Genomic DNA, 144,179 nt, shown 5'->3' with positions numbered 1-144,179 from the left:
TTTTCCTATTTATTTTCTTCCCAAATTCTTGCTACTTTTTTCCCTTTCAGGGCTTTGCTTTCATTACCATCAGTCCTGAAAAAATACATTGCCTTTAGATAACGGTGAAGGATAAGGATGGCAAAGGCAAGGACAGAAGTCCTTTTCCACTGACCTAAAGAAAGGGTCACAATAATGTTAAAATTACAGATCCTTTCAAAGGTCATCAAACAAACCATCCAGAGCGCAGAGGTTTGATACCATCATGATATATTGTACTGCTACTCCTCTATTCTCTTCCATCCTATTCTTCATGTCAGCAGGAAACAAAATTCACAAGACCGTAGCCCTCTGAACACATCAGTAAGTTACAGTCTTGTCCTTTTCAGTCTCCTGCTAGTTCAAATAACAGGTACCAATAGAAAAGATAGTTCAAAGATCTTACGAGTGACTGCAACAAATCCAGAACCCTTGAGGTCCTTGTTGGGTACTCTGCACCAACAAGCATAGCACAGTTGCAGCGTCCTTCAAGTTTATCACATTCTCAACAGAATTTAAGAAGAAATCATCTATATTTTCCTTCTGAATGAACAAATGAAGACAGAGGGAGAAGACTAGAGTGTGATCACCCACACTCAGGAGGTATGAACTTATCCTTCTCTTTGTTATCTGCTCCTCCTATGTTTTGATTTAGACAAATCACCAACAGAAAGTAGTCTCCAAATTCAAAGAAAAGCATATTCATCTACTTTTTTCTGCGTGGTTTTAGTACAGATAAGCATTGTTCCATCAACAAAGCACAGGTCCTCATGGCATCCCTCAGTATCTTTTCTAATCCTTAACTCCTCCTTCACACATACTAAATATGCATAATGAATCTACACAGTTAACTGTATTTTCTCTGTAGACACACAATGTCCTTAGCTCCCTTTTCATCTTACTTCATTCACTTTACTAGTAACTCAGCTGCAGTATTTTGTTTCTTTCAATTTTATTTAGCAAATATTATGAGGGTCAAAAAGTTGCATCGTACCTCAAAGAGATTGTCTTAAGAATTTATTGGAAAGATTTTCATCCCAGTTTTATTTAGCAAATGTCAGAGTGTTCTGCCAATTTTCACAGCAGATCAGTACAAAGCTCTTTAGCACAGGTGTTTCCAGAACTAGGATTTTTCAGAAAACAGCTTATGAACCTTTTAAAGCCAAAACCATCTCTTAATATTTTTCAAAATTCAGTTGAATACCTGTCCATTTCTTGTAGAGGCACTTTGCCACAGACAGACCTGATGATCTGAAAATCAATACAAATAATATTATGTAATGTTTCTACCTCTTAAGAGTACTTTATTTTGTGGGTTTTCATTTATTGCATTCATATACATTTGACAGTCAGTTAGCATAATCTTTAATCGTACCTTCCATAATCAGCCTATGTATAAGGGTACAGCTAGGCTACTGTGATGGGGAATTATTTCTTTAAAAGCATAAGTCTACTGGTCTTGTTTTAGTTCATTTTAACTCACCATTTTCTCTGACTTATTGCCAGTTCTAAGAGTTACCACAGCACTGCTTAATAACAATGTGTGGTTTCTGACATTTATTTATAGTATACTAAACCAAAATCAGGCTGGGTGGTAAAAGTTTTAGACCACCTGAGATGTCTCTAAATCTTCAGCACATGTTTAACTGCAGCAAGACCAGCAACAATCCCAAATATGCAGTCACAGTTATCAAGTTATAGATTCATTTCAGGGTACTATTTTTCCCAAGTATCCTTTTAAAAAATAAAAATGGTTTGTTGTGAATCTTTTTATCCATTAAGTGATAGAGAAATACTTGGACAGACAACAGTGATTTTTTTATTATTATTTTAAAGCAAGACCATGTGTGCACTGTAAATTGATGGATTTTCTGAAATTATTTTTTTTTTCTTTCACTGTCTTCTTTGCCTTGCATGAAACAAGAAGTGGATGTTTAGTGTGAGACAGCATCAGTTGTTTGTTTAGCTTTACAAATGTGTAGTTGTGAGCTTAAGATGTACATCACACAGTAAATAACTATACTTTCTTTTAAAATTTTCTTTTAAGAAGTATTTCCTAAGTATCTGAATGGTATTTCACATTGGTAATAAGGTGATAGAGTAAGCAACACCATTTTTAATGACCATAAGACAAACCTGTCCCCTCTTCCTCCATCTGTATTGCCATTTGAAGGGAAGGACACCCTTTGCCCCCTTCCCTGCAAAGCACTTAGGCATTTGTAGTCTCCTTGACTTCAATAGTATTATTCATGGGCTCAGAGTGAAACAGGTGCTTTGGTGGATCACAGTGTTGCTGAGCAAGGACAGCAAAACGGAACTTGGTACAGAGCCTCTAGTGCTGGAAACACTGCAATAGTAATAGTATAGATTTTCAGGAACAACAGCCTTTGAATTTTTAACAATACATTTGGACACAGAGGGAATTCTGAAATACATTACTTTGATATTTTAAAACAAATAATTCAAATAGAAGGGAATTTATAATAACTGATGTTAAAAAGTAGAGAAAACAACACTTACTTAGCACATAAAGCTATGTGAGCCAGACTCACCCCTGGTGTGAACTGGGGTAGGTTCTGAATACTGGAAATTTCCTGATAAATGCTGAGCCTCTAGTTTCATACTAGTGTTAAACATTTTCAATTTAAATTATACTCGCCCTCAATTACAAGTGCTTTTCTACTCTACCAGTAAACAAAGTTACTACAGAAAATGAGTAAAATCTTCATAAGCCAAACACATCAGCCAATAAGTAGTTGATTGTTAGCGTAAACAAACTTTATTACCTATAGTCTTCAAACTAATGGACTAAACAGTTCAAGCATTTGCAAGTTCACTGTCTGCAATAGGTTGTCAAACAAGCTCATATCCTCACAGACTCAGTCTAGCTGAGACTTTCAAGATACAATAATTTTTTTGTGCACAGTATCCCAGCTCTAAAAAAATAAAAGAGTACTTGCCTGTCTTTGTTAGGGAAGAAAAAAAAGAAGGAAAACCATGTTCATTAAAGAGGATGGTAATTCAGTAAATCTGTGGGTTTTACTGTTGTTTTTTAATTTGGCTCAGTCTTAAAAGTGTGGAGGAGACAATAATGAAGGCTAAATCGGAATAACCTCAGGTGTAAAGAACTGTTTAAACTCATGCTTTTCATTCAGGGTGGTTACAGCCACTACAATTATCAGGGAAATACAGATGACATAAGTGTATTCTGTGAGAATTGCTCTTAAAAAACCACAAATACAGTTTTCCAACAAGATTCTTATTTTTAATCAAATACACTTTACTCTTCAAGCAGGAAGCCAATTTGTTATTGCAAATGTTTTTGCTCTAGTGATGGAATGTGCAGTCATGCACCAGCAACTGAATCCTGAAATTCAGTTTGTCCACACTAGGCAAGAAAAAGCATTTGGGTTCAAGCATGCACTGTATTACAAGGGAAGGTACTTAAAAACATGAAGGGGAGGCCATGTATTTTATTTCAGAAGACTGAAATACATCTTGCAACGTGAGGCTTTGATGTTATTCATATGCTAACAAAATATCATTTCCTCCAAGTGCTCAATACATTGGAATAAAAAGACATAATTTGCTGACATTGTGCTGAACACTTCCTGTCCAGAATACTGATCAATTGTCATTCAGCTTTCAAGACTAATCCACCCAAAATAGCCCTCAACATAACCTTTAAATTATGCTTTTAACACTTTAAAATTCCAGTTAAAATAATTTACCATTTTACAGAATAAAACGATGAAACAAAAACCATAACTGTATTTTCACTCTGCTTCTAAAATGCAGTTCTAGTGCCCCAGGGACTCCTTTCATCTAGTGTAAGTGCCGGCATATGATGTGATTGTTAACATAGCTGGCCACCAGATGAAGTGAATTATCTAAACTGCCAAGGTTCCTACTTTCATTCCAATTTAAACATCAATTTAACACAGAAACTGAAGGGTATTATGAAAGCTTTAATATGAACCATTTCAGACATGAAAAAGAAATAGAAGGATTTCTCAAACCACCAAAACAAACAAATATGTAATTCATTGAACCTGAGGACAAGTTGGAAAATGATCAGTACACAAAGGCATGTCTATTTAACTCTGCGTGATGGTAAACTAATGCAGTATACCCTGAACACCTTGCTAAAACAACAACAACAACAAAAAGTCCAACAACAAAAAAGAGTCACCTATGAATCCACAAGGGCATTATCCAGAAGCAACTGTTATACTAAATAGTTACAAGGGTAGCCAACAAATATTTAGTTACTTTCTAAGGGAAAATACTTTGAAGTACATTCTGGCCTTTAAGATAACCATATTCAGGAAGGATTTACTCCAGTTAAAACAATTCTATTACAGATTTCTTCCTGCGAGTCACTTAATCACCTTTTTTCTCAGCTCCTTCCTCCTCCATATAATAATAATTCTGTCACTCTGTTCAATGTCATACCCACAAGGCTGTGAGCACTTTAATACAGCAGCTCTCTTTGCACAGCACAGTGCAGTTAACTTTTATCTAAGGTACTGAGACATCATTAGACAGAAAAACCACAAGCCGTATTCATCAGCTTTCCATGCACTAAGAAGATGTTCTAGTCTCAAAGCATGTGAGAAAACTGTCTGAACAAATGTTCTGGGGCAGATGAAGTATTTTTAGAGAGAAGGGCCCACCTCTTCAAGGATTTATGTGACTAGCTGGTGATTTAAAAAGGAATGACTGGTGTTAACATGTGGGTGGTTGTAGACAGTTTGCATAGGAGAAGAATAAATTAAATCAAAAAAGGTAAGCCTTAAGTCTAGTGTCTCTTCCTCGAGTACTAAAGATTACTAGAAGACACATTAAAATAAGAAGCTGTTTCTAATGAGGTTAATCACAGTGCACCCAATAGGCATGTGTGCGTGTTTTTCTAAAATCCAGGTTTATTCTATTAGCATGAATCATCTTAGTCCCTCAGTGGAAAAAATATTCTTGCTGCATTGTACTTGAGCAGAGGAAGTTTATCAGTGAACAAGACTAAGAAATTACCAAATGGAAGGACAGCCTTTGAAGAAAATGCATATGCGGTTGCTATGTTCTGGCATTAATGAGAACATACCAAATATACTTCAGCCATTTAGGCCAATATATTACGAAGAGATCAACAAGATTGCAGACAGCTCCCAAAATTATTCAAGAATCTAAAGGTACAAGTTGGCTTCTAAAATGAAGGGAAAAGAGACAAGCGATAAACTTCATGGTAACATGAATTAAGGCAAACCTATAAAATTGGTCAGATCACCAATTCCAGAGTAGTCCTTTTAAATGTAAAGGGGAGAGAGGAAAAAAGCCCCATCTGACCTCATTTACATGAACAGTGACCATATACAGAACAGAGTGCCAAAGAAAAGAGCTGGCGAAAATCACTTTAAAGGGGACTTACACAATTTTGACAAGACAGAATTAGTCAACATACCAATAAATAGTCTGTTTTATATTGGCAATGCTATATTGATCTCAGCCAACTAGCTACCAAAGCCTCAAGTCTACAATATAAGCAAGTAAAAATAAGAACTCATATCAGAAGTACAGGCACGCTACTTATTTAAACAATACAACTGCATCATCTGTAGAGAGCATTTTCCAAAGACTTCAGTGCAGATTCAAAGACGTAGATCCAAAACATTGGATTTATATTCTTTAGCTGCCAGATTATACCCATGCAAAAAAACCATGTTTTTCAAAGTGCCTAAGGTGAACAAAAGCAACTTAAAAACTAACAGCAGTTCTACATAATAACCAAAAATTTTAGGACTGGATCTTACAGTCATCCTCCTACTCACTGCACACTTTAATACTTAAATATAAACAAAAATGTAGACAGTTTTATAAAACCAAAATGCTTTTTAAGTGACCTTACACTCTTGTCATTCATGTGTAAGAGCTAGCCAGCCAATAAATCAGATCAACAACTTCACCATCCAGTTTAACTCAACTCTTCCATTCAAAGGGTATGAGGGAGCCGGTGGTAGTGCTCTACAAGCTACTTCCATTCCTTTATCAGCAGTCCTGTCTAATCGGGGAGGTCCCAGTTGACTGGGCAAACATAATGTCTATCTACAAGTAACCCAGAAGGTTCAACATGGCTCAGTGCCGGGTCCTGCCCTTGGGTCACACCAGCCCCACGCAGCGCTACAGGCTGGGGCAGAGCGGCTGGAAAGGGCCTGGTGGGAAAGGGCCTGGGGGTGCTGGGTGACGGCCGGCTGGGCAGGAGCCAGCAGTGTGCCCAGGGGGCCCAGGCGGCCAGCAGCACCCTGGCCGGTGTCCCCAGCAGTGTGGCCAGCAGGACCAGGGCAGTGACCGTCCCCCTGCACTGGGCACTGCTGAGGCCACCCCTCGAACCCTGTGTTCAGGTCTGGGCCCCTCTCTGCAAGGGGGACATTGAGGGGCTGCAGCGTGTCCAGAGACGGGCAGCGGGGCTGGGGAAGGGGCTGGGGCACAGGGCTGATGAGGAGCCACTGAGGGGACTGGCGGTGTTTAGTCTGGAGAGGAGACCGAGGGGAGTCCTTATTGCTCTCTGTAACTCCCTGAAAGGAGGCTGTAGCGAGGGGGGTGCAGGTGTCTTCTCCTATGTAAGAAGTGATGGGATGAGAAGAAATGTCCTCAAGTTGCACCAGGAGGAGAGGTTTAGATTGGGTATTATGACAAACTCTTCACTGGAAGGATTGTCAAGCTTTGGAACTGGCTTCCCAGGGAAGCAGTTGTGTCGTCATCCCTGGAGGTATTTGAAAGACATGTAGATGTGGCAAATAGGGACATGCTTTAGTGGTGGATTTTGCTATGTTAATGGTTGGACTCAATGATCTTAAAGGTCTTTTCTAACCTAAACAATTCTAGGATTCTGTAAAAGTGTCCAGTTGAAAAAACAGACATTCTGCAAAACTAACATTCTGTAACTCCCCTTAAAACAATCTGAGAATATGAGGATGTACCAACTTCTCAGTGATAAAAGAGAAGACATAAGAACAGTATTTACCAGCTGGGGGGGGGGGGAAGGAAGATCCTGTAAACAGCAGCAGGCTGTCAAATAACTCTACCTGTTGGCATAACAACTTGTGTCTGTCCAATTTAAAGGGCAAGCCAACAGCAGTACACCCTAGAGAGATGTTGGAGGGGTGGGAGTGGTGATGAGATGAAATGGAAGCTACATCCTTGGAGAGTTCAGTGTTCACCAGTTATCTAACAAAAGTATGTCAAAGATATAACAAAGCTTAGCTTTTGAGGAATATGTAATATGTCTAATTGTTATTTCCAGCTTCCACAGTTACAGCCTGGTGGTTAAATAGTATGTTTTTGTTGAAGAATATATATATATACGTAAAAATTTGTAGATACATATTTTAAACAAAACTGTAGTGCACAAGTTGGTTCAGTTTTTATACAATAACAAAAAAACACCAAGAAATAGACCTTGGTAGGTAGCCTGAGATAAAAAGGGCCAGTGGGGAGCATAGGGAATGGAGGATCATAAACCTTGTCCTTCTCAGGAAAAAGAGTAGGGATGAAGTTGGGGCAAGGCCCAGAATAAAACGCCTCATACTACATGATGGATTCCATCAGAATATATCTTTGGTGTCCCCCTCCCCCATCTCTCCTTTGGGAAACCTTCCAAACACTTCCTTTAAAAAAAAACAAAAAAAAAACCCCAAAACACTCTTAATTGATGCATTCACAAGACACCTAGCCCCAGGAACTCAGTGTACAACTTACTGTGATCTCCATTACTGCATATATATTTCTACTAGTTATTGTAAAAGTTGTTAAAAATGTAGATATGTTATTTTGATACCGATGCCATCCTACATGCAAATATTGCCAAGTTCTGGCCTTCTTATCAATCCTTCTGTCACACTGTTAATGAACTAGTATTTTACCATTACTTTACACACCCATAAAATCCTAAAGAGACTGAACGAAACTGTAGTGTTCTACGCACAGTCCTCATTCTTTGTGCACTTCCACCCGGCTTTTACATACCTTGAGTTTGTGTGTGTGTGTGCACGCATTTATATATATTTGTGCTTTTTAAGTTATTTTTAAGGTAAATAACTCCGTGAAAATGAAGGCACACAAAACAAGTCTATGCTCTGGATGTGCAAACACAACACAAACAGTGTTTGTCAAGTGTGGAAAGGTTCATACAACCAAAATATATATGAATACACAAAGGATGTTTTCTCTTTCACACTCCTCTTCAACTTCCTCATCTTGGACATTCTGCTCAAGACCATTTACAGTAGTTTCAAAATGCTGACTTTGTTAATGCACAGACCTCAGTAGGACAAGGAGTGTTGAGGATGATACATTGAAATTCAGAACATCTTACAAAATGATTTCTTTGACATAGCCAGTAGGGAACTCTTGTTTGTTGAACTTATTATTCATTCATGTATTCATGAAAAAAAATACAATAAAAGCATAATCCCTCCATAGTGCCTGAATGATCACATTGAAATGAACCCAGAGCTTTGCAGTGGTAAGCAAGGTCTTTACTTCACAACAGAACCATTTTATATTGCAATATCATTAGCTGAGCCTAGAGTTTACATTATACTAATAAATCAGCAAGGGAAATTTAACCTGCATTGTAATTTAAGGTTATGCTGAAAATCAGGTATTAAAAATACACCTCCATAATAACAACTGCTTATATGAGGTTTTTTATTTTCTTCTTTCAAATGATTTAGCAATTACTGTGTTGAAATGCAACTAAGACTGTGAATCTGTTTGCATTTTGACAACTAAGATATGGGTCAAAAGAAATGCAGAAACAACAAATTGACTTTGGTGATTTGAAAGAATTTCTGAAGTAAAGGAGTATCATAGGAAAAAAACCTGTTATTTGACCAAAATTACTGACAACATCTAAATCAAACTTTCCTGTGTTCAAAATACTGAGAAAATACAGGACAATTTAAGGGAAAAATCCTTACCATAAGCTCCAGCACTGAATAGCACTTACATTCACAAATGTGAATGGGATATATATCATTCTGCTGTACAGCATGGTACCACACTCTTTAATCAACTTCCCTGCTGCTCCACTTTCTGAACCAAACTTTTTGGATGGATCTATCAGCTTAAGCTAGTTTTACATCATATATTCACATCCTGTCTTATCTTGAAAAGCAGTATACTTACACACCGGGAACATCAGGTTTTACATTACTAATTTCCATAACTTGTCATTTATTTTCAGCCACAGTAGATGCAAAACCACTTTGCAAGGTACCATTAACTACATCTGACCTTGCTGTTGTCAAACTGTTCCGCTAAGCCAAGAGGACTTCTGAAAAAAATCTTGACAAGTTGTTTCCACTCGCCTCAAAAAAGCATCACCCCTCCTCTCTACTAAATGCTTATCCTTCTATCACAAGTTATAAGGAGTCCTCCTTGATTTTGAAAGTCTGGGTCAGCTTTCCATTGAATGCTTTCTACCAGTTTTGATCCACCATACCAAAAAGGTGGAAAAGCTTTGAGTTAACAAAGTGTGTCTGACTGCATAAAAAATAATTATTTTTGGAAGGCGTAGAGAAAATAATTAGGCCAAACTCAGTGTTCCAAAGCTAAAACTAACCAGAAGAGTACGCATTCATCTCAGTTCTCAATATGAAAGTTGCAGGATTCCGTTTAGGAACACCTACACTCATTGACTTCCAGAAAAACTCCCTTCCGTTGCATTAATCTGCTCCTACTCCTCCAGCTGGACAAAAAGCTTTAGTCAAAGTTGTGCGGTTTCTCTGTTCAGTGTTTGCAAAGACTATTGGTGGGTACCAAACCACATAAAAAGTTTTTAGGTACAGAAGGCTTCCTCTCTCCATTCCTGTGATCTAAGCATAGGATATATCCCAGAAAAGGGAGAAGCACAAAGCTTCATCTCCAAGTTGCACTTGGGCAGAGTAGAACAGCTAAGCCTGTAAGCGAGAAAGAGTTGAGCCTTTCTGAATAAACAGCACCGCAATACTTGAATAGAGAAAGTCACTTAAAGATGGCTTCAAAATAACTTGTCAAAGAGATTCTAACACCATGCACAATCTCTCACTGTATGTCACAAAGAGTGTTGGGGTATTTTTTACTTGAAAAGTTTCAGATATTTTTATTTACAGTCAATGCCTTGACCTGCTGTTACTCCTGGTAAGCATTTTGTTGTGTTCATACAAAGGAAGATTCATATTGACACCTAGAAGACAATAGTGCTGTTTTCTAGATAATGGTGAAATAACAGCTTTTAAAGAGATTTTTTTTCAATTGCAAACCAGTGCCAATTTGTTATCAGCCTGTCATCACTTCACTAGCTACTTCTGAAATTACTTACGTTACTTACAATTTTTTGCATTCTTTTCTTCTGGATGTTATTAATGATATGAGCTATAAATCAACAGGAAGTCTAAAAGCATTACAAGCAACTATACAAAGGCTAACAAGACATTCTGCTAACAAGTCATTTAACAATAAAGCTTCCAATGCATTGGGGACATCTAAAAATGTCATGTTACACGCAGTATCAACATTACTTCAAATGGGACTCTGATTTAAGTCACATTGGAAATGTTAAGAGAATTGTCTGGTTAATAACCTTATAAATTGCAGAGCTTACATTAAAAGGAGATTATTCCAGTCAAATAGAAATGGGAAGGTGCTTGCATTAAATGGTCAGAAAAACAAGAATCAAGTCAATTTTCAGAAACATACATATAACCTGTTAGAAACATCTCTTAAGAGAAAACAAGCTCTTTGCATGATGGGATGGGAGAAACTTTCTTCAGTTCAGCACTAAAAAAAATAATAAGGCACAGCCTGCCCTTCCTCATCTCTTGAGAGCTGGGAGGATCTATAAAAAGGGTTTCTACAAGTGTTTCGATCTTCTATTCTGAGCACAGAGGACTTCACTCAATGCTTTGCTAGTCTTACTGTAGTTTATATTAGAAAAAATACAGTTTAAGTTCTCAGTCTTCAGTCTCATGACAAGGTCTTTTTCTCCTTATCAAGAATATGTAATTTTTCAGGCCAATGTATACCATGCAGAAGTATATTCACACACCAGCCTACTGTATCTACAAGGCAGAAAACACTGCTAAGCAGAGATAGTAGCTCAATTTGCAGAAGTATAGCTATATTCACCCCAAGAAGCAGGATTACCTGGTTCAACACTACTGATTAATTAGTATTGATGCAGCTATACAGCTTTCAGGACTTCGATTAGCTCACTTACCTTTGCGTAACACCACACTGAATTATGCATCATAACCTCAGTCATAAATACGCAATATATACACACACTTACCAGAGCCTTCCTACCAGTTCTCGTTCAACCAAAGTTCTTAAAAGCAGAAGCTACACAGATTATTTATTTGGAGGAATCATCTCCCTCCATTCTGAGGATGCTCAAGCAGGCTTTTTGAGTTACCACTCTCTTAAAAGTGGGATTCCTCTCTCTTGTCTTAAAAGATGTCTGATATCCATGTAAGTTAACCCAATCCAAGCCTGTCATCTAAACCAAATAAGACACAAAACATGAATCTGTCAACTTGACACTGAGTCTGTTTCTTCTAATCCTTGCACGTGGAAAGCTCCAGCTCTTCTCTTGTACTTCACACTCTGTGGTCACATTGCTTTCATTTAACCTAAGTAAAGCTAAATTGACCTAATCAGCATGCAATAGCTAATCAAATATATTTAATGATTGCTTAAATTATTACCCTGTTCTATCTTCAGTGGTTATTGTATATAATTTCCCATATCAAGCTAACACAAGAAATACAAGATTTTCCATGACAATTAAGAACACGCAACAGGTCAACATCCTAGTAACTCTCTCCTCCAGGAACCCTCCTAAGTGACTCTTTAAAGACCTTCCTTTCCTCAGACTTCTGACAGATTCTAGTTCTCTAATTTTCTCTGGTCACCACATTCACCTGACCTCTCACCATCCTCATCGGATAAAACTGAGCTGAACCTGCTCTAGCAAAGAGTGCCAGATCTTCACTGAGAAGGACCATGCATTCTGTGACAACAGCTCAGTGAAACAGTAGAAACACATCTTCTGCTGCACTGAAGGTCTGATCAATGGTCAGCTGAAGTCAGTGGAAGTCAAATAATTTCAAAAGTCTTGTTCATTCATATTAGGAAAAATGTTTGCTGTTTCACCTCAGACACTCTTTATTACATATACAAACACCAGCCTACTACCCACTCCCTATATAACCATTACGAAATTTTTACACTTGTTAGAAAATTATTCCTAAAAAGTTTTCCACTTTCTTTTTCCACATCTACTGCAGAGACATTTACATCAAATTGTTTGGAAGCACACTTGGGAGCATTTCCTGCTCAAGCCCGAGGGTTTTGCCAACTGATTTCAGCAGGCTGTGAAAATGCCATGATTAGACATGTGAGAACAGGGGCTTACACATGAAGTTCATTTTAAGATCAAGGAATCAGTCAGTGTAGGCATAGCAATGGCAATATTATTGTAGTGCACTAATATCCAAACTGTTACCATGGAACCAAGTTACAAAGACTTGGACAAACAATTCTGATTGAAATAGTTAAATGATCGTGACTTAAATCCTACAAAAGGTAATTCTCACACACATATTTGAATTAAATTTTTCTATTTATTGAGGACAGAGGAAGTTGTTCTTAGCATTGTAATACCAGTGCAGCAGGTAATTCAGGATGTAATTTGCCCTGATACTCATATAATCTTCATTCTTTTTTTTTTTTTTTTTTTTAAATCTAGTCAAGTGGCATTCAAAAAGGTAAACTCCTGCTGTCTTTGGAGATCAAAGAAATTCAAGAAAATTACTTCCAATCTGATTCTGAGCAATCAAACGTTCAGCTGTTTGATATTTCAAAAAGCAAACATCAGCACCAAGCGGAATTAGCTTTTGCAAAGTAATTTTTTATCCTGCAGCCAAACAATAATACAATTAAATTTCCCTGTGCGTTGATTTTAAAATGAAGCTAAGAAAGAGAAAAGGAATGGAATAGGATGATACAAAGACATTTCAAAATACAGATTTAGTTATAGTTTTAGAGAACAGGAATAAAAGGTACTTTTTTTTCCCTGATTGATGGGAGAAGCAAGAAGGAGGAGAAAAGAGTGAAATAGCAAACTAAGCAAAATAAGTCTCCATGTAACAGATGACACCGAATGCTTTATCAGCACATACCAAAATATACCGTCTAGTGGTCAGAGAATCAACTGTCACAGCTGTGCCAGGGGTACAGTTGTTTTGTGGATTCTGACAGGAAACCAAGCATCCGTAATACTCTGTCAGCAGAACAAGTACAGCCTTCTCCGCTCACAGTCCAAGGTATTTTGGGGCCTAAACACAAGCTATACCTATTGCTCATTTGGACAGACAATCAAAGCAAGCAGAAATCAAAACAGTGGGTTGTTTATTTTGTGCCATCTGCCACCAACATGACATAAACTTGGACAGCATAATCCATTACTGTTTGTACAACAATAGCATGGAGTTGTTTACTGGTAGCAAGTTTATTGTTGAGAAAGTGGGTTTATTTTGCCATTTTTTAAAGAATATTCCAACCTACTTAATTTCTTGCAAGAATGCTGTGTAACTGAGTGCTTGAAGTCCTATTCACCTGGAAAATCCAATGTATAATAAGAAAGAAAAAACAAAAAAGGAAACCCATACAACAGCATGACCATTATGCCTCTGCAAAGCAAAAAAATGCCTGCAGTAAAAAACACCACACTGATTTAAGCACTGCTGTCAACATTTGCTTCTTTTAGGCCCTAAGGACCAATAGACTCTTACAGGGAAGCAAATCTGGGTCTCACAGGCAGGCAAAACTCCTACTACTGATTATTCACAGTCAGGTCCCCAGGAACTCTTACCACATTTCATATTTTTCAATTTGAAAGAATGCGCTACTTATCCTGAAACCTCCTTTTTCCCAGAAATGTAATCCATCAATAAAAATGTAACATCAGCACAAAGAAACCCTGCAGAACTGATGTTTGCCTCTGATTTTCCCTTAAGTGTTCAATAAATTAATATATGACTATCCACCTCAAAAATCATTATCCAACAGTATTGTCCATAACTATAAAATAATACTATTCACTGATGTGAAACTAAGTTGGAAGCCTTTATAACTAGCCGTAGCTGTGATAGACATCTCTGTCACAGCCTCCTTTTCCTAACTGCATGAGTATTTTTGCCTCTGGATTAAGCAGATAACACAAAGGAACCAAGTTTGACAATTACATGTTATAACAGTTAACCATTCATTTCTTTTGGCTGCTTTTTCCATTTCCTTGAACCATACAGTGCAAAGTAGGGCCTGAAAAGTTCATGTTACACTGAGATGAGGGAAAATAAGAAAGGGGTAGAAAAGAAATAGCACTGACCTAGGATAGACCAAACAATTCAGAGACCTGGTTCAAAGACCTGCAGATGCTGACACACTCCTATCTACTATGTGATTATGGTGCATCACCTTTAATGCCCTTCCTTTATGATTAACATCCACATTTACGATACACAAGAGCCACAAACCATGAAAAGATACTCAAACAGCAAAGAGGACAGCAAAGCACATATTTACAATAATAATCATTTCTCATCATTGAAGACTTTTAATGGGAGTTGGACATCACTGATATTTCTGATTTGTGCATAAAAAAACCCCAGCAGATTAAAGATTTACTACATTTCACTTCATAATACAGCATGTAAAATTTCACTTCCCTACTTAATCTCTTCCTTAATTTCTCTTCACTACCTGTGACCATACTATAAAATATTCAAGAACTTCCCATCATTTAAACTTTCAAAACCAGGTTAAAATCATGACTGTGCACCAAGCCAGTTAGACATATGGATACAGTTTGGTTTTGCTTCTGGACAGGAGCTGTATCTCCCTGCATATCCCTAAGTATTAACTCTGTTATTTATTCTGCCCAACCAGGACACTGCTAGAGATAGAAGCTTGAATAAAAGCTACGTGAGAATTACTCGCAGAGACATTTTTTGTAGATAGGCACCTGAGTATATCAGGTAGGATGTCAGAAGACCTTAAAACATAATAAACTCTTCAAGCTAGATCAAATTATTTTTCAACCAGACTGAAATGCAAATATACCAAGAGATGGCTCCTTAGTGAAGATATAGATGCGAATGCCTTAGAGATGAAAATTATAAACTACAAAGTAACTTTTTCTTGGTGACTCTATAACTTCAAAACTCCAAATCTTGGATCAAATGGAGGGGACGTGGTAAAGATGACATACTACTCATGCGTGACCATTTCTTTTTGTGCAAGAAGAGTATTTTTAAATGGCCATTGGTTAGCCTTAAGATGAAAAACAAACAGCCCTATAAAGGCTGATACTCTTGAGACTTTGTTTCCTACAGTTTCCTCTGATGTTTCATCAGCCACAATCTTCCTTCCAGTCCCTATGTTTTACCTCCAGTAGTGAGGAGCTTGTGCTTGCTGAGACTGGTGCCAAATGAATGGCCAACATCTGAACTCCAGCTACTGTTCCTGCCGCTACTCTCTTTCCATTGATTTTCATGTATCTTTGAAATAATGTAATTATCTTTGAGAATTCTAGTTTTCTTTTTGACAAATTTGTGGAGGGGATGAAGGGAGCTGACAAATTGCTTCCTTCTACCTTCTAGGTCTTTTAAAAGTCATTCATGTACTTAATTAAATGATGGAGAAGTATGGGTATTAGCTTTTCTGCTCATCTGCTCTTAGGTTTCCCAGTTTGGTAGTGCTTAAAGTACCTAGGCTAGTACCTACTCTAAGATACAACTTTTTCTACCACTACTTGAAGGGGTGGAGTTATGAACATTTGTCCCGACTTTTAATTCGCAAACAGACATTCTATTTCAAAATATTTATTTATGAGCAGCAGCACCACCATAACTGCATACAGATTCACAAGAAACATGGTTCAACTGCACTAAAAACAACAACAAAAAATCAATAGTTCACATAATAGTGTTCAGTTCATGCTTTTAGGTTTCAGAATATGTGCATGGTACTGTGTGTTCAGGTGTTCTTGATGTGATATATTTAAAGAACATTTTGGAGAAAAAAGTCTTAAAAGTAGCACTATCTAAAGAATTGTTAACAGACAGATTATTTAAGCTAGAAAGGAAACAGGACAAAAACAAACACTGATCAAAAGAAATGACAAATGTATCTTAATTCAACCTCTCTAAACTGGCAAAACTGACAAAAAAAAGCATCACATTTTCAAGCACATGTGTATTGGGGTCGCGTGGCAAGGTTTTGGTAGCGGGGGTGTTATAGGCATGGCTTCTGTGAGAAGATGTCAGAATCTTCCCCCACGTCCGATGGAACCAACGGTTGCTGGTTCCAAGATGGACCTGCTGCTGGCCAAGGCTGAGCCCACCAGTGACAGTGGTAGCGCCTCTGGGATAAGGGGAAAAGGTTACCGCATAACAGCAGCTGGGAGAGAGGAGTGAGAATAGAGAAACAGCCCTGCAGACATTCAGTGAAGAACAAGCGGGAGGAGGGGCTCCAGGCACCAGAGGAGAGATTCCCCTGCAGCCCCCTGTGAAGCCCATGGTGATCCAGGCTGTGCCCCTGCAGCCCATGGAGGTCCACAGTGGAGCAAATACCCACCTGCAGCCTGTGGAGGACCCCATGTTGGAGCAGGTGGATGCACCTGAAGGAGGCTGTGACCCCATGGGAAGCCCACACTGGAGCAGGCTCCTGGCAGGACCTGTAGACCCATGGTGAGAGAAGCCTAGGCTGGAGCAGGTTTGCTAGCAGGACTTGTGACCCTGTGGGGGACCCACACTGGAGCACTCCATTCCTGATGGGCTGCACCCCATGGAAAGGACATGTGGAAAGGACTCATGGTGGAGCAGCCACTGGGAAGGACTCACACTGGAGAAGTTCATGAAAGACTGTCTTCCATGGGAAGGACCCCATGCTGGAGCAGGGAAAGAGTGCAAGGAGTCCCCTTGCTAAGGAGGAAGGAACAGCAGAGACTACATCTGATGAAATGACTGTAACTGCATTCCCCATCACCCTGCACCGCTGGAGGGGAGGAGGTGTGAGAAAATTGGCAGTAAAGCTAAGCTCAGGAAGAAGGAGGAGGTGGAGGGGAAGTGTTTTAGGATTTGGGAGGTTTTGCTTACTACCCTACTCTAATTTGACTAGCAAAAATTAAATTAACGTCCCCATGTTGAGTCTGTTTTGCCCATGAAAGGAATTGGTGAATGATCTCTCCCTGTCCTTATCTTGACCCACGAGCCTTTTGTCATATTCTCTCTCCCCTGCCCAGTTGAGGAGTGGAAGTGATAGAGCATCCTGGTGAGCACCTGGCATCCAGCCAAGGCCAACCCACTGTAACATACAGTTACATCTACATAGTCGTCCTGATCTTGTACCTTTCAGACGCAAGTGGATTGATTTGGTATCCATTCTGTAGATTCAAACGCATATTCACATCCACAAAAACACTGTGAAAGCAGAGATTCTATGGAAAAGATCCAAATAGTTTGGGAAGTAAAATTGAATTATATAGACTCATCAACTTTGGACAGTGCCAAACCCTCCTCAGAAGAATTATTTGTCTTCCCAGATATCACTGTGTTATTTTTCCTTACCCTTACAAGGCCTTCAGTTTTATGAACAATAAGTGTTTTCCATACCATGAAAAAATGCATTAAAATGCAAGAGGTTTTATTATGGAAGTTAAAGAAAACAGTTAAAATATAGCCTAATCAAACAACAGTAAGCTAAAGAAAAACAAATATTTCTTTTACTATGACAGTTCAGATGCTGTGTTTGGGTCCAATCAAGTTGCATAGTCTCGTCCATTGAAGGACATGAAAAATAACCAATACTTAACATATGCCATGAGTTCCTTAACTTTTTGGACTCTAGACCCGTCAGCTCTCAAAATTGCTCTTTTTTTTTTTTTTTTGCCATGAAAACATTAGAGATACAAGATGTTTCTTCAGATAAACCGAAGCCTGCCTTGAAAGCCCACTTGACATACATGACCTTGAAAAGCACCAGTGCTTTTTGTGTTAACAATGTCTATAAGAAAAGAAAATCAAGTTTCAGAAGACAGTAACCATACTCACACTAGGTGCAGGCCATGGTTTGAAGCTGAATCAAAGTAAGTTCACATTTGGATTTGATAATACTGAAATCACCAGACAGTAAGTTAAAGCTGCAGAACTACTTTCAGATTTCAAGGGCTGCTTTTTGACTGTGTTCACCTTGAGGTGAAATGGTGTAAAAATATTTGAGATTTTCTGGTAATTTTGGCAATTGAATTAGTAAGAAAGAAAAAAATGCCTTTTATATAAATGTACCAAACAACAAATATAAGGAATTTAATTAGCCCTTCAAGTTCAATATTTACCCATAAAAAGTTCTGTTTTCCAAAAATAAAGTGTTTCTGATGAAACAGCAGTATGCAAATACAACTATTGCATAACTAGCTCCCTTCGTAAAAAAACCCACCACAACCAACCTCATCTGAGTCAAATTTTCATTGAAATTACTTGCCCCTCAGAATAACAAAGACATTAGCAAAATATTTCAGTCAGACCTTCCAAATCTCAGTACTCTAAATTGCTCCAACTTAACCATATTTTAAACACGATAAAACTCAGCAACTATAACCTAAATCATACACTTACTAGTGTTTTTCCACACAAGCCTTGAAATCTAAAAGTTACCATGGAAACAAATTCTACATTTCCACAAATTGGAAAAGCCAGTTAAAAACAAAACAAAACTAAAAAAAAAATTAAAAAATTAACTCATTGCTAACTATGCCTTATTCAGGGTATAAAAAGGGCAATGACTAACCAGCCTGTAAGCAGTCTGAAATAATGAGCGACAGTCTTATTAATTAATTAGTAAATCAGGAATCTGAAGTAGCACGGCTCTCATAAGACCTTCTTAAAAATAGTAATAAAAAAATTTAAAAAATCACACTTTCTTCCAAAGAAGCATTTTTGCAATTATTTACAATATGCCATTTTAACTGTTAGTGTGTGATAAGAGCACCACTAAACCACAGATTATCCTGTAACCTAAGTGGAGGCAGAACTGCTGGCTGAAGCTTTACATTCAAGCAGTGTATACTCGAAGTGTTGCCTACATCAGAGAATTAGAGAGATTTAATCTCTCATAACTTTGGTTTCCTATCTATAACATGGGGATGGCAATCCTTTTAATAGCAGATAATACTTGGGAAATGTGCTGCTTAATGTTTATCTGCATGGCTACCTAATCATGCCACATCATACTATTGTCATATTGTGCTCTATTTGTATTCCATGATGTTTATCTGTGACCTTGAGCAATACGAAGATGCCATAACTCCCAAGGTTGCCTCTTATGTTTACAGAGGTGAACAGATGCATCTCCTGATATCTATTTTATAACAAGGTCTGATATATTTCAGATTATGCGTGACCTAAAAGCATGTGAAAAAATCAAAACAAGGGCTAGAAGCCAAGAACATGCACAACTGGGGATCAGCTACCTTTGTTTGACCTAACTCTATGGAATTTCTATTACTGGATGAATCAGTATGGAATTCTTGTTTCTCCAGAAGTTCTTTTCTTATCTGTAAGACACAAAAATAATCAGAAATTGTTCTGATATTGGAAATACTTGCAAAGCCTCCTGCTTCTGGGTGATACTATTTTTGAAATACCTAAAGTTGGGGGCCATCATCCTCCCATTCAGTTTGACATCTAATTTATGCTCTAAATCTTCATCATTCATTTTAACCTTGTTTAATCACTATATTAATCTTAAACATTGTGTCTTCTGAGAACACCAACAAATGTTACAGTCCTGATAACGGCTTATGTCATCAGAATCTCTGTCAATTATAAACCAGTTTCAAAGCACCGATGACACTGAATTACATCAGAGAGTAACTGTTCTTAACCTAAACCAGATTTGAAAACACAATGTATAACAGTTGTATTCGGGTTTTTCACCTTTTTTTCCAGTTAGTATTTCTACAAGATGTTTGAAACATGGCAAGCTATTCATCAGGAGTATTGGACTTGTGCAGTAAAGAGTCACATAAACTGAAAAAGTTTAAAATCAGAAGTTGACTAGGAGTCAACAAATCTTTGGAATGCATGACAGTGATATCCTGACTGCATCGGAAAAAAAGGGGGGGACGGACACACAAACGTTATCTCATCACTGTTGTGGGGTTTTTTTTCTCCTATTCTTTAATTCTCATGGTTTAGAAAGTTTCTTTTTAAACAAGTAGTTTCTTCAGTCTCAAATGTAAAACAATATAGCTACAAAAAAGACAGCAAATATCTAAAGAATATGTATGTTTCTTTACTTAAAATTAAATATAATAAGTATTACGGGGATCAAATTTGTTTACTTTAAATTGGCATACTAACTTTTTCTAGTTCTCCTCAAAAATAAATATGGCTACAATGGGAGATCTTAAATCCTCAGTATTAGTCCTCCACGCTGTTTCAGTGCAAACAGTTCAAGTATTTCTAGAAATTCAAACCACTTTTAGAAGTGGCAGTTAGTAAAATCAAACCTATTATGAAATACAGATTTATTCTTCTTTTGTCCTAAAAAATAATAAAAAAAACCTTCACCCTGATGAAAACCAAGAAGGTATATGATACTTTTGCTATAAAAGTGCAAATTAGTAAAAATGCTATATGTTCATTTTGGCTTTCTAAAGACCAACTTTAATCACAAATTTCATAAAATTTCCTAGTACTGTCTGCACATGATAAACATTCACTGCTCTTAGGTAGAGGTGTGTTTCAATATTTTCAGATAAGAATTAGGTGTTCATATGGCTTTAAGACATTCTCCCAGTTTAACACTAGCTACTGTTTCTGGTCATTGAAGAAAAGTCAGTGACAGAGCTTATAACTAAAAACCTTTTAGCATAATAAAAGAGAAAAGTAACAGATGCTAAAGGAAAGAGGGTAGAGACAGCAAGAGAGAATTGCCTGTTTTGAGAGCTATGGCACAGAAGACACTGATTAACTAATACCACCTAAACCAGAATATTCTAAGGGTGTTACATGTCAGCAAAACCTTTAAGTGGCAAAATAATTTTAGTTCTCTCTGCTAAAAAAGTACATAATAATCAAAATTTTAAAAAAATAATCTGTCTTTGATTCAATCTTGTTTTATAAATCTTTAAAGCACCTTTGTATTTATCTTCTCAAATCTGTTCTCCTGATAGATTTTTATCACCTGTAACCCCATACTCCATCTGAGGCTGTAGACCCGACATCTATTTTTTCCTATGTCTTCTGTCAAGCAGAAAAGAAATAAAGTGTAGAGTGATCTTTGCTTTTATGAAGTGACTACTGCACAGCTTTGAAAGCATTACTACTTCTTGAAACTTTTTTCACGCAGCAATAGGCTACAGACTCATTTGACCCCTTAAAAGTCCTATGCTTTAGCAATTCCTTTCAAGTTGTTCATATTGTGTCCCACTATCTGCCATAATTGATGTACTGTCTAGCAATCAGTATACATACAAGTTCACAATGCTATTTTTGTCATTTTAGAATAGCCATCTAAAGTCAACACAGCATTTGATTTTCTAACAACAAAAAATTTTATCCATTTTTTGACTACAATCCTGAAGTTACCTCAAACAGATCTTCATATATAATACCATCATCAGTCTGCACTCTTCATGGTGTTTGAGAGTTTGCTTCACCTTTGCTTCAAACTCATTTACCTTCCCAGTAGAAATCATGTCTCCACTAAGATTAACACATGTTAATTCTACCACAAATTTTATCCGGAAACACTTCACAGTGATTTCAAATAGTCGATTACACGACATACTATGATGCACAAGGAGTTAAACAATAAAGTTTCCATTCAGGATATACTATAATCATTACTTCACTGCTGACCCTCAAACCCTTTCCACAAAGAATTCTTCGTTACTATATAGGAAATAGAAAAACACCTTACTCCCTAAATAATACATATTTTATCCTTAACCACAAGTTGCAAGACAGTTTTGTTTCTTATTAATATAGTGGACTAAAAGCATGGTATTTTCTGATCTGTGTTCTCTTAAGGTCACAGGTATTCTTCACACAGACCCTTGCACACTAACCCTGTTAGCAAGATGTAGATTCTTCCTTACAGAATTTGCTAATACTCTCCTTATGCATACCCCTAGAAACCTGTAGTATACTAATTACATAATAATACTATATTACAACAGGGTAAGTTGCCTTGTTTCCTTAGTTCAAGGCTTGTTTGATTATGCTCCTTCAAGTGGAAAATTCCTAGGTGTTTTTAAGTTTAATCCAAGATGTTCTAACATCTTGCATATGTAAAATATGGCACATCTGTCATAACTTTAAAATGCGTTAAGAATGGGAAAACTTTTTGAGGAATTTGTGGTTTTCATGTTCTGTGACACTTCTGTGTCTCTCAAAGGCTTGTACAAGGGAGATACTTTTTGTGGTCTCATTAACAGTCTGAAAACATGTTCATTCAAGTGAACTGCTGTAGATTTCCGTCTCCTGAAAAACGCCTTTCTATTCGGACTGATTTTAAGCCATATTCCAGCCATATCCCTCTTTTCACTAGACATAAGTAACTATCACCAAGCCATGGAAAACACCATAGACTGTAACATCTTCAAGTATCTCGGAAACCAGACAACAATTAAAGAGGACATTAGCATCAAGTAACAGTTTCACAGATGAGAGACTGAGCCATCACATCTCTCAGAACAGCTGACAGCTTGCCTTCATTGAAAGAAGCTTCTTTTCCACAGCTATGTCAATCCCACATTCAGCTGGCAGTGCAGACCTTCTTAGCACATCTGAGATTGCCAAACAGGACACAAGACAAGACTCAATCAGGATAGGTTCCACAATGACATGCTCCTGCCTTCATATCATTAAATTGCTACAGAAACCACTCCGTAACCATTCAAATTGTACCAACAGAGAAAACTGAAATAGTGACTCTTCTTTGAATCTGTTCTCTACCATTAGAATACCTGCTTTAAAATTACGTCCTTGCAGAAAGGCCTTCCACAATTTATTATTTCCTTCCTTGGAAAAGCATCCCCTAGACTTGGAACACACACATATTTTAATCTCTAAACATATAATAAAATTTAAGAAGAAACTGAACAAAAAAAATCTGTGGGAAAAAATCAGATAAACAAAATAACAAATATAATAAATACAACCCTACAGTTAGAGATCGAACTGAATTTTTTTATTGCTATCCTGTGAAATGTTTACCCTTTGCCTTTTTATTAATCTTATCTGCACTGTTGTGTTCCCAGGCTACTACAAACATTGCATAAACCCTGTCTATATGGTAAATAATCTCTATGTGGTTACCTAGGCACAACACAAACCACTTTCTACAAACTGAATACAAAATTAAATTTCTAAAAATGCATACCTCAGGGTAAAAGACAACTAAGATTTTCTGCCAGCATATATTATTTATATTTAACATTCATATTCTCCTGTCAAATTTTCAAGCAATGGAAGTGTATGACATTTACTGTAATTTGATTTTAAATCTTATGCTAATTGTCAGTGACCTTTAACCTTGGAAGTAGTGCTGCCATCCTCATGGCAAATGTAATTATGGAATTTGATTTCCTATATGTTGTAAGCAATGAAACTGCTTTAATTGACACAGATATATATTTGTAATAACTTCTGTGTAAATTAAAAATCAAAGCAAATTTTATCTCCCTAGATACTATTTTTATTGAACTGCTTATTTCTTTAGCATTGAAGATATGCATAAGCAAACATTTTGCAGAATGTACAATATATGTTTTAAATCCCAGTGTAGTTTGCATGCATGCCATTCATGCTTAAAGCTTGTGTATCTCACACTTACATACACACATATAAAAGACAAATCCCATCAGATCTAGGCTGCCTTCAGGAGATTTTGCTTCCAGCTGATTTTTGATTGATTGTCAAGCATGCTTCAAAATGGCTAAGTGGGATATCATTGTATTATCCGCTATCAATGCTCCAATGCACTGTAGCTATGCAAAACATGGTTACAAAAAACACTAAAAGTAGTTATTGCCTTTTGTTTTTTCCAAATTTTTATAGGGCAATCTAGGCTTAGCAAACCTTTCAGTCCTGTGGTGCTTTGAAAGAAATACTCAGTAAACATTGCTAATTTTGTCTCGTTCTTATTTTATCAGTTTCCTTTCTCCCCATACTCATTGATTAAAAGCTGAAAGCAAACTACAAATACAAATACCTAAACTAGTTACAACTTCATACCAAAGACTGTATTTTTGCTAGGTATCAATAAAAATATTTGGCCATCTGGAAACAGGTATTCTTTATGAATTCATGTAAATTTCAGACTAGGCTTTGAAATAGTCACAATAGCTGCTGTGGGGAGTGGAAAGTGATCATTGTGGTTTCAGCCCTTAAAACAAGCACGCTGAATTACATGAGATGTTTTTCTATTGTCATAAAAATCACAATAACTTTAATTTTTTCCTAAAAGCAGAAAGGATAGAAGTATATTTTGAAATTACCTTTTATGTTTAAATAGTGTTAACCATACAAGACACCCACTAAATAAAGATGGATTGAGGAACGATGAAGAGAATAAGAACACTCACAGCTCAAAGGTCTTGCTCTCACACACAGCACAAGGCCACATCTGATCTCACAGTGGTTTATACTGCTGTGACTGCATAGACTTCATTAACCTTCATCCTTTATATAAACACAAATGAATACATAAATAGAAAGGAAAGAGTTGCACAGATTTTACACTGGGGGCGGGGGGGGGGGGGGTGGGAAGTGGAATCTTTATCGGGAAGCACCCAGCTACAGTTCCACTTCTGTTTTTCAAAAGCTGTTAAGCTGTTTGTTCACATTGTACTCCTTAGCAAGAAAGCTAATTTACATCATAGCTGCCAAACTAATAAAATATTATAAAATATTAGGGAAATTTTGCCTTTTAAAGAAATAGCATTCCTCACATGTAATGGAAATTCAATGTGACCTAAACTAGGTCTTTAAATCAGAAGCATTAAACCATACCAGCCCTTTATAATAATTTCTTTTCTGCTCCACATCAAATAAAGAACTCTCTTCTTTCTTGGATCCTTTCCTAGCAGCACTAGCCAGTCATCAGGAGGTACCTAGGACTCGTACTCCACAGTGAGAACCATTACCATCCCTCTCCAGGCTCTTTTCAGCATTTGGGAAGAAGGGAAAAAAGAAAAAAAAAAATCAGGCAGCTACAAGATATAATTGATTACTGTTAGCTTGCAAAACGAAACAGATTTTTGTAATCAATTGTTTTATTGTAAGCAACTTCTCATGAACTAATCCCTTTTTTAAAATAAAAGAGCAACAAGAAAAAGTTTATAAACTAGATTTTGTAAATGCCACAGAGGCTCAGCATAACATAACATACCTGTAGTTATATTTTACTCAGCAAACAAACCTTCGACTTGTAATTTGCTTCTGATGTAGCCTAAAAGCACTTTATTATATTAAAGCTTATTGATGCCTGTAAGGCCCTTTTACCTACAGCTATTTCAAATGTACTGAAATAATGCAACACTAATCTCTAAGACTTTTATTCCATAATAGATGTTTTTCTCACTAAATCAATTCAAAGGCTAATTGGGGTGGAAGGTGACTATCTCTGGTGGTTATAAATACATTTGCATTGCTATCAATCTTTTACACGACTGATGTTTAACGAGGCTGAACAAGAGCTCAGCCTAGCCCTAGCGCGGTGGGACGCGCTCAAACACGTAGTCAATGCTGCCATCAGGTGGCCAAACCAGCAGTTGCACGACCCGTCAGTTGACTGCCTCGCACACGGAAGCACAGAAGGGTTTGCGTTGGAAGGGTCCTTAAGGATCTCCTAGTTCCACACACACACACAGCCATGGGCAGGGACACCTTCCACCAGACCAGGTTGCTCAAAGCCCCATCCAGCCTGGCCTTGAACACTTCTAGGGATGGGGCACCCACAGCTTCTCCGGGCAGCCTGCTCCAGCGCCTCACCACGCTGACTGACAGTAACGAATTTCATCCTAACATCTAATCTAAATCCACCCTCTTTCAGCTTAAAGTCATTACCCTCTTGTTCTATTGCTGAAGGCCCTACTAAAAAGGCCTGTCCTGATCTTCCTTATAAGCTCCCTTTAAGGTTCTGGAAGGCCATTGTAAGGTCTCCCTGGAGCCTTCTCCAAGCTGAACCACTCCTACTCTCTCAGTCTTCACAGAAGATGCTCACTTCCCAGCAAGCACACACGGAAGAGGAGGGAGCACAAGAAAGATGGCAGGGGTGCAAGATTCTTCTGCTCAATTCTGTATTGGTCCTGTGGATTCCAACATCCAAGCAGCTCTTCTAGCATGCAGACACCATTGCCCAACCTCCCTCAGCTCTTCTGAGCACCTGAAACTCAACCCATTACCATCTACCCCAGTCAGGGGTGTAACAAAAAGCAGCAAACACCCCACGACAATTTAAAACAGACAAGCCTTGCCTCCAGGTCTACACAGATCAGAAAAATTATTGATTCCTTCCGTGTATCTTGGACCGTGGTCTACATCCATACCCAAGTCACCCAAAACATCTGCAAATACATTTCATCTTCCTGCCCAATGAGGAGTCTTGCCACTTTCTGAAATAAGCCTGCTAACACACACAACCCTGAGGAAAAACAAAAACAAAAAACACACAGAAAAAAACCCCACACTTTGCAGTTGTACTGGGCACATAATTCCAGGTTATATATGCATTCCACAAGTTCCAGCTGTCAGAAAGAGACAAGGACCCTCAATGCTCCTCATGTGACCATCTCCAAAAAATTTACAGGCAAGGCTGTTCACGATATTCCTGTGAGCTAGATAGAACAGAATATCCAAAATACAAAAATTCAGTTTACCTTCCCCCAAAAAAACTGAATTTGTAAGAAACAGGTGATAAGGTTATCTTTATACAACAAACAAACATTTTTGGGCTGAAGCATGTTTAAAACCATTTTTACAGATTTTGCCTAATAGGAAATATGGAGGTACAGGAAAGAATGCAGCTGGTTTTCTACCAGAAAAATTATTTAGGGAAAGAGGTGTTTTGTTTACTTGGTTTGCCTGTGAAAGTCAGATTATCCAAGTGAGCTCAGTGACTCTTTCCTCCATGTATCATTTCTGCATGGACAGCTTGCAATGAAGTGTACCTTCCCCTTGAAGAAATGTTGATCTAAGCCAACTATTTTGGTTGCAACATTTACCCATCACCAGCCAGACTATTAAGAGCATTATCCATGGAAAAATCATTATATATTTGACGTTCGCTATGTATAAGCAATCAGCTAATATAAACTTTATGAAGTTACAGTATTACTAGGAGCTTTCTAGAGTTCTACAACCAATAACTTAAAGTACTCGATTGCTGATATGATAGAACACTATTGTGATTCCAGATTTTTGCTTCCATGTGCCTAATGTTGCAGTAAACTGTTCATAAACTCTAAGTTATAATGTTAGGGCAGTGGGCAAGAAACTTAAGGATCTCCTAGTTCCACACACACACACACCCCGCCATGGGCAGGGACACCTTCCACCAAACCAGGTTGCTCAAAGCCCCATCCAGCCTGGCCTTGAACACTGCCAGGGATGGGGCATCCACAGCTTCTCCGGGCAGCCTGCTCCAGCGCCTCACCACGCTGACTGACAGTAACGAATTTCATCCTAACATCTAATCTAAATCCACCCTTTTATTTTATATATAATATAAATATCTTTATATTCATATAACATATATAATTATATATTAATAATATAAATAATTATATATTTATATATTTATATAAAAATATATATTATATATATTTAATATAAATTTAGGTATAATAAATAGAAAATAAATAATGTCCACTATTACTGACCATGGTACATACAGTTCAGAAGACAGTATTTTCTCTGTAAATATTAACGCTATGCTGTAGAATGGTACATCACATTGCAAGTGAAGACAAGCTTTTGTGTCACTGAATACACAGGCAAAAATTAGTACTGAAATAGAAGTGGAAGCCTAAGGGAAAACAGCATTATGAAGACAGACAAAACAAAATAAAGTTAGAATTAGTTAAGAGACACATATGCATAATGGTAGTTAATAGCACTTCAACTACAGTGTAAATTTAACATTATTATTTAAAAGAAATTAGGGGATATATTTGTCAGATGGTTGGAAAAAAAGAAGTTTAAAAAGCTTTCTCAAGGCTTCAGCCAAGATTTCATGCTGAAAAAAAGCATCCAGAATAAAAGTTCAATTTAGGAGACTTGTAGCAAAATAGAGAACGAACATTACAAACAAAACCAAATGCCCCTCAAATGTGGTGCATATGCTGTAGCTTTGGTATTGCTCCTTTCATGTGTTCCAAGATCACAACTAGCGTCACACTGATATTTTTAATTTCTGCCTCACATACTTCTGAATAGAGGTATATGTAATTAGACAATAACAGAACAGATTACATCTTCTCATTTATCAGTTGCTCAGAACTCAAGAATTTCACTGTTTATCAAAAGTCCCAGAACATGACCAGTTGTGGATGAGTAACTGGTTTGCACAGTGTAAGCAGATACAAAAAATGAGAAACTAAGTACAGATAAAATATGCAAGATGTCAAAACAAGCATTCCAAATAGAAAAAGGAGAGCAGTTGTCCATTTCAGATTATTTTCCTTGACATCATGAAACAGTGTAATGCATTATCAACAACAATTTAAAAAAAAAAAACTAGAACAAAAGCAAACACGAAAAAGGATGCAGCGCTGTATATTAGGGTCAGTTAATGTGCCAGTGTGCCAGTGCAGCCAAGACTACAGTCAGAACCTACCAAATCAACTAACATTGCAGGTGTTTCTGAATTTCCTTACCACTGCAACAGAGGGAAGATCTGTGAAATCAGGCTCTAGCACTGTGACCAGACATTGCTAAAGCTGTTCAGAGCCAGTCTAAGGCAAGTTCCTAAAATCCTGGTAGCATTAGCACACTAGTGTACCTTAGAGCTTTCACTGTTACTATGCAAGAACTGAACCTCTGATAAGCAGAGCTGGATGCTTTACAGGGACAAAACTATCCTGGCCATGTAGTAATATTTTACGATCTTGCCTTCTGAGCATCAGCCACTACAATTATTGTATAGAATTACCAGTTCTTTCATACCGTAGGGCCAAAGCACATTTTCAGAAGTTTTTGTGTTTTTTTTTTTTAAAAAAACCCACACAAATGAAAACACTCTGGGTTTTGGATAAACTCTGCTGAACTAATCTAGGAAGGTTCACAGCAAGGTTTTCCAATCATCTAGTGTCTAAAAGAGGTACACAACAGCTAACCCAGTGCAGAACATGAACATTGGTGTGAAAGTTGCTCTGAATACATGTAGAAGTTAGAGTTTAGAAAGCAATCAGACAACTTAATGGAAGAAAAAAAAAAAAAATTCACCGAGGATATTAAACTGATAAATACCGCTTGTGACTGAGGAAGTTCCTGAACTGCAAAATGCTGAAAGAGGTGACTACTGGGGCAAGTATTACTATAAGCTTTCCTTTTCTCACATTCTTTCTTAGGAATATTGAGAGTGATTGCTGATGGTGACAGACTATTTTGCTAAATATAACATTCAGTCCACTGCAACATGGCTGTTCTTGTACTGTGACTTCCAAAACCTGATCCGTTTTCACTCTTAGTTTGAATTAAGGATATCTGGAAAAACAACATTTGAAGAAAGTCACAAAAATTCATCAGAAATATGTTTGCAATCACCTGTCAAGGCTGAGACCACTTGTGGTTTCTGATAAGCCATGTTAGTTTAAATATACTTCATTAAATGCTTCACAGCTGGTGTGTCAGACAACCTCGTATCTTCACATGAACAAGAATTGATCTACTGAGTTTCCATGCAAACTGATTTTGTGCCCTTAGCTCTGCAGCTTCTTTGATAGGTTATGATGGCTCACTGCTACACTGCTCTCACATTAGCGTGCTTGCTGAAGGCAAAGTAAAAACAAGCACAGTATCAGCAGTGACCTTAAACTAACATTTCACTTACGCTAATGGGGAATGTTTGAATTCAAATCACTAAAACACTTGATCAACCATAAAGTTCAGTGCTTATTTTAAAGTTAAAATTTTAACAGCTGACTATTTATCTATGCTTTTGTTTTATTTTGTTTTGACCTAAGAGAAGCATTCATGTTTAAACAGAAAGATAGGGTTTGTCGCATGGTAGGATCATCACATGGAAGCAGATACAGTTTTTCTGCTGAATCAGGCCCTAATTTATATCATATTTTATCCAGCAGCAATGCCCTAGTTTTCTTGTACTGTGTTACCATCTGTTAAAATGTCGTGGTTTAACCCCGGCTGGCAACCAAGCCCCACACAGCCACTCGCTCACTCCCCCCCACCCGGAGAGATAGGGAGGGGAATCAGAAAGGAATGTAAAACTTAAGGGTTGAGATAAGAACAATTTAATAGGTAAAGCAAAAGCCGTGCACACAGGCAAAGCGAAACAGGGAATTAGTTCACCACTTCCCATGGGCAGGCAGGTGTCCAGCCATCCACAGGGAAGCCGGACTCTGTCATGCATAATGGTTACTTGGGAAGACAAACGCCATAATGCCAAATGTTCCCCCCCTTCCTTCCTTCTTCCCCCAGTTTATATACTCAGCATGACATCCCATGGTATGGAATATCCCTTTGGGTAGCTCGGGTCACCTGTCCTGGCTGTGTCCCCTCCTAATTTCCTGTGCACCCCCAGCCCTCTAGCTGGGCAGGCCTTAGACACTGAAAAGTCCTTGATTTAGTATAAACATCACCCAGCAACAACTAAAACACGCACTGCACTAATACTAAGAAAATTAACTCTACCCAGCTGCAACCAGGACATAAAACAAAACTGGAATATTTTCTGTCCAACAGCTTTCCTTAAAAGATTTTTATAGGCAGGTTTGATCTTTACGTCATGCATTTCATTTCACTGTAAACTCTTACATTTATATTACTGCTTACCATGAACTCTCACTGAAATGTGACCTGACAATTTCTATCTATATTCATGCTAAGCTTTCTGCCTAAAAACTATTGCGCTAAAAGTATAGTCTAGTTACTGTAGAAATAATGTTTCCTGCTATTTCAGACAATGAAGGTCATACTAGCCTCACATAAAAAAGAAATGTAACTTTTCATGTTCTTCAATTGAGGCATACATTTTAAATTCCTTGTTATAATCACCTACAGTAGAGTGTCAAAATTGCTTTTCCCAACTGCTTTCTCTCTCAAGTCAGGCATATAGTTTATCATTTGCACTGCTCCACCTATAGGATAAAAATACCAAATACACAGATTCAAAACTTACTGAGCTGAACAAAACCCCAAACCAAAACAACCAGTCTCAGGCCTGTCTGTGCCCAAGTATTATTCATGCATCCTTATCCCATCGGCAAAATAATTTTACCTCTCTGCAGTATGCATTCAAAGAAAGGATCCCAAAGAGATCTATAAGCTGTTGAGCTTCATGTTCTTATTAAACCAGATCAGTAAGAGTAACTGCACAAGTCTATTCCATGATGAAAGACATGGTTGATTTCCAATTCAGTTTTATCTGCATGCTAGCACCTCAGTTCCCAGCTGGTCATCAGTACACAGTAACCATAGCTACGATGTGCTAATTTCTGCATTACACATCTGTACATTACACTTCCAAAGTTATTGGAAGGCCAGAACAATAGATATTGCTATCATGAAAAGACAGTTACTGAAATTTTTAGTGCATTTTTCTAGTTAAAAACGTAATTTGCTTTTTCTTTAAGCTGATAAACATATTTAGAAATATACAGATGATACTATTTTGTTCTGGAAGTAGGCTTCTATGCTCACAAAACCTGCTCCATCGTACCATATAAAACGATATAATTTCAACAAGTTGTAAAACCTCCAAATATAAGACAGTTCTTAAACAAATTCAAAGTCTTTTTTGTAGACTACCTACATGAGACACCTATTGAACATTCACAGGGTGTCAAAATTTACAGCAGTTTAACACACTGAACACAGGACCAGTAGTTGCAGGAGGGGCTGTGTATGTTTGGTTTGTTTTGTTTTTTAAGCAATCCATTTCAGCTACAAAATGGAGCATTTTCTGAAGCACTTATTCCATTCCTGCTTACCGTTCACCATAAAGTGTATTTTATTTGGAAATAACTAATGATTTCAGTTACAAAGAACGTATAATAAGAACTTTCAAATGTCCACTGTATGTGACAGCATTGCAGCTGAGCTGAAATAAAATATTTTAGCACCCATAGCAGGAATTCTGTAAAAACAAACAAACAAAAAAAAACAAACAAAAAAATAAACAAAAACACCCCACAAAGCAAAACACACACACACAAAAAAACCCCTTACCATCCAGTTATTCACTACCGCTCTCTAACAGCTCAAAAATTAAATGGGTCACTTCCATAGTGATCAAATTAATTTCACCTAGGCAATTGCTAATGTTGGCACTGACCAAGCTGATCAATGAGGCAAATCAGTTTAACAGTGAAAGAAAGCAGAAATTACTGCACACATTCTCTAAAAAAACTTAAATATTAAATAAACTTTCTTTAATATGGGCATAAACAACTCTGACACTGAGGGGAAAAAACGCACATATTTTAATAGCAGATTTCTTAATTTCTGTCAAAAAATAGTAAAAAGTGTCCAAATATCAATGCTGAATTTGCATTTTTCTGTTATCTTTTCTTGGAATTGCTTTAAGTCAAGTCAGATAAGCCTACTGTTGGTCTCCATTGCATTTGATTTAATTACCCATAGCTGCCAAGTAAAATGTATTAACACTAGTCAGAAATACTTGATGTAAAACATATTTTTTTAAAACCACTGTATATACAATGGTCCTCTGAGCAAACTAGACAGTTATAGCAAGACTTGGTATCAGTCATTGAATTTATCTTCTTAGAAGATCTAGCTTGTTAGTTCTTACACAAATACACAAAACAAACCAATTGAGATTAGTTACTCTGTATAGTCCCTTTAAGGTATCAGATCTGTAAGCATCAACACCCCACCCCCACCCCCCCAGACTGAGTGCCTTATACTCAAAATGAGACACAGTGTGAATCCAGCCTCCATGATGCTAAAGAAAAACTCTTGCATTGCTGATCTGCACTGTGTTTAATACGTCTGCTAAGAGGCTCTACCGGCATATTGACAGTTCCTCAAAATTGGCAGCTGTTTTCTAAAAAGCAGTTGGTAATTGCTTTGTAAAACAATATGGCTTTTACAAAATCTGGTATCTCACCTGTCATTTCAATGTCAAAATACTTTCTTAATAGCTATTGCAATTGTTTCAAAAGTTATAGCATATGTTCTCAAAAGGTGAACTAAAGCAACAAAAGACACAGAAGATAAAAGCATCAAGAAAATGAATATAGAAGAAATACATAGGTCCTAAAAGAATAACTAAGATATATGAAAACCCAGTATCTAAAACAAGTTTATCAGAAGTATAAACACCTCAGGATTCAGACTGGATTTTTCCATTTCTTTTTCTGGAAGACCTAGCTAACTGCTGTTGCAAACTGTAAAGGGAGAACACCGGCAGCACAGATTCTGAACTACTATCAGCCATGAAACAGAAGTTTCAGCCCTAACTTTCTTAGAACCATAGAATGGTTTGGGGTGCAGACAGCATTAAAGATCATCTAGTCCAACCCCCCTGCCAAGGGCAGGGACATCTTTCACTAGATCAGGTTGCTCAAAGTCCTGTCCAACCTGACTGAGTATTTCTGAAGATGGGGCATCCGCAGCTCCTCTGGACAAACTGTTCCACTGTCTCACCATCCTCACCATAAAAAACAGTCTTCCTTATACGCAATCTAAGCCTACCTTCTTTCAGTTTAAAACCATTGCCCTCTGGTCCCCTGTCCTATCACTAGTGGCTCTGGTGAGAAGTCTGTGTCTGCCTTTCTTATAAGCCCAGTTTATATAATGCAAGGCCACGCTACCTAAGGCCTGCCCAGAGCCTTCTCAACTCCAGGCTGAACAACTCCAACTTTCAGCTGTTCTCAACAACAGAGGTGTTCCAGCCCTCCGATCATTTTTGTGGCCCTCCTCTGAATCCACTCTATTAGGTCCATGTCTTTGGTGTGCTGAGGCCCCAGAGCTGGATGTAGTACTCCAAGTGGGGTCTCAGGAGAGCAGGGTAGAGGGGCAGCATCACTCCTCTTGACCTCCTGGTCACCTTTCTTTTTTTACAGCCTAGGACATGATTGGCTTCCTGGGCTGTAAGTGCACAATGCTTGCTCAGGTCCAATTCGTCACCCCTCAGTATCCTCAAGCTCTTCTCTGCAGGGCTGCTCTCCATCCATTTTCTTTAATCTTGCTTTTCTGGCTAATATACTTGTAAAAGCCCTTGTTCTTTGCCAAATTCAGCTCAGTGATTTACCTTTCCTGATCCCACCCCTACACATCCTCCCAGGATACACATCTGGTTTCACTGACTGTGCATTTCCTTCTGACAGTTTTGTTTGACCAAGAGGTCCTTCCAGAGCCTTGCTGGCATCCTGCCTTCCTCGCCTGATTTCTTACACATGGGAATCAAAAGATTATAGAAGACAAAGCCTTTAGTACAGCACTAGCTGCACAGCCAGGCATTCACCCATTCAGTTCATCTCCTCCTCCTAAACATCTTTCTCTGACTGTGAGGACAGAGAAGACCACCTGTGCTCCTAATCCTTTTCAATGGTGCTTCAAGGGACAGACAGTTTATTTTGATGGTTCTAAGCTGCCTCATCATGGTATCACTGGAGTCTATGTGGAATAGTAGGAGCGGATGGTTATCTGTAGGGTTCACCAGGCTTGGCAGCCTCTCTGTGACACTGCAAATGTGAGCTCCTGGTAGGCAGCCAGCTTCGCTAGAGAAGTTGTCTGGACAGCAAAATGGGTGCTTTGGTGCCTCTCAGTAAGGAATCTCCGATTACTAACGCTTCACATGCTTGCCTGGTGGTATTGGTTCCAATGTATAGATCTCCTGCTCACACTCTTAGATGCTGAGCTCTTCTGGTAACTTAGTTTGTTTGAAGAGTTCTAGCCAGGCATACTCCCAACTATGACATCCACCTGCTGCCTTCAGATGCTAAGGGAACTTCCAGATGCTGAACCTCCATCCAACCTAAGTTCGGACAGCTATTTCTGTCCTTGGGAGGTCTGTCTGGGTAGAGATGTCAGCATAGGTAGGCTGTAATGCACCTGTTTGGGTTTCAGCCTCAGACTTGCAGCAGGTTGAGACTGTTTTCTGTCAGCCAGACAGTCTCAGAAAAAAATAGCCTATTTACTCATAAAAATGACCATTCTTTTGAAGGATGTTGACCTTCTAATTCCCCAGAGACCTCAAAGTTCTGGGTAGGCTTGCACAGCTATCAGTTACTTTTAGTGACCAGCAGGGCTACAACCTAAGCCTGCTGGTGAGGAGAGCAAAAATCTGCTTTTGCTCCAGATGAGCTCACCGAGACCATAGATGCAGCTTCTCCTGTCCCTCCAGGATGGGACAACTCTTGCTCAAGCAGGCTTTCAGGCAGGAATTTCAAAGCGACCACTACAGCAAAGAGGGCAGCGACACTAATGGATGTGGGGGAAGTGCCCAGCTGGATAACCTCCACCATGGGACACTGTGATGCCTAACGCTGCAGCCCTCCCTCTCCCTCCCTGGCCACCAGCTCCTACCGACAACGGGACACAGCACTGCCCTGGCATCACCTACACCATTTCAAGACTGTTGCACCTGCAGCACTGGAAATGACAAGTAAAAACTGCTGCTCAGCAGCTTCCTCTCTTACTGCTGCAGCATGCCAGCACACGGGCACCAGGCTCTGATGTCACCGCCATTAGGCACAGCATCATGGAGACATTTGAGAACTTCCACTTAGTACCCACAGCCAGCTGGTGCCAACTCGTTAGTGCTTGCTGTCTGGCCGGACCAAGCCCAGCTGCCCAGAGGAATGCCTACAGCTAGGCACCACTTTGGTCTAACCCTGACAGCCATCTCCAGGAGAAATATCATCTGCTTCTGCTCTGGACGGGCTTGTTGATTCAGCTGACTCAGCTTCTCCTGTCCCTTCAAGATGGGACGAAAGCTCACCTTGTGATGCTGATCTAGCATTCCTCAAGGATGAAAATAATTTCCAAGCATGCAGCCAGGGCCACAGCACCAACAGAATCCATTTTTCAGAGGAGACCTCTGGTGACGCTGATGACTTTGCATCCCTCGCCTTTCCAAAGCAGCTCTGGAAGATGCTCCAAAGCCACCGGTTTCAGTCCATTTGGTGGGTTGTTGATGGCACCTTTGTTGCCACTGATGAGGAAGCCTTCCAAAAGAAAGTGCTGGCACAGAAAGAACCTCGTAGAGTTTTTGAAACTGGCAGCACGAAAAGCTTCTTTTGTGAGCTCCACCTCTATGGATTTTGCAAAAGTGCCACACGACTAAAACCACTGACTCGCTTGGTGAATTTCTGGCAGAAGCAGCAGTACCTTCTGCTCATAGCAAGGTACATCACTTCGCCTGTGTGTGAACTGACTCTCATAGTAATTGTGGTGCCAAAGCTTCACCTTCCAGTAACATAAGCCTTGGCAACACAGAAGAGGAGGATAAGGGCAAGAAATGCTCAGAGATTCATTCCTTTCTCAGCGCACTTCTCAGGTGAAAACACAAGGGTGGTCATTCCTTAACAGAACCAGAGCATAACTCCTTGCTCAGCCTAAGCTTTAGGTTTCAAATGCCCAATAGACCTTTTCAGGACCCACGCTGGTCTTTGGCTGTTACAAGGCTCAGTTGTCCTGCCTTGGTGTTTCCCCACCTCCAAAGACTGGCAACCAACTCTTCTTCTTGCATATTTTAGTTACTCTTCTACTACAACCTCATCTTGAAGAGAGATGATCCCCGCTCACTTGAGAGGTGCAAGAAAGAGTTGGCCACCAGAGGAGAGCAGCAGCTGCATTTCCACCGGTGCCAGCTCTGGAGGAAAACCACTCCAGAGGTAGCCCAGATGTGCAGCGCGGGGGTGCAGCCGCTGCTGCCAGACCTCGCGCCCCCTCCCTTTCCCTGCCACCGCAGCGCAGCCAGGCCCTGCCCGGCCCCCAGCAGCGGCTCCTGCCGCCCCTGCCCCTCCAGCCAGCCAGGGCACAGCTCCCACGGACAGCCGGGCACCTGCACAGAGGGCCGGGGTCTCCCACCCTCCTGCCCCTGCACCGGGCGCAGCAGCCCTGCCGGCCCCGGGGCTGCCCCGCGGCCTCACCTCGGGCACCTGGGGTTCCCGTGGCTGTCCACGCTGGCAGCAGCCCCTGCTCTGGCCGTGCCAGGGCCACCGAATGCCCACTCCCCAGCCACCCCTCGCTGCCCAAACCTGACCGCCACAGGCAGCGGGCTGGGACCCTGCTGCTCGCTATGGCAGATCAGGAGACCCACCAGGTACCAAGCCAGCAGCGTCAGGTACCTGGAAGCTGTCGCAATAAGAAACCCCACCCAGCTGTCCTGTCCTGTTTATACAGCCGAATCCCAGACTGACTTTCTAGTTCACCAGTCAAAGCAGAACCAACTGATCCAGAAGCAATTACTGATTTCTTGTAACAATCAAGCTCAGATTCTACTAAGTCCCAGATCTTTCACCTCACTTGAGAGCTTTCCAAGTTTTTGTCAAGTCATATAGAAGCAAACCAATGTGGGAATGCAGCTTTGAGTAAGGGTCTGAGGTGGAAACAGTCTTCCTACTAAAACCTAACCACCAAAATCATTACTGCTAACAATGCTGATCCGGAGCTGGGGATGCCGCTTGTACCGAGGCAGGTGCTGAGAACTTCTGGCCTTGCAATGTCGCCTCCCGCAGAGGGCAGGCAAATTGTGCCTCACTTCGGTTTTCTCACCCCCTGGGCTCCACCACAGAGGGGTTGAACCCCAGGGGTGAGCAAGAACATCCCCTGCGGTGTGCAGAGGCACTAGGAGAACTTTATTTGTATTTACTTTATATCCAAAAGCCTAAGACATAAATTAAGCTTTACTAACATTTAACATAGAAATTGACACTGGTGTTACCAGTCACTTTGTGCACTAGAGCATCCAGTATCATGCATGGTACCAAGGTCTCCTGGGGGAAGACAAGGGGTCTATAGATGTGCCCTCCCTCATTTGCTCACTTTCAGTGTATTGCCACATAGTGCAGTTCATGTCTACCTGATTAAGGGGATTTCTGGATTCTGTGTTTTCATTTTAAAACTACCCCTCACAAGATGGACATGAACCTTAAAGAGCTTTCTGAAAAGAAACCACAGATGGAAGAAAATCCTGATAATGAAAGCAAACAAAATGGCAAGGCTGACACTTTTCCTGTTCCTCATAGGAGGAGCTTTAGCCAAAGCCTAGCCAAAACCAGGAGACAAATTACTGATTTGCTGAATCAAAGGAGTATGTTAAATAAAGTTACTTTTCAATCACGGTATACCATTCAATGTTTAGGTGTTGCAAGTTGCTCAATAATGTACTGCACAAAGCTGACAACTTGGAAGCAGAATTAACAGACACGGAAATTCCCTATAGTGGTCATTGACACACAGGACTCATTTCACCTGGAACATTTGGGTATTTCTGAGAAAACTATAAAATTTAACCTTGGTTATTTTTTTTTTTTCCAGAAAGGTTTTTCTTTTTAACTATTTTCTAAAGCAGTATAGCCTAACTGTGCTAGGCAATATGATTTTTAAATTTAAGTCTTTATTAGAGGAACATATTCATTTTGCCCTGCATGTGCAAAACTGTTCAATTTAGCTTTGCCTCAGTAAATGCAGACTGCTTCATCCAGCTGTGATTTCAGTCCATGAAGGGGGGTTAATCGAGTCAGAATAATTAACAATATTTAACTATCATCTAACTAATATTTTAGAGTTAATAACTTTCCCTCCAATTCCTTTTGATCACTGACAGAGGGCACTAATGCTGAAAATAAATCTATAGCAGGGATTCTCAGGGCAACCCTACATGGCTGAACGCAGATAGTACATTTGCAACTGATAAGACAACCTGATTTACCCTTCAAAGATAAAGTTAAGCTGAAGTGGATGCACAAATTCAGAACCTAGATATCCGCAAAACCCAAAATAAGGGGCTGGGGAAGAAATGGGCAGACTAAAATGATAATCTGGGGAAGGAATGCCGGACAAACACAGATTAGTGTCTAATTATTTCCATGCCTTTTTCTTAGCTTTCAAGTAATTCCCAAAAGCTCACTAACAAACTGATATCCTACTACTACTGATTTCATTTAGAGATTGATCTAAGCAATGAATCCAGAGGTTCTGAAACAACTATCATGTATCATACGTACAAAATGACACATAACCATACCCTTGAAAGCACACCTGTCAAAGCTGTCAAGTCAAGCACTCAAATGCTAAAGTTAACATTTATTGCAATTTTTTATATGCTTACTATATATACTATAACAGATATTTAATCATATAGCCACCTACCAGTCTCTATTTCACACATCTGCTTCAAAGAAAGTTGTGCAATGGTAGAAACAGCCACCTGCAGAACTCTGACCTCCCTAACTGCAGAAAAAAGAATTTAAAAGAACATTTAAGGCCCTTTCCCAGAAAGGGAAAATCTGTACATCTTGTTCTAAGACATTTCCCTATAGACACCCAGAACAACTTTCCAATAAAAGATTTAAGCTACATTTAGCATCTCAGGTTTGCTCTCTACCTCAGTCTCACCTCCAGGAAGATGACTCATTCCTTTTACAGACACAAACTGCTCCCTACAGAAAGCTGAGAGGAGGAAAACGTACCTTACACCAAGTGCAAGCAGCGGTTTGTTACTCCTCCCATATTCTCTGGTGAAAATATGAAGGCTCTCTCTCGCAAATAAGTGTTTAAGCGCTGCCTCTGTTTTATGAATTGTACATGTTTCTTTACAGCACAGAAAGTAAGCTGAGACAAGAACAACAACCTAAAGTTTTGTTTGATATATTATGCAAGTCAGAATAACGTATAAAAACAAGGATCAATTGGGTCACCATACTTGTTGAAGCCAATGAGAAGCACGGCAATGTTTTATAAGAACTTAGTTATCTGAACCACTGAAGAATTGATGTTATTTGGTCTAGCTTCACCAGAACAGCCTCTCTAGCCAACACAAGAAATTAATAATAAAGAAAATACTAAATGAATATGTAAGAAAGTTAAGACCCATTTACAAACCCATGTCCAAACTCTCAGCTGGCTAATCAAGTGCAGGTTTATACTCTCTATCAAAGACAACTGCATCAAAACCAGAACAAACATGTGCAGCTGCGCTCTGTCTGAAGCTTAGCCCCAGAATGGTAGCTTTTCATCTGTGAGTCTTGATGTCCAATGGTCACTTAGTGCCCACACTTCAGGCAGCAGAAAAACAAACAGTATATTTCTAGCATCTAACTTCACACAGGGTGATGAATCTACCCAGTCACAGATGACTTCAAATATGACTTAGACATGCCACGACAATATCTCTTACATACCCTTCTCCTTTTTCAATACACACAGATGAACGTAGTATGTATCACATGCCTTTGGATATTCAATACCTCCTTCAAGTATTACTGCAATAGCTTGTATTAAAATAGAATCATGGACTCATTTAGATTGAAAAACATCCTTAAGATCATTGAGTCCAACACCCAATGTTACACTACCACATCTATCACTAAACCACATTGCCAAGTGCTACCTCTACCTGCCTTTCCAATACTTCCTGGCATGGTGACTCAACAACTTTCCACAGCAGCCTGTTCCAAAGCTTGACAATCCTTCCAGTGAAAAAACTTGTCCCAACACCCAATCTAAACCTCCCCTGGAGCAACTTGAGGACATTTCCTCTCATCCCATCACTTCTCACATAGGAGAAGACACCTGTACCCCCCGCGCTACAGCCTCCTGTCAGGGAGTTACAGAGAGCAATAACGTCTCCCCTCGGCCTCCTTCTCTCCAGGCTAAACACCGCCAGTCCCCTCAGCCACTCCTCATCAGCCCTGTGCCCCAGCCCCTTCCCCAGCCCCGCTGCCCGTCTCTGGACACGCTGCAGCCCCTCAATGTCCCCCTTGCAGTGAGGGGCCCAGACCTGAACACAGGGTTCGAGGGGCGGCCTCAGCAGTGCCCAGTGCAGGGGGACGGTCACTGCCCTGGTCCTGCTGGCCACACTGCTGGGGACACCGGCCAGGGTGCTGCTGGCCGCCTGGGCCCCCTGGGCACACTGCTGGCTCCTGCCCAGCCGGCCGTCACCCAGCACCCCCAGGCCCTTTCCCACCAGGCCCTTTCCAGCTGCTCTGCCCCAGCCTGTAGCGCTGCGTGGGGCTGGTGTGACCCAAGGGCAGGACCCGGCACTGAGCCCTGCTGAACCTCACACAACTGGCCTGGGCCCATCGCTCCAGCCTGCCCAGGTCCCCCTGCAGAGCCTCCTGCCCTCAGGCAGGTCAACACTTGCCCCCAGCCTGGTGCCATCTGCAAATTTCATGAGGGTGCACTTGATCCCCTTTTCCAGATCATCAATAAAGACATTAAACAGAACAGGCCCCAACACTGAGCCCTGGGGAACACCACCTGTGACCAGCTGCCAACTGGATGTAACCCCATTCCCCACCACTCTTCGGGTCCAGCCATCCAGCCAGATTTTTACTCAGCGAGGAGTGCGCCCATCCATGGGCAGCCAGCTTCTCCAGGAGAATGTGGTGGGAAACTGTGTCAAAGGCTCAACTGAAGTCCAGGCAGACAACATCCACAGCCCTTCCCTCATGCACTGAGCCGCTCACCTTGTCACAGCAGGACAGCAGCAGGTTAGTCAAGCAGGACCTGCCTTTCACAAACCCCTGCTGGCTGGGCCTGATGCCCTGGTTGTCCTGTACGTGCTGTGTGATGGCACCCAGAGTGATCTGCTCCATAACCTTCCCTGGCACCAGGGTCAGACCAACAGGGCTGTAGGTCCCTGGATCTTCCCAGCAGGACATCTTGTAGATGGGCATCATGTTTGCCCAGCCAACTGGGACCTCCCCAATATAACCAGGGCTGCAGATAAATGATTGCAAATGGCTCAGCAAGCACTTCAGCCAGCTGCCTCAGTACCCTTGGGCATATACGATCCAATCCCATAGACTTTTGGTGTAGCAAGTTGCAGAGAGAAAGTTCGAAGGCCCAAAGCCCAACTAAAACTTAATCTGGCTGTGCTGTAAAAGAAAATAAAAAATATTTCTATAAATATATTAACAAAAAATGGAGGGCTATGGAGTCTCTCCATCCTTTGTTGGATGTTGGCAGAAACTCACAAAGGCTAAGGAAAAAGCTGAGGTACTTACTTTTGCATTTGCCTCACTCAGCCTTTAACACTAAGACCAGTTGTTCCCTGGGTACCCTCCCCCCATGAGGTGGAAGTCAGGGAGCAGAATGAAGCCTGCTCTTCCACAATCCAAGGCAGCCTATCTGCTGACAGCTTTTGTCACGTTGCTAAAGATTTTAAACTCAACTACTTCATAATCACTGTGGCCAAGACAGCCACCCATCAATCATTACTTCACCCAACGAGACCATCTCTATTTACAAACAACAGATCTAGGAAGGCATCTCCAGGCCTTGACAGGCTTTTGGAGTGGACCCATGCAAACCTCATAAAATTTAACAAGTTCAACAACCTGCACCTGGGTAGGGGTGATCCCCAGTCATTCCTCAGTACAGACTGGGGGATCAAGGGAGCGGAAACAGAGGATGCAAAAGACCTGGGGACACTGGTGGACAAAGGATTGGACATAAGCCGGCAACATGTGCCTGCAGCCCAGAAAACCAACTGTATCCCGGGCTGCATAAAAAGCAGCGTGGCCAGCAGGTCAAGGGAGCTCTCCACCGTGCTCTCATGAGACCCTACCTGGAGTACTGCATCCAGCTCTGGGCTCTCCACTACAACAAACACTCGGACCTGTTGGAGTGGGTCCAGAGGAGGGACACAGTATCAGAGGGCTGGAACACCTCTGCTAAGAAGAAAGGCTGAGAAAGTTGGGGCTATTCAGCCGAGACGAGCAGGCTTTGGGGAGACCTTGCTGCAGCCTTTCGATACTTGAGAAGGGCTTACAAGAAAGGTGGGGACAGACTTTTTACCAAGGCCTGTAGTGACAGAACGAGGGACAACGGTTTTAACCTGAAAGAGGGCAGACTTAGGATGGAGGTAAGGAAAAAAGGAGGCTGAAAGAGACCTTATCACTCTCTACAACTACCTGCCAGGAGGCTGTGGAGAGGTGGCTGCTGGTCTCTTCCCCCAAGTAACAAGTGACTGGACTCGAGGCAGTGGCCTCAAGTTGCCCCAGGGAAGGTTTAGATGGGCTATTAGGAAAAATTTCTTTGCTGTAAAGGTTGTTGTCAAGCACTGGAACAGGCTGCTGAGGGAAGTGGTTGAGTCACCATCTCTGGAGGTACTTATATTCAATGTTCTTGAATGTTCTAGAAGGTTCACCTCTATATTCACTAATAAAAAGACATAAACCTATCTTTTCAGCAGTATATTTTCAGTTCAATGTCATGAACTTCAGGTAATTTCCAAAGGTTGTAATAAGTAGTTACAGCCCAGTCCAAAACTTACAAATACTCAATGAAATCAGTTTGCAAGTTTTTTTCTGAAACAAGAAAAAGGCAGTTTAGGATCAACATACAAAATGGTTAGGTGTCATGATCATGCCTCACTGGATCTTTGCTTCCTTGGCATCCCCTCTGTCCATAAGTGCTTTAAATTTTCATGAAATTGTATTTGATTATTGCCAAAGGCCATGGATCAATGACTTGCTTGTTCCAGGCAACAGAACAGCTCACAGCACTGAGGTCGAGATCTGCAGTGTACAAACTTCTTTCTAAAAATGAAATGCTACTATCTGCCATAAGGATGACAGTAGCCTAACTGCTCAAACCTTTACAAAGCCCTTTCTTGGTGTTCCATATTTTCAGTTGTTCATTGCAAAACCTAAGGGTTAGCTTAACACCCAAGTGATCTCCAGTACCCAAGGAAATAAAAGTGTACTCTGAAATACAAATTGCATCTCAAACTAGTAAATGAAGTTGGTGGGTTGGGTTTATTTGTGGTTTTGGTTTTTTAAACAGTACTTTTAGATTCAGTAGCCTTCAATGACAACAGGATAATGTCTCAGTGGTAAGTCATATGAAGACATAAATAAGTTAAATACCCCATATTATAGTATGTGTCACCACAGGAAGATGCAGAAATATTCAGCGAAGCTGTATTTTGAGCAAGGTTTGAAATGTGGTAATAAGATACAGAACAGCCCATCTTACAAGAAAACAAAATTGAGTGTCTGAGAACTGAATACATCCTTAGAACTATAGTAACTCACTATCACTCATTTTGAAAAGTTAGAGAGGAAGATATCCTCAGAGATTATTTAATTTGATAACACAATCAATGAAGCTGTACAATGGCTTAATTCTGACATGACCAATTCTGCCATCTTCATGTTTGAAATATCCTTCAGAAAAAGCAATTAAACACCCCTAAAAAATCTACTGAAAAATACACAGGGTTGTGTTTTTAGGCATTTAGGTTTCAAAACACAAAGTCTGAAAAAAGTTTAGAGCAAAACTTCAATATGAATAAAAAGAAAATATGAACTTGAAAAAAATGTACTTGCAATAGTTCTGTAGATCTGTAAGAGCACAAGTAAATGAAAAACACCTGCTTGCAAAAAAAAAAAAAAGTGCTAGGAAACCCAACCAGAAATCTAGCAACCAATTTTGCCTAGCATTATTCTCAAGTAAAAATGCCCCTTTTTAGATCATATCAAGTGCTCTACAGCTAGACAGAATCATCTCTATGGAACAAAAGGTTGTGAATAAAGAACTAGCTACAAGTTGTCCTTTTCTAGATATATACCTGACAAAATTAAAGACACATTTATTCCATGTGTCACAATATCTGTAAAGGCTTTTATTCTAGGTGGCACAGACAGCATAGAATTTAATCCATGGAAACCATGAGTAGATTTCCTAGTTAAGAACATGTGCACTGAAGTCTCCTCCCTCTATTGTTATCATTAGGTATATTAAGGCATATAACAGTAACACCTGTTTACTAAGAAAACATAACTAACTGCAATGTTGAGGTACCATTTTGAGTAACATGCTTTCAAATTCCTCACTGTCCAAAAAAGTGTACAAGTGTTAAGCAATTCTTAAAAACAACAGCTTCCGTTATTTCATCCAAGACTGTAGGAAAGCATGGGAAAAAAAGAGCAAGTTTAAGAAAAACTATCTTTATTTTTTTTGCCTTACATTTAAATAGGGATGTATTTCATTTCATCCAGCCCATGTTTACAGCTCATTAGTTCAGACAGGAAAAAAGGATATAAATGCAAATCATACTGGCATAACCTGAACATACCTGTATTAATATCAACCACTTTTGCTAGAAGAAAAGCTTCTTCAGCATTAAAATCAAGCACTTAAATATTGCTGAAAAGCAAGTGCCTCGATACTGGTCATTTCAGCAAATAAACAGCTTTTATAAAATCCATAATATACACACTTTGTCATGTGTATGGAGTTCTGATCATACAAACAGTGTACACATGAAAAACCTCTGAGAATGAAACTAATCAGGTGTGCAAGAAATACACATACAACATGTACTTGCAAATCATACAAAGCAACATATTTGGTCAAGTACTACAAAGAAGGATGTGTTTTCATACAAGAATGGTCAAGTAACCTACCTGTTCAGCTCAGATAAAACCAAAGAATTAACTTAATGAGTGTGAGACCACCAACACAAGCCAGTAGACTGGAAACTTACGTTATACAGAATGGTTTCATAGGCCAAGTCCAGTTTTATGAAACCAAAAACTTAAGATCATGAACAGCAATAATAACAAAGACTGAATATATATAAACACATAATCCCAACAATAAAAAACACACTTTTGTCTGTTAAGGAAAAATAAATTACAAAATACAACTAATCCTCATAAACTTAATTCATTCAAAGGTGTGCATTTATGTGAATATACATTTTAAATGCTACCACAGAACATATAATAAATAAGCATGCCAAAAGGCATGTGTGGATAGAAAAATGCTAATTAGCTCTAGAACAATTATGAAAAATTGAGATAATCTGAGTTTTGGTCAACAAATCTGTCTACTCACTTCCAACTTTCACAACCCTTCTTCAATAACTGGCAGCTAAACATGACAGACATACCTCTTGTTATGGCTTAAAAAGAAACATTTATTTTCTGAAGAAAATATGAAATGGGCTGCCTTGTCTACAGAACTGCTCTTTGTTCATATTGCAGTCACTTAATTGGACTGCAGGGAAGTACCTGACACATCCTTGCCATCCTACTATTGTAGCTGTTAAACTTCTGCTTTCTTTATGTACTTGCCCATAGCACCCAAAATTTCTTGAGATTTATCTTTTTTTCCTTGAAACTTGTTTTTCAGTGTAACTCACTTCTGCTGCATTTGTTTTTCAAATTAAGGAGTAAAACAATTTACAAACAGATCTCTAATATTACAGGGCATAACTGTATTTAAAGATTAAAGATTTGTAAATCATCCATTACCTTACTGAGCATATAGGCTTTAAATCTCATTCCACTTCAACCAGATTCACATTTATTTCTTCTTTTACAACTCCTCTGTACATCTCTTCTGAAGGTATTTCAAACCTACTAACATTACTGGAAGCACAACTTAAAAGTTATACAAACTTCAGTATTCTCTGTACAAACACTTCTGTCACTTCTGTGGTACTGCAGTTCCATTGTAGATCTAACAAAAGCAGGTTTTCGAACCCAGAGGCTACTGGAAATACTTCCTGTTCATGAGTATTGCGATGTTTAGACAACCATCAACAGTTACATCTGCCTCCTCAGTATCTCTAGACAGTGGCTGTACCATGGTTTCTCACATAGGGTTTAATACTGACGCAATTTTACTACAGTATTGCCAGTAATACTGGGACAAAAGAAAAAATATTGATGCATGTGTCAGAAAAGAAATCTTGAGATTTTATTATTTTTCTATATGGTTGTGCATCTGTATTTTTCTTCTCATTTTTGAGGAAAATTGATTTTGATACACTGCTATGAACTCAAACCACAGATTTATGACATCTGTCTTCAGCTAAGACACTGCTAGTTATTTCCTAGAACAGGAAATATACTCCTCCAAGTTTAGTTTTGCCGCAGATATTCTTTTTTACCATTTCATTGGTCCATTTGTTGATGGTCAAAGCAGCACTCATTTACAAAACCTTAAAGCTTTCAGAATAGATGAGTTAAAGAAACAGAAGATGGCTGCAGGAGAACCAAATCAAAGCACGCAGGCATGGCATTGTTTCTAACTGAGTCCTTGGAAAATGTGTGATCATTACAGAGGTGTGGTTTTGTTTATAGTGTTTCATTTTGGGTTTTTTTTCAGGGACAGCGGATGGGGTGGTGGTGGTTGGTTGGTTGTTTTTTTTTTTGATGATCACAAGACAGCAGTTGAACAGAAGCAATTTCCCATGTTCTGCTTGCTTCTAGTCATTTGTGGCGATGAATGTTTTTTCTTTTCTTCTGCTTTAAAAAGCAGCAGCACCTGCAGGTATGACATTAATTAAATATGATAAAAAAATAATCACAAAACCTAAACTGTTTACTGTACTTGTTTCACTTGAAGTATGTAGTTCAGGTATAGCCAGCACCACAAGGAGCACATTAAGCTCTGCTGCAGGTAATTGACTTATTAGTGAAAAACTGAAGTAGAGGTATTTTTGGCACGTTTCACTTTTGGAAAAAAGTATCAAATGAAATAGGTTATAATAAAAAGCTATTAAGTTTAAAGTATTATGTGAGGGTGTCAAAAGCATAGGCATTATATGGTGGCTTTAAAGTATGTTTGTAAGAATAAGGAACACTCCATTACCCGAGTACTCTTTCACATTAACTGGTTATATGCCATATAGAAGCTTGAGCTTAAGATTGTGTCACTTGAACTGTGTAATTAAGACAATACTGTTACTAATACAAGAAAACAATTTGAGCTTACTCTGTCAATCAGAACTTGGAAGAAACCTTCCCAAAGTCTATTCCCCAAACTGTTTTAGACGAAAATATTCATGAAAATATAATTAATATTCTGATTCAGTGTTTTGATGGTATTACTACAAGTGAAAAATCACACCTGTAAGTATATAAAAGTATACTGGCATCCTTTGTTCTTTACTGCATTATGTGAAGGAGACTAAAATTGACAAATACTACAAATTTCACATAGCAATAAAGACAGTTTGGAAGTAACTGAAAAAATGCTACAAAAGAAAAAAGAATTGGAGGGAGTTAGAGACAGATAACACAGAAAAGTACTGCAGAAGTCCAGGAAGTATTTTTGAAAATAAACTGAAGAGGAAAGCAACAAACACAAAGGAAATTTTTTCATTTGCATATAAAGTTAGCCTTTTTTTAAGCAACTCCCAGCTCCTGACCACCACCTTTAAAAATGAAACTTCCACTTACTAAAATATTCACAATTTCCAATCAGAAAGTGAACATACAAGCTGTCTACCTTAACAGAGCTTGCCCCATGGAGTTCTGCAGTTGGTTACTGAATTCTCACTTGCAGTGCTATATATTATATACTCTAGAGAGTCTTTCTTAAACTATGAAGTCCAACGGAACTGAATACATAAGCATACTGCATCAATAGCCTATCAATAAATCCTTAAGTTCACCAAGCATTTTATGGCACTAAAATTCAAAAGGAATCCTGCTGATTTAGAATGGAATATGGGAAAAGGGGAAAGCATTTGAAAACCAGGGACAATAAAGGTCTAAAAATCAGGTTCTACATACAGGGGGTGAGAAAAACATCCAATGTAAGGGGAGACAGAAGTTACCTTCTCAAAATATCCAAAGGCACCCTGTTGCTCAGTCACTGAAAAAGCAGCAGTGGGCAGAGGCAGACCAGAGCTGCTCTGAGAGTTACATAACTTACAGTAGGAAAAAAAACATCAGTTATTGATGGAGAGGAAGCCCAAAATTAAAATGCAGTAAGGGAAACTACTACTAGAGGGTGTCATTGTCACATAGATATATATATTACATTGCTTGAAGCCATATTTAAAGCTACAGACAGGGACATTATTAACAAGCATTAAACCACAAAATTTTTCAATACACATGCAAAATGCATAAGATTATATATGCTTTGAAAATGTCTAATTCTAGGGAAGAAATTTTTTTTTAAAGAAAACATTTAATGACTGCTAACTTCTTGCTCTATAGGGTATAAAACATTTGTATAGCAGACAGTATAATACCAGTTTCTGAAACCTGAGAAACAACTTTTCCTGCACAATCTAAAGTGACCTTTGAGATATTATCTTAGGTAGCAATCTCAGTATTATGGTTACAAACATTTCTTTTTCTACTTAAAACATTATCATACCTTTTTCCTATTAAATACCCTTCCCTCTACCACACTTGAGCAGTCAAGACATGCCAAAGCAATATCAGTTCTCATCTGTGTTTAGATACCTGGGGTTTTTGTATTTGTCATCTAGCATATGGCAGCACTTACTGCACAATTCTTAACAGGTGTTAAAAGAAAGCAAGATGCAAAAAGGTTAGATCATCTCTTTTCCTGTTTGTTCTTTCCTGTCCTCCGCAGAGCCTTTTGGTTATCCAAATCATACATGCTTCATGCAAGAAACTGCTCTGATGGCTAAGCTAGCCAAGAGCTGAGGAAAGAAAAGCTAACTGGTCTGTGATAACTGAAGACCAGCTGTAGAAGATAAGATCTAAAAGTGCCAGGCCAGAACAGCCATCAGGTTAGTTTTCTTTCTGCTTTTGTAACTCAAGTAACTACTGAAATAGGGCTGAAAGCTACTTTTCTAAAAACAAAAAAACAAAAAAAAAAAAACAAAAACACACCACACACAATAATCCCCTCCCCAAAACTCCCACAAAAACACAAAAATGAAAACCCACCCAAAAAAAAACCCAAATGAAAACCTCACAAAAAAAAATCCCAAAACTTAACACCCTGTGCTAAGTCATGCTTACTGTACAGCAACACCTGAGGAACATGAAGATAAGATTCAGAGTATGTACGGCACGTGAGTACCTAAATATATAGCACACAGTGGAAGAATTGGACAAGTGTCCCAAAAAAATAAAATGCTTACTGAAAGAAATCCCTATCCTTTGATTCACAGCATTCCACTGAAACAGTAAGAGGTCTAACACTAAGCTAAACAATATTTGTGTTCACAGTTTAAAATCACACATGATAGGGCACCCTTTCTTCAATCTTTTAAACAAAGATAAAGTCATGCTAAACTTCTAAAACTCTGAAAACATCTAGAACAAAGAATGAAGCATTTCTAAAAATTATTCATTTGCCTCCTTGTTATCGATTTGTTAATAAGTTAAGATTGATTGACTTTGATTAATTGATTTTATAAAATCATTTTATAAAATAGAAATATAGAAGGATAAGAAATATTTTAATGAAACTTATAGTTGCACAGTAAAAGCTGCTATGAGATCTTCTGTACGTCTTGTACCAAGGCTGGAAGAAAGGGCTGGAACCATTGTTAAAACTTAGGTAATAACTTTAGGGTTGAAAGGTTTCTTTGTATTTAACCAGTCTTCTGTATGTAGAGGTGTATTGAAATGTCAGAATATGAGATTAATGGGAACTGGGGAGAGTCGACTGGAACAGCTTGTAGATGCCTGCCAAGAAACCATGAACTTTAGTAAAAGGTAATTCCGGCAGGGGGAGATAGCGACCACCGACTCATATACCACCTACCCAAATCGTACCCCAGACCCATTTCTAGACCTTTCTAAGCTTTACTGCGCAGAATCGGATATAGGAGGAGAATATGTTAATGATTTACGAGAAATGTTATGATTATGCATGAATATTTAATGAATGTGTATGAATAAGTTCTATATATGGAATCTGATTTTGGGACCTGGTGTGCGTTGATTGAGAGGACTCGCTCACGCACCCGGCCGTTAATAAAGAAGTGTCTGCTTATCTACATCACATTGGTGTCGATAAGTTCTTCATTCCGAGATTTCGGTAACATCCTCAGAGTATGAGGAAATGTTACAGAAGACATCAGCAAGAAAGGCTAGCTTTGTTCATATTTTCAGATAGAAGAGGCACAGAAGTGAGAGTCTTGATAAAACAGTATCTTAAAAACAAAAATAGCTATATCAGACATGAAAGATACTGGTATTTGCAATTCCTACAGTCTTCAGCAGTGTAAAATCTTTAAATGGATATTCAAATGTCTCACAATACCTTTTGATGTTAAGCTTTTAACTATCATGTTAAAATGTAAAACAACTTAAACCTTCTGAAACATTGTTACTGAGAAAAGATGTATACCTATACATTGACGTCTGGCAGAAATGGTGGGGAGGAGGTTTGTATATGTGTGCTTTAATTATACTGCCAAAATATAAACCAACTTCTAGCCCCTATAAAAAAGTGAATGAGGAAACTGCAGTTTAAATAGACAGTACTGGAAAACTAATTTTTGTGTGTCATATTGAAAAATAAGATTAATCTAAGGAGTAGGATATTGAGAGTAGGTATTTTATCTGTAACAAAACCAGTAAAGACTAGGCCAAAAAGGTCAAGGACAGCCTATTTGTTTGTCAATTATTCATATCAGAGAAAATTAACTTCTACACTCTTACTTAAAGCAGCTGCAGCACCCTGGCTTCTCAGAATTCTCTTACTTTCTGTAGATAACTAAGCATATATTTAATAGTGCTAAGCACTACTCAAAACTTTAGAAATTTAAACTTTTCCTGTGTATACATAAACTGGGCATAAGTTACTTTGATAAACTACATAAGGTTATCTGCATAAGTGTACTAGTTCCGCCTTTGCGAACTACTTTGAATACTCAAGCTAAAAAGTGAGGTATGCCACGGATTACTCAAGTAAGTGTAAGTTGCTTAGTGTTTACTGCACTTCTACAAAGAAGGGAGGTAGAGAATTTTTCTGTGTAGAGCCTATCAACATCCTTGGTCTTCTGGGTCTCCTCTGATTTAAATATGTGCAAGAAAATAGAATTCTTGCCAGAAAAACACCACAGTACTCTGCAAATATGGCAGACAAAGAACTGGTGTTCTCAGTGCTCACAGAAAGCCAGTGTGCTACTGTGGCACAACAGACACCTCCATTCACAATTTTTAACTGCACGTGCACATAAATCTTACATACCAAAACCACAATCTGCAGAACAATCACTTCAAAAGAACGAAAAAAAAAAAAAGAAAAAAGTACTTGGAGAAATTTCCCCTTATATAAAAGTTAGGAAAATGGGCCCTACAGAACCTACTGCTATTAAAAAATGCGTACTGGATTGCTCTGCTATGTGTCCTTCATACTTGAATGCCTCTGTTTTACAATAAACTAGATCCATATCCTTGTAAAATCCTACTCCAGGTACAATTGTGAAAGTAAACTGAATATTTGTAAATAAATTTTGAAAATTGTAAAAGAATACTGAAAGTTATACTGCTTTTAGCCATCAAGAATACTTTTCTATACTATTTGGCAAGCCTGACTTCACTACTCAAACACATGTAAATTAGCTGTCCATCCCATGTTAACAGACCTTAATATTTTTCCATTTCATACACTGTAATTTTAAGGCATCCTGAACTTAAGTTTTAGTAATTAGTTAGCAGATATCAAAGAGTACTAGTCTGGTAAATACTATGTTTACAGAGATAACAGGCAACAGTCAAACATTTGGTAACATTTACTACTTGTTCATGTGTGTTATTTTCTACATGTTAAAACACTAGCTGAATACTACAACTTTCAGCTAGTTGTTTTCTAGAAAAGAATATTTTCCCCTCTAAAGCAGGACAGCAAGTAAGAAAAAAATATTCTACTACCCACTAAAAAGGATTAAATGAAGTACACAACAGACTACACAACTTAAAAGCAAGCAAGAGCTGAGGCAGGTAAAATAGCTCCTGAAAGTGGCTGTTTGTAAAACCAGTAATTGTTACACAATATTTAAAACGTACTTTGTGATTTCCAAAGGGACTTTAAAGTTCTCTGTAATTAGTCTTAAGCCAAACAACAGTAAAAAAGCCTCTGGGGCTATTTCTGCCTGCCTATGCTGTAGAACTCACCACATGTTCAACACTTTCTGGCAGCTATACGGCAAGAGTAAGGGAAAAGAGAATCAGAATACCACACAGGAATAATTTTACATCTTTCATACATAACTTCTGGTTATGTCAGAACCCTATCTTAAGACATTTCACAAAAAATGCATGCAATTCTTTAGTATAGAAATGTGTTGTTGAGGGCTTACATTAAAAAGCACAAGCTATAGAAAGTCTTATTTAAAGCCAAAATTAAGTATAGCACTGTAGTTTTGCCCTCACCACTGGCTACTCAAGTTTACACAACTTTTTTTTACTAGTAAGAAAAATTTTGAAGTAGCTGAGCATACGGTATCCAAAGAATACAGAAATATGAACGTACTTGGTTTCATCCATTACTTCTACTGCAGGAGCTGTGATGGGTGCATTTGAACGGCCTGCAGTTGGGTCATCTGTGTTCAGTTCTCCATTTGTTGAGCTTACTACCTGAAATCACCAGAAACACCTGAGATTATGCTAGCTCTAGTCACACATTTGTCAATTCCTCAACTTACAATACATGTTCAAAAATCAGTAATTTCACGATTTCCTATTCACTATTTCACTATTATCCCAATGACAGTATTTTTTCCAGGTTTACTCCTGCATCCCTGCACTCCTGCCATTTTTCATTCCTGTCTACTAGTGGAACTTACATCTGCGTGACAGACTCAAAGTGAACAGACTAAGCAAAGCAGTTCTGTTGATCAGGTTTGCCAGTCTCCTTCATGTCTCTTCAGAGCTTTAAGGCACTAACCTCTTTCCTGATATCAATTAAATTAGTCTTACCCTATCTCTGCTTCTTTAGTGTATTTAAGCTCCTTGGTCTCCTTCTTCAAGTGGCTTGATTCAGCTGTATTTCCAAGAGTATTCACCAAAAGAGGGGAAAACTAAGACATTTTCTAGAACGAAGAGTATAGGTGGTGTTTGGTTTTCACTCTTAGAGCACAAAACTTACTGCCACCCAAAAAAACCCAAACAAACCCAGCCCCATACTCTCAAATTCCTTCATAAATCCCTAAGCTTTGTTTGGGGATGGCAGAAGCACTGAACATTCAGTGACAGAAATAGGTAGGATTTGTACTGTAATAATCTGGTGGGTCAGGCATCTGACACTTAACCTTTGGTCAGTAGATTTTTTTTTTTTTTACAAGTATCTCAGTATTTGTTGTCATAATTGTCCATATCGACTGGTAAGAGATAATAGGATGATCCCAACTATCTCACCAGGCGTCTTACTGTGCAAATAATTCCATTGCTTATTGTGAAATACTCAGTTGTAACTGTGATAACCAGAGCAGAAACACATGGTGTTTGCATGTGAAGCACTTGCTAAATTACACAGGATCATTCATGAAAATGTAAGGATAAAAACTCATTTCAAGGTCTCCCAACATGTTTGTATGCTTAGAAAAGAGGATGCAGAGAAGCTTTAACAACATGTTTGCTGACTTTTCTTGAAATTCTTCAAAGCAACTTCAAAACTGAGTAATATTTCTTGACAGTGCCTTCCTTTAGCAGGACAACTCTTCCTTTTCAAGATAGCATTTGTCTTAAGGCGATTTTTTTTAAGATGACTTTTCTCCAAGAAACTTTGACACAAATGTTGTAGAATCATTTGCACCAGATAGCAGAAGACCTGCCTTGCTCTGGTTGATCTCTATCCAAGAGTTCAAGGAGAAAGAGATTTCAGTCCTTCCCATATACACACACTACATACAAATGCACTACCAAATACAATCCTGTTGCATAACTCCCTGTTGCATGGCTTAGTTTAGATGGGATGAAAACACAGTTCATATTTCTGGAAAGAGTGGCAACCTCTGAAAGCATAAGTGAACCAAAGGGTATTTATTGTTAGTCTGAAAAACAGCAGTCATGCTTCTTCAGAATCACAAATGCCTTGGCTTTCACTCTAGTCTACTACCGCTGAAAACTCTAGGAACAGCCTCAGTAAGATGAAGAACCAAGAATTAATACACTTGCAACACAGCAAAATACTTACCTTTAAAAAAAGAACTAACAGGCTCATGTAAAGGAGCACAAGAGACGGGCATTATTCCACTGACCAGTGTGAAGTACTGACCTCAGAAACACTCTTCTAGTCAACTACTGTTCGCAAAAAAATATTGAAGTTTAAGCGAAAATTACTACTTAACACTTCCATTTGAAGTTTCATTAAGGAACAAACCCCCTGACTTTAACAACCCTGAATTCAGTAAATAGTGTTTTAGTCACTCACAACACACAGCCTAAACTTCAGTTGTTTTGCACTGATATAAGTGTATATTCCCTCAAAAAGAGGGAGTTCTCCATTGTTCTAGGCTTTTTTCCAAGAAACATATAGCAGAAGTTCCATATACAAAAAGATCCAGTCTTCTGCATCTGTTTTAATTTCAGTTTAGCAATGGTGAAGTAGGGAATAAAAGGAACACTATGAACATTACTGGAAAGATTAATATCAAAACAGGAATCATGGCATGCACTACAGGAAATTAGTATTATGTAATGCAAAATGATTAAGTCATGCAAAGCAGCAGAAAATACCTGTACCGAGCCACCATGTCTATTAGCTCCTAGGTGAGCCCTCAAATGATGTGGATTGGCTTGCTGCGAGTCCCAGGCTGCCCTATGGTCTGTTGACTGGTTTTTTGTGTGCATTAGGAATACATGCAAAAGAACACATTAAAATTACAAAAAAAAAAAACAAAACCAGAACAATTTGTGCTTTAATTATATAGGATTTTTTAAAAACACAGAAGCACTGTATCCTCAAGTCCTATATAGATTACAGATCAACATTATCTGCATGCTTACATATGCCTACACATACATTTGCATAGAGATGCAAGCAGCTAAAACTCAAAATTCCTAATAAGAAACAAAGTCCACCAACACAACCCTGTAAGTTAGCTTAGGCAAACAGATATAGATCTAAATTCCTAACCTTGGTCATTATCCTGGTTTAAAAACAAAAATGAATGTGTTATACCTGCATTAGAACCTCAAAAGAATGTATGATAGAGCATACAGGAAAGAGACTGATTAAAATTTAAAGAAGTATCAGCACAGAGAAAATTCGCTACTGATGTAAGCTATACTGTATCACAGTGTCAAACAAGTAACTTTTTAGGACATTTTAAAGTCTACAGATACAGAAATACATTAACAAGGATCTGCTTAAATCAAAGGAAAACCAACGAAAACCTGGAGTCAATTTTATTTTGGAGTTCTAATAAAAGAAACAACATGCATAAATCATTAGACAAAAGATAAAGTAATGCTGATAATCTAACGTGAGCAGTTTACCTGATTTTTGGATTGCTGCATTTTATGTCTGTGCTGATATGATTCTCTGTTTGAAGATAGTGCAGGGTCTGAATGTATTGAACCCACTGGAGTAGGCTAGAAATATAAATAATATGTAGCAACTGGTAAAAAAAATAAATTTCTAAGTCTTACCAAAAGTTATTGGTTCGTAATAGAAATTAATCTTAAAATCTGACGAAAGTATAAAGTTAAAGCAAAAGCTTCACTAGATATTTATTAATACCATAGTGGAAAAGGTAAAACAAGACTTACACAATACTATGAAGCCGCAATTCTGAATATTATCAGGACATTAATTTTCTGAAAGACTTTAGGCTGATATTAGGATATTAACAATTAGGACATTCTGATGAAAGCCTGAAGACAGGCTTAAAGTAGTGTTTAATGCTAAAAAGTAAAAAAAGATTTAGCACTAAAATACTTTGATTCTTTTAGGCAGTCACACAAGGAACTTCATAGTAAAATGTATCAATTCAAAATTGCCAAACTCACACACACAATCCCTTCTCTACTTGTTAAAAAAAGCACAAAAAAAATTCGAGGTGCTGGAAAAAAAAAATAATAAAAAAATCACCTTTTACCCTGTCTTTAAAGAATATTAACACAGTATTGTATGTGACTCTAGATGCACCATGATGGAAACTGATAATCTACATCATATTTCATTAAAACAATGCATATAGACAGTTTCTTCATCATAAACTGATAAATATCTGGAGTATGTATAACTCCAATGCAGTGAAGTAACTGTCTATGTATTCTGAGAATACTGGGAGCAAGAAAGTCTCCAAAGCAAGAAAATACATGCAATAATGACAGGCACCTATAAAGCTTTAAACTCCTTCAGCTCAAAACCCAGTCTGGTTTTTAGATTGAATGGAGATACACTTTAATATTAACAGTACACATTTGGAAAGGAACTCAATATGAAACATCTCAAGCCAAAAGTTAATGCTTAAAAACACGTCTGAAAACAATTTTGTAGTAGCAGCTGTTCACAACTAAAGCAGCCATGAGATGCGTATGTGTGCTGAAACTCAAGACTAACAATGGTTCAAAACATTGGTCACATAAAAAATCCAGTACGTGACTATTAGCTTAATTGTACTCACCAACTGTTTGCCAATCCAGTCATATTCATAATCAAACATATAGCCTTTCCGATCAAGTAAGTCTGTGAAGAGCTTCCTTAAGTAGTCATAGTCTGGCTCTTCAAAAAAATCTAGCCTCCTTACATAATGTAGGTATGTAGCCATTTCCTCTATATAAAATAAGAAACATATACAGTTGCCTACAGTTGTTTTAACGGCACTCAAAAACCAGTACTTAGTATTGCATTTTAAAGCAACTTCTACGTCTCACCCTAAGACCTGAACAATTGTTCACCATGAAATCTATGAATTACAAGGAAGAAAAGTGACTTAAGATTAAGAACATTCTTCAAGACATATTGTCATATTGTAAATGTATCCTACTAAGTGACCCCACCACCCCAATTTTCCCTTTGCACTACCTGTAAAGATCTTCTGTACATTTTCCAATCCTGATGCAAAAGGTGCCAAAAAAATGGGGAGAGAAATGCCTCTACTTTTCAGTATTTTTTTTTCAAGCAATTGTACAAAGACAAGCCTTAGAAAAGGTAAAGAAGAGGGTATATGAATGTATAGGGTGGACTACATCTCAAAGAACATCTGTTACTGGAATGTAACCTTCCCTTCTTTAAGACAGGATCTACAGGTACGTTCTGAAGCGAGCGACTCCAATTGTCCTGGCAAAAACCACTCAGTATAGGCTCTGTTGAGCTATAGCTCTAGTATGACTGTGGAAGGCTGCAGCAGTGCTGACTGCTTCAGGCATCATGTTATGTGAAGGTGGTGAGCAGAAGTGGCAAATATCCTGAACAGAAACACTGCAGAGAAGTACTAAGGTTACCTGAGCTCTTGTAGAATGACTTCTGACCAGTGTCAGTTTAATATCGCTGTTTAAATACCATGTCAGCATACAAATGGAGATTCATTTGTGTAGGTGTTACATGGAAATTATAAGATTCTCCCAGTAGTGGAAACAACCAGGGAGATATCTGAAAGGGCCTGGACCTGCAAAGATAAAAGGAAAGAGCTTTCCTAGTTGTTAAGGGGTACAAAGTACAGACTGCGCACTGGCAGCCAGAACCTTCTAGAATTCCAGCACAAACCTCTCGGCAGGTGAGTAGAACACACAAAATTCCCATTCTTGATAATGGGTTTAAGCCATTAAAGGCTTCTAAGACAGTATGTAAAGAGCAAGCATCCTTAAGGACAGACGACAACAAGAATCCAAGGGCTGAAAGGAAGGACCCATGAACATCTGAAGCACAAGCTTCAAATCCCACTGAGAAACTGCTCAGACATGGAACTTACATTTGCAGTAACTCCTTCAGGGATCAGTGGAATGAGGGGTATGCAGACACACAGTCTAAGAAAACATCAGATGGTGAGAAGAGATATGTTACCAAGCTTCTGTGAAAGACCAAGTCTACAGGTCCATCCACTCCAGCACGTATTAGAAGAAAGAACTAAAGTACTGAAAAAGTGAAGAGTACAACGTACCTATACTGAAATTTTGGTTCATTCAGACTGCATCCATTCAACACCTTGCTGTTATAGGAAAAAAAAGGGGGAAAAAGTCACACTGCAATGGTTTGGAATACAGTACTACAACAGTTTCTCACAATCAGATATGGATCAGGCGAAGCACCTGGCCTGAGTCCAGGGACACAAGTTCCAGGTGGATAAAGCTCTTAAAATCTAACTTGTTTAGGAATATTTGTAGCTCTCAAAAGAGTGATAAAGAACCCTCTGACAAGCCATTCTGAGAAAATCAATGACTTCTCACTCTCAAGCCAAAAAGGCTGCTCACATGGTCCCAAAGTACAAGAGGAGGCACCTCTATATGACCAGAAAGGCAGAGGACAAATAATGTTACAAGCGGATGCCACCAGCAGCCACTGATCCTATGAAGAGGTATGTATGTCAGAAGCAGCACAACAGTATCACTGCACATTCACCCTGACCCACACACCACATTCCAATAAATCTGAAGAAGCTGACATTTTATTGTACAAACAAGGTGCTGTAAGAAGCCTGTCTTCTGACAGAGAATGGATAAGAAGTGCAGAGGCAGTGCTAAGACTGAGCTATGCTGATTTCAATTCTTTCAGAGATAGTGGGGTAGAAAGAAGTGAAGGTTTGAAGGCAGGTAAGAAAAAGTTGTGAAGCGGCATCATGTTGGTGCTGTCAAGAATGCAACACAGGACAACGGTGTCGAGACATCCCAAATTACTCAGTTCTGACAAAAACAGAGTATTAAGCCCTATGTTCTAGGCATGAGCAGATGGAGCAGTGGGTAGGAGAAATTCCTTGGCACCTACGGTCCAGCTCAGCAGACGAGCAAGACCCTTCAGAAATACTAGCCAGGAAATCAATATTTGAAGAAGATGAAAAGAAATGTTGACATATTGCTAGGGACCTCTTTATCCAGGCTTTCCCAATGTAAAATTGAAATCACAGCATTCAAGGCATGTCTTTAGAGATATGAAAACTGCAACTGAGACATTAACGCAGCTGAATCTGTTACAACTGGCTGACTCCAAAAAATCAAACATCACCCTATTATGCATTTGAAGCAGAAACTCCAGAGTTTAAATCCCCGCTCATATCTTATACAAGGCTTGAAACAGCAATAGTGTTGCACACTCACAAGACAGTACAATTCCACAAAATAGAGGATGAAAAGAGAGAAGTGGTTTCACATGTGAAAGACCCAAGGACCTTTCACTGATACAATAGAGTTCTCTTGTCTTAATGGAAGATCAGTCAGCTAGCTCAGCCCGCAGGCTAACTTAAAAGAATTGAATTCAGGGTGGATGTATTTATACGATTCAATGTCTTCAGGGACAGGGATAGATAGGAAATCCTTGGATGTGTGACATGCAAAAACTTCCGCATATCAGAATATATTTATTATGAAAATATACATATGTACTGCCGAAGAAGTTTTAGTATTCTCCAAGGTGAAATGCCTTTTCCCTGTTTCCATTTTCAGATCCAATCCTGTCAACAAGCTTATACTTGATTAAATTTTGTGGAAAGAGTTCACTAGATATATGGAGTTACTCATAGCATAATTATTTCCAGGAATTGCACCATATACACCTTAAAGATACCTAAAGGATTCCAGCAGCTACATAAAAAACAAAATGCGAGACATGCATGCACTACTAGATGCAGAAGACTTATATTCCAGAACATTTATCCTCCCACATTTAAACTTTTGCCAATTCACCAAACATATGTTCAGACATTTGCACTAAGTTCTGTAACAAAAGTCAATTTCACTTGATTCCATTTTTTTTAAAATGCATAGAAAAAAGTGAAATGAAAGATGTAAAAAAGAATTGTTAACAGACTAGTTTTACAACATTTGAAAGAACTTCAAAAAGCCATCTAGTACACCATGCCATGCCATAGCAAATCAGTCACAGCCTTGTCTGTCTGGTTTGTTTTCACACAACTCCAGTGAAAGAAGCTCCACAGTCTCCCTGGCAATGGCAACCCTTTCATGCTCTTCACTTTATCATCTGAAACACAGGAATTCAAGTCTAGACCAAATTGGTTTGGATTACACCCATTAATTTGCCCTAGGTGCTGTGAATGTAGCAAATTCCTTTCTTATTTGTGGCAGTCAAAAAGTACAGGAGAACTTCCTTCCCTCACAGTCTTGACTAAACCAATCTTCAACCCTTCATTCTTCGGTGACAGGTCTAGCAAATATGGCACATAAGCACTCCCACTTCTTTATGTGGTACCCTTAAACCAGGATACATTTTCTTCAAGTACAGTCCCCAAAACTGAACATACTGCTTCACTTGAGGCTTTACAGAATCAAGTAAAGTGGAAGAGGCAATTCTTGTATCTTTCAGGCTGTATCTTGTTTATACAGTCCAATTTAGCCTAGTGGTTTCTTGTTTATCTTTTCAAATACAGCAGCATGACACTGTTCACTTGCATTTACTTTGTGATTGAGAAATTACCTGAAGAAATCTTTCCATACCCAGTAATTCTTAACTTGGGTTTGATCCTATCTTCATATGCTACCTTGAATATGATTTACTGAACTGTACCTTATATTTTTAAGGTGGTGTTTTTAATCCATCAGGATCCTTTCATCCTAACCCCACTGTCAAGCCTAAATTTCATATCTAGCATTTGCAAGGTCAATAAAAAGTCTCAATTATATAAAGGCACCCAAAAATACTGAACAGCTCCAGCATAGCTCTCTGTGGAATACCATTTCATGTTTAAAATTTGGCAACAACGTTCTTCAAATTGTTTTACACTCCTCTTGATTACGCTTTTAAGATTACTTGTAAGAATTTTTAGGAAGAGCATCAAAAGCAGAAGTACTAAGATAACCTGCCTCCTGTCCACAAGGCCTGCTGTGGACAGGATTTCCTTTCACAAGAGGAGAACAAATCAGTTTGTCATCAGGTATTCCAAGCAAATCCATTCTGCCTATCAATGACATTGTGATTTTCGAATTGTTTATTTTTATTTTGGCAAAATCGTGTCCATGTGATGTGTGCATCCCCTGTTCCAAGCCGATTAGTCCAACTTTTAAAAAGTGTCCTGTATGCTTCTCTCCAATTTTCCAATTTGTCATTGATTCTTCATGAACTTAAGAACTAAAAAGGACACCTAAAACAACTTGCAAATTACTTATTCTTTCAAGATGTTCCTAACGCAGCTTGTTTTAAAACAGACACATGATCTCAGATTTGAGCTGAAAAGGCTTGCAGGTTTTATATATCAAGACACAAGTGTAGACTAGTTGATCACCATAAGAATATGTTATCATAGCATTCTTTTGTATGTTTACTTTAGAAAAATCTCTTTGAAGAACACCAGCGTTAGCTTACTGCTGCTTCAAAGGATAATTCTTGAATCTATTGCCATAGTGCATAACACAGGCATTTGGAAGCATTATTTATTTTCAAAACCAGGTATTAAACAATTATCTATGCCAGTTTTGTTTTCTAAATCAATACACAATGTTTTTATTAACCATAGACATTACCTGGGAAGTTTTCACATAATACTTCTATAGGGGTTGCTCGTTTTGTGTCTCCAATTTTCTGGTAACGTTCTTTTAATGTGTCAGCCTAGGATACAAGAACAAAACAAGCTTCTGAAGTCATACGGCTTGCATACAAACATTCAAAAGCAACAAGATCATAGCAAGAACAGCTGAAGATCTGAAAATAGGATAGAGGAAGATACCAAAACCGACTACCTTTAAACCTTGCCATGGAAGGCTTCCTCTGAGAAAATACATAAACATATGACCTAAAGCTTCCAAATCATCTCTTCTACTTTGCTCTGAAAAAAAAAATAATCAAATTTTATTAGAATATTCAATCTAATTTTATGTTGTACTTAACAGGTTAGTTCCCAGTTTATATAAAAATAATTGGGAGGTATAAAGTACTTGAAACCAAACTGAGCATGTGGGGGGCTCCTTGCATACTACAGGCTCCATCATGAGCACAGTTAAAACAGCAGATGCAGCTGCAGGCATACTCATCTAAACAATACATTAAACAAGTTATCTCACCGTAAGAAATTGTTCTTATTTTAAAACACATTGTGACCTTTTACATACAGAACTGCATTGTAATTCCAAATTTTGATCCACTAGTTATGAACTTGAAACAACTTAAGAAAGCTTTAGTTTTAGTTGAACTCATTTTCTCTCTATAAAATCATGGAAAAGATTGTATGTTTCTCAGGGACCCCTTATGGAATCTGAGTAAGCCAAAGGTGGACTGAGGAAGGCTCAGAAGTCTTTATCATGTACATATAGCCTGCTCTCAAGTCTAGCTGACTGAAAAGCCAAGTTAGACAAGTCAACATATGCCACAGCTACAATTTTTCATCTGCATTAGAGCAGTGGCAGTCCTCCAGAGAGTTCACAGAAGGTTGAAGAAAAAGGCAAAAAAAGCAAACTGCAGTGATTCAAAGTTTTCAAAGTATCTTCCATATTTATAGGAAAAAAATCATTATTCATAGCAAAACTGAATGCCATAGAGAATTTTAAGTCTTCAAATTAGTAGAAAACAGATTTTTACACTTGACTTCATTCTGTAATGCTCTTGAAACAGTGTTACAGAGTGTATTATGTCTTGTAGCAACAGGCAGTATTTACCTCTAACTTAGATTTCCCCCCTAAAACAAGGCAGAAAATGAAATATTAACATTAGTTCTACTCAGTATTTTCACAACGACAAAATCATTGTGCTTTGATAGCAAGAGAAAAGGAGCAGAAAAGTTAATGAAAAAATGTTTATTAGATTTTTGAACACAGGAAAGTTCACAAAGCCAACCTGGCTTTGATCTGATTGATACAAAATACTGACACAAATACTGCACCTGAAAACCAATTATTAATCTTTATAAAAAACCAAGAATTTACTTTGGTTTGTAAGCCAGTTTTTGCATTCGAACACTGAGCAAAACAGATATTAGTAAATGAGTAAGAAAAAGTGTTTGGTAATTCAGAGCATGGGCTACATCTAGACCCTTCAATACACATCTGCCAGCCGTACCAGGCTCTTTCACAGTCATTTCTCCTTCACTTATTTCCATGTTTCCAATTCCCTTGCCAACACTTCTTGTTTGGCTCCACTCCTCTGCTCTTGTTGTCCACTGCTGTCACTTTTCTCAGTGGGTGCCCTCCAGACAAACTTGCCTTATTTGAATTTCTCTGGAACCCTGCAACATCCCATGTGCTGACCATATGCTATCCTGATGCAACCATACAGGTTAAGAAGAAAGCAAGAATAAGCAGCAGAGTTCTGTGCCTGACAGGTTTCAGTATGTGAAAGAAATGTTGACTCCAGTTGCCAGCAGAAATCCTGTGCTCTTTATGAGATAGGGTGGACATGGAGACGAGTACTTCATGACAAACATTTTGTGCAATGCAGCGTGTTTTTACACTTATGCAAGACAGATCAGCGGTAAGATGGTGGCAAGGCATACAAAAATGTCACAAGTGCACAACAGATGGCCCATCTACGAGCAACACTAAGGTATGACCCACAAAAATGTATTGTAAGTTCTATTTGGTCTTTGCTAAGGGAAAATAATTCCTCTCTTCTGCATTAACTTCTACAGGTTATGCTGATGAAAAATCAACCTTTTAAAAAAAACACAACCTTCTTGAGGCAGTTGCTCCTTCACCGAGTCCTTTCTACGAAAAGAGAAACTTTCAATCTTTACCATGAAATGGTTTCTAATTAAAAGTTGTTTGTTTTTTTTTTAAGAGATTGGACAGTTATTTCTACAGGATAGTTCTGTGGAAACTAATTCTAGGATATACTATTTAAATTTACAGTACTCTCAAGAATCTCCTTTGGGAAAGGATTCTTTCATTTTAATTTCTGGGGAAGGGGATAGTTATTTAGAATCCATTTGAGTTCTTCACTGATCACTTTGGAGTAATTACTGAAAAATAGTAGCCAATTGTCTCTTCCTATGGATGGAATTCTTCAAAATAAGCCTGAGAAACAGGAAACCCAAAGGTTATATTTCTATGATTAAAATAAGGACCTCTGAAAACTGGTAAAAAAAACCCCAAAGCAGTAATGGACTAGCTGGAATACAAAGGGATTTCACACATCAGCTGGAGGAAGGCTGCTGATGTATGCTGATCCTAGTGCATTACAATTTAATGAGGTTGAGAGGATCTGCTGCCTAAAAGGTAATACAGTCGTAAAATGACAAATACACAATAAAGTTTTAGGGCATACAGTCTCCACTCTCTCTCAAGGAGGTCACCTGAAGCAGCTAAATAAGCAACTAATGCCTGTTATTCAGTTCACAAACTATAGACAAATTTATCAACTCAAGTAGGTTGATTTTAATAAGAACTAGATCCCCACTCAGCAGGTTATCCCCAGAACTGATCTTTTTTAGCACACACACTAAAGTAACCATAACAGAGGTCAAGAAACAATTACCAGTTTTACATTTTGGTTTATCTTCTTAACTGATGGGGAGGTGGGGGAATCTCCTATGTAAGGACTAAAAATATTTATTTCATTTTAAAATTGGTTGTACCACCATAAGCTGACACCAACTTGGTATACCACGCCTGAAACATAAAATGAATGCTTCCTTTACTTGGGGAACCTGTGTTTTAAAAGTTATGTTTAGAAAGCTCAGACCCTGCTACTGAGTTTTTAAAAGTGTTCTCAGTGTTAAATAGTCACGACACTATCAGAAAATACTAGTGTTTACACCATTGTTCTTTAAATGAAAAAATCATTTAATCTAATGCTTAATCTAAAGCTCTTTGCCTCTGGTATGGCTTAACAATGCAGTTTGTCTTTAGTTGGTGAAGAATAATAAATCTAGCAAATAAGACAAGCTTAGAATACTTCAGTTACTTTTTACGCATCCTTTTACTAAGTGAATGCATACAGAATTAAGGCCAGCCTCATATACAATGCATTTTTGGATGGGTAAGTTGGGTAGGAGGTCTTTAATTATATTTATTTACCTAGAATATGCTATTAAATTGCTCTATTTAAGACACTGCTTCTTATCAAGCATTTCAAAACCCACTGACATAAATGACAACAAGAGTGGGAGTCATGACATATTTGTCATCATTGTGGCCATAACTAGAAAATACCATAACATTCCAGTAAATACTGATCTGCTATAACAAGAGGATACTGCTTCCATTTTTGAACACTAAAAGAACTGCTCAAATAAAGCTGGCATCCTGTATTTCATTTCTAACACGGAAAACACATTAGAAAATGTGTTACAGTAGGCCAGCTCTCACATAGTTTCAATACTGTTGGGGAAAAAACTGAAAAAAGGATTACTATTTTTACACAACTGTAGAACAATAACAAGAAAAAAGTATTTGTTTAAGCTCACTCAATTACCTCTAATAAATGTTAAATAAAAAAGTTAATAAAACCCCCTTTTATCCATCTGACAAACTTCCAAGTGCAATTACAAAAACAGTAACAACTTTATGTGGTGAGAAAGTAGGGAAAGTTTTCTTCACATTTTTTTCTCATGTTTTCTGGAAAATGTGAATGGTTTCTCATTTGCCATACTAACATGAAGGCCCTTTGAACTACAAGCATTGTGTAACATTTTTTTATGAGCCATTCAAAGAGCAATCCAATTAGTGATTACCATGCAATGATAAACAACTGGTTTACACCAATTCAAAGGTGTCAAACCTGCTTGCACTAGAAAGCCTCTATATAACTGGAACAAAAATTGCTTTGGGTGCTCACACAACTTGTTCCAGCTATATTTATTTATTCATTCATTAGCTTACCACTCTATATATATCCTGTCACTTAACTCATATTTACACCACCAGCGTAACCTTTAACTACTCTGATAAAGCCTCATTAACCGTAGAAGCATTATAAAAAAAGAAACCTGCATAAAATATAAGCTACTTTTACTCCATTATATGGTGCATTTCAAGACAATCAAAAAAAGAATGTCAAGGATAGCACTGAAAACCTGTTTTGCAATCTATTCACTCAATATGTGTATCTACCTCCCAGCCACCTCACCATGTTATACTCCCAATGTGAAGATGTTACAATACAAAAAGATACACCTTATCTGTCTTTTATGAGTGTCTAACACAAATAACATAATTATTCACTGAGACATAATCATGATGACTAGAGACTCAAGAGAATTTATTCCCATAAACAGTATTTCCATAAGGACAAACTATAATTTTGCATAGTACAAAAAACTTGCAGTTCTTCATGACTACAGACTGAGAAAAATTACAGCTTGAAAACAAGAGTATTTCTGACAAATGACAGCTGTTGAATTCTTGTCTCTGCACTTAAAAAGCACACGTACCTTTTCCTAAATGTGTATTTATACTCATGTATCTAGCTGTTCCTGTAAGGCTCTTGTGTTCTCGATAAACTATGTGCTGCTTAGTTTCTGGATCTATATACTCCTTTGCCAAACCAAAATCTATAATATGAATAATTTGCTGGGTTTGGTTTCCAGGTCGTCCTATTAAGAAGTTCTCAGGTTTTACATCTCTGTATATCAAGTTCTTTGAATGGACATATTCCATACGAGAAATCTTTAATAAAAGAAAAAACAACAGAAAGTTTAGTTTAAGCTTCAGGTTGCCATATTAAATTGTGGTAGATGCTAAATATCTTACATTGACTTTATATTTAGAGGAAATCACCCCTCTTATGACCTTAACATCAAAGGGCTATTGCTCTTAACAATTATCTCCCCGTTAAAAGTCAATGAAAACTGTATGCATCCTCTAAGCAGATACACTGCACGGTGTATTGAAACTCATCCTGGACATTAGGCATGTATTAGTATACAACAAAAGTTATTTAGGAGCATCTTGCACCAAGTATGTTTTGTGCGCATTAAAACTATAACCAGAAATTATGTCTTCAAGCAGTGATCAGCAAAGCTCCATGTATATCTAGTAAGTATTAAAGGTATAAATGAGAGAAGCACTGAAAAATCACCACTATGCATATAACCTCCACTCAAGCTGGATCACTTCATCAAAATTTATACATTCAGAAAGACACAGCAAGTATTTAAATAAAGATGACCTTTGGATCTATAATGATTTGAGTGTTCTTTTTAAGTTAACTTTCTCATTTTGGCTGTAAATAAGATGAATATGCCTATATATCTATAGTTGCAGGCCTGTTAAATAATTACAGCCGTGTTTCAAACAGTTTCCTTTCTTCACATGTAAAAATATCACTACTTAAGGGAAGCGGAGGTTCAGTATCATTAGTATTTCATAATGACTAAACTAAACCACTGTATCAAGGTAAGCATCCAAAGCCTTATTGGTCTTTCTCTTTCCACTTCCACCCACTCTCAGCTGGCAATCAAATCAGGAAACCTTCAGAAGAAGGAAAAATCCTTCACTGAATAGTTCTGTGCTATTTTAGTATTTCTGGAAGGGTTTGGGGGATTTTTTTGTTTGCTTACTCTCTTTCAAAAAATGCACAGAAAGAATATTTATGCTCTTTAGGAGCCCCATCGTCCAGCTGCTTTCATGGATTAAATTAATTTTATTTCATTAAGATTTTATTTTTAATTACATCAAACTAGAATTATTTCAGGTTGTGATTATGAGAACTCATAAGACACAATGAAGCTATATTCATGCAATGATTCTTGAAAAACTGGAAGAAAATGGAAGTGACATAAGACAGTCTTCCTGCTAAAACAGTATCACAGGCTCTTCAGAAGTCACCAACACCAATTTAAAACATGGGAAGCACAAATCTCTTAAGTAAAATAAGTATTTAATCAATTAGAAGTGACCTATTTATTCTAACGAACACTCAAATTAATATCTATTCTACTTACCAACTGTATGGCTATCATAAGAACGGTTTTAAGAGAAAACATCCTACCACACAAGTCAAATAAATCTTCCAGACTAGGTCCAAGCAGTTCTATCACCATAGCATTGTATTTGCCACATGGGCCAAAATAGTAAACCTGAGGAATTCCATCTGTAAAATGAAGATAAAAGTAATAATGGGTTAAATGAAATTGGGTAGGAATTTTATTAGTATGTTCATTAATCTTAAGTGATCTAAAGTTAAAAATGTATTTCTCACAAAAACTACATATGAAAAGACAACAGGACTACTGATGGTACTAAAAGTTTCATTAAATATTTGATGCATATTACCCGCTTGACTTATGAAAGATTTAAAGCTTTTTATAAAAAATGAAAATGAGAACTTATCTGTTCAGTTTTGTAAAAGTAAATTGAAACAGTATTTTAAAGTTATGAAGAGGGGTTTAAATAAGCTTCTTTCTAAAAATACTTTAAAAGTTTTAAGTTAACACTATGACAAGCCTATATTCAGGAATAAAACCACCTTATTATCTATAGAAATCATTCAAAAATCCAAAGAGATTAATGAATCCTCAAGTTCTATGAGACATTAACTCTTGACTTTACAGCTTTATATAAACACCTGCCTTCAGAAGCCAGGCAAACCAGAAATCTTAAAATATCAATACTGGAAGTAATTTTTACTCTTGCCTATTTGTACACATGCACTGTGTGATTATTTAAGTAATAGCAACTTCATATCAATGCCTCTATTGATCTTGCACTTCTTCATATGCACAGGACCGCTTCCTCATTCAGCAGAAAAAATTCTGTTCACTTAAGGAGGCTAGTTATTCTGGAATATTTTTTTTTGCTTTTAGTATGTATCCTTTTTTTCTTACTTACTCCAAGTACTCAACACTAAAAACAGTTTTCCTTTCATGCAAGCTTTTTTGATGGTGTCAATTTTTACAATACTTTACTACACAGAAATACAGCATCTATTTTCAGAATATCCTAACGAAACACCATATTTCACCTTCCTTCTCTGTAGAACAAATTTAAGTTTAAAAATGAAAACTTCCCTAACTCAGTGGTTTTTGAGGTACATCAAGTCTCAAGTTTTTTATACTTTACTACAGTGTTACCTACACTCGGAGCACAGATTTGTAACTGTATTCACTGTGGTTCTGGGCGGGGAAAAAAAAAAAACACACACATAAAACCCCCACAAACAAACAAGAAAAAACTTACTGTTTTAGCAAAACTAAACACAAATGAATTCAGCACTTTTAAAACCATTTTCACTAATCTCTTTCCCTACAAGTGAGAGTAACCTAATTCCTAAAAATCTAGCTCAACTGTTCAACTTTCTGAAGACTAGAGCTATATTTTTTAAATACATATAATCATGCCCATATTTATACTAATATACTTAACATGCATAATCATAGCTATTTCAGAAAGACTTCACAAGAGCATCACATTGCTACTAATCAAGGAGCACAGATCACACCACACTACAAAAGAACATGGTACAAGATAGTGTTTTTAATTTTAAAAAGATATCCCTAATTATCAGATAATGGTTCAGAAAAAATTTGTACACATAAGGATATCATAACTCTAGAATTCAAGTTTTTGCCTCCACTTTTTGGTATAGTGGAATTGCATAGGGAAATGTGGATGGTACCTTCAGCAGCAAATTAAGTTGTCCAACAGACATATAGAAATATAAGTCCAAAAAAAAGCCCAAGAAAAACACACACCACCTGGACAGATAAAAAAAGCAATGAGGACTTGGAAGAAAGAGCACCCCTTGTAATGGCCTGAGACATATTCTAAGAATCTCTGTTGTTATATTTGCACATTTAGACATTAACTCCAAAATATTGCAAGACAATTTAGTCACCTCTGCTACCACTGCATCTGCTCTGTGTCTCTTTATAGCATTTTAAAATAGCAAATGCACTTCAGAAATACAGAAGCCAGAAGACACTTGGGCTTTGTCCAGATTTACAGAAGTCATTTGCATCACTACATGCTAGCAAAGAGGAAACATCTGTAGAAAGGAATTTGTGACACTGGCAGCTCTGCCAACAAATCTGACTATTTCAGAAGTGCATTTACAGAAGATGTCAAAAAAAAAAACTTCAACATTTTATTCTACCACATCAGCTCCTGATAAGTATACATTCAGGGCAGGGACTTAGCATTTCAAATGTGATCTATTTTATTTTATGTGGCAAGAATAATGCTTATTCTACCTACAACACTTGATTTTCTGATTAGACAAAAACTGCAGAATACCACAAAATTGCGTCCAACATGTGTTACTAACTTCTGCAATGCAGATATGAAGCATTACATCTAGAACTCCCAATGTTTATTAAATCATTTCATATTAACAGTTCTACTAGAAGTACTGGGGGTTTGGGGTTTTTAATCAAAATAGTATTACTGCTTTTGCTTAAAAAAAATAACCTAAGATCATTCTGCTATTTGCATTATTTCTTCATGTGTCTATACCGCCACAAGAAAAGTCAGAAAGTAATGTTACTGAGGAGAATTTGACGTTTCTTCCCCACAAGAGATACAAATTTAAGCTCTTTTATAAATCTTTAAGAAAAACTGGTTAACTTTGTTTTTCTAAGAAACTTTCACTTCTAGGAAATGAAGAATTCACCCTGTTGTTGACAAGATATTCCAATACTTATTAACAATTGAGTGTGTATTTTATTTCCATTTTGAAATTAGTCTGGCTTCAGCCACTGAAGCCCTTTGGTGTAAGAATATAAAAAGGAAGTACCAGGCACTTCTAAGACACATCCCAGTCTTCTGTGGAATTAAAGAAGTCAGTGTGATTAGGTAACTTGTTCAATAATTACTTTGATTACTATTCAACCCTTCCTATTATCTTGACAGATCTTCTGCCCCGTTCTCAAAAATGCTTTTTAAAAGTACACCCTGCCAAATTATGGGCAGAATTCAATGCCTGTCACACTAATGTCACTATAAAGTAACCTCCTGTTCTTCCACTAATGAAGAAACTTACCTGAGGCCAAAAAAATACCACACATTCCCAGTAAATTACTTCGACAACAAAACATCAAATTCCTTTCTAGTTTTACAATTCTGATTACGGCATCTTTATTTTCAGATACAACTCGTATTTGCTTATCCCTAGATATTTGTACTTTTTTACAAGTGTAACACTAATTTGAACGGACACACTTTATTAAAGCCATCTAAAATGCCCCATTAGAATTGTAAATCCATTTTAATCCAAAATGATTTTCAATCCCGTTTTACTCATAAAAAAAAGTCTTGACTTGGAAATTCACTGCTTGGATTCCCGTTTCCTTTTCCAGAAAACTTAGTTTTCATTAGCCACCTAAAACATGATGCTGCTATACACCAGTGGTCTCCAAACCAGAGTGCACACACCCAAAAAACATGCAAGACTATCCACTTGGGTGCTGGCGAAAAAAATATTGAGTACTTAGTCTTTATTTTTATCTGTAAGTAAGAAATTGAGCTTTGCTAATATTAAATTATGGCTTGACAACAGAGCCTTCACTCAGTCAGATAGATGGCTGTGCCACATAACGGTACGCACAGGGGAGATCTTGGCAAAAGAATAGGAACACAGAAGACTACCACAGTACTCATTCATTCACTCACTTCTGTCTTACTGCAGTGCACAGGTGCCCAGTTAAGTGGATTTATGAATTATACTGTCTAGTTTTCACTAAACTACCTCACTAAACAGACAAGTGGCTTCAAATGATTCCTACAAAAACCACGCATTGAAGGTAATGCTACTAATGTTGAAGGTAATGCTACTAATGTTAGCACAAGCAAACAAGAAAACAGTATAGTTGACACTCCTACTCCTTGTTTGAGCTGATTTTCAAGAAGAATTTATTGAAAAGCTAACTACAGAAGACGACCATGTTTTATCAGATCAAGAAAACTACATTAAGTATTCAGTATGTATTATCGAGTCATGATAAAAAATTGTGCATTATCAAAATATCAAATAAGGAGAACATACCCTCCAGTTAGTAATTTTTTTCCATAACAGTACACGTTGCAATCCCTGCAGTATTTTACTATTAGTTAGCCATGCTTATACTTTGCTTTATATTCAGAGACTAGAAAAGGAAACAAGTATTGTTTTGTTTTCTCCTGTTCCCAGCTTCTTAGCACTGAGTGATGAGTTATTGAATAGTACCATCTCTGTCACCTGTCAACACTGGTTTATCACTCAAATACTTTAGTCCATCATGTTCAGGTACATGATGTCCAGAAAGTTTTTAAAGCTGACAGGTCCCACTTCCTCTAGAACAATGATGAGATAAAAGCATTAGAAGAAGGGAAACATCATAAAAAGTTACATCTATCAAACATCTTTAAAACAAAGAAAAAGTAGAAAATATTTCTCATTCATGACCATTATCTACTCTGGTTGCTATCTTTTTCAAGAACTTTGGCATCAAACTTGATTTAAGCCTGAGTCTACTTGCATTTGCAGCAATTATTTAATGCAATATCCATAACTAGCATGAACACAGATCCATATCTTAACGCAAAAATTCCAGCTACTTGCTTTAACATAGATACTACACAGCAGCCTCATTTATTGCACATGTATGTCCTCATTCAGAAAAAAATGAACTTGATGAACGAGCAGAGACTGTCAAAGAAATATGTAACACAGGTCAACAGCAATGCCACTTACACTTAACCTTATGTTCCCAATCTACCACTGACTTAATTTTTAACCATATCTTGGCAAAATACCTCTATAAAATACAGCCTAAATTTGTAAAGTTAAGCAAGTAAGCAGTTTTCTAGCGCTTCTCAGTTTCTTATAATAGCCACTTTCTTTCAGAGTTTCCTCTAAGCCAGTCAAGAAACACACATACTGATGTCATCTGCGTTATATCTTATTCCTTAGATTGTCTTTTAAATCAGATCCATAAATGTCAGTAAAATACACAAGACTGTGCCTGCAGAACAAGTTGTTCTGTATTCAGCTTCCTATATCCCACTGCCTTTTATTAGTTTTATTTTTCACATGTGGCAATTCATTGGACACAAGCAAAATCCCCTAAACTGAGTAGATCAAAGACTTGGAGTTAACAGCCACATTCCAATGCACATTCATACTGGTACTCTGTCAAGGATACAGTTCAACAACCTGCCACAAATGCAAGTATTCCCTAATAAAGACTACAGAATCTGGCCTGAATCCTCTGAAAGCAAGCAATTACAAAATCCAGGATATTGCCATTTGTGGTTTTTGACCTGAACCAAAAGCAGCACACACAAAACCAAAGCGGTGTACACAAGACCATACAATCTCCGGAAATGCAGCCATGCTCTGTAAAACTAAACTTGGAGCAAGGCTCTGTAAATGTGACTTAAGCACTGCTAAAATGCTGTGCTGTAGGCATGCACCACAACACTTGCACTACATTTCTTACTTAAAAATATGAGTGTTTGCAAATATAACAGTAGTATAACAGTAAGATTTTTTCCATTAAAAAGTAGCTAATAAAACATCTTTTACTAAAATGGAATTAGACATGTATTTTTATTGTAAGCCTTATTAAATCAAACATCCATTTATCTAACATTCACAATGTTCTGTGAACCATACCATCAAGCCTCCTTTCACAATTACAGCTATCTCTTGTACTTTATACAGTAAACACTAATTTCAGAAATCTGTGTGTGATGTCACATTCCAAAATCAATACAATTTTTTGTATGCTGCCAGGCTTCTTCTTAGGAACATTAAGATGCGCCCTTATAAGTCACATTTAAATTTATGCTGCTGCCATTCTTAGCAGATCTCCTGCACTTATTCCAGGGCGGGGGAAGTTACTTTAAAAATAAATTGAGAAAGTTTTGTACATTTCCTCAAGCCAAATGCTAGAAAGGACTGGCATAAAACAAGAAAAACTGACAGCAACATTTGTTATAGTTTTAGTTGGACTACATTTAAAAAAATAAAGTTGTAATTAACATCATTGTTCATTCACTTAGATATAAATATTTGTGTAATCATATCAATAACTGAACAGTTCAACGTTCCTGTTAAGTGTATCAGCAGCAATGGAACTCAGAACTAATTCACTTTTTTCCCCAAACAACTCACAACAAAACCATAGCAGTCATCAATCAGCACACAGGTTAAGAGGTATCTGTTCATATGCACTGTTTAGTCAAGAGATTCATTATTTGATTCAGTTGAACTACTTTTAACAATAAACTTTTAAGCAGGGTCAATTTTCTAAGTCCACCTGCCCTGTACTTTTATTAATTAACAGAGATTAAAAACCACTTCAACTGTTTGGTTATTATGTAGGAGAATAAACAGTCAAAGCAGAACAAAAGTATGACAGCATTACTAAAAAAATGAAAAAACTAATTTAAAAGGATCAGTTTTCAGTTTAAGAGCAAATTTTCAACTATCTACCTAAGAACGTAGCTCAAAGCAACATTTTATGTAACATTACTAAGAGAAATTTTGCACTTTGCACTTACACTGAATGACTGTTAGCAAGGTATAAAGGTATATGGACAGGTTATGAAGTGAGATAACTCAGACACACACACACACGAACTCATAAGATATAATTTACATATGTAAAACTAAGACTATCCCAAACTGAGTTACTTGCTAACTCCGTAGTTAACAGCTAGGTATTCTGTATTCTACTTTCATTGTTACTAATTTTTAGAAACACAATGCACTTGTTTTAGAAATGAATTTATATTCTAAAATCTGAAGCTCCAGTAAACTATTACTGCTTCCAATAATGGGAGCATTTAATTAATATGTTTGCATCTTTTCAAACTCATTCAAACCCTAGTAACTTCCATAATGTTTATCCTATAATAACAGCAAATACAAGATGCCAAACCCAAAATATTTTTAAAAACAGAGAACAGGGTACATTATTTTACCATTTCTATAAGAGCCATGAACAAAAATGATCACTTGTCACAATCTAGCTACAATTTACTTCTACCACTTCAACCAACTGATATGGTAGAATGTCAGTCTAGTAAAGAAATTACAATCTACCAATTAAGAAAGGAATTAAGAGATCATAATAAAGCAATGATATTTTTTTCCTGGGAAGAATTATAGCAAAGTACAAATGCTGATATGCTGTGATGAAACACAGTGGAAGGCAGGGTGGCTATGGCCTAGAGATGATCTCAGTAGCACATTAAATCCCATTGCCTTCTCCCAAATAAAAGTAGTATTTTTAGCAGTTCACAGTGAAAGATTTTTAAAAAAAAAATCACCTATCACAATCTGAAATACAATTGATAGCCTCCCTTTCAGTACCAATATCTGCCTTATGCACTCTATATCCTCAGTAGAGTTGTGTAAAAAAAAAACTTGAAAAGGTGTTATTGAACATTCAAATCTCACACACACAGACACTGAAGCTGGTCTGAACTGAAATTAGATGAGGAACCACATTTTCATTACTATAAATACTTTTGTCTTTACCTGCAGGGAAAGGCACTGAACACTGAAGTACTGAACTTCATTCTTGGCCTTCAGCCCATCAAACACCTTTTCAACACAGAAAACAAGGAAAAAAAAAAAAACTATCAATGTCTACCCTACCATTCAACATTAAACTATGTATAGTGTACCTTATAACAAAGAAGCATTCAATCTCACACCTAAGGCACTCTGCACCAAAAAACAATAATCAGAAATTCAGAGTATTTCAAACTGACTTTGTTACATTCCCAAACCAACACACAAACATCAATCTGGAAAATGCTGACGTGCTTGAAATGCTAAAATAAATATTCTACTGAACTCGATTACCAGAATGGTAAGCAGACTCAACTCATCTACAACAGCAGTTGATAACCATACACAAATGCTTAGCACTTCCCCAGTTTCAGCCTCAACGTTATATTCAGACTTCTTACACTAACAAAGTTTACTAGCTAATATGTAAAAAGAGATCTGGTAAGGTTTCTGTATCTTCCAAAACCACATTATGCCAGCACCGCAATCTTCAACCACTAACCCAACAGTAACTTCTTCATTACCACTGCCCAAGCAGTAGGAACCTGTTGTGTCTAAGGTAGGCACTCACGACCTCAAAAAAAAAAAAAAAAAAAAAAGATTTTTAGATAGCATTGTAGAGCACATTTACTGTATGACTGTTACTATCAAACCTGCAAAAGATTCTCATGTACAGAATGCAATACTTAGCACCTATTTCCCACTGGCTATAACCTTTTAAAATATACCTTTTTCCATAGTACACAAGTATCTTACACATATACTGACCAACAGTCACCCTGTTAAGAAAACTGTTTGCCAGTTTTAAAAATAAAAGCGTTAGCTAGAGTTCAGCCAACAGAACAGAAGTTACCAGAGTTAAGAAAAGTAAGATACTGTTAACAGTACTGAACATCTGCCTTCTCTGAAACATTAATACAGCAGTTTCAGAGGTAGGAAAATCCACAGATTAACAGAACTTATTTCTCTTTCAAAAATGACCTCAAATGAAAAACTAAAATCTAACCATGGATAATCCTGGTTGCTATATGCAGGTACTATAGTAAGTCTGTACTTAGTAAAACAGCAGTATTGCAGACACAAGCGCTACTGAAGTAGCCTAAGCAGCAGGAGCCACCTGCCATTCTTTTGTTCCACTTGTCAGATAAATACAAAACGGTCCTCATTCACCTGTAAAGACTCCCAGCCATTATGATTAATGAAGCACAGATTTATTAAGAGATATTAAAAAAAAATCGGACAGCAGAGTTGAATAGTTTTTACATTCTTCAACACGTAACAATACATAACTTCTTTCATAATCTGCACAAACTCCTTACTGCAAAAGGGAACTGAACCATACTGAAAGTACCTGTCAAAGAAATAAAGCATTTTAACCATTTTCACCAATAACCTTTTTAATTGCAAAAATCCCACATTAAAAAAATTCTCAGCTTTACTTCTCAATACTCAGATTGAGCTAGAAGTTACCGATTTCTTCCCCCTGTCTCAGTCCCTCCTAGTAGGAAAGCACACTAAATTCAGGTGCAGTTAAATTACAGGCCACAGTATACGAAATACATCTACAGTTCATCTTCTTACCATGAAAAGAAAGATTGACAGTGTAAGAGATTACTACAAAAATTCAATAAAAAGTACAAAACTGATTTCTATTCATTCCAAAAGTCTCAGTGTAATTTCAGGTAAGAATTCAGCTATAGTTGTATTTCTAGTACTGCACTGATGGTAATTTATCAGGTTGTGCTACCATTCATACTTTGACATTAAGAAAACACACCTTTAACTAAAATTTTATTAGAATTAAAGATACTTTAAATTCCATCTGTAGGTTGCTCATTCATTTGAAATTTCTGCACTCTGACTAAATGATCTCAAACTTCATGAGAAGAGCATGCTCAAAGTTACTGAATGACTAAATTATGGCAGAAAAGAGACAATAATTTTAATAAAAATTGATGTTGGTACATAAACCTTAAGTGAAAGCTAAATAATGATGTGACCAAAATAAGCTACTTTAAGAACTGTTTTTAATAAGTTCTAGATCCATTCCCCCATATAATTAAAAATGTTTCAAAAAGACCCAAAAAGTACATAAAATGCTTCCTGTTTAAGAACGATGTTTCACATTTTTTTCCTGACAAACACCTACAAGCTACTACACATTCACAAGCATGTTCTGTAAAAAGCACATTTGAGAATAAAGTTACAGATTATAAGCCTCCTTCGCGAGCAGTTTCTCTCTAAAGGAATACAGTTTTGAAATGTTAATGCTTTTTCATGCACGTCAAAAGTACTTTTTATTAAACACAAAGAAGGAATATTCCCAGTTCACAAGTGCTATGTATAAAAATGGACATCTATCATATTTCATGTCTATTTTTATCTTGTTCTTTCAGGGAACAGAGCTATAAAAGATCCCGCAAATTTTTTTTTCACTTATGCATGTCTTCTATCTTCATGGCATTCATGGTACAGAACTGCAAGACTTGTCACAGAAATTAATAATAATTAAAAAAAAATTTAAGTCACAAGGTCATTAGAAAAGGAAGAAGGGATACTGTAAGAATAAGCAAGTAGACAAATAACGGGTGGAGATAAGGGAATACCAAGACAACAAAATTTCAAAATGCTGCTCCTTCCAGCAAGGCTACTAAGATGCTCTGTTAAAAGGTAGCATAAAGTCAGATAATCTGTTGCCCAGTAACATTTTCTTTACTTATTTTCCAGAAGATATTTCTGGAAAATAACATAATTTACTTCCAGAACAATTCATTCACATGTTAATGACTCTCCTTTCTCCCCATGCCACCCCCAAATAAACTGGGATTCTAAAGGTGCTACAGGTATTTTATCCTTTAAACTTCAGGTTATTTCACACTAAGATTGAGTCTGTAGCACAAACTGGAATTAGTAGTTCTTATGAAAAACAGATGTTTTATTTATAGGAAATAATGGCTCTGCTTACAAAATTGAGAAAGAAAAGAGTACTACTCCCTTTTCACCAGTTGTTTCTGAAACCATTTTTTAGTACTCAGTTGCTGTTACTACGCATGTATGCATCCATACATGAGGAGAACAAGTAAAAAAAATGGAAAAACTCACTACATGACCTATGAAGAACTATTATAGGAATTAAAGGAACATTTTCAAGAAAACAGTATCCTACGTTGTTTTCTAGTTTAAACAGCTTCACATCTTGCTAACTGACCTTATAGTTCTGCGAAAGGCACAAACATGTGAGAAGTATTGCTCACCTATAAAAGCAAATAATGGTAACAACTGGATCACTGAGAGGACCATCATAAGAGTACTTATGGGTGTGTGGGCAGAAAGGGGAGAGAAATGAGAAATTCAAATCTCAATCTATATTTAAACTTTTTTTAAAAAATATTTAAAAGGCTTGAAATTATTAAGAAGCAATATATACTGTATCAATGGGAGAAGAGTAAAACTGAGGCTGAAGTTATTTAAATATCATAGCAACTTTAAATAAAAATGTGTGATTAGCAGACTACCAGTTTGGTCATTTGTAGTGTTTATTCAAAAAGAACGCACTGAGAATAGTCTAAGGCTGCTTAGTGTAAGGTATACCCATATGCACACAAAATCTGTGATGCTTAAAAGACTTATTTATAAGTCTTAGGATTTCATAGACACAGTTTAAAGAGTAAAACAAAAAAGCCTTACAATACTAGGAAAATTTATACATTAATCCAGTGATTCATGGGGCTTTTTTCTGCTTTAAGTAACTAGGGGCACTTTACTAAGTAGATTTATACCCCTAAATCAGAAAGCTTTCATCAAAAATTCATCCTTGATAATATCACAGTCAAAATGCATGACGCTGCTTTTTACCTCCAGATCCTAGCTGCTTGTAGAATCTGTATTCCAAATGTAGCTGTGGTGCTCTCGACTTCATTGGCTCCTGATTTAAAAACAAAAACAACATTTAAAACAAAGCCTCTCTGCCAAAGCCTAAAGACTAATATGCTTACCTACTACCCACCAAACGAGCCCTACTGCTTCCAAGCCATGTGGTAATTTTGAATGTTTCTTCCAAAATGACTGGTACTTAAGAAACTAAGAAACCTAAACCTCATTCAGGTGAGACTAGTGCATACAGGGACACTGAGATCTTTTATTGCTCTACAGAACTGGGGTCCAACATGCAAACCCAATCACAGACTCACAATGGAATAGCTAAAAAATAATCTGTCTCTCCAAAGCATATGGGTGATGTGTCTGGCAGCTCTCTAAAGGTAACATTGATATGCATGCAGCTTAAAGGATTGAAAAGACTCTCCACGAACTTACTATACATGATAGATATGTCTTTATAAAAAAAAATTATCCTAGGATCTTTACAAAAAAACCCCAACCAAATCCTTCCACACAAGAATAGCTTAGCAACACCATTCTAAGCTACAAACATGGAATGAAAAAAAAAAAAAAAAGAGCACCAGAGTAAGTTTGTAGTTTAAATCTTTCTTTTCCCGATATATTTTATTAGTTTAATGAAATCTTAGTTCCGTGTTCTACGTATTAGCGTGGCAAGGTCCCAATGAATAAAGTGACATGAGATCCAAGCACTGGAACACACAAGTTGCCTAAATTAAAACCCTAACTTCCTTGATTATTTCCCTTTGCAAATTAAAGCTACTTTATTGTAACATTCTTAAACAATTTCCTAGAGCATCTTTTAGAAGATATGCCTGGTTTCTTGTGATATGCAACACCTTCCAGTGCATCAGTGAGAATCTGGACATTAGCTGGGTATTATTCCTACACAGACCGCACCTACTAGAATTACAGCATGCAACTAAGATTGTTAATACACTTAGCAGTAACTGATACTGCCGGATGTCAATTTTCAAGAAAAGTTTAGGCAAGGCACTCATCTCTTTCCTGACACCATCTTCTCCAGAAGCTAATGGCTTGTTAGCCTGTGTTATTTCCCAGCAGCATAGCTAGGCCATAGAAACTGTAAGCCAATATTCAATCATGAGAAACTTAGTCCTCTTCCTCAACGCACCTCCCTCCAACACTCAGATGTTTCAAATTGCTGCTGCTGCTACAGCCAAAGTCTCTGTCATGGTACATTTTATGCACTTGATTCTGCCAGGATACCAGAAGTTGAGGCCAAATACCAAAGGAGGGCCAACATAACAGTTTCTACAAAGAAAACCCCAGAATTTGATACATACCTCCTATGCTCCTGAGCATTCATTGTAGCTGAACACTGGAATTTTTCACAAAGCAGTGAGCAAGAACTTTCTAAACAAAAGAGGTATTGATCCTTCAAACCTAACTACTAAGCAAGACTAACCAGGCCACCAAAAGGTCCTACTTAAATTTCATATGTTCTCATAAACTGTATTTCCAAGTATTAAAGATTGATACTGCTTAACAAAACACTTCACTGCAAATGTGGGCCTAAGCAAATCAGTGCAACTATCAACCTCCAGTACTCAGCTTTCAGAGGCATAAGTAAATCCATCATGAAGCCTGTTACTGAACCTTTTACAAAACCACAGAAATTAGCTACTAGTTTGCCTGTAGTATTATAAATGTCTGTTATGAAATATACCACTTTCTACATAGTCTCTAAAAAAGCTTGTAATTCTGCCTGCTAAGAGTCCGTAAAACTCTGTATGTCTTCTGAATGTGCTAAGGCAAGACACTGGCTTATGGGCAGTTTGATTCTGTTCAGTCATACCGTTTGTCTTAACTGACATTAATAACAATCACCCCTGAATGTTCTAAGATGCTCCCTTAGTAAAAATGAAAAACAGCTTTTATGTATTGAATGAAATATATAAATTGACCAAAAAAATTGTCCCAGGGAAAAGAAACAGCTTCCAATTTTTGACATACACATCTACAGTTTTTCAAATGAATGCTGCTTGTTCCAGTCGTCAGCAGGAAACTCTTCTGATAAGTCTCCAGACAACAAATTTATAACAGTCAAATAAGTCTACTTGAAAACCACACACAGGCAAAGTCTGAAGTTAAACCCTGCCTAGCAGAGAGACAATTAAATACTTCTACTCCCTCCAGTAGTGTTGAAAAAAGTGTGGTAATATGTATTTATAGCCCATTTATTGGCTGACAGTCTTCTGGAATTGCCTTATTTTGTGAGAAGGCTTAGGTATCTTACCAATTGTTCAGTAACTCCAAACATACAAAGGTAATACAACCTTCTGTTCCACAGAACTTGTGAAAGGGCAAGCACAATATGCTCTTCATGTACTATCTGTCATGTTCCCACACAACCCACTTTGCAGTATGCAGTGAACTACTGATAAATGAGAAAAGATAGATAAGGATGAATCAAGACAAAGGTATGATAAATGTAATCTTCCACCACAATGTAAGAGTGAACAACATACCACTGTAACTATATGTTCATTAATAAGTCTAAAAAGCGTATTCAACAATAAAAAAGGAAACTTCAAATCATGGTTCTTGCTATTTTCATTAATATTTTAGTACCTTTCAGCATCTAAAAATAAGTCTGGCAACACATAACTTAAATCATCATGTTAATCCCAGAGGACTTTGAAGTCAATCTCTTAAAAAAAGAAATTACTTTGTTTACTTTAAACTCAGGTCTTCACTGAAGCATCCTGAGAATACTGTTCCAGGATTTCTGCAATGTTCTAAGAATGACTTTCACTGCACTACTTATATATTCAAGTCTAATTATTTCAAAGTTTCAATATTAAAACCTAGATACTCTGCAGAAGAGCATTTCTGTCTTTATGAGGATGGCAGGCAGACCCTGCAGTCCAAGGAACTAATGTGCAGTTACTAAGCACCAGTTACCTGACCAACAGAAAAGAGCTCCTTAGCTCAGAGAGGTTCCCTGAACCAAGTTTCTTCTCTCCTTTCTTATTTTGTGGGATGCTTACACATTCAAACAAAAGGATAACAACACCCAAAACGTGACATCTGTTTCAAGTTCATAATGTATTTTTGCAATTCTTTTTATGCCAAATACATGGAATAAACTACTACGCAATTTCCAAGATGTACCACTTCCCTTTTAAAAGGTTTTGAGAAAAGTTTACTTAGACTAACCATAAGGTCAGAAGTGATATTAACCCAAAGCACTATTTTTACATTCAGCTATTGCCTGCTTTTCATGTTTAACTCCTACTCAGTGTACCTTCTGTCTCTGCTTCATATTTTCTTAGGTAACAGCAAACAAAAGGTATTTTCAGCAAAAAGCTCTTTAAGAGATAAGGATCTTGTTACAGGAAAAGATCAGTCTACTAGCATTTACTACAGCTGTCTAAAGAGGTTCTGAAATGGGATCATTCTAGACTGTAATAAAAAAACCCTTCCAGACGCAATCTTCTTTATACACACACCCCACTTAAAATTTTAAGTATTCAGCTGTTAAGATTTTAATCATTACTCAATGAATTAAAGATTACAGATTAAAAGTAGTAGTGACTACCTCATAACTTGCTATCTTTCACACAAAAACAAAAAGAAAAATTTACTTATTTCCAGAAGCAGCTCAACCAGAAGTTTCTTTAGTTGGTATCTGGTTAGTGGTTAAGCATCCTGCAGATTTTAAGATTGAGATTGAGATAAATTCAGGCAATGGAGAAGTTTGTCAAAGCAAAAGGGAAGAAGAATGAAGGAGAAAGTACAGCTGAATAGGGAAGTCTAAGTAGTAAAAGTAGTAAATAATAAATGAAGAGGTGAGCCATTCATGTATACCAAATGGTTATTGCTGAAGAACTACCTCATCACAAGAAATCAATCCATACACTAATAGACCAGCGGAAATATACAAATACTACTAGACAGTGCACAACTGCTGAAACCCAGTTCTTAAAGATCCTCATTCCAGTTCTTAGAAAAAAAGTCTCATCTAACCTTTCAAATTTGGGTATGTGCCCCATCAGAACAGGTCATAATGAAAGAAGCCAGATCAAGAGTAATATCCTGGAATTGTGGCTGCTTTACCAGAATAAACATGCATTCACATACATACGTTATACATTAAAATGCATACATTGTATGACCCTCATGCCTCACATAGAATAACTGTTTAAAACATTTCCTTATATAAGTCAGTCCTGAAGTTGCCATAAGCATCGTAAACAGGAACATACTTGTATAGTTTTGTCCATGAGGGAAATAAACTTTTCATTGTGTTGAATTAGTAAGTCAAAACAGTAGCTGTAAAAACCATTTACTTTTAGCATCAGAAGTACTCTTGCAAGCTGCTGTATAAACACAGCCATTATAATTCATGCTCTCAAGAGAAACCCACACAACCTTCCTGCACTACACTATACAGTTACCATTTATATATAAAACATCTGGCATAGGAGATGTTTTGCTGCTCCTAACAAAACAATACATCAACAACAAATGCTACCACAAGGAATACAAATACAATTTTAGGATACTTCTGGAGAGATATTACCCCAACCCTACCTACCAAGGGTAACTGCTCAAACTAGAATAATTACATAATTAAAGTAACACAATTCAGGAGGGCTAAACCTGAACTACAACAGGTGCAAAACAGAGAGGAAGTTATGAGTGCTTCATTTAGGATAACAAAACAAAGACTGAGCATAGGCCTAATCACTGCTCTCAAAGCACAAAAGGAGTAAGTGCCAGAGACAGGAAAAAAACATTAGGCTTACATTTTAAAAGGGAAAGGAGACCAAGCACAACCTAACTAACTGTTACAATGAAGTCCTGACACTGTCTGTAATAGAAGAAAAAACAGAAAAAAAGCAGAATTCAACTGAGTCCCCCAATTTGACACAGCTGCTTTTAACAAACCAAACATTGTGACCCAAGTTCAAAAGAGCTGAATGAGATTACAAAAAAAAAAGAGAACTATGTTCAAAGAATCCACTAGTTCTACCTGCTAATGAATGTGTTTTTACCTTACAGTGATGATGCAAGCTCCAGTGTTGACTTTCACTGATTCCTTACATCTGTAGTTTATTGCAAAGACACTATAGCTTCTCATACCACTGAAGTAAGAGGACAACTTGACAAGTTTAGTACATATCCAGAGTTCTGTAAGCACTAGTAAATTACAGACGTACTGCTCTACACTGGTTCTTTAGTGACTTCAAAGGAGGTTAATAACAGTACTTCAAGCTTTTTGCACAGCTACAAATGAACAGCTGTAAAATTGAGTATTTGGAAACAAGTCAAAGTTGCCACTTAACAGTACCTTTGAAAGTTGAAATGGGCTGAAATAATACACGAGTTTATTAATAAAAACTGTTTTACCAAAACCCACTAATCAGGTTAAAGAGTTCTACTCTACACCGAGTGACTAATGCTCAAAAACATCATCTTGCGAACTATTTCTGAATGTGCAGGTATCAAATGATTAATAAAACTGAATGTATTCTTAGTAGTTTGACTTTAAGACAATTAGAACAGATGACTCATTAATGGTTATTTGATGTTACAAGTTTTTTTGTATGTCCCACTAAGCGCTCCTCCTGTTTAGAAAAGGAATTTCCCAAAGGAAGCACTCACAAGAAATAAACTCAGGAAAACTATAGGAAAGGTAATTCCGGCCAGGGTAGATCATGACCAACGACCCACTAACCTATTGACCACTGACTCAAGAAACACACACACCAGACTCCGAAAGTGGAGGCTGCGCACGCGGACTGCATTCACACAGTGAGCAGGAGGCGCCTGACAAATAGGAAACCAAGGACCAAGGAATGGAAAGTTGTGTCACTTGTAACCAACGAAGGCTGACGGCTTTGCTTGTTGAAAAGTATAGATAGCGTAAAGTTTTGGCAATCAGGGAGCTAGGCATGTGCGGGTTACCACCTTGCTCCCTACTTTGCACAAACCAGATTAAAAGAATAGGAATACTGAAACTTGGTGCATGAACCAGCACTGCACACCAGGTAACAAACCCTCCTACAGTACAACAGCGCTTTATAGCAAACAGCCAGTAAGTAGAAGAACTCAGACTATTTTCAAGTATTATCAGAGATACAGAGTAAATCCAAGGTATTTTAAAGCAAAATTATATCGGGCATGACACACAATAACCACCAGAATTGCATTTGATGCTGCTCTTTCAAATCCTAAGTTAGATATTTTTACATCTGTGGCCATTGAAGTAAATATTTTTCTGAACAAATAGTCACACAAATAATTTTCAAGAGTATATTATATATATTTGTGATTTTTTTAAGATTACCCATCTAAAGCCATGTATTTCTGTTTCGATAGCTTACCTTTCACTTCATCGAAATAGAAATTGACCATACTATGCTGTGAGAAATATTCTGTCCTACTGCAGCAACAAGTTAATGGGAGTCCTAAAATTTCTTCAAGGACAAGTAAAACACTGAACTTAATCATGAAATTCTTTAGCACTAACAGTCATTTACCAAGAAGGTAAAAGTATCCAGAAACAAAATATCAAGTATACGGTGCTGTTCTGAGGTCATTGTTCTGCTTTTTCTGAGTCTTCAGTATTAATAAAATATCCACATTTACCATGTGTGCAAATGAAGGAAACATTTTTCATATCATTGCAAATAAAACGTCTACCAAAACAGATGTGCAAATACCAACGACTACGAATGAAAAACAGTTTGAGGCAGAAATAAGGGTGTTAAAATACAGGCAGGCTGCAGAATTTCTGGAGCTCCTCTGTAGTCATCTGTAGTCAGATTCACATTAAGTTTGGTGTTCCTCTACTTGTTGCACAAAAAAGGAATCTACTAAAGACAACTGCCACATATATCCCTAAAGCAGCCATCAATCACCATCGACAAACACAGACTTAGCCTTGATAATAGTGCAGGAATTAACGCTGCTTTTATTCAGTATGTCCAAAGTATATTATTACATCTATCACTAACTGCCTTCATCTACTCAGTTCAAAACATACATAGCTTAAGGATTTTAATTAAGGAAACCAAACCATTATATAAGAAAAGAAAATTTTGATTAGTTTCTCATCCCAAATCCTTAAAGTAACTTACCAGCTTAATTGCCACATATTCATTTGTGTATAAATTTTTTCCTTGAAAAAAAGAACAAAAACAACAATGTAAGACATTGGCTTTCCTGTTCAAGTAAAATGCCATTTAAACATCAAGGAAGTCTTCAAATGTTTTTGATCTAAGGTGCTAGGTCTTCTGGTAGCAACTTGAAAAAATGTGGCTTTATTAGTCCGATACCATACTCAAACAGAACTTTGTTCTTAAATAGTATAAGAAGTGGCAGTTTCACTGAGAGTTTCAGCTATTTCATCCAAGTTTGCAGCATTTCTATACACTAGAAAAGCTTCAAAATTGGTGAATTACTGTAAAGTGCAATGGGTCATTCTACATTTTCATTTTTATTGCTGAAAACTATTTAAAATTTAATTTAAGATTATCATATGTTTTGGAATACCAGACACTAGTTAGAGTTAGAATTAACTAGGACTAAGGGGGGGGGGGGGGAGGGCAGGCAGGGTGTGTCTCAATTCTCTACATTCTAAGCTTAAAGTTACAACAAACAGGAGAAGAGCATTACTGAGTTAAAATACTTATACCATTTAGAAAATGCATATGCTGCTTTAGAAGTGATTCTGTAACTGGATAAGCATATTTCAACAAGTGTTACTTCAAATAGTATGCAATGATTAAAGGTAGACAAGCTTTATGAAAAAATAAAATTACGTAAATATTAAAATTATGTAAAATTAAAAAAATAGCAGGTAACAGAAAAGTAAATTCTGACACTTCATTTTGCTACAGTCTTTAAAAGAGTGTAGTGTGTATTATTTATAATCACAATTCCACTTCTATCTCTGTAGTATTACTCAGGTCTGGATTTCCCATGTTTAGCTCAGTTTTATTAAAGAAATCAAGCGGGGAAAAGACATGGACCAGGACAAAAGGTTTCCTGTGAAGACAATCACATTTGTAGTCAAAAACTACGATCTCAGGTCCTTATTTTTAAAAATAAAGTACTCTTGCAAAGCTGAAAAAAAGATGTATTACAACTCACATGTCTGGTAAGGGATCAGCTTTACAAGAAACAAGTTGCCTGAAGGCTGTATAATAATAAACACAGAATCACTATGGGCAGCAGGCCCTACTCTGACCACCAAAAGAATGGATAATTCCAAGACCTATCCAGGGACTAGAGTGGAAATCCAGGCATCTTAAACATTTCTTATGAGTATTTGAGTTACATTTTTTACAAAAAATGCACACCATATGAAGTGTCTTTGTGTTCCTGTATGCTATTACAGTCTAGAAGGTATTAAAAGAAACTCTTGCAAAGGCCCTGCACTTTCAGTCTATTCTAACAAATCTAGTTACAGTTAAGTGACTGGATGTTGTGTCCCAGTAGCCAAACATAGTAAGGACAGGCTTATCACTCTGAAGAAACATCAGAAGGTACATTTTAACCTTCCATGTGGTGAGTCATGACAACTGTCTCTTAGAATATGGAAGACAGCAGATTTGACATCGCTGTTGATCTCTCTCTAAACACAGAACAGGTATCGTATAAGGCATCACATGCAGCAGCAACAGACTTTCGTTTACTATCCCATCAGTTTATCTTAATTCAGAAAAGCCTGAAGATTAACAGCTAAATATTCAGAAGAGTTTAGTCCTTTGCAAGTTCATGGTTGCACATCAGAGACATTCATTTGCTAGATACAGCCAATTTACCATTTGATCCCCAAACCACTACAGAAGTCTGGCTCTTCCTTTTTTCTTAGCAGGAAGACTACAATGGCTACTGATTTGTAACTGAATTTTTATCTCCTGAAGCACAGCTTCATAGCTCTTTAAAAACTTTATTCCTCCTTTAAGTCTAAGATTTTTTTAAGACACATGCTCAAAATATATTCCCATTTGCAGAAGTACATAAAAAAAAATAAGTGCTTGTGTACATCTTCATAGGAAGGATACCCACTTGAAGTTACTTGCTGCTGTAGTAGCATAATGCAAAAGTAACTAATCTATATCAGATTCTGTAATACTAGTCTTAATCCCTGCTTTCAGTAACTTACATTTAAAACATCTTACTCCACAAGTAACAATAAATAAGGATTTGAAATATCTACTATTTGTGGAAAACAAAAGCTTGCAGTTGTCCAGGTGGCTGCTGCAGGGTACTACGCTACACTACCATCTTCCTCCTATTTCTGTTACTTGTTTGTCCTACTTCATTTCAGTACTACCAGAGTCAGTCTTAACTACTTGCATTCTGTATTTAGAATGAAATAGATGATGTCACTCTCTATCTGCTGCAAGCAAATGAGTTAATCTGATACTGATCTGAAATAGATAACCAACTCTGTAGGCCATGACTAGTCCAAGATAACAGACAGGAAAAAAAGTTAACTTTATTAGTTTGCAATTGCCTTCAGTAATAAACGTGACGTTAATTATACTAGTCTGATATCTTTCATGGAGAGGTTTAAAAGAAATCATCATTCAAAGTCAGTTTAGACAAGTTTAAGAAAAGCTTTAGACAGAGTTTCAGCCTGATTTGTGAACTGCTGAGGTACATATATAACACTGTAAAGGTCAAAATATATCAATCTTTTTTAACTATCAACAGGAATTAACCAGAGTACCTCTTATTGAGACACTTAACTTCAGTATCCTCAGTCAGAGCTCCAGCAATGTTACCTTTCATCCCTCTACAATATTAATGTACTAAGCTTGTTTACATTCTGACTCAGACTCGATTATGCCCCTAGAAAGCACTGCATTAAAAACATGTTATATAAATGTCTATATAGTCACATTTATAACATGCATTACAACATTGTGTACAAGCACTATATTAAAAACATTGTCTGAAGGACAGTAGTTCTACCAGAGGTAGATGATCAACAGAAACACAGGACCTACACAGCCCACCCTTCTCTCAAACACCCCACTTTCAAATCCATCTATTTTTAAAGAAAAGCATTAACTTAAGCGTTCCACGAATATTGGAGTAAGGTCTTGCCATTAAGTGTCAAGTTACATTTGTTAACACACAGAGGAATCACAGACCTTGAAAACCCTGGCTAATGCTGTCATCATGGAAATTTAAGAGCGCAAAATTAAATATATACTTTTCCAAAAGCACATACCCATCATTTTAGCATCTACTCTAATAAACAGTAAAGTTTCAAGCTTTGCTGCCCAAATTCAAATGCTTCAAAATTCCACAGTCATTCTTAACCTGTCCCTTCTTCACCATTTGATTTTTCAACCATCTGTTCAGCAGGGAACTGACTGAATTACCCATCTCCCAGATTCTCCCTACAGACAGATAGATCCTCGCTGTCCCTGTCCAACAGCAGCTCACTGTTTAGCCTCATTATACTGCTGATGATGAAAAGGAAATGAAGGAATCAAAAAGGTCACTGCTATTAAAACCACTGAAGTGCCTGCTACACGGTCTCAAAGAAACCTCCAAGACCACAGCACTATAAGACAGACCTGTAAGTAGGAGGATGTGTTTCACATACACTTTGCCCCAAGAACATCTGAATGAACTGCTTCAGGAAACCAGCAAAGGTAGCATAATACAATAACCATGAAGTAATTTCCAGCATCTTCAAAGAGACAACTGAATTTAGGACAGCACTGCATACAGTTATGGAACATTTTTAGTCCCAGAAAGTCTCCTGCTGCAGAGATTCTTAGCATGTGATAGAGCTTGTGCTGGCTGGGGTCACACCACAGAAGACATGCAAGACAAATTTAACTTATCCGAAGCTTGGAAGTACTTTGAACAGCTGTCTGACGTGTTCATGTAGTCATTTTTATGGCTAGACTGCACACAATAGCGTTGGGTAATGCAAACTGAAATAAAGGAACAAGGATCTTACCTAAATGTAGCTCTCCAAAATTACCACATCCAATTTTTTTGCCAACTCTGAAGTTAGGGCCAACCATTAACACTCCAGAATTTGATGAACCAGTTCCACATGGATTATGGCCTGACCTCCCACCAGGCCGTGCCATTCTTTCATCTGGCTTGTCCTTGTCTTTCTTCTTATTGTCCATATCAATTTTATGGTACTTCACTTTGATTTCTTCCTCTTTTTAAGTCAGTATAAGCAAACTCCAACAGGACAACGTGACAACGAAAACATCACCAGTGAAGTGCCCAGCTGGTTGCTGTCAATAAGCAGTCAATAGCAACATGTTCATTCCATTCGTGAAGCCTTGGTAGTATCTGTAGTAAAAATACATCTCCAGCATACATCAGCAATATTTACTAGCATTTAAAAAATTCTGTTAATGAACAACAAATTCAGTACAGTAAAATTCTTATACAAAATTACTTCTCCCTTCAATCAGTCATACAATTAAGCTACAATTAATTATAATTGCTTTAGACACCCTCTATGAAAAGCAATACTGTGAAGTTAGAAGTCTCTGATACCAGCACAAATGGCAAAAGATGCTGGAGTGACTGAAAAGACCTAAAAAAACCCTCAAAGCTTAATGCAGCAGATATTTAGAAAAAGCAAAACCTATAAAGCTACTTCCCAAGTAGGCAAACACACTTAAGATGGACATTTAGATATACTCACTGCATCTTATGCCAGCTCTGCAAAAGAAAGCATTTTGTTTTGGGGGTTCCCCCCCCCCCCCCCCCAGTACTATCCGATGATCCAAGGAAATGCTCAAGCTGCACGCTTAATAAAGTCATGGATATTCAAACTTAAAACAAATCCATTATTTTTTCTGAATTCTAATTTTAAATGTACAATTTATAAACTCATGACAAAGACACATCCATTTTCAGTACCTCCTAAAGTCTGAAAATAAAATATATTTATTCTCCCCTGCCTCACTGAATTATGTCATAAATTTGCTTCCCCACTTACCCCTATCCACCATTCAGCACCAATGCCTAGACACCAATTCCAACATGAATTTCAGCAAAAACATGTGAGCTTACTACTGTAACAAAAAATCCCAAGAAATTGTTTATTTTTATCTTGCCCATGACAATAGTGGATGTTGTTTTCTATTTGACAACTGTAGTTTAAAAACCCAAAATTCAGAAGATAGTTGGCTACAACATAGGCAAAAATTCAGGGTGACTTAAATACCTGTTCAAAATTGGTTTGCTGTATTTCCTTCAACATGGGGAATACAGTGCAGTAAACGAGCACATCCTCTGACAAAAAAAACCCCAAACATTTCATGTACTGGAGCCTTGTCCTGGTTTCAGCTGGGACACAATTTTCTTCTTCACAGCCAGTGCAGTGCTGCTCTGGATTTGCTGTGAGAACAATGTTGACAGAACACTGATGTTTTTTTGTTAGGTTAAGTCAAGGACTTTTCAGTTTCTCAGGCCTTGTCATGGAAAAGGCACAAGAAATTGTGAGGGGACAAAGCCAGGACAGCTGAGACAAACTAACCAAGTATGTATTCCATACCATGGGACTCATGCTCACTGCACAAACTGGAAGGGGTTAGCTGACAGCCTCTCAAGGCACTGGCTGGGCATCAGTCAGCAGGTAGTAAGCAACTCCACTGTGCATCACTTGTTTCCTCCCTTTGCTTTGGATTTCATTCCTCTACCCTTCTCTCACCTTTTCATTATAAGAGTTATCACTGTTACCTTATTATTGTTGTTCCATTTTTATTTTATTTCAATTAGTAAATTGCTCTTATCTCAACCCTTTAGTTTTACAGTCCTTTCCAATTCTCCTTGCCATTCCTCTGCTTAACAGGGCAATGAGCAAGCAGCTGTGTGGCACTTAATTACCACCCAGGGCTAAAGCACAACAGTCCTTTTTGGTGCTCACAGGGACATGAAGGGTTGAGATAATGACAGGTTCAACTAGGGTGTGTTAGAATAAAATTGTTGTCAGTGTTCATTGGACTGGATTAATTATCACTGGCCACAATGCTGATTTCTCTGCTCTTAAAGTTGCTGTCCATGGTCTCAGGGTTGAATTATTTAATTGCAGCATGTGCTCCCTATGGTGCTGTTTGTTCTCCTTGGGACCTGGGCTAACGTTATCATAGTGTTGTACTATATAGTACTGGTTTATGATTTGAAAACTCACTGGTCATACAACTAACCTGTCTGCATACTCAGTGTTGTTGTCGCCCCTGTGCATCAGGTGGTATAAGTGAGTAGAACTAATCCATGCTACATCCACTTAGTACTACTTGCCATCCTGGTGGGGAATCCTACGACCAGGATTAGGAGTCCTGCCTCCTGCCAGGTGGAGGACAGGGATAACCAGGTTTACTGAACTGTGTGGATCTGATGGCCTGGCACATCAGACCCACAGGAATATAAAGCTCTACTAAATACTGGTACAGTGTACTCTAATGCCATCAAGCTATGAAGGGGCAGAACTCATTAACGTTTCCACAGTGACAGGGGGATTGCAACAGCTAACTGTATTGGAGGCCAAAATAAACTTGACTGGGAATGAGTGGCAAAAACATCCCATTGTGACTGGCCCAGAAGCTCCACATATCCTTGTCACAGACTCTTAGCAGAAGGTATTTCAAGGATCCAAAATAGTGTCAACAGTGGGCTTTTGTTATAGCTGCCCTGGAAACAGAGACAACTAAGCAGCCGTCTACTTTGTCCAGACTTTCAGAAGACCCTTTTGCGGTGGGGTTACAGAAAAGTGGAAGATTTTAATGATTAATTTAATAAAAAGATAAAAACAAGTGCCAGCTGCTATTACAACAGTGCACCAACAGCAACACCGCACCAGTCGAGACTCCCTCATTCCCATCCATAAGCTGATTTGATGCCTAGAGAGCCAAGGAGTGATCAGCAGGACCCATTCACCCTTTAAAGTGTCCCATATGGCCAGTGCAAAAGTTTAAAGGAGAATGGAGACTAACAGTGGACTATCGTGGCCCAAATAAAGTCACACTGCTGTTGAGTGCTGCCATGTCAGACATGCTAGAACTTCAATACAAATTGGAATCAAAAGGCAGCTAAGTGGCAAGCCACCACTGATACCACAAAAACTTCTTTCTCAATCCCTTTGGCAGCAAAGCGCAGGTCACAGTTTGCCCTCACTTGGAAGGGTGTCCACATACACCTGGAACAGGCTGCCCCAGCAGTGGAAACACAGCCCTACCACCTGCACTGGAACAGGGTGAAGCTCCAGAACACCTGCAATCATTGATGACATCATCGTATGGGGCAACAGAGCAGAAGCAGTTTTTGAGAAAGGGGAGGAAATAGTCCAAGTCATTCTGAAAGCTGGTTTTGCCATAAAACAAAGTCAGGGGACCCACACAGGAGATCCAGGTTTTGGGAATAAAATGGGAATACTGATTTTTAAGAACCCAGTGGGTGTGATCAACAAAATAACAGCTATGCCTCCGCAACTAATAAGAAAGTCAGGCTTTCTTAGGTGTTGACTTTTGGAGAATGCACATTCCAAAGTGATTGTAAGCCCTCTTTGTCATGTCACCTGAAAAAAGAATGATTTTAAATAGGGCCCTGAGTAACAACAAGCCTTTGAACAAATTAAAGGTGAGATAGCTCAAGCAGTAGGCCTTGGGCCAGTTTGGATTGGGCAAGATGTAAAAAATATGCTCTACACTGCAGCCAGGGAGAATGGCCCTACCTGGAGCCTCTGGCAGAAAGCACCAGGGCAGACTCAAGGTTGACCCTTGGTCTCTTGGAGTCTAGGATATAAACAATCTGAGACCTGCCACGCTCCAGCTGAAAAAGATATATTGGCAGCTTATGAAGGGTTCGAGCTGCTTTGGAAGTGGTTGGTGCTGAAGCGTAGTAGCTCCTTCTGGCACTCCAGTTACCAGTGTTGGGCTGGATGTTTAAAAAGGAGGGTTTCCACCACACAACAAGCAACTGATGCTACATGGAGTAAGTGGGTTGCACTGATTAAAACTAGCTCGCATAGGAAGTCCCAGTCATCCAGGAATCTTGGAAACTATTATGGACTGGCCAGAAGGTAGGGATGCAACCACAAGAAGAGGTGACACTTGCTGAAGAAGCCCCACTGTATAATAAAACTGCCAGAACATGAGAAGAAATATGCCTTCTTTACTGATGAGTCCTGTTGTATTGTAGGAAATCAGGTGGAAGGCAGCCATATGGAGTCCCCTATGACTAGTCACAAACTGCTGAAGAAGGTGAATTAAGTCAGTTTGCAGAGGTGAAAGCTATCCAGCTGGCTTTAGATGTTGCTGAATGAGAAAGATGGTCCAATGCTTTAAGTCTATATTGACTCATGGATGGTGGCAAATGCCCTATGGCGGTGATTGCAGCAACGGAAGCAGAGCAGTTGGCAATGCCTAGTAAACCCATCTGAGCTGCCACATTGTGTCAATACATCACTGCCCAGTTGGAGAACCTAGTTGTAGAAGTACATCGTGTAGATTCTCACATACCCAAGAGTAAGGCCACTGAAGAACATCTAAACAATCAATCTTGGCTGCTTGATCTACCTGCTGAAGTGGCTCACATAGATTTGGATTGGCAACATAGAGGTGAATTATTTCTAGCTTGGTGGGCCCATCACACTTCAGGCCATCAAAGAAGAGATGCAACATACCCTACAAAGGCTAGGGAAGAAATAAGAAAACCAGCAATGTAGCACGTTGAGGTAGGACTTCAAGGCCACCATTTAGTACTGAGAAAGAAGGTCTGTACATTTGATGAACCAAGAATGCATACATGTTTTAAGTACCGAAGAAAACAAATTACATCTTAGTTGTTTTCAAGTGAGAAATAACAAGGTAAACAGTCCTAGAATTTTTAGTGGTAGCATACAGGCTTCACGGCAAATAGAAGCAATGCACCGAAGCACAGCATATTACTGCCATCACCAAAGAGTCAAAAAAAGCATAGACAGTTACTAACACAATGCTTCGGTAATCTCAGTAGCAACTGAAGGCCAGACTTCCTGGTTCTTTTCCACATACCAAAGCCTTCGTACTACCAAGCACTGAAATGCCTATCTTGGAACACTGAAAGGCTAGGAAGACACCAACAGTGCATACCAATGATACCAGTGGGCTCCACAACAGAGCACTAGGACTACACAAGGGACTGGGTAGGCAGGCAAACCTGTAGCAATCCAAATTCAGTTTCAGAGTTACTAGGATTCTTAGCTTACAGGTTTTCCATAGCTTCTCTTAACACATATACAATAATTAATCACCTGTCAAGTTAGTTTAAAGTTGCATTCAAATGCATTGCAACTTCATTTTAGGACAGTTCTAGCTCTGTCATTTATTTCAGATTTCCCCATTTTATCTTTGTATTTAACCACCACCTGAGCATAGCATGTAGCCTTCCTTACTAAGCAGAAAACTTACCTACTGCAGACTGAGTTCCGAGGACACTGAGAAGTTGTGATGCATCAGGAGCATGGAATAACACACAGGCAACCAGAAATTCAGTAGCATCACTGAGACAATGGTGATCCCTAAGAAAGCTAGTTTGAGCCAAAGCAAGTCCATCACCAGAAAAGCTTCCAACCACACTGCTTCAACAGATGTAGCAATAAAACAGTACCAGAGAAGCCAAGCTGGAAGCTCAAGGACAGATTATTTAGTATTTATGCAAATCATACTAGCTGCTCTGTGTGCATACTTGTTAGCTACCGGACTTTATCTGGACAAGACACTGAAGCCTTGCCAGCAAGAAAACAATTTGCATAATACGTTTTTTTTAACCCACCCATAATGATCAGAAGATCTTTAACCTGGAAAGCCCAAATCGTAACCAAGCCCACCCCTTAAGAGTATTAAGCTTGAGATGAAGACTTGCAATACCTTTAGAATCTCCATTTTAAGGGTATCTTGTCCACACATCCAAATGCCTTCTCACAATTTAAGTCTAATTTTTTTTATACCAGTTTGAGGCACTATGAGCAGCAGACTGTCTCAGGTCACTATACTGATACTACACTCTTCACCAAGAGAACTTTTCCCTGACTACTCAACACACACATAGAGCCTCAGACGCTGAAGACATCTTAATATATGACACGTCACACTTAAGCAAATACCAAATCAGGCACTCTATTTAGCATCTTGTAAGTTAATGTATTCATTGAAACAGTTGATTTGGAACAGAAATCTGTCAAGGAAACTATTGCCAGTATTTATTCCAGTCTTCACTCTCAGACTGAAGTTACTGAAAGCAGGTAGGTTTTATTTTTTTGAAAAAAACTGAGCTAATTATGAGAAATTTCTTTTTAACCTTTTTTCTTTAGTTGTTTTTCAAGGTGTCCACCCAGCCCCTCTTTCCCCACCCACAAAAGTACAGTGGGAAAAAGACAAGTTGAAAAAGCTCATGGGTCAAGGTCAAGAGAGGATCACTCATTGTGCTATCGCAGTCACAGGCAGACCAGACTGAACTTGGGCAAAATCATTTAATATCAGTTAAGACATGAGAAACAAAGAAAAAACTAAAAACACCTTTACCATGTGTCCCTTTATCCCAGGCTCAACTTCACTCCTTTACTTCCCACTCTACCTCCTCCCCTCAGCCAAGCAGGTCAGGGGGTGTGATCAGGCCCTAACAGCTCCTCTCTGCAGCTCCTCCCTCATGCTCCACCGTGGCATCCCTCCCGTGGGGGACAGCTCTTCAAGAGCTGCTCCAGCATGGGTCCTCACTACTGAGGCACAGCCCTTCAGGAACAGAATGTTCCCACGTGGGTCCCCCGTGGGTCACAAGTCCTGCCAGAAAACCTGCCCCAGTGTGGGCTCTTTCCCACAGGCCTCAGCTCCTGTCAGCAGCCTGCTCTGGCATAGGCTCTCCTTGGGCTGCAGCTTCCTCTGGACATATCCATGCTGCAGCCCATGGAGGATCCCACACTGCCACAGATGGGTATCTGCTCCAGCGTGTTTCTCCATGGGCTGAGAGGCACAGCTTGCCTCACCTTGGTCTCCTCCATAGGCTGCAGGGGAACCTCTGCTCCAGTGCTTGAAGCATCTCCTCCCCTGACCTTGGTGACTGCAGGGCTGTTTCTCTCACAGCTGTTGCACAGTTTTGTTTTTTTCCTCTTTCTTAAATACTTTTTTCCTCACAGGCAAAACCATCTTCATTGCTGCGCTCAGCTGTGCCCCACTGTACATACAGCACAGGGCAGCCCTGACCTTTCCTCACAGGGTCCCCTGCAGCCCAGTCCCTTTTCCAGCACCTGGGCACAGACACCTAGTGCATTTACAAAAAACTCATGTCTTTCAAATTTGTGACATTCCAAACATCACAGGTGAGTAACTGCTTTTTTAGAGTAGCAAGTGCTTCCAGAAGAAGGGGCCTATCACACACTTTTCAATTTAAGAAGCCACTGCTTCTGATGTGTCCACACACAGAATCACCACAAGCTGTTTGTGATACCATTTTTGAAAACTGACAGCACAGTAAGAGAACAGGTAAGTTACAATGAATTCAAGGGATAAAGACAGGCTTGAGTATAAGCTTCAGTATTTATCAAGTAGACTAATTTTCTAAATGGTACTAGAATTTTGTAAACAAATCACAAAGCAGGGAAAAACAATAAACCCCAATGAAATATTTTGCATATGTAAAATAGTAAAACTGATTACTGAATTCCTTATGAGAAAACATTTTATCCGGTTTCAGTAAAACACAGTAAAGCATTACTGAAAGTTAAGGAAACAATGCATGAAATCAAAGACATTATTAACAACTTACATTTCATTTTCCGAAAGTGCATCTATTACATTGACAAATTTATTTTACCGTAGCTTACTCCCTTCCCTCTTCTGCTGTCGAGCCAACAGATGTTCCAGTTACATTATGGGTATGCTTTTTTATAGAAACTGAAATCAGCACCTTTTATCAGATTCCTGCTAGACAAACATCACAAGCCCTGTACATTTTTCACAAGTTACATGTCAGAATGAAGACACACAAGCATTCCTTTTTCTCCAGGACACAAGTGTTCTCTTACAACATTCTATAAAAAATAATCTGGAGCTAATCTGAAATAAGGACAGTACTTCCTTCATATTCAAGTCCCTGTATATTTTATGAAGTATTCACCTTAGAAATACAAAAGGCATTTGTGGGTTTTTTTATTTCACACTTACCTATGAGAGTTACACTGTTGATAGCAGTATCTTTTCTTCACCATAATGCTTACATTCTAGAGGAAAAGCACTAAAAAGCAAAGATACATACATATGTAGTATTTGCAATTACTTGGCATGCAAAAACTTCTGATACAGAATGCAAGTAAATTTCAAGTTATGGTATTGCATTAGTGTTCCTAGACTGTTAAAGAAGACCCAGAAGATTTTTTTCAAAGACTCAACATAATTTGTAGGGCTTACAAGTCAGATGCTATTTAAAAGTCTGTATCATCTAAAGGGAAAACCACCACATACAGTGTAAGCATTCCAAATGATTTGTGCAATCTTTTCTTGCTATGTGCTAGTTATATGGACTATACTCTCCCCACCTGCAATCTGCCTGAAAAGTGTGCCATCTTTGCCCTCATCATAGCTTGATTTTCTATTTAGTTTTCATTTTTCATTGTTGCCTACATAAATGAGCACACTTGACCCATAAGCTCCAGGCAGACATCACTGAATATTCTTAGGATTCAAATAAGCATTCTTGCTCAAAAAATATATGATTTTAGTATAATGGCAAGCACCAAGACAACAGTGCAATGTCATAGGAGTGAAGTGACTCTATGTTAACATATGAAGAAAAGACAAAGGAAGCTATGAAAAAAGTATTACATATCAGGAAAAGTAATTAGACTTTAATTAGAAATTAGATCTATAATCCACATAGATTGATTGAGGTGAAATGAGACTGGAAGACCTGTAAGAAAGCAGAGTAACTGAGATGCAAGACTAACATCAGCTAACAGAGGTTTTATTTATTTGATGGAATTTAATAGACATTCCCATGCACTACAAAGAGACTGCCTGAAAGGCAAGGAGAGGAGTGGTGAAGACAATAGCTAGATACATGTTTCAATTGACTGACAGCAGTCACACAGCTAACACCTGCAGAAGAGTAAAAGGAATCTCACACTCAGTTTTAGAAACAAATTAAAATTGATGACGAAAGATAGCCAGGCCACTGGTCCACATCAATGCCTGACGCAAATACAGGACATACAGTCAAATTAACCAAATATAAGCTTAACTACAAGACTATGTAATATCACCCCAAGAACAAAATCTTAATTTACAATGAAGCAGCACATGAGGGTAACTGCATTTGTTGGGTCCATACAAAACTATTTATTTCTGCCAGTACGGGCTTTACCAGATTTGGTGCAAGAAGTCCAAGGCTAAACTTACTAGTTTGGATTCACCAGCACTGGTATGGCTAAACTGCTAGCTCTGGAACTACTGTAATTACACCCAGCTCAGAAGGGTTTGCTCAGTTCTCTGCTCCATTAAATGCACATGCTATAATGCACCTACATGCATTACCACTTCCAAACTTTTGTGTACTTGACCTCACAGCTTCAGTAACATACCTTCCACATTATAATAGGTGATTAAATTCTTCAACAAAGCAAAAGCAAGGTCTAAAGGAACCATTCCCTAGAGACCTCTACTGTCTAAAATTAGATGAACAATTCTGTGATATTTGAAGAGGGCAGACAGAACTATTTCCTTGAAGAGACATTTATACTCCACAGAATATGTAGATTAATGATTTGCACACAAAGCGTGCTTACTTAGTAGACAAGGAGATTCCAACTTGGAAACTCCGAGCCTGTTTAAGTGTCTGTTTTACATTCTCCACTGCATAAAATTCTACAAGAGAGAAAGTGAATGAGTTTTAATGGAACCATACAGGTATGTAAACAAAAATGATCCTTCAGTTCATGACTATGCTCAAATTTATGCTTTATTTAAATTCATGTTGTACAATTCTGACAAACTCAGAACACTAAAAACTCCCCAAGAATATATACAGAATTAGACATACAGAAATTAAAATTAAAATCTCACTTCTAAATTAATTCACTCTGGGAAAATTTCAGTAATTTTTCTTATAACAAGCAGATTATTATCTCTGACTAATTTATAATTGAGTATTTGCCTACACATCTAAATAAAAGTGTTTGAAGGCAGTTTGTTTGAAAAACACTGGTGTATTATACACATGTGGCTCTATTCTGTCTTCTGATCCACGATACACTCAGTATATTCAATAGCTTTGCTGCTATTGGTCCAAGTTCACACATTACCCCCAAAAAATGCATTACATACTAAGTAAGCCTATGCTGCTACAGAAGAAGCAAAACAATCTTTACTGAAACCTACACTGGACAAATGTGCCTTTAAATCATATTAATCTGTTCCTGATTGATCCGGTATTCAAAACCTAATAGAGCCACGCCACACCAGCTGTAAGAAAAAAGGATACTTACACAAGGCCACAAAAATTTGATCAAATCTTCTAATCACATTCATATTAAAGTTCTCAATCTTCAAGGGCCCCAGAAACTACCAATGTTCACACACACACTCTCAAAACACACTTTCTTTCACATCTACTGGTGAAAAAAAAAAATCTCAAAGCCCCAGCTGGGCTGGCAATTCCAAAGCACTGTTGAGTGTCATTGTCACAGAAGTATTTGTAATTTCTTGCACAGCCACACTCAAGTAAGAACATCCCATTCGAAGTCTGCTATGGGGTCAAAATCAAGCTATTGCCAGAAAGAGACAGACTGCTAAAATTCAAATCCTAATACAGGGATTGGCACAGAGGAAGAAGTGACACCTACACAACATTTTTGATATCCCCAAATTAGAGAGAGATATATCTACACATCTCTCTAAGTATCAGTTAGATTCGTCTCAATTGGCACTACCAAACACCATATGCCACATCACAAGAACCCTACTCAGCAGCAATGAAGAACTTCTAGAACCCTATATAAGGCAGGGTAAAGACTAACTCGTTCAAGCACCATCTTTATTCATACATCTCTCAAATGGTTGAGCCTGCAGCAGCAGCACTTTAATTACATGCAAGTTTACATATTCCAGGGTGTATGTCATAACACTCATATCCAAATGTGCAAGTCACCTTTAAAATAAAAGCTTACTAGCGACTAATTTTTTTCATGTTCTAGATTTACTATTAAATAAACGTATTAAGACAATGTTAAAGCTGCTAAATGAAACATTCCACTGGACAGAAGTGACAAAGTTAAATGAAACATGAATCCATGTTTCATAACTGCTCCCTTAAGTATCATACGCATTACCTTTCGGAGTTTAATTACAAGATCCTGTATCACTGCTAGCATCAGTATACTAACATTTTTCTCTAGTTTCACAAAAAACTAGCAGCTAGTTTAGTTCTAGCTAATTTCAGGAAAACTAGTAGCACAAGAGCTAGGGAGGAAAAGATTCTATGAAACAAAAGGAAAGATGGCAAAGAAGCACCTCTGGTTTAAGTACAAGGCATTTAAAAATTTATCCAGGCTTACACCATTTTCATACATCTTCAGATTTTCTCACTCCTCAAGCTTCTTACATACTTCTGTTCAAGGTCTCAGGTTTTGGCACCGATTAATCTAGCAGCAAAGCTTCTCTTCACGTGTTCTAGAAGAGTGCAGACAAAGTTTATTGCCTCTGCCACAGATTTCCAAGAACCTTCCTCTGAGATGACTCAGTTTTTATGGAATATCTCACTGTCTAAGCAGCCCTTATTTCAGGCTGAGAAGAGTCACATTCAACCTCCAACATTCATTTGAATGCCACAGATAGTTTGGACCACAGATAAAGTAACACTATTTTTTTCAGCACAACTCCTTTAAAAGTAATTTTAACGCTAGAAAAACTGCAATTCATACTACAAATCTGAATCAAGCTCAGAACGAGAGCTTCTTTGTGAGGTAATCGATACACAATTCAAATACCTAATCAACTATTTCTGGTACTGTTGTACGCTGTTTTTTCCAGACTAGCTCCATGACAACTGCATCGTTTTCATATGCATGTCTCCATGCAACAGAGGACACTTGTGAAAATTTCAAATCCAAAGTAAAGGGTTGACAATTGAAGAGTCCTTGAAAGTTTAGAACAGTAGTTTCTAGCCTCAAAAAACTCCTGGGGTAGAATTTGAATTGGAATATTCTCTAAATATATATATACGATCTTGTAATATTCATGGTTCACTTGAAATGAAAAATAAATCCACTTTAGTCATTACATATTATTTTCAATTTAGTCCAAAGACAGAAATTCAAATCTTCACGATCTTGATGTAACCCAAAAGTAGTTACTATTCTAAGAATTCATAATACAAATAAACGTCTATAGCCTTATTTTTCATACAAATAGGTACTTGTAATACTATTATCCCACCACTTTGATGGCTGTTTCCTTTTATCACTAATTTGAGCTTGAAAAGAAAAATGCTTTCATATACAAACTCCAAAAACAGATGTTAAAAGACATAACCCATCTGATTTTTACTTCAGAGTACTTCATCATTTTCCAATTTTAAAAGCAGAAAAAAAGCAAAACCATTAGCATAGTTAAAACCATAGACAAAATTAGTGGTGAAACGTTCACCACCTAGAACTTCCACAGATGCTGCATACTCATGACATCAGTTTTGAAAAACAAAATAAAAACCAATTCCAAACAAATTTCTTCTGACAATTTTTTCTCTTCAGCTATCAATAATCTGTACTGAAATTGCTCACTACTGTATCATTTCCCATTTCTTTGGTGTTCTCTAAATCTAACCTCAATATAATGAGAACCTGCTCATCAGTAACTCATTTTGTTCACACAACGTAATCTACTTGATATACATGGGGCATTTCAGTCTTAAGTTTTGCAAGTGTAACAGCCTAATTTTCTAGGTTTTTTTTTAAATCCTTTAACACACAAAACAAAATACAGCTTGGCGTTATCTGCTCAAGATTCATCATACTTTCAGATGTCAGTTAATTCATCTAAGAACATTTTATTCTCCCATTGCTTAGGTACTTACAATTCTGACATCAGTTAGGTGAACAACTACCTTGGAAGCACTGTAAAAAGAACACGCAAATCCTCTGAAGCAACACTATTCTTCCCCCCCCCCCCCCCCCAAAAAAAAATAAAACCCAAAACCACACACTACAACAAAACCATTCTGTATATATGAACTAATCCAAGAAACAAGGATGAACTTTTTCAGGTTTGCCTAAGATGCACCCAAATCAGATCTTCAGCAGTATCCACATCCATGCCACCAAAAATCACTGTTAGTGTTTCCCAGCCATCTTGTCTTTCAAAATAGTGAAGACCAGATCCCGTATTTGCTACATTTATTCCACAACGAGTATGTATGCAATATATGAGTTGGAAATTCTTCCTAGTGTTTCAGCAGCAAAGAGGGAAAATGAGCAAAGCAACCACTACTTCTCCATCACATGCAGATCAAACTCTTCACTCTGCAGAACATACACATTTAAGTACTCACGTACAATATCCTGATTTCAAAAGCAAATTATATCTCCTTATAACAGATCATCCAGGAACTCAGCTTTGCAATTTGCTTCTCAGTACATGGCCTCTGAACATTTTTATTTTGATTTGTGCTCTTCAGCACTCCAAGGCAAACTAACAGATCACAAGTGCACTTAAATTTTATTTGCATTACCTGCACTTCCAACAACGTTGTCTTTCTATCTCAAGTACATTCTGCATTACACTTCTGCCTTTTCTACTTACAAGTCTAAGCTTTCCACAGATTCTTATTTTCTACTACTACCTCTAAGTACTGTTCAGAGCGCATGCAGCCTTTTCTGCTTCTGCCTTCTGTAATATCAACCCATTCCAGATTGCAAAGCCAAACAACAGAATTGATGAATGCTGGCAAGCAAATGAGATTATCAGCATTCCCAAAAATTATGATTTTAAAAAAACTTGTTCTTTTACAGATTTGTAAGATTCTCACCTGTGGGAAAATCACTTGTGAGGGAATTAAGAGAAAACTGGAACCTAACAGAAGCACAGTGTTACAAAAAGCTTTTTACAGTAAAATACATCCATCACTTTCAGGATGCTTGGCATGCATTGAATCTACTTTACCACAGCTCCCTAAGCAACACACCCTGCCATCCCAGCACCTACTGATAGGAGTAACGGAGGGTGGAGCCGAGTGGAGACCCCATGGCCAGTGGTACTCTGTGGTACTCCCTGCAGGAAGGGGGACCTGACAGTCTGACAAACTGCATAGCAGTTGTCATATAAAGTATACACAAGATTATGTCCACCGCTGAGCTGACCACTGTGGCAAAATTACTTTCCTCAAGACGAAATAATCTCATGGTAATACTAACACACACCTCCATCCTAAAGTTAACTGCCTCCAAGGTAATCTTGCTGGGTATGTGATCGCAATCAGTTACAGAAGCTTGTATGGATAGAGTCTCTCAAGCTCCACCTAAACGTAAAGAAAATTGACTTCTCCTGGACCAAAATAGATCTGAAATGGGGCAACTGTTGTCTAAACTCCCAAAATATCACATTTTGATTTAGTGTCATAAGGTTAGGTCAAGATTACCCACCTTCTAAAGCTTCAGGTTCTGGCTGACGAACTAGTAAGGTGTCATGACCCCCATACGTTAACAGAAACTTCGTTAAAAGTAGGACAAAGGTAATTGTGGTAGTAGGAGACTGCAACCTACAATCAAACAGCCCTCCCAAAAGAGGGCAAAACCCCACTCAAAACTTTAGTGGTATCTGAGGATGCATACTAATTTACACTGAAAGCAAGAAACTTAATCATACACAGGATTCATTTAATGAATATGCTATGTACTATGAAGTATAAAAATAGGACAGATGAGCAGAGAAGTTAGGGAAGACTCCATCCTAACTTCTGGGACCAGTCAACAGGCTTAACCTGTCTTCTCCCCACCTCAAGGACCCCTTTTGGGGGAAAACCTTATTCTAGGACTAACTCATGCTACTGTTAAGTGTATTGTTTTAAGCTTGTTCTGCAGTCACTGTTATTATCACTGGTGATGTTTGAACCTTACTGTCACAAACTTGTATTTTGTATAAAATCTTCAGCTGAAGTTTGTATAACTCTGGAGATCCGAGGAGTTCTTGTAAGGAACATGACTCGGTGATACCACCAACAGGAGTGCCCAAATAGGTCAGTCGAATCACCCTGATACAGTGGGCTGTCAAAACACAGTCAGGTGGCTGACAGACTGGTCAGGCACAGGGGGCTTGTCTTGCTTGGGAAACTGACAGGCTGACCAAATATAAAGGGTTCAAGGAAAGCCCCTTCTTAAAGTGACATCCCCATAAAACATGAAGTTTTATGTAACTGAATTCAAAGTCTACATACAAACAGGCTCAGTCCAAACACATACAAAGGGAGATTGACTCTAAGCAGCCTAACTTAAAGTGTACGAGTGGCTCTCATGAATAAAAATTCACACAGCTAAGCTTTCTAAAAAGTCAGGTTTTCCTATCAAGTTATATATATATATATAAAAATAAAATCCAGAATTACATTTCCCTCTTACAGCATCAGCTGCCACACATTATTTTCAATGAACATAATTAGGCCAACATTCCAGAATGAGCTTTTCTATTTGCACATATTTCCCTAGGGATATTTCATCAGCAAACCACATATGGCCCCATACAATCCTTTTTTAATATGCAAAATCTAACAGAAAAATGGCTTTATTAACACATTTAATAAAATCTTCCTCTGTACAAGAGCTGACCAAAAAAATACACCTTATCTGTATTGAAGCTTGCTTAAAAAGTCTGTTCTAGTTAAGCTACTGTAATTTTTTTTTACCAAGGTTTAAAGTCACATGAATAAGTCTGATGGCTATCAATTCTGCACATTTAATTTTGTCATTTGAAAGACTACTGTCTAACCAACAATAATGCAGCCTTTTCCACCACCCAATTGCCCATTCTGGTCAAAATACTACAACAACAGAAGACATGTACAATACTCAGGGTCACCTTAACTCAATACAATTTTTCTGCAAATGAGAGACAACTAACTATGTAACAATTAAGATGCCCATGCAATCTCTTCATCTCTGTGAACTTAAAATGGTGGTGAGACACTGCAACAGGCTGCACAGACAGGCCGAGGATGCCCCATCCCTGGAAGTGTTCAAGGCCAGGCTGGATGGGGCTTTGATCAACCTGGTCTGGAAGAAGGTGTCCCTGCCCATGGCGGGGGATTGGAACTAGATGATTTTCAAAGGTCCCCTCCAACCCAAACCCTTCTATGATTGTATGATCAACTGAAGACTGCTATTTTGTGTTCAGTGCATAAACATTTATTTTCTCACTGACCTAGAAGAAAAATTTGGCCCTAATCCACAAACCACCCTTCATTATAGGCTTTCACCACAAAATTCCACCAACTTCATGTTAGGATTCCATGCAAGTGAATGCATTTACTTGGTTAAAATGTTTATGCATTTCTCCTTCTTGCAGGATCATGCAAGACCCATCATACAATCATTTTAGAGTAACAGCTGAAAGTCAGTTTTCAGAAAGGAGTGTTATAAAGCCAGCAATAATTTTTAACATCAAATAATGATAGTATTCAAGCTCATTTACTAAAGAGCAGAGAAAGGAGGTACCCGATGGTTAAACAGTATTCCCGAAATTTGTTTTTTCACTTTTCCAACACCACCCCCACATACACTTAAATGGGCTATATTGTACACAGCTGATGGAAAGCTAATGCTGCGCTAGCTAATGCTACATAATGGATGCTTCAGTTTTCTACATAAAGCATTGTACCATCAGCACTCAACTGTTATCGCAGAACAGCTGAAATGTACAGATTAGCTTAAAGCTAGGCTAAAGAAACTGGAAAGTTGAATACATCTGAAAGTTAGAAAACAAAGCAAGGACACCATTATATTTCATGTAACACCGTAACTGTCTGAAGACAAAACTAAGCACAATGCTGAAGCACTCCAGTGCTATGTAGCAAAACACATTTTCTAGGAGTCAAATACACTAATTCTGTTTTCAGATTAGAACTTGGATAGGATAAAGTACACTCTGTGCTCTAGCATTCCACTGTAATTGTGATAAGCAATTTTCAAAATGAAAACTCTAATTCAAGACCAATTCCTCCTCACCCTTATCCTTAATTACACCATCAGATTCTACTGTGCGACTTACAGGGGAGCCAAATTCAAGTTAAATTATTTTAACTCAGGAAAATTCTTCACCATCAGACATTAACTACTGTGCTGGACTCCCGAAAAACAAGTCCAGAAAAGAAGACATCACACACTCATGCCTGACAGATCATTATTTGATCCTGTAAGGCAGACACCTATTACCAGTAGCATTGAGCATTATTCCTTTTTATGATGCCAGACCTCCAGAGGTCAGTATTTAAGTTTCACAGGCTTTGACAACACAGAACTATTGAGAATGTTTTAGTACCTCTGCCTTTCCTCATTCTGACCTTAACAAAATTAATTTGCCCTCTCCCACTGTTCTTGAATCACTTAGGGATTTTTTTCCCTCCTATAGCTCTCCTACTTTAGTACAACTATAACTGTACTAGATTGCAGCTCAAAGCATGCTCTTCTGTATGTGCACCAATACATGCACTGGGATCTAAAACATGGGAAATACTCCTTTGTCCCACAGCTCAGACAAAGCACAAGTCACAGCCCTAGTCACCCATTTGCTATTGAAGTCATGTTCTTCCTCCTATTCCTGGGTAGGAGCAAATAAAATGCAGAAATCACAAGCTGGAAAGCCACTTTCTGTTAAATTCCAGTATCTGACAGCACAGCTATCTCCCATCATCATGATGCAGGTTCCGTAGAAGTTTTGATGCATTCATGCAGCCCAGACTTGAACACAGAACTTAATTTTTGTAGAATGTCTTCCAAACTATCAGCTGTTAGACTGTTATAGCTGGTGTTTCCAAGGGCCTTAGACCTCAGCAAAACTTAACTAGGCAAACAATGAAGAGACTGATCAACCAACCTACCGTAACTCTAGTACATCCTTTAAATTAACAATACCAGAACTTAACAGCAAGTTGGTTAGGTGAGAGTTTCATTTGCGTTTTGTTTGTTCCTTTTTCTCCCCCCCACACTGGTAGGTCTTTCCCTATGTTTATTTTCCAAATCAGCCAAGTGGTTTAAACCAAACCAACCTCATTTCTGCCTGAGGCAGAAACTAGCATGAAAGACTTCAGACTTGACAATGTTTTTGCCACTGAAAGTACACAAGCTTAGAACAGATGTTAACCATTTATGTTCCTGCCCACTCTGCACATAAGGAAAGGGATAACCTGCAGTACAGGAAGTAACTTCAGAGTAAGTTTTGCAGCTATGAGTGTTAAGGTTTTCTGACAAACTACACTGTAATCAAATTATTCTGCTGTTTTAATAGCGTCCACAAATTAGACAGGTACCTTCTACAGCAATGAATTTCAAGTACTTTACTATCAGATATACTTGAATCTCCTCCCTCACATGCATGGCTTCCACTGCAATGTCTATCTAAAATGTCTTCATTAAAATGAAACTACAGCATTATATTCTAAAAAAGGCTGTATAGTTTTCTTTTTGCTTTGTAAATTTAACATGGAATAAAATATTATAGATTAGAAAGCCTTAGACACCACAATTAGAATCATGCTTGTCACCATCATATTGAACATGTAAGATTCATAGTGACATGAATTTAAAGAAAAATATTAGCCACAATTAAGATCTTAAATTCATCATTTGTCTTATAAAATGTACTTAACCAATGACTTCCTGTGAAACTCAGTGGAAAAAGCAAGACTCCCAAAGTTTTATACAAAACCAAGCAATACTGAGTATGAAATCATCTGGTGTAAATGAGAAGTTCTGAAAACAAACCAACCTGTTACGCTACTGGCATAAATTTTGCCAAGGTCTGATGGCTGTTAACTAACTACACTAATCTTACTTTAAAACAAAATTCTCACACACTAAAATGAGAAAGTGTCAGTGTCTTGACGCAAGCACTATGTAGTAAACTCTTAACTTACTGCTTAGGGAGACTAAAATAGATTCAGATTAAGCAAATTGTTCCTCAGACAAAAACATTAGCTAAGCTTAGCACTCTACAGATTAGTATTCAATGCCCACACATCCTCACTGCAGTAACTTCAGCTTGTGGGACATGTTTCACATTTCCACAGTATTCCCAGGCCTCCCTCTCTTACATCTTGAGCTCTCCTTGTTGCAAAACCCCTAGTTTCTTCCCAGAGTAAAAAAACCTTACCTTCACTTCTCACTTAAAGAAGAGAGAGGTTCTGTTGGTTGCCCAGTACTACAAGTTGCAAGCCAAACAGCTCTCGGGCTACTACCACACAGAATAGATAATGTCCTTCCTTCACCGGGGATAGTAAACAAATATGTACTCTCTATATACTGCGTTTTATAAAGCTTTAGGAGCCTATCTTCAGTGGCATAAAGAATTAAGCTTGGTTAAAATTACCCAGCAAGTCCCACATTTGTATAGGCAACAGATGAGAGAACTAAAGACCAAAAATACCATATTGCCTTTAAAAACGGACTCCTAAAAGCAAACATTAAAAAAAATTATTTCTGGAAGGCAAAGACATTTATCTCTCGGTCTGGCAAATGCTTAGGAACCAATTTAGCCATTCTGTCTTCCTGTTCCCTGCTGGTAAACTTCTTCTCTGCCCATTTACTGTTACCTGTAAATTCAAGCTTCACTCTTTGTTATCTCTCCAGATTTAGGATGCCTCAGCCTATTGGCAGCAAATGCTAAGCCAAAGTAAAAACTTTCATAACCTCATACATTGAGCAACCTGTTTGTGGCATACTGTAAGACATGAATGAATAGCAATTGTTTGAGGCAATCTTCCACAGAAAGAGAAAGGAAGAATGTCTTACACTGAACTTTGTTTTCAGAAGCCAGTGCTTGCAAGGCACAAATAAGAAAATGGCCTTAGACCACTTGTGTCCCTGACTGCAATCTCTACAATAATACTTCATCTTTTCAAGATTATATTATACAGAATTTAAGATACCTGTATTAATATAGATGTTATCTACATTTAAACTCACATCATTAGTATCTGAAATTAATTATGTACTTCGTTTTAAGCTAGTGGTACTCTAAAGCAACACTGAATACCTTTATAAGATTGGTTTATACCACTACATTTAAAAGCTGTTGAAACGAAATCTTTCATGTCTTTACACATAGAAATGTAGCCCACTTCACTGAAGTCCTAATATAAAGGCGTAAAACGGAAAGTGTTTAGTGCCTTAAATACAGAGAGGTATTCAAGAGATTTTTCTTTAGGTAACAATACAATTTTTAAATAGTATTTTCTTTTAGGCTGCAAAGGTATGTCCTACCCTACCTACTAAATCATGAGTTCCATCATCGTAAAAGTAACCTGCCTAGAAGACTGTACTTTAAAGCACAACAGCTTTCTTAAAATGTATGCTAGTGTTTCACACACAGATATACTGAAAACCACCAAATAAAGGAACAAACAGGAGTGAGAACAGTGGATGAGGGGTAATTACAGTGAAATGTGTTCAAACAAAAATGCTCTATGCAACAGGTGCAGTAAAATGCAGTTCAATAAACATTCTAGGAGAATGCACCAGTAAACACTTTTGTAATATTCTGGAAGTGCTGCATATTTAATATTTAAAAGTATTCTCTGCACCTTTTCTTGGAAAGAATCCTCTTATTCATTTAAACTAACAAACATTATCATCTCTTGAACATTGGAACTAAATATGTGAGCTAAATGCAATCAAAATGGTCTATATTTTTGAGCATAGCTGATTATTACTTACAAGTTTCAGAACTTCCTTCAAAAGCAGTGCCTCCAGAAAGCTCTGGAAGTAACCAAAATCCTAACCAATTCTACAGCACGGTCTGGTATATAATGTCTCCTCTTGCACATTCTCCCTATGCTGAAGAGGGACCATTAGATTTTAAGTGGCTTACCTAAGGTCACTGGGAGGGACACATGTTCCTATCACTGTCTTTATCAGCGATCTAAACCTTGCTTTTAATTACTTTCTTACTAGTCTCCTTTTATTTATGCAACTATTCAGCTTAAAACACACACACTTTTCTTCACTGAACTATTTCAGCTGTGGCCCACAAACTCCTGGAGCCCTGATAACCATGTCTAGGAGGCTTCTTAGAAAAAGCAGCTCAGCAGCAGCAGGCTTGATTTCACTGCATTGGTTCTGCAGCAACATTTAGGAAGCATTAAAATACCTGTATAGTTAAAAAATAATAATACCATAAAGTATACAACAATTGGATAGAAGTTATTTTTTACTTTTTAATACAGATCAGGAAAACAATTACACAGAAGTCTCAAAACACTTTGAAAGAATGTTAAAAACCCAGAAGCAAAGCCAACAGCGTGTTGTGACTCTACACTTTCGTGTACTCTTTCCAGGGTACATTAGTTGCTCCTTGGGAATATACCACACCATCTTCATTGGTAAATAAACTGATTATGATACCTTGGGTTTAAGATCATCTAAACACAGTCCGCTGCTGACAAGCATTGTCCCACTCCTCCACTACGCAGGGTGTCAGCTCTTTTGCCTCTACAACTGCAGGTGGGATTGACTGAGAACTCTTGCAATTAGTTTCCAGTTGAATCAGCTTAAACTGAAGAATCAGCACCACAAACTCCTTTACAACTTTGTTCTTGTTGCAGTTTGTGCATTCTTTTAATTGTGTTATTACTTCTGTGTATGCATGCCATTACAAAACAGTTAAAAGTGACAAGAAAAACCTAAGAACAAGAAGTAGCTGTCAGTTTTGTTTACAACAGACTGTAAAGTACTGTTTAGCTGGCATGACTTATCAAGAAAAGCTACAGAAGTAATTATTAGAGCTGATCAGTACCCTGTTCTTTAAAAAGTTGGTTTTTGTAATTACAAGATACTGGAAAAAAGTAACCACTGCCACTTCACTATTCCTCACACTTGACTTATTGTTGTCTCAAAGTCATAACTAAAATAAATTCATCTTAAACACCAGTAGACTTCCTAATATTAAAACACAGTTTTAAGACAAAAGTAAATGTTACAAATACATTTTACTGATACTTACATCACAATACAATCAGCAGTCACTACTAAAGTACAGTATTTTCACAGGCCAGACAGATGCAGTTGGGACACTAAGTTTCCATACACTGCATCAGCTTTAAAAAAATGTATTTAATCTAGTTATGAGACTATTAAAAGTGAAAAATACCACAGGAAGTAAGTTCAGCCTTTTTAAGTGTACGTAAGTAAACTGGATGACTAAAAACTCTTTTGCAGGTTTAGTGACCTTTCTGGGGTTCAGGGATGAACACCTTTAAAAAAGGTTATTTTAGACAGGGCCTGCAAGTCTTCCAAACAGGCTTAATCTCCCAACAAACTCTGAATCTTTATTACACAGGAAAAAAGCCTACAGAAAGCACATCACTGCATCAGAGCTGGTATTCTAGATTCTGAAATTCTGTAAATGAATTTACATTTTACAAGCAAATACATCTATGTGATTCGGAAGTACAGTAGCAAGATAAAAAGATTCATTTGATAAGCAGAACGTCATTCTCAGCTGATGAACTAGTCTGCTGTTTGCCACATAATTTCTCTATTTCAGGCCAGCACAATAAAATACCACTTATTTCCATTGCAAATACTGTTTTTCACTTGTTGAAACTTCTCTATTCAAAGGAAAGTGACAAAAGGATGTTGAGGTCAGTAGAAGACACATCCTAAAATACAGTTAACAAAGCACTGTCTGTCTCCTCTTTTCCCTCTAAAAGAAAAATTGCATTACTCCTGTCTTGAATTTTAACATCCCAACACAGCTCAGGATAAAATGCATCTATTAGGCATTAATTTGTGTTCAGAAAAGGTGTGAGTGTACAGTGCAGATAAGTTGTTTACCGCTACGCCCAGCAACACACAATACGCTTAACAGTGTGCTTTACTTCCAAGCATACTTAAGATCATGCAAAATAAAGGATAATTTTTCACAGTATAGAACTATAACTACACCTGCACTTACAAAATAACTTACACACAAAACGCATCTTTGATTATATTCCAACAGCTTTTACGCACAGCGCATCACCTTAACACTGAATGTTTGCCCTCCAAATCAACAGGGAAGCCTGAAAATAACCTCTGTAAGTTTCATAGCAGATCACCTGATGCATCACTCAGCGATTTTAACGGGCCAAACTTAAAACCACTGCTCAGAGCGTGTTTGTAAACAACTGCAGAAACAAAACAAAAAAGGGAAAATAAGCACTGGCAGCACAGTTCGCCTCTGAGTACAAACGCACTCACGCAACCTGCGCCCACAGAACAGGAAACCGAGTTTACCCGCTTGTTCCTAGAAAAACAGCTCAGCGCGCGGCGGGACGAAGCACCGCCGCGACCGGCGCTCGCTCAGGAAACCAGGCGCGCCGGAGCAACGCCGCTCCCGGCGGGGGCAGCGCCAGCCTCCGGCCGACGGCTCCTGCCGCCCGGGAGAGCTGCTGCGGGCGGGCGACAGGCTGCCAGCCCCCAGTCGCGTCCCCCCGCCCTGCGCTGCCGGCCCAGCCACGGCCCGCAGCCCCGCGGCGCCTTCCCCCCTCCCGCCCGGCCGGGCGGCGCCGCTCCCCCGAGCCCCCGGCGACCCAACCCACGGGCCGGGGCGCGAGCCCCTCCAACCGCCACCTGCGACCGGCGCCGCGCGCGACCGGTCGTAGGGGGCTCTGCATCCCCCTCCCCCCACCGGGCAGCTGGAGAGAGCCGGTCAAGGCCTCGGCCGAAGGGGGTGCTGCGGCCGCACGCTCGGCACCGCTCCCGGAGCTGGCCGGGCACGGCTACCTACCGGTTCCGCGGAGCGGCCGGAGCTGCTGCGGGTGGCCTGAGGGCGGCCGGATGAGCCGTGCGACAGGGAAGAGACGCGGCGTCCAGCCGGCGGCGATCTGGGCGCTGCTCGCTGACCCTGCCCGGGGAGCTCCGTGAGCGGGCCAGCCGGGGAGGGCACACCCGCAGCGGTGCTCCGAGCCAGAGGGGAAGCGGGGCACGGAGCGGCCGCCCCGCCCCGCAGCGGCAGCAGCCCCGGGCGGGCAGTCCGCGCCTCCGCCCAGATGCCGAGGGAGCGCGCAGGTGGGCGGGGCCTTCACAACTGCGGGGAGAGGAAGAGCGCCCACCTCGCGGCGATCGGCGCCGTTTGGCCCCCGCACGACAAATTGACAGGCCCCGCCGGCCACTCCGGAGACGAGAAGCGAAGGCCAGGCCAAGCGAGGGGGCGGGGCTCGCTGGTGGGCAGAGAAGGTAGCCAATGAGAGGAGGGGCTGGGCGTGGCAGCGTGGGGGGCGGGGTTGAGCCGCCGCGCGAGGCGCTGGTTAGGTTCCCGCTCAGGCGCCCGTTGGCGCTGAGGGGTGAATAAACGGTCAGCCCAGGTCGGGCGGGGTCGGGCAGCGGCGGGCAGCGGCGCCCGAAGGGGTTCCCGGGGCGGGCACGGCGGCTGGATGTGCGTTGGGCACTGGGACGCGCCTGACCGCCGGTGTCCGGCCGCGCCAGCCCCGCTGCTTCCCCTCAAAACTTGGAGATCCGGCTCAAAAGAGGCGGCGGCGGGCTGCTGGCGGCGCGCGGTGAGCCCCTGCCCGCAGCCGCTCACTCCCTCGGCCGCAGTCCCGGTGAGTTGATGCGCTTTGCCGCTGTCCCTAGCAGGGGCAAAAGGTAGCTGCCTAAATAGGGAAGGGCTGCCTTGCAGAGATTGCCGTGTGCCCGGGCGCGGCTCTCAAATCGCAGCCGCGGCGCGCCTGGAAATTCAGCTCCCCTTAACCCTCTGCTGGACAGCAGTCCCCAGGAACGCCAATATCCTTCGACGCCGGACTGCTCACATGTGGCAGTTTCTCAGAAATGCTATTGCCCGTCTTGCGGTCCTCGCATTTGATAGGGATAACACTACTTGTTTCGCCCTGTAGTTACAGGTGGGTGAGGTTACTCGTGCGTTCCCTGCGTATCCGTGCAGGAATCGGGGAAGTAAGAACCCCACTCCTGCTCGGTGGCTGCAAGAACTACCATGTAAATGGCAAAAAATAGTCTTACAACTGCTATATAATCAACTTTATGACAACTGTTTTGCATATAGAGTTTCCTCTCTGTAAAAGATGGTTTCATCAAAGAAAACTGAGTATATACATATATTTGTTCCAATTAGTATTGCAGAGCCCTGCCTGTCAGATACTTAAGCATGCCACTCTTAAAAGCAGTGGAGCAGAGACAAAACCAAGTGTTGCATTACTGTGATTTCAGATTTCTTGTGTAGAATCTGACCCCAAATTTTCTATCAATTTTAATCAGAAATGGACACATTCTCACTAATGCTAATATTGCCTTTCCCAACCTTTTCTGAACAGGCTGTTGTAACCTAAAAAGTGGAGACTTACTTTTTATGTAAAAGCCGTTGGGTATTTTTCCAGTTATGATTTCAAACTTACTAAAAATGCAATTCATTGGCCTTTAGTTCAACCCAACAGATTACTTAATAACCTGTAATTCTAGGATTTAGGTGAAGAACATAAGGCAAAAGTGAAAGATGTCTTCCACATCACAAAATTTTAAACAAAAAGTGCATCTGTTTGGTGTGGTTAGAATTATAGGTAGGTTACAGTGGTGATGAAAGTGTGTAATTGCTAAATGTAAAAAGTGTTTCTACTCTTAATCATTAAGAACAACACAGACATACATGCCGTATGTCAAATACTTAAAATAGGAAAGGAATGCTGCGGCTTCAACTTTATAAGGTTGATGTGGTCTAACCGCAGCCACCAACTAAGCTCCACACAGCTGCGCATTCACACCCCTGCCAGTGGGATGGGGGAGAGAATCAGAAGAGTAAAAGCAAGAAAACTTGTGGGTTGAGGTAAAGACAGTTTAATAGGTAAAGCAAAAGCCACACACACAAGCAAAGCAAAACAAGGAATTCATTCACCACTTCCCATCAGCTGGCAGGTATTCAGCCATCCTCAGAAAAGCCGAGTTCCATCATGCCTAATGGATACTTGGGAAGAGCAATGCGCTAACGCCAAACATCATCTCCCCTTTTCTTCTTGTTTCCCTAGATTTATATGCTGAGCATGACATTATATGGTGTGGAATATCCCTTTGGTCAGTTGGCATCAACTTTCCTGATTGTGTTCCTTCCCAGCTTCTTGTGCACCACCAGCCCACTTGCTGGTGGGATCGTATGAGAAGCAGAAAAGACCTTGACTCTCTATAGGCGCTGCTCAGCAGTAACTAAAACATCCCTGAGTTATCAACACTGGTTTCAGCACAAATCCAAAAAGTTGCCTCATATTAGCTACTATGAAGAAAATTAACTATCCCAGCCCAAACCAGCACAAATGTGATGTACCTTGTAATGGTGCTGTTCAAAGTGAAGGAAAAAGCACTTCCAGTGTTTAATCCTAGCCTGAGTGTTACTGCCTTCACAGAAGACTTTGAAAATTCCTGCACACATAGCAAAATAACAGAGCTTGCCAGATACCATGCCTCTTAACTGCCCAAATATTTTGTTCTTCAAAAGTATCATAAAGTTGACAAGATATTTCATTCCCTGTAAAATTTCAACTTTCATTTTAATATTCATCATTTTGCACTGAGATTTCAACAGCTGTTTCCAGAAGCATATACAATTTCATTTATTCAGTGGTTTTCTGATGAACTTACTCCTTCGTGCCATATTAAAATATTTAATTACTAGACAGTAGTAAATTAAGAACTTGCACTACAATACCCCAAAGGCCTAACTTCTGGCTTTTAAGTATTACAGTTCAGATTTCCCTTAACAACTTCACAGCTCCTCCAGTTTGTTAAGATCTTTGTTCTTCTCATACATGTGGAAGAAATAATCATATGATCCCTCCTTCCATCCAGTGTTTTAAACTCTTATTTGGTTCTAAGTATTTGTCTTCTTTGCACCATCATATGACTTGAACCATTCCAACTCATTCAGAATAATTGCTCTCACTGTGTTATCTGTCACTGTCCTTTCAAACTTCTGCTGTTCAGGATCCTGTAACTTAATCCACCTACCTAAGAAGATCTCAACACCTAAAAATAGAGCTACACAGGCAGTAATACAAGCTGCTGCAGTAAATTAATTCTTTCTTGCCCATCATCCAAATTCTGTTTGACTAACCTTTAGCTTAAGGTTTTTTATTCTAGACTAAGAGTTCGCAGTGTGTGATACAAAAATCACTGCAACATCGTAAACCACAGAGTCATGAGCCAGCACTTGGCCAGCTTTTAGCCCTATGTGGAAAGGCAGTGGAGGGAATCTGTTCCTGGCTGCTGTAAATGTGTGCCTACAAACAAGAGAAAACAAACAACACAAGGTACTTGTCATTTGTTCTAAAGTTCATGCAGTTTGGCAGCAGCACTGTTTGCGAAGGAGAAAGCTTCACCTGGCTCAACTTAGCAGTATGCATTGCAGATTGAGGTTGAGGTACACTTGTAGGTGCCAAAATTTTAGGACCACAAGGTGCCTTCTGTAGTCCTTTTCTGAACGTAGAGAGCACAGCAAGGAACCCGGGCTTGTTAACACCATGTGAGAGAAGGGTGGGGCTTGCTTTCTGCCACGCACAACTGGGGCCCAGCAAAGCAGCACGAACTCATGCGATTGCTGGTGTAGTGCTGTCATTGCAAATGATGGTAGTAAAAAGCACGCACAGTTGGATACATCATCCTTATACATCACACAACATTAAGCAGCTGGCAGAATGTCATTACTTTAAATATAAGAGCAAAACCAGTCTTCAGCTGTTTATGTCTTCTGACTCACACACGAATGTTACACTACTTTCTCTGCATAATCCCGAAGTTGTTGGTTGAGTTGATTTCTCAACAGTTTGCTGTTCTCAATTTTCCTTCAGGAGAACTTCCAGAAGAACCTGTGGGAGTACTCTTACATGAGGAAGAGAGGTGAAAACTTGCTGTGCTCAGACTGATCCCTTCCATACTAATGGACAGCAATGAGTTTTTAAAAGCTGGTGGAAATCAGAGTTGCACAAAAAAAGCAGAAACAGAACATACAGAGCTTCACTGGTGCTGTGCCTCAACTACATCAAAATCTATTTCATTACAATTGGGGAATTAGCCAATTAAATTGTATAATGAAAACATTATGAGTCATGTCAAGTGAAAATACTGAGAAGGCCACAGGCCGGAGAACCACATGATGAGGTACAGAAACACAGGCAATTTAGCAAAACGCTAGAATTCTCAAATTTGAGATAGTGGTAAGTGATCTGACTGTTGCTCTAAAGCTGCCTCATGTAGAGAGAGGATTTTATTTGTTTTAAGCATTTAATCATGGACCCACTTCAATGAATGGTAATCATTTTGTCATCTACCCAAGAGGCTGAACAGAAGCTACCCGTTTTTTCATTCAGGTAAAAGTGATAGTCAAAGATCAAAGGGAAAAGAAAAATGGATAGAAAGATTTCTGCAAACTTTTGAGTCATTTGAAAAGGTTTTCTGCCTAAAGCTAAGCTTCCCAGTAAATGTTGAAAATAAACTTGATCCTTGTGTTCGAATACTTAGAAATAGATTTATTGATCTTATTGTAAAGCTGTTTCTTTATTTTCACTCTGTAATTTGAAGTGTAATTAATGTAACGCTAATACAGACTTTTTAAAATAGAGCTTTCTTTTGTTCATATAAAGGGGGTTTTCTTGGGTAACTTTTTTTTCAGTAGCATAAAATTCCTTATATTCTCTTAACCCCATTTTCTGTTTTCAATGTATTTTAGATATCACTTCATAACTCTGCAAATTGAATTTTAAAAAAGTAGAAGAAATACTGCTATGATGTAAATATTTTCAATATTTTTCAGACACTGCATCTTTGTGTTTATTTTCCTCTCTTAATGTAACAGAGAGTACAAATAAACTATTTATGTTTCAAGCTGTTCCACAATATTTCCACTTCCTTTCATAATAGCGATTACTCAAGTTCCAGGGTTTTTAAAATGCTGCATTTGCTAATATATCACAAACTGCACTATAAATTGTACTTAGTTTTTATGCCAGCTGCTAAATGATTCACGATCTGTCTTCACCAGTATTTATAGTTCTTCCTAATCCTTTCCTTTGAAGAGGAGGAATGAACAGTCCTTTGCCTGAATCTCTTACCCCCAGTACTCTGCCTTCAAATCCTGTTCTCTAGTTTATGAACTATTTGAATTCTACCTTAGAAAATCAATAATGAATTAGTAAGAAAGCAGTAATTGTTAACACACAAAGAGTACTAACAAGGCAACTCTTCTGCAATGCAGAATTTTTATTTCCAACCATTGTTCTAACTGCTGTTACTCAGTAACTGAATTACCCACTCTGCCCCCTAATCATTTCCAGAATAGGTTATGTGAACAACAAAGCAAGGAAAGGAGGGTTTATTAGAAGCAGCTGGTAAAAATGCAGAATAAACTTTTTTTCTGTAGACACTTCTTCCTCCTTCTCATCATCTTTTTGAGCTATTGCTCTTTCCCACATGTCAGATGATGGCCTTCAGTGTTTTCCAGAGGAAATCCCACCACTGTCTGCATTCTCGCTGTTTCCCATGAAACAATCTTGGCCTGAGAGATGAGACAAAAAGTTTCATAATAGCACCAAGTTAATTTGTGTGCTATTGTATTGAGTATGGTCAAAGGTCGTCAATACAGTAGGAGATCGTTTCAATGGGAAGTATATGGGGGAGCAGAACTATACTCAAATGAGGGGTCACTGCTGTATCACTGCAGCTTTTTCCCAAAGCCGATTATTTTTCTTTCAATTTCATGTAACATTATCAAGAATATTCTGTTACTTATTAGGAGATCACATATTCTGTAATCTCTGAACCAGATTTCATTCCTTGCACATATTAAGAACTCCCTCTGTTTCAGCACAAAAGCCTCCTGTGCACCACCTTTACTTAGGAATCTTTTGGAGTCTGTATCTGCCATTAATTCTGTGTATACACTAGTTTTGACAAGCAAAATAACAAGGGTACCTTATGTCCTTTACCCTTACACACCAGAAGTCATGCCATTTGTGTTGCCTATTTACATTCAAGGAGTCATTCTGCAGCCTTGTTCTACAGAGTGAACATTTCTATGTTGGCCTTTCTATAAAACCAGTTGTTTCATTAATGGAAAATGATGAATGTGCTTGAGTCTGTCACTCTACTGAACAAGAAAAACAGATTCTACAGGTTTTCTATTTTCCTTTTTTTGACTTTTTAGTTGTCCACCCAATCAACAGCATTCTTCCCATTGATATTAAAAACTTTTCCAAAATTGAGGAATTGATCAGATACAGAGCTATGTGGCATATTTGTGGCTGTGCTACCTAGACCAACTCGGTTTTGTATAGTAGAAGCTAGAGAATTCATGGGAGATTTGTATCCCATTATACTAGCTCTTATGAAAATGGATGGGAATGCATATTTCTCATTAAAATATCTAAGAGAATAAATCATATCCACCATCACCTAAGTCTTGCTTTCCTGTTGGAAATAACTAGTTTCACAGTAGTAAAATTAATACTCAGGTTTGTATTACTTTTGTTTGATTTTCCACATATACATATTACACTGGATTGATCACTCTGTTTTATGTTTTCTCTGAAGGTTGAGATCAATGAACTATATTTCACAGACAGGAAATCAAGGCAGAACCTGGACCTAAAAAATAACTTTGCTGCTAACTTGCATTCAAAAAGATTCTTTTGGCTTTATTTATGTTTCTACCTATGCTATTGATATCTTTAGAGTTTCTTCCACTAGTTATGAATTGGATAACTTTGAACTTTTAATTTTATTTAAGTATTAACCCTAAAGAAGGCTTACATATCTTCTCAAGATATAAATACTGAATTTCTGGAAACTGGATTCACATGAATTGGGAAAACAAAATAAGATTTCCTGCTTCATCCAGAAATAGAAACCATTTATACCATCAGGTGGAACATAAGGGATGAAGTACTAATTGTTTGGCCTTCTTAACATCATTGCCTTTTCATTAATTCAATAAAAGTCTGTTTTTAAGGGCTCTTCATGGGCCCTGTATTACTGCTATTATACAATTTTCTCCTGATACTCACTAATGATGTGCTGAAAACATCATTATTTCCACAGTACTTGTGTTCTTTATTCATGAAAAGTAATAAGTATAGTCAGTAAAATGCTAAGCTCAGGGGATGATGATTACTATGACAAGATCAAGGGCATTTCAATGAATTTCTTTTCTGTGAAAATCCTTGCATTTGTAATCTAATAATTCTGGCAGCCTCTATATGAAAAAAAAATTGATTGTGTGGGAAAGGTAAATACAATATGAGCTTTGTTTTACAAATAGGTTACTATACAGAAATTATCAAGCATTCTATTATTTTTTTTTCCAGGTGGCATTCCAGGAATTTAGGTATTGCTTTGTATTGCTTTAATCAATTAAATTGAAGAGAGAATTTTTTGTCAATCCAAAATTGCATAAGCAAATTCCTAGTTCTAATCACATTTTATCCTTAGTTATATTCTGTCTCTAAAGATTGCAAAGGTAAAATATATCCTGATTTATATTCCTGTATGAGCAAATGAGGTACTAGAATATAACTACCTTGAAGCAGCCAGTGGATCCCTAAATTGACTAGCTCATGTATTTCTTAATTTCCCCTCCTTTGCTTTCTGAAGACAAAGGTGTATTACTGCCCAGAGGTATCATCACACATTTCCCATTTTCATCTGGAATAAAAAAAGTTCACTTTTACAGAACTTCCCCATTCTGCTAGGAAAATTACTTTGATAGGATACATTGCAACTGCTTTGCATTCGTAGCAATCCCATCTGAAAAAACATTAAGAAAAAGGTAGCACCAGACTGACTTAGAGACATGCTGAGGGATTTCCAATGGAACCAGCAAGACTGGAAGCCTGCAGCATTTCTGGAAAGAGGCCCTTGGCCTTTACAGGAGAACAAACACAACCAGCATTCCACAGGTACCTCACTATTTTTTCAAAGACATGAACGATCAATACCCAGGGATTAGTAAGAACATAGCAATCACATATGAGACTGTTTCCATGTACTTTCTTAGTCTCTGATCACTTTCAGGTCAGGGAATTCCTTTGCTTTTTCTGTTTAGTAACCCTCAACAGATTTACAATACTAGTCCAGGCTCCAACGTCAAGTTCTTCTACTGACAACATCCTATAGTGAGGAGATTCACAGAAAACTTAGCTGCTGTCTGAAGAATTTTGTTTGGTTTGAACTTGGCTCCTCCTGGCTTTGGCTTTTTTCTTAGAAGTACTGCTGAATTTTTGCTGCCAGTGAATTTGCAATCTCTACCATAACCCTTACTAAACTGTGCCTCCTGGCCCTCCCCCCCCACCCCCCCACCCCACCCCCCAACTGAAATATCCTACTTTATTCAGTTCTTCCTTGTAAAGAAGTTGTTCCATGCTTTGATCATCCTTGTTACCCTTGTCTGAATCTTTTCTAGTTCCAATACATCTTTTCTGAGATAAGGGGATCAGAACAATTCCCCTGTTTTATTTCTTACATCCGATTTTCTTTTTTGGCCTCTATAGAGCATTAAACCGAAGTTTTGCACAGATGTTTCATAAACTAAGTTCCAGTTGCTGCATAGTTCTGACTAGCCCACCATATTATATGTGAAGCTAGGGGGTTTTTCCCCATGTCCATCTCTTTACATTCATCTATCTTGAAGTTCATCTAGCATTTCAACTGCTGTGTGATTTGGTCTTATAAGGGGCAGTGTTGTCCAAGAAGTTTTATCATTTGATCATTTAAAACATCAGTTGATACACATTTCTAAGATACATGTAAAACATAGATTAAGCTTGGGTTTGCAGTTAACTTTTGTTTTTAAAAAGTGAAGTGGCATTATAAGATTAAAAAGTGAATGACAAGACATTTATCTTAAGAATACTGGAAATTCCTTCATGTTAAGTTCAGTACAGGAAGCCAATGTTCTGACCAACCAAGATTTGTCTCTGTGCATCCAACTCAAAAAAATCACTCTTTTCAAAGAGTGAGCATTTTACTGTTTTCAAAACTCTGCATTGAAGTTAATTTTTCTCCATTCAACATAGCTGTAAGTCCATACCTTTGTTTTTCCATGTGGCAAAAGAATACCCAGTGCAGTTTTAGGTAGAATCCACATTGCATAACGGCATTTAATCCCAGTTACACTACATGCTTTAAGTTGTAAACAAGAATATGTATATCTACTTCATGGACAGCAGAACATAGAAGCTATCTAGCAGGATGTGGCTTTCTAAGGTTTTTGAAGTTCTCGAGGAATAATGAAAATAAGTGTTAGGAAAAAGAAAATACAGGAAATATTTTCTGCTGGAAAGGGAAAGAAAGGAAGGAAATGCTTTAAGGGGCCTGTACAAATATACTTTTGTTGTGAGAAAAGCATGGCTCATCTGTTCTTAGTATAGTTAATAAAAACTCTGACAGTATGAAATATATTCTACTTCTTTCCCCCAGAATCAGAAATCCCAGAAGGAGAAAAAAAAAAAAAAAACCTGCAAGGATTTGAGTTACCAAGGCATTGATGAAGTTCACAAAATCTAAACAAGGAATTACATGAACAACCACACAAGCTAGACTGAATACTGTACACTCCTGAACTAAACATAGTGATCTATCCTTATGTCTGAACAATCCGTCCAGATTCAGAAGAAAGGTAATGAAGAAAAAGGCTTGGATTCTATCAGAACATATCTGTAGCTGAAAACAGATGTCAAAGGAAAAAGAGTGGAATGACTTTAAAGGACCACCACAATCCTGGAAAAGGTGTTCAGAGATAATATCTTCTATTTTAATATTTTCTAATCTTTCTCGTATGCATGTGTGTGGTTCTCTCCTGGGGTGTGACATCCTCCAAGTTTTATGATCTGATCCAATCTACACCTATTTATTCCTAACATAAATCCTGCAGAAATAGTTTCACAATTTTCCTTCCAGTTGTAGTTTTAGTAATATTTTAAATTACCTGTCAATAATACTGTATTTTTGAGCAATATCAATTAGAATGTGCTGAGTTATCTTTCCACTGTGATTTGTCTGCTGCTGTTTCTATTACACTAATTTCATGGACTAGAGTCTTGTAGAGGTATAATTTGGAATCTGTATAAAATTTATTATGCTTTCCTATCAAGTCATAGACTGTAGCACTGCTTGTGGTCTATGCTACATTGTATATCAATAAATGTATACTTTACATTCATACTGATAGCTTTATTTCTGCTATTATTATTCAAATTATATAAACTTCCATATACCCCACGCAAATTCTATTTCCACAGAGTGAATTCTCAAGTATTTCACTAGTTATGTGCCTCTTGTTTATTCCTCTGGCAAAGCTAACATAATTGGAACCATAAGAATTTGTAGAAAACATGAAAGCTTTTCCTATTCTTGCTATTCACTTAATATGCTATCCACTCTCAGACAGCCCACTGTAAAAATTTTTATAGCAACTCTTAATAGACTACCTTCTCAGTCATTTAGATAATTGTGACAAAGCCAAAAACCAAAACCAAAACCAGCTAAGCAATTACAGCAAGGGGAAATATTTTTTGTGTCCACACATAATATTGCAAAAATTAAATAGTGTTGCTTATCCAATGTATTTTCAACATTCAGCCAAAGGATAAAAGAACTGAACGTTCTTTTATTCTCCATCTGAACAGTACTCTATTCAAAGGAATCATTCCCTCCCCTGAGCTTTGTAGCCTTTTAGGAAAAATATACCAGTTTATACCAAAGTTTATCCAACTTTGTCTAACAATGCTTTTTCACTTCTGATAAATCTGTTCTTTATTTTTGTGACCTATACTCATGTAATTTCTTGAAATCATAAACTAATCAGATCTTGAAATTATAAATTTTAAATTCTCAGATATATTGTATGTATCTGACAAGTAGACACAGTTAAATTAAAAAAAATGCTCTAAGAGGCCCATGAATATAATTTTCAGCTTCCTGTTTCAAGACCTACTTTAATTCAAGCTGATGCTTGTCTAATCTTTTCCTAAAAGATTTCCAATAGCCATGTAATTGGGAATACAGGCCAAAAGTCACTCTTGTCTTTAGTACTATGTCAATCTATAAATTATATACTACTGGAAAAACAGGGAAGAAAAATCTTCATTTTCTTTATGGGGATATTTGTATCATTACATCCTTCCGAGCTCTATCAGAAAAGGATAGACCTATAAATTTAGAAAAAGTCTATAATCAATTGTTGCAGCTGAACTTCTATAGTAAAAAACAGGAAGATGGAGCTGAGTAAGTTAATACTGAAGCAGCTTGATCTGAAAGAAATTCATTACCATCCTAATCTAAAAACGTTTGAAGTCAATGGAAAAACTGTTGAAACACGAAATGCTATCAAACATTGGAGTGTATGGAAAGGTAATTAATTTATTAGAGTAATTTTATATTTAGATGTAAGCACCCAGAAGATAGAGGCCTCATTACAAATACACATACAATCAAAAATGTTCTAAACCAGTAAATAGTAGAAGCATACAGGTAAGTATAAGATCACCAATCCAGGAACAAAAGGAAAAGAAAAGAAAAAGTGCTGCCAATCAACTTCTTTTTACTTCTGCACAGCATTACATTAAAAAATAAACAGTGTGTGTAGGGTTAACCTCCAGGAAAGTTATGAAAAAATAATTATGCTCACTCACTTCTCAGGTAATAATGTTTACCTTTCTTGAATTTGGCCCACCACTTGAAAATTAGTTATTTTTATTAATGTGAAATTCTTTTTCTCCAGGAATATAGGTGATTATTTTGTTGTCTCATGGAATGAAAATGTGAAATGGTCATCAGGTATCATTTCCTCTCTCAGTATATCAGGTTTTGAGATATGAAGGACATACTTTGCTCTACCATGTAGAATGACTGTGAGCCAATTGTACAATCATATGCATTCTCGCTATTGAGAAGAAGTCACGCAAAAGACTTAAGACCTGAACACTCCCAAGCATATGAATAGCTTTTCTTCCACATGAATTATCCTGTTGACTTCACTAGGACTGCTTCCATTTCTCAGTCTTGGCAGGATGAGGACTATTATTTTTATGATGTAAAAAAATTGCTTAATAAAATGAAGGCAGAAATTTCTTAGTGTTAAGAAATCACAAAAACTTGTCAAATTATCCCCAGAACACAATACAGTGAAAACCACTGTATTTAAATATGCAGGTAGTAAAATGAAACATTTTTAAATAACTGCTTTTTCAGTTTTAGCATCAGCTCATAGGTCAACATTCTTCAGTGTATCTTTCGTTGCCAAAGGATGGTTCTCACTAACATGCTTCAGCCTTTGATTCTGAGGTATTCATGTGATCTTGTGTAATGCCTCGGGGTGGAGTCTACCATCCATCAGTGCCAATGGGAATTGTGCCCTTGACTTCAGTCCCAGAAATTCCTATTCAGAATCCTGGTTACAAGCAAGTAAAAGGCAAAATATTCTATTCAAGGAATTCATCCTTAATGTCAGGTTGATTCATGTTTTAAAACAGATAAAGCAAAAATACATTGTGCTGATACTCCATAATGCTTCATGCTTTTCTTGATGGTACACAGCACCAGTAAGGCAGTTTTCATTATATTATTTCTATTAATAAACTAGGCAAAACCCCCAAATAAATCTACAAAATTCCTGATTTTGAAAAAAATGTTACTAGTATCATTTCAGTATTTTCAGTGGATTGCTGTAAATATAAACCTGCAGGTTAATTTAAGAAGGACCAGAAAAGAGATCTGTTTCTATGATTTAAGTTTCCTATTTCAGCAACATGAATAAAGTTTTCAATTGCTTTAGAACATGCATTCAGAGGTTTTTTTAATTTATACTGTTATATTGTTCATTTATCATTTTACCATTAAAATCGTAACCAAAAAAGGGAGAAGTACAAGAACATTGTAGAAATACTTTGTGAATTAGCAACCAATGGAAGCTTCTGGAATTCAAAATAAATATATTAACTTCTTACACAAATACTTTTTTTCAGTCACTGAAGCTTTATTGATTTTCTGAAGATAGATTTTTGGGGCTTGGAAATATTAACATACAGCAGAAAGGATTAACGTGCAAGTTCATACAGTATGTTTATTCACTCCAGAGGTGGAATGATATAAAGTCATCTTCTTACAAATCTGTACATTACAAAAAATTTATGTCTTGGGAGCAGCGTCCTTTACAATCTAGTTATTCTGGTTGCATTCCAGTATAATCTTAATTGATTCATTCAAATTTTTTCAAGGTTATTTAGAGGATGCAAAATCAAAAATACCGGCATTGCTAAATTTTGTTTATCTGGAACTGTAAGTGAATATTATTGATTTTTACACGTTACTTTTAAAACCTAATAGCGTTTAGATTGAAGGCAGTGGCAAAACTAAAATCCCTTATGTCAGTAGTGTACTAAAGAGGTAGGAAAAAAGGTAAAATGTTCCGAAATAAATTATATCTTGTTTAGTCTTTGGACACTGCCCAATTTAAGCCAAGGATTTAAGACTTCAAAATGTTTCTCTGATACTTCTGTGAAAGCAACAGCAGAAGGGAAGAATCCAGGTGAAATCACTTTAAAAGCATTATAATGCACTAGCAACACAAAGATTTTAGGTTTTAAAGTATAAATTTTTTGGAGTGGGAAAAATGTGCAACATGCAGGATATTCAGTAATGCAATGTTCTGTAATAACATTAAATTAAACGCTATCATTTGTATTAAGTTGTCTTCAACACTTATCCTAGGCTTACAGTTAAGTAAGGATTCTTGACAGAAGAGTGCTATGTCTGACAGACAGTTGATAATTGATTTACCTTGGTAGTGAAGAAGAGAGCAAGAGACATTTTTTTCCTTTAATTTATGTCAACATTTTGTACAAAGGAACCTTGATTTTCTCCAAAATACTCCACCCTCATGAAAAATCAAAGGGGATTTTTTTTAACAAGATTAGTTCTTTTTGTTAATCACTTTCAATATGGGTAACACCTCTGGCACTGTCAGGCTGGTGAACTTTCCAGTGGCATAAAAGCAACATATGCTTCCATCCAGTGTACAAGCTAATTTTCAGCCAGCTTTGGAAAACTGGTAAAAAGCTGATCATGCAATGCAGCAAATAATTTAGCCTTTTCTGCATTTCATTTTGCACAAGGCACAAAATTTCAAAAGTGATTTAGCTTGTTGAAAAGACAGACAGTTTTTCATTGCTGTATATTCTGTTGCACTTCCACTTTTCTGTTGACACCAATATTTTAAGGAGTCCTTGAGAGATGTCAGAGTGCACAACTGAGTCAAGCTTCTGGTTTCTGTGTCCTTGTAGACTGGCTTCACCAAACACAAATGTGTTGAGCTCCAAAGGCCAGGTGAGGCAAAAAATCAATTTTCCTCCTTGGGTATCTCACAGTAAATTTCACTTCACATCCCTCAACAGAGTGAAAGCCTTTGATTCTGCCTTGCTGGTGAAGATATGCAAAACTTGTGGATGGCAGTGAAATTCATATGTACATAAGGGATTTATATCTTTGGAGCACTAGAAATAGAAAAAAAGTAATGGATGAGCTAGAAAAAAATGGTTTTTTTCAGCTGAGTTTCTGTTGTAATGCTAAGAACCCATGTAGTACACAGCCTCCAGTGGCCCACATAGAACTGTTTTCAGCCTCAGGCAGGATCACATTGCCAGATCTTTTTAAACATGTTGGAAATATGCAAGATGATATATTAATGTTTATTCATTATGTGGTATTCTCACCCCTCTGAATCAGTTATAACTAGTGCTATAATGCAACACTTAATATGGTTGATAGCATAAAAGTTTTTGGATATTACGTTGTGTCATGTTAGAATAACATATAAAATAAAATTAAGCCCATTAATACTCACGAATAGTATTTCGGCACCTTCCATAAAATCTGTAGAGCTAATAGGGAATTTCTAGCAAAATGTTACTTTGATAAAAATCAAAAATTATTTTCCAGACATCTATGAAAAATATCTTTGCTTAAATAAATATGAAAAAAATAGTTATACTACTTATCTCATTTGCATTGCTTATTACACCATTTGCATTGCAAACTTTATGGCTAACTAAAATTCCCTCTGCAGTGCTAATCACGAAGGTATTCATTTCACATCACAAACTGTTTTGTAATGTTCATGCATGTTGTTGAATTGCTTCTTGTTTTCACAATGCATCCAGTAGTATAACACTTGGTGAAAGTCCCTGAATGCAAATTATGTGTTACATTGTAATGTACTGCCAAATACGATAATTTATGTAAGGCCTATTGAAAAAGACTTATCATACACACAAACCATATACTGTACTTTTAAGCACAGGTCTGTCTTCATTTCCAGTCTCAGAGACCTGAAGAGAGCCAACGCTTTCTAGCTTTATGCTATCTGCAACAAATAAAAGACTAACAACAGAAGTCATAGCTGCTTTAGAAGATCTATTTCTTGAAAACTAATTGGCAATGTTTTACCAGTTTTCCCTTGAAATCATAGCTGTTTTTCCAAAAATAGTGATTTCATTAAACCTGAACTGTTGTTTTATCATTAAATGTCCAGGAAAATTTAATAACTGATACTTAAAAAACTTAATGCAGTCATAGCTCATGAATATTTTAAAAATGCAGAATGGCTTTTAGATCTGAGTAAAATAACTATGGGACAGTCTCATTCTCAGATGTAGAATACATTTGGCCTGGAACAATTCCTACAAATTTAACTAAAGTTGGACCAGAATTTTAGACACCTTCTTTTAAGATTACTGAGAACAGATCCTTCCAGCAGTATCACAGATGTAGTGTAAGACAGCCTGATACAAAATATGAGAATGAGAAATCCAAGAAGGCTTTAGGAAAAACTGCAATTCCAAACCAGTGAAAAATAATATTTATAGTTTTAGTCAATTTATGCACAATATCCTGCATAATGTGAGTAATTACCTGATTTTTTTTCCTTTTTAAAGGTGAGGCAATTCAGGCATGTATTTTCAAAAATTTCTAGCTTGTAGATAGTTGAACAATTCCAACTGAAATCAATGGTAGTTGTGAGTTTGCATTACTACTGAATTACTAATAAATTACTAAATTTATAATTTATTTTAAATAAGTTATCTATATAGCAAGATACACTAAGTATGCTGTTTCTGAAATTGTGTCCATATATGATCTGAGCTGTGCTCTCAAAGATTCAGCCTAAAAGCTGGAGCTAAAACGGAAACAGGCCCAGTTTAAACCACTAGAATGTACTGATGGCCATTGACAGAAACAAGTACTGGGTTCTCTGCTTTCATCTCAGACACTGAACTATCAAAGTGAAACTATGGCACAATATACATTTCTTGTACACTATTTTTCTATGCTTGCATTATGCTAAAAAGTTGCAAAAATGAACAGCCATTTCCCCATTACTTCTCAAGTGATGAATAAAACACTTACTCTTCCATAACATGGTGCTGTGGTGGGTTAAATTTGGTTGGCTGCCAGATGCCCACCCAGATGTTCTCTCACTCCCCCTCCTCACCAGGACAGCAGGGGAAAAGTAAGATAGAAAAGCTTATAAGGTCACGATAAAGACAGGGCAATCACCTACCAATTACCATCATGGGCAAAACAGGGCTGTCTTGGGGAAGGTGGAACAGATCCTCCTGGAAGCTATGTCAAGGCATATGGGTACAGGGAGGAGCTTAGAGACAGGGAACATAGTTTCACCAAAAGCAAATTGTTCCTAACTATTGCAGTGGCCTTCTGTGGTGGAGCGACTGCACTGGTGGATAAGGGAAGAGCACCTGATGTCATCTGCCTTGACTTCCATCACACAGTCCCACAAAACTTTGTCACTAATTTGGAGAAATATGTTTTTAATGGATGGACTATTCAGTGGATGAGGAATTGCCTGGATGCACACATCCAAAGAGTTGCAGTCAACAGCAGCACCTCCAAATAGAGATCAGTAACAAGTGGTGTCCCTCAAAGGTCCATATTGGGACGAGTACTGTTTATTATCTTTATCAGTGACATAGGCAGTGGGATTGAGTGCACCCTCAGCAGATTTGTGGATGACACCAAGCTGAGTGGTGCCGTTGATTTGCTTGAGGGAAGAGATGCCACCCAGAGGGGCCTGGATAGGTTTGAGGAGTGAGCACGTGTAGGGGAGTGGGCCCATGTGAATCTCATGAGGGTCAACAAGGCCCACATGCAAGGTCCTGCACCTGGGTCAGGGCAGCCCCTACTTTTAATACAGGCTGGGGCATGAAAGGATTGAGAGCTGCCCTGTGGAGAAGGTCTTGGGGTGCTGATGGATGAAAAGCTGGACATAAGCCAGCAATGTGCACCCACAGCCAACCAGGCTGCACCAGAAGACGTGTTGCCAGCAGGTTGGGGGAGGTGATTCTGTCCCTCTACTCTGCTCTTGTAATGCCAGGAGGCTTTGGAAGAGTTTAACAACTAACTGCGTAAGATCCTAACAGAAAAGCATGTTCCCAGCATGAAAAAATTGTACTATTAAACTGGTTGGGCCCCTTGAGGGCAAAATATGTATTTTATAACTTCATACAAACAAAACTAGGAACTTACATATATGCATAGTTAAGGCAAAGAGAACACTTTTTAAATTTTAAATTATCTTTAAAATAACAAAGCTTTAGCATCTGTTAATGCTTTAGCAGTAACTTATCTTAAACTCCTAACCCCAAATTCACCACAACCTTGTCAGAATCACTGAATCTGCAGTACTGTTTTATGGCTTGCTCAACCATTAGCAAACTATGCATTAATTAACTTCATCCTGCTATTCCAAATCATAGACCGAGAAATTACTGTTTTATACTGTAAAATATCATGTTAGTTAATTACCTTAATAATCTTAAGCCACCTTTTGGCTAAGGATGCCAAATCCAGTCCGTATTTCACACTATTTTTAGATGTCTTCAATACCTAAAGCAGTAAATTAGATACCTGTATTGACAACTCTCTTACCTGTCTGTTTTTTATATAATAACATTTACATTTAATTTTAAAATACCAGTTCTGAGAAAAAAAATTTGTCTTGACTGCATCCGTTTCTGAGTGAATCAGACATAACTGGAGGACCAAACGAAAAATAATTCCTTCTTGTTAGGTGATGCACAAGCGGAATGCTTCTTTACAGGTCTAATTTGGACATTATTCAACATGGTAGAGAGAAATCAATTAACATAGTGAACACTAACCTGGCTACTAAATCTACAGATTATATAATAATAACATAAAACCAGGGGCAGACGTCTGGGCCACTGTGGCTAAGTGCCTGCTTGCTGCTTTTGTAGCACCAAAACTCTGTGGGTGCCCTGTGTCTGGTGTCAGGCAGGAGGATTTTCCCCTGGGAGAGACAGGCACGGGCAAGACTGGACAGGGTGTTTCCCCTGCTCCCTGCTCCAGCCACTTGCCTTTTGAACGGAATGAGCAGGAGAGGACTGCTAGGACTCATTCGTGGTCATGGCAAGTCTTTGGATGATGTCCTCTCCCCACATAAGCCGTGGGAGGGAGCGTGGCTTGCAGAAGGAGTGCTGAACCCTGTGCTGAAGGTGATCTCCCTAGGTCCCAGCAGGGAAGGGCTCCGCTGGACTCCTCCAGACTGAGAGCACAGGCAACGCTGCCCTCAGCTAATGAGCTACCCAGCTGCTTTGTGGCACAGCCAGGCTGTGACCTGCCTCTTGGCCCTGCCATGGTGACACCCGGAGCCTGCTGCACAGGGCCGCAGGGGGGGAGCCCAGCAGGCTGTCCCAGCTGTGCCAGGTGCATGGCCACCAAGGGCAGGGATGGCCTCCAGTCCCTGGGCACAGGGACAGCCTGGAGGCCAGCACTCTGAAGGCTTCTGCTGTGTGGCCCTCCACTGTGACACAAAGCCCTGCCACCCTGCTGCCAGTGTCACCACTCAGCAACGCAGCATCACCAAGCCCGACCAGGACAAAAGAGGCACCACCAGCCTGCCAGCCTGCACCGTTGGGACAGAGCTGGCCAGGGGCTGTCCCGCAGCACAGGAGAGGACCTCTTGGAGTGGCCGGTGAGGTTAATTGGAGGGGTCGAGTGGGGGAGACTCAAGGCTGGATGAGGCTGCTGCAGTCCCAGCTCCTAGCAGGGCTGTGTTCAAAGCTGCATCTGCAGGATGGAAATCCTGCTTTGTCCCTCCTTTGTGGAACAGAGACAAGCTCCTGGGGAGATGAGAAGCACCACAAACACCTGGAGGTGCCCACAGCCGTCAGGCCTTTTCAGCTGGATAGCAGTGGCGAAGGTTGGCTTGGTGCCAAGAACATGGGAATGCGTTCTCAGTGCTTCAGGGAGCACTGCAGGGCTCATCGTCCTCATTCCTGCAGAGCCAGCGGCAGTTGCAAAGCCGTTGCAAGGGGTATGAGAGCCAGCACCTTCCCCTAGTGCTTTGGAGCACCCACTGGTGTCCTGCCAGGCACGGGAAGGATTCTCACCCCCAAGGTCGATCCATCTGGGACTTTTTGCCACTCTTGGAAGTGCCTGAGATGGATCTGGGTTGCAGGAGGGAAGGGGCTGCACAGTGGTGGCATCCCTGGTAGGTGTGACCACCCCATGGGGCCAGGAGGCAGGTCTTGCTCACATGCTCTGGGAACAGCTGATCGATCACCAGCTCTGGTGTCAGGATGGAATTTTTCCCTCTGGGGCTGACTGGCCCTGGTCCTCAGCGTTTTTTCACCTTCCTCTGCAGCACTGAACACGGCCCCTTGCCAGGGCTCCTCTGGGCCGCTTTGGGTAAGCAACTGCCTGCTGCTCTTGCAGCACCAAGACGCCACCGGGGCCCTGGGTCTGCTGTCAGGAAGGATTTTTTTTCCCCTGGGGCTGACTGGCACTGGTCCCCAGGGCTTTTTTTCCTTCCTCTGCAGCACTGAGCAGAGCACCTTGCCAGGGCTCTTCTGGGCCAATTTGGACAAATCCCTGCCTGCTGCTCTTGCAGCAAATAGAAGCTGCTCTTGCAGGCTGAAGACACCACTGGTGCCCTGGGCCTGGGGTCAAGAAGGAATTTTTCCCTCTGGGGGGACGGGCACCGGTCCTGGGGAATTTTTTGCCTTACTTCGCCAACACTGAGCACAGCCCCTTGCCGGGGCTTCTCTGGGCTGTTTTTCTTAAGTGTCTGTGTTCTTGCAGCACGAAACCATTGCAGGTACCCTGGGTCTCTTGGGAGATGCCACTTTTCAGCTGTCCCAGCATTCAGTGGAAGTGCTGTTTTGTCCTTGATCTGCTGTTCATGTCATGTGTGTGCTGGTCTCAGCGTGGGAGCCTTGTGCTGCAGCCGTGCAGTGGCATGTACGTTCATGCCCGCAGGCCTGGCAGCGGCCTGGCATGGCTGGGAGGGTTGGCTGGTTGCCCAAGCCTAACCTGGGTCAAGGTGTCTCAGCAGCCGGAGTGCAGGGCATGTTCAGCTGCTGCTTCCTGTCCACTCACGCTCACCCTCAGGGATGCACTGAGAGCTGCCTCCAGCACCTGGTGTTCTACATACCCAGGCTTCTTCCCATCCAGGTCTGCTCAGGCGCTTGCACGGTGCACCAGCAATGGGGGCAAAGCCCTGCTCCACATTACATACTCACCCCTCTTTCTTCTCCACACTTCCAGCTCCACCCTGAGATGCTCCCCTCCTGTGCCACTCATAGATTGTGGGGGAGTAGAGAGGGAAGCAAGGAGGCCTCCTCACGACTTTTTCATCTGTACAATAGTTTGCAGTTGAGGGTGACATTATTGAGAGCCTCTGGGCAAGGATTAGGGGAAAAGCTAATAAAGCAGATATTGTTGTGGGAATCTACTATAGGCACCCAGCCAGGATGATGGCACAGCTGTAGTATTCTAGAAGGAATTAAGGGAAATCTCCAGATCAGTTGCCCTTGTCCTTATGGGCAACTTCAACTTCCCAGATGTTCAGATGGGATCTGAAAAGCTCCAGGAAATTCCTGAAGCACACTGAAAACAACTTTTTGGTACAAGTACTAAGGGAGTGTAGAGGGAGATGCTGCTCTCTGTTCTCTGGTGTCCAGTGACAGGATGCAAAGGAATGGCTTAATGTCAGGGGAAGGTCAGACTGCATATTGGGACAAAGTTCTTTGCTGAGAGAGAGGTAGAGCACTGGAACAAGTCCCCAGGGAAGTGATCATGGCCCCAAGCCTGGTGGTGTTCAAGAAGCAGATGGTTTATCATTTGGGTGCCCTGTCAGGAGTTGGATTCAATGATCCTTATGGGTCCTTTACAAATCAGGATATTCTGTGATTTTATATCCTATATTTAACTGTCTCATAAGTACTTTTCACTTAAACACTAACTTACATAAATTTATGAGAGATGACAACTGAGTCCATTCATATGACAGTTAAAATTTTTTTATGTAATTTTTTTGATTTAGAAATTTAAAAAGCAGTTACCTTGCAACCTGCACAACAATTAGGAAAAAAAGAAATTTTTTTTGTATTATGTATTACAGAGCACATGCTGTCTAGTATCTAATGAACTTCACAATACAAGTAGCTCAAAAAGGAATTTTTCAGATACAATACTATGTTCTGGATGGGACACCATAGTGCAATGTGGAAAAGAGGATTGAACACGTGGATTTATCATTCCTATGCATCCCCGGGCAAGTCATTCAATTGTTCTATTGGAGAGTCATCCATCTCCATAATGGGATTTAAAATCAAGTCTCTAACTTTCTGTTCATCTGGTCCATCTAAGGCCAGCTGCTAACTCACCCTGGCAGAGTGACCAGTTACAGAGACAGTTTATATGAGGTAATGCATACAAATGCAAGTATAAATACTGCTTGCTAGACTGTAAACTTCCTGGGACTTAGACTGTCTTTTTCTGTGTATCACTTTTTATGACCTATACAGATCACCACAATGAAGAATCACCACCCTGCTTTAAGGATAAGCTTTAGCACACTTCCAGTATTCTGGTCTTTGGAGCTAGAGCATTCATACCTATTATTTTTTTTAAGTAGATGTTATATACATATCCTCCATATTCTGTTCTCCACACCATATAGCAAAGACTAGTTTCTAACTCAGTCCTCTCTAAGGCCTTATTATACATACAGACAGATATTTGAAAGCAGATCCTAGAATGTGAGTTGTATTGCTTGATTTTAGCAATACCAATAAGTATTTGACAATTTGGATATTTTCTATGTACCTGAGTGCCCCAGAATATTAATGAATTTGTCAATAATACTGTGTTGTGTAACTGCACATATACAATCTTAGAAATCACGTATTCATGGGTAGAAATAAATCCCCAAGTTGGAAAGGTGACTGAGTGCCAGTAGTCTTTGATTAATGTCATATCCCTTGAGGCAGAACAGCACTAGTGCTTCTTGTCATAAGTATACATTTTCCCACTGATTTCTTAATGCCTACTCTGAATCTTCTGCTTGCTTCCTTGTAATTAAATTCACATTGTTACTTGTGATAGAGAAATCAGGCAAGAAAGCTGTTGCACTGGACATACTTCTTTTCCTTTTTCTTTTCTTCACTACATCTAAGAATACTTACTGTGTAACCTTAGCACAGACAAGTTGATCCAAACTCCTGTGCAGCATCCCAGTCATCTCTGAGTCTATGTTCTCTTTTGTTTTCCATTAGATGTGCTTCTGCATACTCTTAACCTATCAGTCTAAATAAATTAATTAGATGTGTATGACCCATTATCAATAGTGGATCTGGTAGCAACCCAAATTGCAATACCAGACCCAAGTGAATTCTTCTTGAAATGCTCTAGAAAGTATCTTTTTAGCATCATTGCTGTCACTGACCACAGACTAAAGAATTATTTTGATGGTTTTGTCCTTAATGTCTTCTTTCTTATATTACACGGCATGTTCAGCTTCACAAATGGTCTCTTTGAAAAAGAAAGATAATGCCTTGAATTACATTCAGACCAGCAAGACCTAGTGTATAGATAAAAGATTTGGGAGATCAGGGTTCTCAGTTTTTCACTGACCTGCCAGGTTACACAAGCCAAAACGATAACATTCTCTTTGGTTAAAAGACAAAAATCTACACTTTGCTGTTCAAATGCAACTGAACTGTGCAGATAACCTTTCTGCTTGCAGAGATGTAGCATTATGTCCCTGGTCACTTGGGACAAGATCCAAAATGCACTACAGTTATCCTTTCAAAGAAACCTTCTCACCGACTTCCATGGATTCTCAAAGAGGCTCTTAGTTTTAGTTTGTGCTGAAGTTTAACTTACTTGTTCTCTCAAGATGCAAGGAGTTTCCTGGGAATTAAAGAGTAATGAGGGGAAATGGAAAATAGAAGAGATTCCCTTGTCGTTAATCAAGAGGAAATTCCACTTGCTGAAACTATTTCAGTTTCAGTCACAGTATAACCTTTAAGATGTCTTACCTTGAGACAAGTACAGTAAAGCTTTGAAAAATTTAAACATCTCTAAGAATACAAGAGCACTGAAAAATAGAGCCCATGAAATATGCTTACTTTTACTGAGTTGTTTTGAGGGTTTTTTCTCTCTGAAATGGGGAGTGGAAGTTTTCCTCCTTCCAAATAATAAGGGTTTGGCAATTCTTGATTCTTCAATGTTAGCAATATTTAGTAGGTGAGCAGTGAGCAGCCAAATAACAGAAGACCATGTGACAGAATACCATCAGGAGTGTATCTACTGATGCCATTTTTAGATTTGAAAACATGTTAGCCATCTGCAGTCACAGGAATTCCTGTGACAGACATTTTCATACACAATCTGACCTCATACTGTTACTGAAAGGGTCTGGAAAGAAACAGGAACAATCTGGTAAGTTACACCAACAGTCCTGGAAATGTGACAGCACAGGTGCGCTTACAGGGAGGTCCAGAATACATTCCAATATGCTTCAAGATAATTTTTTATCATAGAGTTCTAGATAGTCCTAGACTTGAGAGAGGAACAAAGACATTGCTTTTGTACCTAGTTTGGGAATATCCACTGGATACTTTCCATTCATTTTTATGTATGTAATGACCCATTTCCTTTTCAGATCAAATTCTTCTAACAGCTGTGGTGGCTTGCCACTGCCTGAATGTCAGATGCCCACCAAAGCTGCTCTATCACTCCCTTCCTCAGCTGGACAGGGGAGAGAAAACTAACAAAAGGTTCATGGGTTGAGATAAGGACAGGGAGGGATCTCTCATCAATTACTGTCATAGGCATAACAGACTTAACATGGGAAAATTAATTTAATTACCAATCAAATCAGAGCAGGATAACAAGAAATAAAAACTAAAACCACCTTCACCCTATCCCTCCCTTCTTCCCATGTTTTATTTCACTTCCAATTTTCTCTACCTCCTCCCCTAGAGCTGTGCAGGGGGACGGGGAATTGGGGTTGCAGTCAATCCATCACACGTTGTCTCTGTCACTCCTTCCTGCTCCTGAAGGGAAGGTCTTCTCACACTCTTCCCTTGCTCCAGCTCAGGATCCCTCCCATAGGAGACAGTCTTCCACAAATTACTCCAATATGAGTCCTTCCCATAGGCTGCAGTTCTTCAGGAACTGCTCCAGTGTGGGTCCCCCATGGGGTCACCAGTCCTGCCAGCAAACCTGCTCCAGTGTGGGGTCACAACCTCCTTCAGGCATCCACCTGCTCCAGACTGAGGTCCTCCATGGGCTGCTGGAGAATCTCTGCTTTGGTACCCGAAGCACCTCCTGCCCCTCCTTCTTCACTGGCCTTGGTGTCTGCAGAGTTGATTCTCTCACATATTCTCACTCCTCTCTCTGGCTGCAGTTGTTGCACAGCAACATTTTCCCCTTCTTTAATAAGTTATCCCAGAGGTGCTACCACCATCACTGGGGGGCTCAGCCTTGGCCAGCGGTGGGTCTGTCTTGGAGCTGTCTGGCCTTGGCTCTATCAGACATGGGGGAAGCTTCTATCAGCTTCCCACAGAAGCCACCTCTGTAGCCCCCCTGCTACCAAAACCTTGCCATGCAAACCCAGTACAAGTTTTCTTGCTGTCATTGAGAGCACAATTCATGACTAACTTTTATGTGAATTAGGAATTAGAATAAACTTTCTAGTGAGGTGTACACCATTTGGTTACATGTACTACTTCTGTCAGTGGAGAAGAAATAATCTTTTCCTACTTATTCTGAAGAAATATATTTCACAATTTGGTTCTCCCTTTTCCAGAAGAATAAAGGTTTAAATAAAATAAAATAAAATAAAATAAAATAAAATAAATAAAATAAAATAAATAGATGTTTAAAAAACTTCCAGCTGCCCCTCTTCTTAAATTTAAATTTCCTCTGTTTAAATGATGGTTTTTCTCTTCCTGAACATGCCAATTCTAAATTTTGCCTTAAAGATAGTATTTGATAACCTTCTCTCAAATTTAACCTCTGTATAAAGTATGCTCTTACTGAAGTTCTGCTTTATGGTAGAACAAATAAAATGTTTACAATTACTTCCAAAGTATTCCAAAGTGTAAGTAAATGACTGCAAGATGAGTAATTCAAGTTCTCCTTTTAGAAAACACATTACATTTATGTGCAATTTAAATCCCTACTACGAAGGGATACAGTTATTTACAACACTCTGTGCATGAACAATCTGCAAGTGTTAAAAAGAGATACAAGACAGTTAAAAGGACAAGTAAATACATGATAGAATCATAGAATCATTTAGGTTGGAAAAGACGTTTAAGATCATCAAGTCCAACCATTAACCTAAAAATGCCAAGTCCACCACTAAAACTATTCTAATTAATAGCTACCCTAAGGTTATTCATTAATTGATTTGGAAACAAGTATGATCCATTTTGAAGTGAAAATACCGGAAACATGAAGTTAAAAGCACCACTCACTTTTTTAAATGGGGATTACATTTATAGAACCCCTTCCGACACAAATAATGAATGAAACAATACAAGCCTCCAAGCAGAAAGATCTTCAGGACTAAAATACCATGAAACAAGATGCCTGGAGAGGATAATTCGTTGCTGTTTGAATTGTATATGACCTGTTCTCAGCTACACACATGACAATGCCATTCTAGCTTGCTAGAGGTGGCAAGGGAGAATCTCTAAAGCTGTTGCAACATGCTGTGAAACCCCAGTAATGCCATACTACAGCCAACTGACTGCTCATCTGATTTGTAATAGGAAATACAGTGTTCTCACTTTCAGCAAACTAATAGAAGGCATGCTGATGAGAAAGGACTGGTTGCCCTGAGTGGGGTCAACCTGCAAGCGATATAGAACACTCACCACACTCATCACCTTCTTGCCTTACATGAAAGCTCACCCCCTGGTATTTTAATATAAGCATACACTATTAAAAATAATTCCAAAGCAAACGTTGTCTGTATATATTCTTAAGGAGAGGGCCAAACATCTAAGACATGATAGCTGTAATAGTTAATGCCTTAATTTCGCTTGGCTACTAGAACGATGAAAGCCGTGTAGGAACAGATACCTAACATGTAGATGGAACACAATGATCAAAGATGTAATTTTAGTAGGAACAAGTCAATTCTTTTAGTTGTAATTTTTGACAGAATGCAACAAGTACAAATCTTTCAATGTTAATAGAAATAAATTTTAAAATACTTATTTAAGAGAATGAAGTAAAAAAGGTAGAGTAAATAACCTTGTAGAATGTGGCATAACTTAATATTTGAAAACGAAGTTAATGTGGCATCAATGCAAAGTGAAGCTGGGATTGAAAACAGCCATGCCAAGGAAAATCGGTTAATGATTATGAAGAACTGTTATAACATAATAAGCATAAAACCAACTAATTTTGACTAAAGCACTTAAAAATGGTAGTCATAATTCATTAATTCAATAATTAGTTTAACCATTGGCTGTATGAAAAAAAATTTCATAACTGATGCTAGCCTAAATATCGTACCTAATACTCACTACTTGATTTGCTTTTATAAGCTACCTTATCATTTGTATATACATAATTCTAGTTATATAGTTTCCTTAGAGATGTGTGATAAGTGAAGATAGTAATGAAACACAAGATACTAGACAAACTCTACTTCACAGAAATTGGATTATAAATTCACAAACAAATCTTGAAACTGCTAGATTTCTAATTCAGTAGCTAAATAATGACATTAATTTGCCTAATGTGCAACAAACAAACTCAGAAAATGGAAAAACACATTGACTTTCATATAATGTTATACAACCTGACTGCAATTGAAACACAAGCTGTTTTATGAATGAAACTTCAATAGTTATTAGTGATGATTTTTTGACTGTTATATCCTGGAGGTTTTAAGTGTATATTTTTGAGATAGATTAAAAAACACCTCACAAATTATTTAAAAGGAGTGTACTGCATGGCAATAATATGTAAAATCTTATTAATATAATCATTGCCTTTGCACCGTTCTGTTTAGATGTCCTTCCAACTCTAATCTGTTTATTGAAGTCTGAGAGTCATTAGGTTGTCTGTTTGGGGTCAAAAAACACCTTCTGAAAAAGGCATAACAAATTTCAGGAAAGAAGATTTTACTGAACTGAAAGGAAAAATGAGTAAGATTTCTTTGGGAAACATATTTATTAGAAAAGTGGTTTAGGACAGTTTGTAGGTCCTAGAAGAAACTTCTTAAGAATGTACAGGTCAAGTAATCCAGTGCAAGGAATGGGAAGAATTGTTCTAACTAAATTAGCTCTTCCACTATTTACACTATTAAGGGGGAGTATGAGAAGCAGACAAAAATAGAAGACAGTATTAGAATCAAAGAACTATAGAATAATTTAGATTGGAAAAGGCCTTTAAGATCATAAAGTCCAAACATAAACCTAATACTACAAGTACACCACTAAACCATGTCCCTAAGTGCAAGTCTTTTTAATACCTGTAGGCATGGTGATTCAACCCCTTCCCTAGGCAGCCAGTGAAGAAGTTCTTCCTAATATCCCATCTAAACCTCAGGCCATTTCCTCTTGTCCTGTCACTTGTTACTTGGGAGGACAGCCACCTTGCTACAGCCTCTTTGCAGGGAGCTGTAGGGAGCGATAAGGTCACCCCTCGGCCTCCTTTTCTCCAGGCTAAAGGACCCTGGTTCCCTCAGCCGCTCCTCATCAGCCCTGTGCCCCAGCCCCTTCCCCAGCCCCGCTGCCCGTCTCTGGACACGCTCCAGCCCCTCTACGTCCCCCTTGCAGTGAGGGGCCCAGACCTGAACACAGGGTTCGAGGGGCGGCCTCAGCAGTGCCCAGGGCAGGGGGACGGTCACTGCCCTGGTCCTGCTGGCCACACTGCTGGGGACACCGGCCAGGACGCTGCTGGCCGCCTGGGCCCCCTGGGCACACTGCTGGCTCCTGCCCAGCCGGCCGTCACCCAGCACCCCCAGGCCCTTTCCCACCAGG

At 38.4% G+C, this 144,179-nt stretch overlaps 1 protein-coding gene across 12 annotated transcripts; it reads right to left on the bottom strand.

Moving 5' to 3' along the window:
- Nucleotides 1-45,437: 45,437 nt before the first annotated feature.
- Nucleotides 45,438-115,914, bottom strand: CSNK1G3 (casein kinase 1 gamma 3). 12 transcript variants are annotated; one of them, XM_037373349.1, is made up of 16 exons: nucleotides 115,592-115,913; nucleotides 99,797-99,866; nucleotides 91,591-91,940; nucleotides 87,737-87,777; nucleotides 80,583-80,652; nucleotides 69,172-69,320; nucleotides 67,660-67,894; nucleotides 63,038-63,123; nucleotides 62,822-62,906; nucleotides 57,820-57,968; nucleotides 56,687-56,782; nucleotides 55,931-56,020; nucleotides 53,721-53,824; nucleotides 53,363-53,386; nucleotides 49,084-49,176; nucleotides 45,438-47,786 (listed from the first exon to the last, which is right to left on the bottom strand). In XM_037373349.1, exons 3-15 carry the CDS (start codon nucleotides 91,766-91,768, stop codon nucleotides 49,119-49,121), a joined length of 1,365 nt encoding a protein of 454 aa, XP_037229246.1. In that variant the 5' UTR covers nucleotides 91,769-91,940; nucleotides 99,797-99,866; nucleotides 115,592-115,913; the 3' UTR covers nucleotides 45,438-47,786; nucleotides 49,084-49,118. The 12 variants fall into 12 exon arrangements, with proteins under 12 accessions (XP_037229246.1, XP_037229243.1, XP_037229241.1 ...); XM_037373346.1 differs by having other exon boundaries at nucleotides 55,925-56,020; nucleotides 91,591-91,957; nucleotides 115,592-115,910; XM_037373344.1 differs by having other exon boundaries at nucleotides 55,925-56,020; nucleotides 115,592-115,910.
- Nucleotides 115,915-144,179: the final 28,265 nt, after the last annotated feature.

Source organism: Falco rusticolus, chromosome Z (assembly GCF_015220075.1).
Source record: "Falco rusticolus isolate bFalRus1 chromosome Z, bFalRus1.pri, whole genome shotgun sequence".
NCBI classification, from domain to species: Eukaryota; Metazoa; Chordata; class Aves; order Falconiformes; family Falconidae; genus Falco; species Falco rusticolus.
Note: the sequence above shows the minus strand (reverse complement) of the source record. Positions and strands in the feature narration are given on the sequence as shown.

Coding starts and splice junctions, on each gene's coding strand:
- CSNK1G3 (XM_037373346.1), bottom strand. CDS start 91,768: ATGGACAATAAGAAGAAAGACAAGGACAAGCCAGATGAAAGAATGGCA. Junction 87,778..91,590: donor TTTTGGAGAGCTACATTTAG/GTAAGATCCTTG, acceptor CTTTTTTTCAAG/GAAAAAATTTATACACAAAT. Junction 80,653..87,736: donor AATATGTGGCAATTAAGCTG/GTAAGTTACTTT, acceptor TTTTTAAATCAG/GAGCCAATGAAGTCGAGAGC.